This window comes from Pantherophis guttatus, chromosome 14 (genome assembly GCF_059756535.1).
Source record: "Pantherophis guttatus breed Tessera chromosome 14, ASM5975653v1, whole genome shotgun sequence".
Taxonomy (NCBI): Eukaryota; Metazoa; Chordata; class Lepidosauria; order Squamata; family Colubridae; genus Pantherophis; species Pantherophis guttatus.
The window spans coordinates 4,809,658-4,953,836 of NC_142076.1; the positions used below are offsets into that span (position 1 = coordinate 4,809,658).

Sequence of the window (144,179 nt, forward strand, 5' to 3'; positions counted from 1 at the left end):
TCAGTCAAGAACATCTGGGGAAATGGTGTGGGGGAAAAAATAGCATCCCTGATCAAAGCCCTGCATCTTTTTTTATGGGAGTTGTGACCATCATCTTAACTTTTGGGATACTTCCCCAAAAGGTATGACTATCTAAGATGCTGAGCTTGTCGATCGAAAGGTCAGCGGTTCAGCGGTTCGAATCCCGAGTGCCACTTAACGGGGTGAGCTCCCATTACTTGTCCCAGCTTCTGCCAACCTAGCAGTTCGAAAGCATGTAAAAAATGCAAGTAGAAAAATAGGGACCACCTTTGGTGGGAAGGTAACAGTGTTCCGTGCGCCTTTGGCATTGAGTCATGCCATCCACATGACCACGGAGACGTCTTCAGACAGCACTGGCTCTTTGGCTTTGAAACGGAGATGAGCACTGCCTCCTAGAGTCGGAACGACTAGCATATGTGCGAGGGGAACCTTTACCTTTATCATCTGTTCCTCAAACAGCACAAAGCTGCTCAGAGTCACCTTCAACCGTGAGGTGACCAGCAAATAAATGTGATAAATAAATAAATAAATAAATAAATAAAAAGGGAGCCCCCAATTTGTGTACTGGTTCTGTTCGGGAAAATTTAGTCCCATCCAGGACAGAAGACGGGAAATCCCCAAAATTGGGTATTTTGCTAATACCCACAGCCACTCAATTTTGCTAGGGTCGAGCTGCTGTTTCCCATTCAAACTTCCATAGCCCACAGACACTGAGGCAGAACTTCTACTGGGGGAGATACCTCACCCAATGCCGTAGATGACCTCATCCAGCAATTTATGTAGATGTTAAACATGACAGGAGAGTGAATCAAACCTTGTGGAAACCCGCAAAGCAGGGGCCATGGACAGGAACTGGGTGAAACCAGGCTTAATAGCAGTAACTGTGAGAGGGATCTTGGAATCTTAGTGGACAACCAGCTAAATAGGAGTCAGCAGTGTGCAGCTGCAGCCAAAAAAGTCAATGCAATTCTAAATTGCATTAACAGAGGGATACAATCAAGATCAAGGGAGGTACTAATACCACTCTATAAAGCCCTAGTAAGACCACACTTAGAGTACTGCATCCAGTTTTGGTCACCACACTATAAAACAGATGTTGAGACTCTAGAAAAAGTCCAGAGAAGAGCAACCAGGATGATGAGGGGACTGGAGGCTAAAACATACGATGAACGGTTGCAGGAACTGGGCATGGCTAGTCTAGTGAAGAGAAGGATCAGGGAAGACATGATAGCAGTCTTCCAATATTTGAGGATCTGCCACAGAGAGTAGGGGGTCAAGCTATTCTCCAAAGCACCTGAAGGCCAGACAAGGAATAATGGATGGAAACTGAACAAGGAGAGATTTAACTGGAAATAAGGAGAACTTTTCTGACAGTGAGAACAATCAACCAGTGGAACAGAAGTTGCCTTCAGAAGTTGTGGGCGCTTCATCACTTGAGATTTTCAAGAAGAGATTGGCTCCTCCACGTAGGCTCTCAAATACTCCAGGAGTTTTCCTCCCTTGAGAAACAGGCTGTTTCATCTGTTCATCTACTAAATGTCTATGGAGATTCTCAGTCATCCAGGTCATGGTTGTCCCAAAGGTGCCATCAGACCTGCCAGCACTTAAACCTCTAAACAGAAATGATCCTTAGCTCCCTTTATTGAGAAAGGTGCAATTTTATTAGAAGTCAAGTGTAAAGCTAGAACTGGGAATTGTGCACCAAAATCCGTAAATTCAATTTTTCCTCCCTTAACTGCCTCCCATCACTGACCTCCCCATGGCCAATCAGGTTCAAGCAAGATGTTTTCAGAATGGACACGTCAAACATAGGTTGGTATGCAAGCTGCCTTCCTCTTCCAACTGGGTGATCTTGAAGCAGCGTCTTGGGGAGATACAGAAGTACTTTCGCTTTCCCTCAAGCATCTCCCATCCCGTCCACCCTCCCCAGAATTCATGGCAGGCTCCCACTGTATGGTAGCGAAGCACACAAGGAAGCATCAGTTCACAAGTGCTTCTTCAAGAGGCAACTGGACTTTCTTTGTTTTTTTTCTTGAAGACGTTTCATTTCTCATCCAAGAAGCTTCTTCAGTTCGTCTTCAAGCGTCTTCAAGGAAAAAACAAAGGAAGTCCAGTTGCCTCCTGAAAAAGCACCTTTGGGATGTTCATCTACTACTTTCTTGGGGTAGTTGGGAATTTCTTCCATATTTCTCTTGGTAATTTTTCTGATCTGTCTTAGCTGGAGGCCTCCAAGGGTGCAACAACAGATAATAGTTTTGTCCTTCTAAGTAGACACTCCCTGGCTGTTTCCACTTACTGCTCTTCAGTCCTGTGGGACTGAAGGAAAGTGTGGGAAGCAAAGAAACTGCAAACCATTGGAAAGAAAAATTGTCCAGTAAAAGGCAGGATATTCCCACACAGCCCTGGAGCATCTCATTACTAAGGAAATGCAAGGATGTTGCGCTTCCTCAGCAGGAACTTCACCCAAATGTTCTCTTCCTTTGAAAGCCATGTCAGAAGCAAAAGTTTTCATCAGGTTTATGAGAAGGGATAGGGACAGGAGTGGGCTGCTGGGGGAGAACCTCTAGCTAAGATTCTGTGCAGTTCGAAGAACCCCCAAATCCCACTCCTGGCTGGCCCCGCCCACCCTGCCCCTCCCCTCCCAGGAGTCCCCACGTGGCCCATTTTAGATGCAGGTAAGTGCAGGGCATGCATGGAGGCTCAGGCAGGGCAAAAAATAGGCCTACCAGAAGTTCGGGAGGGCCTCTGGAGCCTGGGGAGGCCATTTTTACCATCCTGGAGGCTCGAGAAAAGCCTCCGGAGCCCAGGGCGGGCAAAAATGCCCCCCCCACTGTGGTGCAGGAAGCCGACTACGCCACGTCCACCATGGCAGCCACACCCACCCAACAACCAGGCAGAGAACCCCTTGCTAAAATTTTTGAAGCCCACCCCTGGATAGGGACAGAGAAGGCAAGGGATTTCATTGCATTTTATGCTTTATTTTATTTGCACAGAAGGAAATTGCCTATTGTAGATCGTGAGGATTGTTCATTGCGTACGGCATTCTCCATCCATCCCAATAATCTGGGATGTATCTCCTGTATCCATTGTTTCAAGGAGCAAGGAATAGTTTAGCTTCTTTTCTAACTGGGTTGTTTGGAAAGAGCTGCTGTCGATCAGCAGGAGAATAAGGAAAAACTTCAATTATGAAGAACCCTCTTCCCCAGGGATGTCTCCATCTTTATCTTCTTGGTGTATAAAATGTACTCACTCACTCACTTCCTCCAGGTCCTCCTCACTCACCCAAAAATCTAATACTACTACATATGAGCCAAGCTGCTGCAGTGGTTAGAGTGCAGTACTGCAGTACTACAATACTGCTAGCTGCAGTTCAGCAGATCGAATCTCACCAGCTCAAGGTCAGCCTTCCGTCCTTCCGAGGTGGATAAAATGAGGACCCAGATTGTTGGGGGCAAGAGGCTGACGCTTAGAGAGGGCTGTAAAAGCACTGTGAAGCGGTATATAAGTCTGCTATTGCTTCTTTCCTTCCTTTGCTTTCTCTCCCTCCCTTTTCTCCTTCCCTCCCTCCTTCCTTCCTTCCTTCCTTCCTTCCTTCCTTCCTTCCTTCCTTCCTTCCTTCCTTCCTTCCTTCCTTCCTTCCTTCCTTCCATGGTGCACAGTAGTTAGAATGCAATATTGCAGGCTAACTCTGCTCACTGCCAGGAGTTTGATCCTGACCGGCTCAATGTTGACTCAGCCTTCCATCCTTCCGAGGTGGGTAAAATGAGGACCCAGATTGTTGGGGGCAAATAGCTGACTCTTTAAACTGCTTAGAGAGGGCTGTAAAAGTACTATGAAGCAGTATAAGTCTAAGTGCTATTGCTATGGCTATGGCTACAATCCACAAAGGAGGGTTTTTGTTTTTTTTTCATTTTCTTCCGGTGAGACCAGTCTATCAGGGCAACCTGGTCTACCCAATTATGGGACGGAGCCTACTGCTTCCGCTTTCGCCTTTCAGCTCCAATCCAGGAGCCTTCACAGGCAGCCCCTTTCGCAACAAACTATTTTTGTGTTGAATTTCTGTTTTACCGACAAAAAAATAAATTTGACAAAGAAATAAATTCAACACAATTCCACAAAGGAATTAGTAGCAGAGGTGAATTTAGCAAAAGCCACAAGGAAATGTGTTCGATATTTTCTAGCTGACTTTTCATATATTCTGAACTTTCGTCAGGAAGAAAAAAAACCATATTAGAAATAGAGTATTGAATGTCACTTCCATTCTAACCATTCTAGGAGCTGTGGTGGCACAGTGGTTAGAATAGCAATAGCATTCTATACCGCATCACAATGCTTTTACAGCCGTCTCTAAGCTGTTTACAGAGTCAGCCTTTTGCCCCCAACAATCTGGGTCCTCATTTTACCCACCTTGGAAGGATGAAAGGCCAAGTCAACCTTGAGCCTGGTGAGATTCGATCTGCCAAATTGCAGGCAGCCGGCAGACAGCAGAAATAGCCTGCAGTACTGCACTCTAACCACTCTAACCACCGTGGCTCATACAATGCAATACCTCATGCAGGTAATTGTGCTAACTGCCAGCAGTTTGATCCTGACTGGCTGAAGGTTGATTCAGCCTTCCATCCTTCCCAAGGTCGGTAAAACGAGGACCCAGATTGTTGGGGGCAATACGCTGACTCTGCAAACCGCTTAGACAGGGCTGTAAAGCACTGTAAAGCGGTATATAAGTGCTATTGCTATGGCTCTTCCTTTCCTCCTCCCTCCCTCCCTCCCTCCCTTCCTTCTTTCCATTGTGGCACAGTGGTTTTAAAGTGCAATATTGCAGGCTGACTCTGCCCACAGCCAGGAGTTCAATCCTGACTGTCTCAAGGTTGACTCATCCTTCTATCCTTCCGAGGTCGGTAAAATGAGGACCCAGATTGTTGGGGAGGGGCATAGGCTGACTCTGTAAACCATTTAGAGAGGGCTGTAAAGCACCGTGAAGCAGCATATAAATCTAAATGCTATTGCGAGTGCTATTGCTAACTAGATGCAGTATTCCAAGGATAGTCTTTGCAAAGCAGTACTAGAACTTCACACGATCTCAATTCAAGAGAAAATTAACTGGAGGGTCACCAGGAGACAGAAATCTGAATCTGGGCAGCATGATTCAACTGCAGCATTTGTATTTCATAACATGTCTTTCATTTTGAAAAAAAAAAAGAATTGGAAAAAATCTACTCGGAGTTCTCCTAAATGAGATCCGTGGCAGTGATTTCCGATTAGCACTCCTGGATGCTGCTAGAGATCTTGACGAGTCTTTCGGTTGGAATTTGGCTTATCGGAGGAATCCATAAAATAATCTCCCTTGTGATCTTTCCAAAGCTTTGGGATTCCAGTTAAATTGAGAACCTGCAAGGAAGGTCTCTTCTGCAGAGCCAACTTCAGCAAATCCCAGATGCCTTTCAAGCTTCAGCTTGCCCACTGGAGGGAGCCGGTGGCTTCTCTCTCCTCAGAACTCAAAACCAAAAAGAAGCTCTGGAAATGCCCTAGGATGGATTGGCCAACACATGTTTCTTAATCTTGATGGCTGTTATTATAAATCATATTAATAACTTCTCTTACATTTTTTTTTTTTTGGATCCCGCATTCTTACCTGAAGTAGCTACTGGCATGTAAAGTCATGCAGTAAGAATCAGGAATATCAACCAAGCTGGAGCAAGCCAACTCAAGTCAATGGAGGAGAAAAAAGCAAGGCCCTTCAGTCTTCTAAGTGTCAGCTCTGAAGCTGGCCTGATTGAGGCCATCTTTGAGGCTTCAGGGTTGCCACAATGGAGATGAGGGTTAGGGAGGGGCGAATAGAGATAGCTGGTGGGAGGGTTCATAGCCAAAACAAAATGGTTTCCTCTGGGAACCAAGGACATACTCACAGGTGGCTGAAGAGAGGAGGAGTGAAGTTGCCAAGCAACCAGACAGCATGTTGATTGGACCATGTGACTGATACTTTTACTTTTAATTAGGTTAAACCACTGGAACCGTTAAGAGTCGATTTCCACCAGTTTGTGCCAATATGATGTATCCAATAAAACGGTTCTTTAAGGAATCTACCTGCCTTGGAGTTCAGTTTGCTATGGGTTAGGGGTGAAATGCTCCCGGTTCAGACCGGATCGCCCGATCTGGTAGCGATGGAGGCGGGTGATTCGGAGAACCGGTAGCAAAATTCTCTGCCCCCCCCATTCCCAGTTGAGCCGCACAATCATCAGAGGCTTTTTTTTACTTTTAAAAGCATTTTTTCTACAACCTCTTTGGCTGAAAAAATGCTTTTAAAAGTAAAAAAAAAAGCCTCTGATGATCGTGCGGCTCAGCTGGGATCGTCAAAGGCTTTTAAAAGAAAAAAAGCCTCTGCTGATCAGGCAACTCAGCTTGGATCGTCAGAGGCATTTAAAAGAAAAAAATCCCTTTTTTTCTTTTAAAAGCCTCTGACGATCCAAGCTGAGTTGCCTGATCGTCAGAGGCATTTAAAAGGAAAAAAGCCTCTGCCGATCAGGCAACTCAGCTGGGATTGTCAGAGCCTTTTGAAAGCATTTTTTACAACCTCTTCGCCCAAGTGGTTGTAGAAAAAATGGTTTTAAAAGTAAAAAAAAAAAAATTGGCCACACCCACCCAGTCACATTACCACCACCACCCCCCACCAAGCCACGTCCACAGAACCGGTAGTAACAAATTTTAGATTTCACCACTGCTATGGGTATATTACTTGGAACCCTTGACACTAAGATCCTCAGAACCAGAATTGTTGCCTTTATCAAAATCCTGGCAGCAGGGAAAGGAAGACTTTTCTGGCAAGGGTGGAGAGTCATGGAAGAAGCAAAAGAGCCAGATCTTGCAACATATTCTCTAAACAAGCAAATAATGGTTGGATTTGGCCTTCGTTATCTGGTTAGGCACTCTTTTGCTAACCTAAAGGTGCTTTTTCAAGAGGCAACTGGACTTCCTTTGTTTTTCCTTGAAGACGTTTCGCTTCTCATCTAAGAAGCTTCTTCAGTTCTGACTGAATGGTGGGGAATTCCACCATTCTTCAAGGAAAAGCAAAGTCCAGTTGCCTTTTGAAAAAAAAGCACCTTTGGGACAACCATGACTTGGATGACTGAGAATCTCCATAAACACTTTTGCTAGGTTTGATCATTGAAACTGTAGCCGATGTCAGCTGCCACCTCATGCTTGCTTGTGCTTTGCTACTATTCGGTGACAGACTGCCATGAACTCTGGGGAGGGGCAGGAATGTAAAGGGGAAAACGAAAGTAAGTGCTGTATTTCCTCGAGATGCTGCTTCAAGGTCACCCAGCATATCAGCTGCATACCAAAGTATGCGTGGACTTATGAAAACATCTTGCCTGAAGCTCATTGGCTGACCAGGGATGGGAAATGGGAGATAAATGTCAATGGAGATTTTCAGTCATCCAGGTCATGGTTGTCCCGAAGGACTCTTTTTTCAAGTGGCAACTGGACTTTCTGGTTTTTCTTTGAAGGCGTCTCGCTTCTCATCCAAGAAGTTTCTTCAGCCCCTGACTGGATGGTGGGGAATGGAAGGATTTATATTCCTTGCAGACAGCTGGTCATTTGCATCCATTTTGAGGGTCGTTGAAGCACTGGGATGTTTATGACCTGGATGACTGAGCATCTGTACATGTTTTTAGCTGTACAATTTGGGATGAGCACCCTTCAAATGGTGTGGGAGTAGTCCTTACAGACAGCTGGTCATTTGCATTCTTTTAGAAAGCTGTTGAGGCCACTTGAAATGCAGACTACAGGAAACATTAGCACTACACAGATGACCCTGAAGTCACAGATAAACATCCAAGTGCTTCAAGGACTCTCAAAAAGGATGCAAATGACCAGCTGGTGAGAACATATACTTGAAAAAGTACCACGGGATAGTAATATAGAAGATAAATAATTGGAGAAGATCATAAAGTATCAAGATCTGAAAATCAACCCTGACATATTATGGCATAAACCATCCACGGTGATTCCAGGAGTTATCCACATACTGGGTGCCATGCCAAAAAATCTTGGATGATGCTTAGAAAATCTGTGCAGTGGCAAAAATTTCCATCTGTCAATTACAAAAAGACACATGCTTGGATCCACACATATATTACATTGATACATTAAAACTTCCTGAGTTCTTGGGAAGAACTTGAGGCATGTGAAGGCTAAGAGTAGCTAAAGAACTGGCAGCTATGATTTCACATTGTTGTGTATTTACTAATGATAATCGGAACATCTTGCAATAATACCTTTAAATTTATTAAACAACAGCATCTGTCTATTCCAGGTTCTTTAAAAAGGTAAAGGTTCCCCTCGCACATATGTGCTAGCCATTCCCGACTCTAGGGGGCGGTGCTCATCTCCGTTTCAAAGCCGAAGAGCCAGCGGTGTCCGAAGATGTCTCCATGGTCATGTGGCTGTCATGACTCAATGCCAAAGGTGCACGAACGCTGTTCCGTGGTCCCTATTTTTCTACTTGCATTTTTTACCTGCTTTCGAACTGCTAGGTTGGCAGAAGCTGGGAGAAGTCACAGGAGCTCACCTAGTGCGTTATGCGGCACTAGGGATTCAAACCGCTGAACTGCCAACCTTTCAACTGACAAGCTCAAGATTCTTTAGAAGGACTCTATCATCATCATTTATCATCATCATCATCATCATCACCATCACCAACATTTTAGCCAGTGTCTATCCTCTGCAGGATCCAACCCATGCGGTCCTGAGCTTCCTTTTGTCAATTGGACCCGCAATACTTGCTGATGTTGTTGATCCATCTTGTTTTAGGTCTCTTTTGTGGACACTTTTTATCAAGTGGGATCCATTCTACGACCACCTTGATCCACCTGCCGTCAATTCTTGCCAGGCGACCAGCCCATTTCCATTCTTTTACTCTCTTGACAATATTGTATGCTTTCGTTGGTTCTCTAATCCACATACTGATCTTTTCTATCTTGTCTTGTGATGCCGGGCATGGATCTTTCCATGGCTCTTTGCAAAGGTGAAGACCTCTATATTTGGACAAAAATGCCAAATCCCATCTAAACGTCTGGTTGACTGAGGGATCTACCATAATAATTGTTATAATAATAGTAATACAAAAAGTCTGGATAGTGGATGTGGCAGTGCCTGGAAACAGCAGAATAGAAGAGAGAGAACTGGGGAAGATAACAAAAGACAAAGACCTACAAATAGAAATAGAACGAATGTGGCAAAAGCAAATAAAGGTAATAGTACCATATTTTTCAGAGTATAAAACGCACCTTAGTTTTTGGGGAAGAAAATAAGAAAAAAGCTGATTGGCAGGTGGATTGGCCTCCCAGAATACCCCCAATCAGCTGTTCCCAGAGGTGAATTTTAGCAACAGGTTCCTTGGTTGTGAGTTCTGTGCCTTGCCTTTATTTTCTGCCTATGAAACTTCTGAAATTCTGTTTCAGAAAAAAACTTTTTTTCCTGCCTCTGAAAGCCTCCAAAACAGAGCTTCAGAAAAAAAGCCTCTGAAGCTCTGTTTGGGGGCTTCTTTTCTGAAGCTTCTTTTCTGATGCTTTTTTCAGCCTCTGAAACCTCCGTTTGAGAAGCTGGGTGGGGCTACATTCGGAGTATAAGACGCACCCAGATTTTCACCCTCTTTTTTGGGGGAAAAGGATGCATCTTATACTCCAAAAAATATGGTAATTACCTTGGGTGCAATCCCAAAACAACTGGAGCACCATTTGAACATCATTGGCATTGACCCCCAGGGCCTTCTCTGTGGGGGCTCCCACCCTCTGGAATCAACTGCGCCCAGAGATAAGGAGAATCCAAGACCTTCGTGCCTTCCGCCGTTCCCTTAAAACTTTCCTTTTTCAACAAGCCGGGCTGGCCTAACAAATCCTTTTAAATGATTTTAAATGATTTTAAATTCGTTTGTCTTTTTAAATTTTGGGCCAAATTGAGATATTTCCTTTTAATCTGTTCTTAATCTATGTATTATGTATTTAATGTGTTTTTATGTATTTATGTGTTTTTACTTGGCTGTACACCGCCCTGAGTCCCTAGGGAGAAAGGTGGTATATAAATTTGAAGTAAAATAAAAAATAAAATTTTTTTGACAAATTCAGCCTCAGTCAATTGCTGAAAGCAGCATTACTCGGAACAGCTTACATCTTGCGACGATATTTCTAACAACTCAAAACATCCACATCTGCCTGTCCCAGGTCCTTGGAAAGGACTTGATAGGTGGACAAAAATGCCAAATCCAGTCTGAACATCTGGCTGTGTAAATAAATAAAATAATAATATTTATTAGAGCCAGTGTGATGTTGTGGTAAAGATGCTGGCCTAGAAACTAGGAAACAGTAACTTCTAGTCCAGTGATGACAAACCTATGTCATAGGTGCCAAAGGTGACGTGCCGTAACATTTTGGTTGACACACCAGTGTTCACCGACATCCGACAAGAACTATTCTGGGAAGCAAGCCCTGTTCTCATGTGGCTTTTGAAGGCTGCAGAGCAGTGATGGGTTTCAAAAATTTTCGCTACTAGTTCGGTGGGCATATCCCTTCGCCAGTCACCCCCATTTCCCCTCCTTTAGCTGCCCCCGCCCTAGCCCCACTTCCTCCCCCACTACCATCTCTTTGTTCTGCTTACCTGCCACGGCGGCTGGTCCAGAGTCTGGAAGGCAAGCTGACTGGAGTTTTCAGCAGCCCCCAACCAGCCGCTGCTGCTGGAAAGCGGCTGGCAAAGAAGCCACCCAGGCCACCGAGAAGTACCAGAGGTTGCGAAAAAAGCTGCTGCCATCACTGTCATGTTCTTCGCGCATGCACATCCTATTGGACTTGCAAGGTAAAGGGATCCGTGTGCGCGAAGAACATGGCAATGACGAACGGTGGGCGGGGCAAGTGCACTGCGACCAGGGGACCAGTTCGGGGGCGTGGCCAGCCAGCCATCACTACCAGTTCGGCGACCTTGGCCAAATTTTCGCCAACGGTTCGTGCGAACCGGTGTGAACTGGCTGAATACCACCTCTGTTGCAGAGGCTGTAGAAAAGTTAACTGAAGCTGCTTCAAGAACGAAGGTCTTATGCGAACTGGAGCAACCTCATGGAGGCCACAGGGACCTGTCAATGGAAAAAGAACAGTACTTGAAGGTAGGTGGCATTCCCTCTCTTTCAGTCCAACTCACCTCACTGGTGTTGTGGGGAAAAGAGGATGAGGAAGGAGTATTAGGTGTGCTCATAATAGAACCTAGAATAATAGAGTTGGAAGGGAATTTGGAGGTCTTCTTGCTCGAGCAAAAACCCCCTGCTCGACCAGAAGATCCTCTACCATCCCAGACAAGTGGCTATCCAGTTTCTTCTTAAAGCCTCCAGTGATGGATCACCCACAACTTCTGAAGGCGAGCTGTCCCACTGGTTAATTGTCCTCACCGTTAGGAAGTTTCTCCTTTGTTCTAGGCTGCTTCTCTCCTTGCTTAAGTTTCCATCCATTGCTTCTCATCTGGCCTTTTGCTGCTTTGAAAAACGGTCTGATCACCTCATCTTTGTAGGAGCCCCTCAAATAATAGAATACTGCTATCATGTCCTAGTCCTTCTTTTCACTAGTCTAGATATACCCAATTCATGTAACCATTATTACCTTGAGTCGTACATGGGAAAAAATGGTATAAAATAAATAAATAATATGCTTCCTTATGTTTCCACATAAGGATGATTGATTGATTGATTGATGTCCATCTCATTACAAGTCGATTCTGGGCAGCTCACAAGCTTTTTTTTTCTTTGGCAAACAGGATGGAAGCGACTTTATCAATCTTCTTCCAAGATGTTCCTAGAGTAATCTAGCCAGACATTTAGTCTGGAGTTTTCTAGTGCTCTCCCATCCAAGTACTCACAAGGGCTGGCTCTATAAAACTTTTTAGATAGATGCTACCTCCTGCTAATCTATGTTAAAGCAGTTTTCGCCGTTTTGTGGTTGAGCAATTATCCAAGCCTGTAATATCAAACTGGCTAGCATACCAAGCTGACATACCAGCAATGAAATCCTCCATGGGTTGCCACCAGTTTGAGCAGTGCGTGCTAGACGCATGCTGTGCGCAAACTGTGTGCGTGCATGTGCAGTATGAGCCAAATGTGCACTGTGCACACATGTGCAGTGATAGCCAAACATGCACTGTGCATGCATGTGTAGTGCGCACCAAATGTGCACTGGGTATGCATGTGCAGTGTGAACCGAATGTGCATTGCACACACATGCACAGTGTGCACCAAACATGCACTGTGTTCTGCCCCAGCTCTGGATCCCAAGGAGTGTGACACACACAAAGCTCCAAAAACTCCGTTTAATACAAACAGACCCCTTCCAAAATGCAGGCTTCCAGTGCAAATGTCCTTATCAGCTTGCTGTGAATTATAGAGAATAAACAAAGTCCGACAAGGGTTGGCAACCAGCCCAGAAACCAAGATATAACAAGAAACTCACTCTCAAAATGCTCTGCGTAGTAATTAAATGTTGTTTCCGGCAGAGTGTGCTATCTGTGAGTGAACTTAAATAGGCTAAGGGAGTGGCCAATTAGCCCCAAGCCTTACTCTCAAGGAGACATTCTCCTGAGTAGCCACTCCTGCCTTTTGGCAGCCCTGCATGCTCGAGCAATAAGAGGCTCCTCCACTTCACTCTCTCCACTTGAAGGAGCCTCTGGAGGTTCTGAAGGCCCTGGCTGAGTCTCTGCCTCTGGCACCACATCCTCTTCAGCCTCCTCGCTGTCTGACTCGAGCGCCGGCTGCACAGGCTGCTGGCGCGACACCACACCAGCCTCCTCGTTGTCGGGATCAGCCACAATCCATGCAGGTAGCTGGCAGACCACAACACACTGTGTGCGTGCACAGTGTGCACCAAATGTGCACTGCACATGCATGTGCAGTGCGCACCAAACATGCACTGCGTGCATGCACGCATAGTGCTCACAATACACACTCTTCATGAGGAAAAAGAGAAGCCTTGGTGGCGCAGCGGACTAAAGTGCTGTTAAGTAGCACTTAGCTGCCAGCTACCTGCAATTATTGCGAGTTCAAATCTCACCAGGCTCAAGGTTGACTCAGCCTTCCATCCTTCTGAAGTAGGTAAAATGAGGACCCGGATTGTGGGGGCAATAAGTTGTCTTTGTATAAAAAAGAACACCGCTTAGGGGGGGCCGAAAGCCCTACTAAGCAGGTATATACAAAAGTATGAAGGCTATTGCTTAACGCATTGTAAGCCACCCTGAGCCTCCAGAGAAGGGCGGCATATAAATCGAACCAATAAATAAATAAATAAATAAATAAATAAATAAATAAATAAATAAATAAATAAATAAATAAATAAATAAATAAATAGGATCCATTTGAAGATAAATAGAACAGCGAGGGGGGAACAGCTGTGCCACGCCATTTAGATTCCCTAGAAAGCAGGATTTCCTACTTTCTAGCGAATATAAATCACACGGCACAGCTGATTGTCAGAAATACCAGTTCGGACCAACTTGTAGCTTTTTTTTTACTACCGGTTCGCCGAATCGGTAGATTTTATCACTACCGGTTCGCTCGAACCGGTGCGAACCGGTAGGATTTCACTGTGACATACTATATATTTCTTGGGTATGATATTTTATTGGAGGGGCTTAGAATTTAGCTTGTAGGGGAGGCACCAAGTGACTCCCTGGGTGCTTTCAGTCAACGTGCTATCTCCATTCATTCTTATCCTTATTTTTTTTCTTAGCTTGCCCTATTTTATGGACACTCTTCAAAATGGTTTAATTCAGAAATCATGTTTAAGAGGGGTTTTTTGGAATATATAGCCACTATAGTCCCAAAGATGCTTTCTTTCAAAAGGCAACTTGTTTTGCTTGAAGACGTTTTGCTTCTCATCCAACAAGCTTCTTCAGTGCTGACTGAATGGTGGAGAATGGAAGGATTTACCGTATTTTTCGGAGTATAAGACACAGCTACCTTTTTTGGTGAGGAAAAGAAGAAAAAGAAATTTGCCTCTGCCTCTGAGCAATTTTGCCTCGTTGCAGCAAACAGCAAACAGCCTGCTTTACTTTCATTTTCGTTTTCAGCATAGCTTGATTAGCACAAGGGAGAAAAAAATCTGCTCCAGCAATTTACCTCTTTGCAGAAAGCAGCAGAGCCCTGCACAAAACAGCTGAGAGCAAATCAGCTGAGAGTCGGGAGGCCACTCCAATCAACTTGTGCTAATTAGTCTGTGCTGAAGCTGAAAGGAGCTATTTTTTCTTGCTGTTTGCTTGCAAGGAGGTAACTGCTGTGAGGCAGAGGCCAAAGGGTGGGGGCCAGTGGGTGGGCAGGGCTACATTCGGTGTATAAGACGCACCTAAATTTTCACCCCCTTTTGGGGGGGGAAAGGTGCATCTTATACTCTGAAAAATATGGTATGTTCCTTGCAGTCATATGAGCTAGTTCGTCCTCTCATGAGTGTTTGAGGTTTATAGAGGAATACTTTGCAAAGGGTTTTGTCCTGGTTTGCTAATTATTCTCCAACTAGGTGTAAAATTATTCCTGATAATCAAGATTTCTTGGCTGGGTTCTATGTTACAGCCCCCTGGATTTGCAAACTATGATTCATACTTCAGCACAACGTTTGAATGCAGCCAATTATGGCTTGCTTAACAAACTGCATTTAAAAAACATTATGGATTAACATGTTGTGTGAACCAGGACATCTTTCTAAACTTCATTTCTGTCTGATGAAGTTAAGAGAAAGAAACAACATATATCGATGTTCTTCGTGAACATGGGCACATAACAACTCACTTACATAAAAATCTGTAGTTCTTTAATTAAAATTGACAATTGCAAGTGTTAATTGCTTGGCATGTGGCTATCACCAAACTAATTGCTGTTTATTTATAACATGTTTCCCTTTTTTATTTTAAAAATCCAACAGAAAAGAAGTGAGTTTTCCCTGCAAATCCCTTCTCATGATAGAAATGTTGGCAAACAGTAATTAAGGCTTGCAAAATTACAGGGGAGAGGAAATTCAGTTGCAAAAATATTAATTGAATGTGTGCTGTCAAATATCATCTCCTCTCCTCCCACTCACTTAACCTACCACTTCCGTTCCCAAATACTGTTTGATCTTTCTTTAATTCCAGTCCGGGGTTGGGGACAGGAAAGTCATATATATATATATTGAAAAAAAACCTGGCAGAGACACATTTGCGCATTTGCCTTTGATTTGTATCCTGCCAGTATCTTGAAAGTTCAAGGGAGATTATAAATTACAAACATACAGTATATACCTCATCAAAACACCACATTTGTTTTGTTGCTTTTGCCATGGGAAAAAAAGAAGATCTCCCTTGGCTGATTCAAACTTTTGTATAACTTTTAAGTTTACTCACAGATGGTGTGTTTATTTTTGGCATGGTGACACTTTTATTCTTATAGTGTTACTTCCTCCTCCCCCCCCCTCTTCTTCTTCTTTTCGTCCTCCTCCTCCTTCTCTTCCTCTCATTTTTCCTTTTTTCTTTCTCCTCCTCCTGCCCTCCTCCTCCTCCTCCTCCTCCTCTTCCTTCTTCTTCTTCTTCTTCTTCTTCTTCTTCTTCTTCTTCTTCTTCTTCTTCTTCTTCTTCTTCTTCTTCTTCTTCTTCTTCTTCTTCTTCTTCTTCTCCTCCTCCTCCTCCTCCTCCTTCTGCTTCTTCTTCTCCTCCTTCTTTATCTCCTCCTCCTCCTCTTTCTCTTCCTCTCATTTCTCCTTTTTTTTTCTTTCTCCTTTCTCCTCCACTTTTCCCAGATGTCTCAGAAATGCAGAAATCAAACCCTTTATTCTGTTTTCTTCCAAGACTGTTGAAAGCATTGCTGTAGATTCTGAGATGTTGTAATACTTTTCTTTGTTACTATACCGTATTTCTGTGAAAAGTATTTGGTAAGACTTGGGTGAACCTTGGAGGGGAGGCGAGGTAGATGAAAAAGCTAAAAGCATCTGTTTCCATTTCATTTGTTTTTTTTTTCCTCGTTTTTCCATTCATTAATTGGTGTTGTGGCACCTTCAATTCTATGTCTTTTGATTGTCAGTTTGCTCCATTGACAGTTTTCCCATCAATTTTTCCTAAAGTAATGCATTTGTCTGCATTGTTTTGATAAATATGAATAGAATAGAATAGAATAGAATAGAATAGAATAGAATAGAATAGAATAGAATAGAATAGAATAGAATAGAATAGAATAGAATTCTTTATTGGCCAAGTGTGATTGGACACACAAGAAATTTGTCTTTGGTGCATACGCTCTCAGTGTACATAAAAGAAAAGATATGTTCATCAAGAATCATAAGGTATAACACTTAATGATAGTCATAGGCAGTGTTTCTCAACCTTGGTAGCTGGAAGATGGGTGGACTTCAACTCCCAGAATCCCCCAGCCAGCAGCGCTGGCTGGGGGATTCTGGGAGTTGAAGTCCACCCATCTTCCAGCTGCCAAGGTTGAGAAACACTTGTCATAGGGAACAAATAAGCAATCAGGAAACAATATCAATATAATTATATGCAGTCTTTTGCACAGACGTTGTTCCAATAAACTTGCTTTTTATAAAAAGAAGCAACCAACTCAGAGGACTGGGAAGTTCAGATAGTTGAGCGTTCAACTTTCAACTGTAATTGGCAAGTGAGTTTTGCTTCATATATTGATTAAAAACAGCAAAATTACCTCCGTCGCCATCAAATGAGAACCAGTAGCTGCTGCATCCTTACAGTGGACAAGTGAAGGGACAAGTGAAGGGACAAGTGAAAGTCACAGCAACTGAAAAATATCTTTCTTGTGCCCCTTTGTTGTCCGAGGAGAATCCAGGCACTGATTCTCCACCTCCAATCTGACTTCTTCTTGACAGATTCATAATATAACCTTACCCACAATGAACAACAGTATTTCCATTTATTCAATCCTGGGTTGTATACACATAGAATCAAGATCACATGAAGTATTAGCACCGCTTTATAAAACCCTAGTAAGACCACACCTGGAATACTGCAACCAATTTTGGTCATCACACTATAAAAAAGAAGTTGAGACTTTGGAAAAAGTTCAGAGAAGAGCAACTAAGATGATCAAAGGCCTGGAGGCTAAACCGTACGAAGAAGGGCTGCAGGTTTTGGGTTTGCTCTCACTATCAGAAAATTTCTCCCTATTTCCAGGTTGAACTTCTCCTTGTTCAGTTTCCATCCATGATTCCTTGTCTGGCCTTCGGGTGCTTTGGAAAATAGGTTGACCCCCTCCTCTCTGTGGCAGCCTCTCAAATGTTGGAAGACTGCTATCCTGTCTCCTCTGGTCCTTCTCTTCACTAGAGTAGCCATGCCCAGTTCCTGCAACCGTTCATTGTGTGTTTTAGCCTCCAGTCCCATAATCATCCTGGTTGCTCTTCTCTGCACTCTTTCTAGAGTGTCAACATCTTTTTTATAGTGTGGTGACCAAAACTGGATACAGTACTCTAGATGTGGTCTTACTAAGGCTTTACAGAGTGGTATTAGTACCTCCTTTGATCTTGATTGTATCCCTCTGTTAATGCAGCACAGGATTGCATTGGCTTTTTTGGCTGCTGCTGCACACTGCTGGCTCATATTTCATTGGTTGTCCACTAAGATGCCAAGATCCCTCTCACAGTTACTGCTATTAAGCCTGGTTTCACCCAGTCTATATGTGTACTTGTGGTTTTTCTTGCCTAAGTGTAAGACTTTACTTTTCTCTACATTGAATTTAATTGCTATTCCTTTCCTAGCCTCAGATCTACCAAACCCTGCCTGACTGGGCTCTCCGGGTTTTACCCTCCCCTCTTCCTCCTCCTCCCCCCAGGAAGTGTCCCAGGTTTGAGGGGCTTGCCTTTTAAATGTGGGGCTCACAACAGAGCAAATATTCCAGCTGCAGTTTGACTAGCAGGAAAGAAGCAATGGGACAATTATTTGGCTGAATTTGGCCTTATGCTACTCAAGAATAGAAGCTTTTTAGCAATTGCATCATAACACTCTCATTTCCAAAGTCTATAGGCCAAACTGCAATGACGTCATAATCTTCTCCCATCTTAATATCTGATGCAAGTGTATAAATTGAATGTTAATTCTTAAGAAACGCTTTGCGTGTCCGTGAATATTAACTTGTGTTCACTGACTGCAATGGGATTTTTTTTTCATCCGATAAGTATCTTCAGAATTATACTTTCAACGTGTATAACTATATACACACCCACCTCCTTTGTCTGCTTCTCACCTTCATTAACTTTGAAGCCGGCACAAGAATTGACGTTTTCTAGACAAGTGAAATTAGTTTTTTAAAAACAAATTAATTGTGAAGCAGGAAAGGGAGCAGCCACATAAGTGAGGGAATCACACCACAAAGAATATGAAGAAATCTATCAAAAGTAGCTCAGCACAACAGCAGGCCATAAGATTCTGGGACAGAGTCCTTAATTTGGTTTGGCTCTGCAACCCAACAAGACAGACACGGACTTCAGAGGATCATTAGAACTGCAGAAAAAACAATGGCTACCAACCTGCCTTCCATGGAGGACGTATACTGCATGAGTCAAAAAGAGAGCTGTGAAAATATCTACAGACCCTTCACATCCTGGACATAAACTGTTTCAACTCCTACCCTCAAAATGACGCTATAGAGCACTGCACACCAGAACAACTAGACACAAGAACAGTTTTTTCCCCGAACGCCATCACTCTGCTAAACAAATAATTCCCTCAACACTGTCAAACTATTTACTAAGTCTGCTCTATTATTAATCTTCTCATCGTTCCTATCACCCATCTCCTCCCACTTATGACTGTATGACTGCAACTTTGTTGCTTGTATCCTTATGATTTATATTGATATTGTTTCCTAGTATGATTTGATTGCTTATTTGTACCCTATAACATTAAGTGTTTATGATTCAAGAATCATATGGTCTTAGTGTACATAAAAGAAAAGATACATTTGTCAAGACAAATGTATCTTTTCTTTTATGTACACTGAGACCATATGCACCAAAGACAAATTCCTTGTGTGTCCAATCACGCTTGGCCAATAAAGAATTCTATTATCTATCTATCTATCTATCTATCTATCTATCTATCTATCTATCTATCTATCTATCTATCTATCTATCCATCCATCCATCCATCCATCCATCCATCCATCCATCCATCCATCATCTAGCTCAACCTCTGGGCTCCATTTGGGTCGTGCACATTATGCGAACTCCGCAATCGTGCTAAAAAAATAAATGGGGTCGAAGGTTTGCAAGTTGTGTGAAGAAGACAGTTGGTTTTCCTGGTTTTCTTTAGAAGAAAAGATACCTTTATGGATCAACGTCATTTTAAGGGCAGGTCAATTTTTCAACTCCGATCAGCGCCAAAGACGAGGAGATTTTTCCCCCTCTCGGGAGAGGCTGCGTGAACAAAAGCGGCGGCCGTCGAGGATCGAGCCGGGTGGTGGGAAGGGGCGCAGCGCACGTCCGCCGCCTTGCTGAGGATCGCTCGCGACCGCCCCCCCTTCCAAGGAGAAGCCCCCATCCCCGCATCCCGGGAGGTGGGAAGGGGCGCAGCGCACGTCCGCCGCCTTGGTGAGGATCGCTCGCGACCTCCCCCCCCTTCCAAGGAGAAGCCCCCTTCCCCGCATCCGGGGAGGTGGGAAGGGGCGCAGCGCACGTCCAACGCCTTGCAGGGGATCGCTCGCGACCGCCCCCCTCCCCAGGAGAAGCCCCCATCCCCGCATCCCGGGGTGTGGGAAGGGGCGCAGCGCACTGCCCGCCGCCTTTAGAGGATCGCTCGCGACCACCGCCCCCTTTCCCCAGGAGAAGCCCCCATCCTCGCATCCTGGGAGCGCACGGCCTTGGGCTGGAGACCCTCGAAGGAGAAGGAGGTTGCACCCGGCTGGGGGGCGGGGGGAGACTGAAACGAAGCCGGGCAACCCCGCTGCGCGTCTCCTCGGATGGCAGCCTCCTCTCCGCGCTGCTCCCCAAGGCATGTGCCCCGGGGTGGCGCCGGCGTGGGGAGGGGGGACTCTCTCTGCCTTCCCAGGGGAAGCTCCGTGGGAAAGCGGGGCGCCTGCCAGATGGCCAGCCGGAGCCGGCCCGGGACCCCGGCCGCGGGGGCAGGAAGGTGCGTCTCTCCAGCCCCGCCTCGCCGCGCCCCGCCCCGCCTGGTCTTGAATGCTGGGCTGGCGAGCGAAGAAGCAGAAGAAGCCGGTCGGGGCTCCCGCCTCCGCGCCGGGAGGGCAAGTGGGGGCGGCGCCGGAGGAAGGACCGGTCTTGGGGGGCAGCAGAGGCGCTGAAAGGCGCCCGGGGCACCAAGGACCGGAGCGCGGGGGGGAAGACACCTGGCCGGCTCGGCTGCCTAGGGAGCGGCGAGGGGACCTGCCCGGTCCGCGCCCTCCGGAGGAGCGATGCCCTCGCCTTGCCCGGGGGCGCCCACCGCCCATGGGATGTAGCCGCGGCGGGCCTCTGGGGGGGCTTCCGCGCGCCCCGCTCGCCCTGGCCATGCTGCTGCTCTGCACCTACTTCTTCTACTGCCTGACCGGCCCCTGCCAGCCCCTCCGACGCCCAGGCCCGCCCGGGTGGCACCCCCAAGCCCGCCCGGCCCCCCGGGCGCCTCTCTTCCCCCACAGCCCTCCCGAGCCCCCCGGGGAGGAAGAAGAGGAGGAGGAAGACGAAGCCGCCGCCGGCCCCGAGGAGGACCCCTCGCTCCCCGATGCTCCGGCCGGGGCTCTGCCCGTAGCCAGCGGCTTCGGCCAGAAGAAGTTCCCGCAGGCCATCATCGTCGGCGTGAAGAAGGGCGGGACTCGCGCACTGCTCGAGTTCCTGCGCGTCCACCCGGACGTGCGAGCCGTCGGGGCAGAGCCGCACTTCTTCGACCGCTGCTACGAGAAGGGGCTGCTCTGGTACAGGTAAGAGGGGGTCCGTCTCGGGGTTCAAGGAGGTGGCGCTCCACCTGCGCCGCTGCCCTCCGCCCGCGGCCCCGCTTGGATCCCTGCGCTGCGCTCGCTTGGAGCCCCTTCGCCCCTCCGCCCCGTCTCCATCGCAGCTGCTGGTTGGAAATAGATATCCCCCTCCCCCAAAATGTGCTTTTGTCTCCAAAGGCAACTGGGCTCTTTTTGGGGGGTATGTGTGTGTGTGTTTTGCTTGAAGACGTTTCGCTTCTCATCCAAGGAGCTCCTTCGGTTCTGATGGCAGGAAAATTAGTTTCCCATCCCCGAGCAGACTCGATCCCTCTCGAAGTAACAGTAACAGAGTTGGAAGGGACCTTGGAGGTCATCTAGTCCAACCCCCTTGCTCACGCAGTAGACCTATAGTAGGGATTCGAACCGCCGTACTTTCTGATCGACAAGCTCAGCGTCTTGAGCCACTGAGCCACCTAGGGAGCCCCCATCCCGGCCGGCCTTTCCCAACTTGCTTGGGATGGGATGAAAGTGGGAAATCCTCGAGAGGAGAGGAGAGGAGAGGAGAGGAGAGGAGAGGAGAGGAGAGGAGCGGGATGAAATTTGGGAGAAAGGTTGCGTGGTTAGTAAAAATGGATCCAATTAGCCAAGCCAGGAGGAAGATTCCTTCCTTCCACCCGATCCACCCGGTCCAAAGCCTAATTATTCACCCGGCCACCCCGCAGAGGGCTGGAGAGCCTGAGTGGCGCAGCAGACTAATGCTAGTGTTAAAGGTAGTATTTAGCTTCCAGGTGCCTGCAATTACTGCGAGTTCAATTCTCACCAGGCTCAAGGTTGACTCAGCCTTCCATCCTTTCTAAGGTGGGTAAATTGAGGACCCAGATTATGGGGGCAATAAGCTGACTTTGTATAAAATATACAAAAGTATGAAGGGTATTGCTTAACGCCTTGTAAGCCGCCCTGAGTCTCCAGAGAAGGGCGGCATATAAATAAATAAATAAATAAAAAAGAGCTGCCCAAGGCAGTCCTTTCCTGCTCTGCCTCCATTCCCGAGTCCATCCTGTTCCTCCTCGCATCCGCATCTTTTGCCCTTCGGGGTTTTCATTTATTTCCTTCGTGCCGCTGCCATATGCTCAATAAATAAACTAACTTTGTGCCGCTGCCTGCTCTGCTGAGAATAAACATTGCCCCAAATCATTTGAGCTGGAAACAGCCCCCCACTTCCACCCCCATCCCTTTCTCCATTGGAGTTGTCCCTCTGCTTTCCCCGGTTGCTTCCTTGGTCCTTCCTGGTGCTTCCCCCCCCTTCAGTAAAGTTTTGCTTTGAACAGGCACAAATCACTCGCGTGGGGAACTGCTGGCTTCTCTTTTGAAATTCAGCAGCCTTGCTACAACCTGAGAGGTTTTAATTATAATTATTCGGTGTATTTCTCTTCGCCAGTCCCTTCCCTTCCTTCCCTGTTAAGAGATCCTAAGGTTCTGATTTTTAAATGGCAAAGGCTGACAGCAGCCAGGAGTTTAAAAGTTTCTTTCAGGCTGGCTTCAGCCTTAGTTCAGACAATACTTTTTTTTTGCTAGACTCTGGAAGATGAGCCCAGCTCTGTTCCACAATGGATTGAAAAGCCTGGGCCCCAGTTCACGCTGCTTTTTTCCTGCCTTCCCCCTCTACTTTTTAATAATAGTTTCTATTATGGGAATTGGGTACGAAAGAAATTTTGACTTTCCAAGGGCTGAAAGCTTTTCTGCTTTTGAAGTCCATGGCGGCGTATCTGCTTTTGTGACTTCAAAGGGGGTCTAGATTTCACAAAGGCAAAAAGTGAACAAAAGCTGACCGGCTATAAAAAAAAAAAAACCTTGGAGAAAAAAAAATAAAATAAAAACCCAAATGATGAATTGAGGTTCAGGTATTTCCCCCTCTGTGTCTTGCTTTGTGGCCTCTGGTTCTGTCTGAGCCCCTTCTGTCCTTCTGCAGAAAGTTTCTGTTCTTATAGCCCCTTCCTCTCCCAGATACAACCTCACCGTGTTGAAAGTGAAGTCAGTTGATGCTCTGATCCCATTTTCAGCCTTCTACTCATCCTTATTTCTCCATCCTTTTTTTTCTTCTTCTTCTACATTTCTTCTCTTCTCTCGTGTGAATAATAATTTCCTGCAAATTTGGGTTCACTTCCACCATGTTACAATAGATACAAACTTAAGATAAACAGCTCCAAACTCGATTGCAGAAAATAGGACTTCAGCAACAGAGAAACCAACTCTGTGGTTTCTTCCCAAAACCCCCAAAACTTTAACCTTAGACTGTCTACTGTTGACTTCATCCCATTCCTAAGAGGTCTGTAAGTGCCTACCGTCCCTGCCCTAATATCCCCCTTTTATTCGTATCCATTTCATATATTAATAACCATGTTTATTCCTATATCTGTTACCTAATACGTACTTGACAAAATAAATAAATAAATAAAAATAAAATGTTGAAAGTGAAGTCAGGGGCGGTTGATGCTATGATCCCATTTCAGCCTTCTAGCTGTCCTTATTTTCTCATCCTTCCCCCCCGCCTTCATTTCTTCTCTCGTGTGAATAATAATTTCCTGCAAATTTGGGTTCTCCTGAATGCAATCTCAGAAGACAGCAGTGAGATTTGAAATCAGGGGTTTAAAGTAAACCTCTTGGGGGGTTCCTTCCCCTTTTGAGCAGCCCTCCAAAAAAAAAAAGGATCATTTCAGAGTCAGATCCTTGCAAATGTCTGGACAATAAACAGGCAGAACATTGTACGGTAGCGTTTATTAGCTAAATCAAAAGTGCTGCTTTTACGTGGGGTGGGGCAGGAATAAATACTGTATGGAAGAGAAAGTTTGCCTTCAATCTTTGGCTTCTTCCTGGTTGCCTTTTTGCAAGTTTCTTCCCCAATTAGCTATTTTTACAACTCATTGGATTCATGGTTTGTGAACCGGCTAGTAGTCATTCTTGATGTCATTCTTGATGTTCATATATATATATATATATATTAGCAAGGGGTGTGTGTGTGTGTGTGTGTGTGTGTGTGTGTGTGTGTATTTGCGATTTGCCATGCACGATGGTCTCAAGTCTATTGCAAACTCGATTTGAACAGAATGAAAAAAAACCTTCTTGGTTTTTTTGTTTTTGTTTTTTTTTTTGTATTGGTCTCAAGAGCCTCTCTTGAGGATTTGGGTTTTGTTTTGTCACTCCTGGGATCACGATGGATGGGCCTCCGAGCTCCTTGTGATGAATGCTTCTGAAAAATCAATAAAAGCATTTAGAGTTAAGGACCCAGGGATCCTTCATTTCAATCCATTTGATATGCATTATCCCTGGCGTAACAGCGGGATAAAATAGCTTCTGTTCCCCTGCCCCCACCCCCAAGACATTGTGCTACTTCTTAAGTTTGAGCAAAATATATAAACCAAAACAAAAAAAGGGGGAGGATGGGACGGTTGGAAGAATTGCAGAAGGCCTGCTCCTTTATGCAACCAGACCTTTGTGCATTCTTAATTGACTGGACAAAGAGTTTCTTGGAGAGCAGCACTGAAAAAGACCCAGGTCCTGTCTCATAATGGCACGAGAGCCTTTTTGGGGATGTTGCAATCCTCCTCTAGTTTCAGAATGGAGGGGAGGCATAGCCTTGTTTCACTGTTCGAATCCTGCTGCCAGAGCCCTCCGAAGCAGTTGATCCTATCAGATCCCATCCGATGCCTATCTGAGCAAAACGTTGGAACTGTTTGCAACTTTCTTGTTTCCCTTTTTAATTTTTTTTTTAAAGTTCAATGTAAATGTATGCAAATTGGCCTCTGCGTAAAATCACTTTTTGCAAAAAAAAAAAAAAAAAGAGGCTAATTTCCTGTTATGTGATCACAACTCTGGGGAGGCTCATTTCTGGAGGGGAGACAAGGACCAGGTCCCCACGATGAGGCTAAAATTGAAAAGTTTATGGCTTATTGTGTTACAGGAACACATCAGCTTCTAAGCGCATGCAATGATCGAGGTTGTTTCATAAATGAATATCCCAGTGTATTTGTTTGGTATTATAGGGCATGTGGGCACAATCATTGCATTTATTATTATCATTATTATTCTGGGATGTAAAATGCAGTGGAATGCATCCCCCGTGAAATCAAGATTGCAGTGCAGAAAAAAAATTATGTATATATGATAGGTTGGCATTCCCTGTATAGATTGAGTGCCCAAAATCTGGAGGCAGAATTATAGAAATTATTTGCAACATTGAAACTTTCTTCCTCTTTAAAATATTTGACCACCTAAACTTGCAAAACATGTTTCCTCTCCATTTCTTTGTACTACCAAGTATAAATCCACTCTTCTATTCTTATCAATGTGCAGATTAGGGGAAAGGTTTTGTCGATTGAAGATGATTTGCACCTGGATATAAATATCTATATTTTTTGGCGGGGGGTGTTTTTTAAAAATTATCTTCCAGGAGAATCTTTGAATAGCCATTTTCATAGTACTTCTAGTATTGAATATTATGGCACTGTGAGTACAGAAAATGTAGGATTAAAATTGATCAGAATCCCTATATGACTGTAGTGCAGTGAGAATTCATTCTGGGGGGTGAGATATTCTTTAAATATAAATGCACTCTGGGTGGCCTGAATTTGAAGGAGCCCAACCACAATATATGTGCCTAATAGTAAACGTTGTATCTTGACCAATCTCTACAGGTAGTCCTCGACTTAACAACAGCTGTTGAAACAGTATCGTTCAAGGTCACGACAACACTGAAAAAAGTGACTTATGACCATTTTTCACACTTATGACCGTTGCAGCATCCGCCATGGTCACGTGATTTACAAACTTGACAAACTGACTCATATTTATGACCCTTGCGTGTCCCAGGGTTATGTGATCCCCTTTTGTGACCTTCTCACGAGCAAAGCCAGAGTCACTTAACAACGATGTTGCTAACTTAACACCTGCAGTGATTCCCTTAACAAACGTTGCAAGAAAATGGGGCAAAACTCACTTAACCAAAGTCTCACTTAGCAACATAAATTTTGGGCTCCGTTGTGGTTGAGGACTACCTGTAGAAAGTTGGAAAAGGTAAAAGAGAAGAGGATGACCAGCCGCAAGGGGATGAACTCAATCGCGTGATGAGGTGGACATAGCCAGAATCCCGAAGGACCAGGTTGATAACAAAGCCTTCCGGAGAAGGTCCACAATTTGGTCAGTAAGAGTCAATGCCAACTGGATGATGGTACCTAATCAATCCATCTTGGTCATGTGATTAAATGGAGCTGATTTTTCTTAGCGGTGCCTTTCTTCTTATCTGGTAGAAAAAGTGAGGGTTTTAAAATGGCTTTTTAATTTCTGAGATTCTTGGGAATTTTACAATCACACAGACTTTTCAGGACTACCGTTCGCTTGTCCAGGAAAACTTAATGTCAGGGTTCCAAGTAATATACCGATAGCAAAACTTTGAGGCAGGTGTATTCCTCAAAGAATAGCTTTCTTGGATATACAGTACAGTATCATATTGGCACAGATCTGGTGAAAACCGACTCTGAAGGTTCCCGCAGTTTTCACCTAATTAAAAGTAAAAGTTTGTCATTTTCTCAAAACAGTCATATGGTCCAATCATGGTGCTTTCTGGTTGCCTGGTGACATCACTCCGCCTTCTTCTGACCAGGTGTGAGAATGTCCTTGGTTCCCAAGAGAAAGTATTTTATTTTGGCTACAAAATGCAGCTATCTCAGACCCCCCCTCCCTATCCCTCAGTTCCAGTGTTGCAACACTGAAGCATCCAAGATGGCTTCAGTCACGTGAGCTTCAGGGTTGACACTTATCGTTAATTATTTGTTAGCTTGTAACACTTTGTTTTATTATTTTACTTTATACTCTTTACTGTTTAATGTCATCTCTTGATGGGAAACTTTTATATTTTTTTTTGGAACCAATTTTTTTGTAGCCAATCTGTTTATTTTGAAGAAAATCCACTTTCATTAAGTCGGTTTGGTTGGTGAGTTCTAATCCTGCCTTAGGCATGAAAGCCAGTTGGGTGATTTTGGGCCAGATGCGCTCTCTCGGCCCAACCTATCACATAAGGTTGTTGTTGTGGGAAAAATAGGAGGAAGGAATATTACATATGTTTACCACCTTGAGTTATTTAAAGAAATAATAAAGGTGAGAGTATGTTAAATAATTAAGTAAAGAAGTGTCAAACGCCGGGAAAATCAGGAGATCCAGGCAGTTCAAATGTGTATAAAGATTCATTACAAGCTTCAGTTCTCTACAAGAATCTGACCAACTGGCCATTAAGGGAAATGAGCAGGAGATATGAAAGGCATTGAAGGTGCCTTGTGGGTGTACAGGGACTCGTGACTTATGACACATTTGACTCCTCCCTCGGGGCTTAGCCCGGTCTTCTTCTACAAGTAAATAAGTAGTTCCAATAAGAATAATGGAATATATCAAAATTAGCCATTAAGTACATGCCATTATCTTCAGTGGGATGTGCGGCCAATTGCTCATATTTTAACACAGTCATTCTAAGGGAATTTCATGTAGCTAGTCCATATGCTCTACTGCTATCCCTTTTTAAAAAAGAAATGGATGAGAGCAGTTGATTTTCATGGCACTAATCAAGTGTCTGCGGGAAGAGGTTGACTTAGTTTTGTTGGGTTTCTTAAAACACATCGTTTCTCAGTAAAGTCTGCTGTGTCTAAATTCTGAAAATTGTGATGGGGTGGAAAACTTAGTCCCTGGTAAATATTGTCTTAATGTTGGAGATCAGAAATGGTGTCTCTGATGGGTTCTTTTAAAAAATGTTTTGTTTTTTTTAAATATAAACATTCCATTTTCCATTCAACAGTTTGTCTTCTGGGTACAAGTATCTCTGTGCAATAGCCATCAAAATTTACAACAGTATTCATTACATTGGTATTAATTCTCTGATCTTACAGTAGTTATATTGAGCATAATAAATATGTTCCTTTTTCCCTCTTTACATATCTTCTGATAAGAATATAATAATAATATTAAACGTAATAATCCTAATAGTCATAATAATAACAATCATCATATTGTTTACATCTCTATCTTAACACATTTTCTACATTTCACTAATCTCATTCTTTTGTTTCTAACTTCCATTTTTATTCTCTATATATCGATAAAATAATTCCCATGACATATAATATGCAGTTTGTTCTTTCTCTATAATTGCGAGCGTTAATCTATTCATTTCTGCACATTCTAATATTTTCCTAATCACATTCTCATCAGTCGGGATCTCTTCATTTTTCCAGTTTTGTGCAAATACAATTCTAGCTGCAGTTGATACATGAATAATTAAATATGCATTCCCATTACTATAAGTTTCAGGTAAAATCCCCAACAAAAATATTTCTGGTTTTCAATCAGTGTACTGTTTTATCATCTTTTCCAGCCATGTATGTATTTTTGCCCAGTATTTTTTGCTTCTACACATCAGTGGTGGGTTCCTCCCAGTTCAGTCCGGCTGAGCCGGTAGCGGTGATGATATGACGTCACCGAACCGGTTCTCCCCCCCCCACTTTATTCTTACCTTTTATTTGGTCCCACCCCCAATCTATTGCTGCCTCCTGAGTCCCAGCTGATGACTAGAGGGAAAAAAACTGTTTAAACTCTTGCCACGAGGCTTCAAAGGGCCGTCCTACAGCTGATCAGTGTTAAAAGCAAACAAATGAGTTGGGTCGTAAGTGCGAGGACTGGTCGTAAGTGTGAGGACCTTCCAGAAATGACTCTGACCAGCTAGCCACGCCCACCTAGTCACATGACCTCCAAGCCACACCCACAAAATAAGCCATGCCCACAGAACTGGTAGTAAAAAAATTTAGAACCCCCCCTGCTACACATGTCCACCCCATATGATAATAAGACCCAGGTATCGGGTGGCATTTCCAACATTTAGCTGACTTATCTTTAAACATCTTTACCAACCTCGCTGGTGCAAAGTGCCATCTGTAAAACATCTTATACAAATTTTCTGTCTGTCACTCTGCTAAACAAATAATTTCTTCAACACTGTCAAACTAGTTATTAAGTCTGCATTGCTATTAATCTTCTCGTTGTTCCTATCACCCATCTCCTCCCACTTCTGACTGTATGACTGTAACTTTGTTGCTGGTATCCTTACGATTTATATTGACTGTTTCCCTATGACTATCATTAAGTGTTGTACCTTATGATTCTTGATGAATGTATCTTTTCTTTTATGTACACTGAGAGCGTACGCACCAAGACAAATTCCTTGTGTGTCCAATCACACTTGGCTAATAAAGAATTCTATTCTATTCTATTCTATTCTATTCTATTCTATTCTATTCTATTCTATTCTATTCTATTCTATTCTATTCTATGTGTTGCACCTCTATCCCACCTTCCATGAGCTATTCAGATGGAGTATGTGGTACGTTCTTTCAGTTTAGGCCCATCATAACTCTTAGGGTAAGCTAAGAAAAAGTCACCTTCCAAACTACACATAGATTTTGCCTTGGGTCTCTTCAATCTGGGCCCTTATCAGAATAACAGATTTGGAAAGGACCCTGGAGGTCTTCTAGTCCAATCCCTTGGAGCAGGAGACCCTCTACCATTCCAGATAGGTGGCTGTCCAGTCTCTTCTTGAAAGACTCCAGTGATGGAGCATCCACAACTTCTGAAGGCGAGCTTATCCACTGGTTAGTTGTTTTTACTGTTAGGAAATTTCTCCTCAGTTCTAGTTTACTTCTCTCCATTGTGATTCCAAACAGTACCATTATACTTTGAAACTCTGTGGGAACAAGTAGGGATGTCCATGCAACGGGTTAATAAAGCCAAGATGGCAGCCCATGATCACGTGATCAAAGCTTCTCCCTTTTTCAAGTACATCTCAGATGTGACATAGGTCAAGTAGATAAAAAGAAGCCGAATCATTTAGGTTCAACACATCGCTGGTATCCAGGCATTGCCTTAACAGGAAGTCATAATGCTTTATGAAGTGGGGTAATTCCATGTCATGTCAACATGAGCCATTTGGACCCGTTTCCCACAGAAAAGAAAACACCGGGAGCCTCAAAACCTGGGTGGGCGTGGCCAATTCGATGTCACTCACTTCCACCAGTCACATGACCCCCCCTCCCTAGTCACGCCTACCCAGCCGGTCATTAGGGTAGAGAACCATTTGTTAAAAAACACCAGGAACCACAAAATCCTTTTGACATATCTCTCTCTCCCCTCCCTCCCTCTCTCTCTCTGTATCTCTCTCTGTCTCTCTCTCCCTCTCTCTCTGTATCTCTCTCTGTCTCTCTCTCCCCCTCTCTCTGTATCTCTCTGTCTCTGCCCTGGCCACTTCTCCATCCCCCGCCGTCGCCCTTACCTTCTCAGGCCAGGCAAGGAGTGACTGGGAGGGGAGGGCCAGCCAGCAGTGGGATCACCTGACAGGGAGCCACAGCAGAGGGTCCAAAGAGCCGCATGTGGCTCCAGAGCCGCAGGTTGCTGACCCCTGAGTTAGGGTTACTACTCTATTCCAAGGCCCTGAAATTTCCTGGTTGTTCCTCAGGACCAACCCAGAGTAAATCCTGCTCGGCTTTAGAATTAGACAGATTTAACCAAGTGTTGTCATCTGATGAGAGACCCAGTCAAAGTCCTGGCAAGGTTTACCTCAGTCTAACTATGCTGAAGATTAAATGGTACACCTCCCCGTGGTTTTCAAGAGAAGAGTTAAACACCTGCTTGGTTCTCAGCCTTTAACTGCAGCTCCATCATAATCTCTTGATCTGTGTAAAAAGTAGGAACTAAACCTACCGGCTTTAACGATATCTTTCGTTCCCCTCCCTTTCTTGTTTGTAAGCTTGTTAAACTTATGTCTCTTTTTCTCATTTTTTTTCCTTTTGGCAGAGAAAGTTGGTTCAGGTGTATTTAAGATTGCCTACGGTTGCAGGGGGGAATGGAGATATTTAAATCTGGGTGTGGATCTGCGCTTGGGGGTTGGAGAAAGAATTTTAAAAGTTGAGCTTTCTTGCTCCTGGGGAATCTTTTAAAGTCGTGTCAACATTGCTGAAATAGTTGACTTAAGCCGAGAAATTCCAAATTGTACCAAAAGCTTTTAATTGCCAGCAAGTTCACCCCGCCCCCTGCACCTGTGGAATTGTTCGATTTAAATGGTTTTTTTAAAAAAAAGAAGATGGCAATATTTTGAGCCACCGAGTCCTTCTGCAATACCCAAGTTTCTTTCTATTTTCCCACGCAGTGTTTAATCCTTAATGCAGGTCTATGGATCCAGCTTGTATATTTCATAGATGGCCTCTGATCAGCATTTGGCATTTCTTAAAGAAAGAAGCTCTTTTGCTTTGTAAATATATTATGCAACTCAACAAAAGGCAAAGGGGTAAGGGGTAAGTCTTTTCCTGGCATGTTTTTTGGATGCTTTTCTTGGCCCTACCTCTTTCTGCAACTTGGGCCCTTTGTTAATAACAAAAGAAACCTTCAGTTAAAAAGCCATGAGTAATTCCCCAGATTGCCTAAACCCTTTTAACCCTTGAGTGCAGGACAGCAGAAGACTGTCCGGATTTAATAGAAAGGGCAGGATGCAAATTGAATCAGTCAAAGAATAAAACAAGAAGGAGAACAGCTTTCCTTGCTGGCACAAATACGTTTATGACCGTCCAGGACTTAAGGAAATCATTAATTCAAACCAGCAGCATTTGCAGAGAGGCCTAAAGTAGGGCAAAGATTGCAGCTGCAAAAACGCCTCTGAAGCCTTCCCTTTTCTATATGCATCATCTGGTTCCGGTGTGACTGTCATGTTGTTGTTTTTGTTTGCTACAAACACACACAAGACACTGCCGATGCCCTTAATCTAAACACTTAAAAGGTTTGGTTTATATTCTAAGATCTAAGTCCCAGAGCTCACTGTAACATCATTGCAAAAAAGGCATTAAGAGTTGTCAATCTTATTTTGCGAAGTTTTCTCTCTGGTAACGCTATACTTCAAACGAGGGCATACAAAACCTTTGCCAGACCTATCCTTGAATACTGTTCACCTGCCTGGAACCCTGACTGTATTTCAGACATCCATACATTAGAGAGGGTCCGGAGGTATTTTACTAGAAGAGTACTCAAATCTTCTGCTCGAAATAAAATTCCCTATCCCACCAGGCTTGAAATTTTACATCTGTATAGCCTCAAACTACGCCGTCTACGTTCCAACCTATGCTTAGTTCGTAAGATTATTTACCAAAAACGTCCTACCTGTAAATGAGTCCTTTAATTTCAACCGTAATAACACAAGGGCTACCAATAGATTCAAACTCAATGTAATTCGCTCTAATCTTGATTGTAGGAAATATGACTTCTGCAATAGAGTAGTAAATGTCTGGAACACTCTACCTGATCCTGTTGTTAGTCTCGCTAATCCCCATACCTTTGACCTTAAACTGTCTACCATGGACCTTTCATGATTCTTAAGAGGTCCCTAAGGGGGCGTGCATAAGGCGCACCAGCGTGCCTTCCGTCCCTGTCCTACTGCCCCCATTTATATGTTCTATCTGTTTATGGCTATGTTTCGCTTATTTATTTCCTTTTATTTGTGCCATTTTTTTTTTCGTGTGTCCATGTCTATGTCTATAATGTTACTTGTTTCTTTATACTTGTTGACAAATAAATGAATAAATAAATATTGCCCTAGGCCTAGGCTAAACCTCAAGTTTAGAAAAAGGAGTTTTAGTTACTCCTGCGGCAGTAAACAGCTGTGCAACAGGCTAAATTCAGACAAGCGCAGGGGAGTTTTTGCAAACCCCACCTGTCCGGGCACGGAGAGACTGATAAATTCTAGCTTCGGTGGAAAAGGGGTGAGGTTGTAACAGCTAAGCAAGCAACAACCATCCCTCTTAATGATTTCTTGCAGCAATTAAATTCAGCGAAGAGGCAAAGTGTGGTTTCAAAACATGTTTCGGCTCAGTCAAGGAAGACACTTTTCTTGGCAACGTGGAGACTAAATTCATTTAATGTTTTCTGAGAGCAGCCCCAAATTCCTTTACCTCCTGAATTTATTCCCGTGTTCAGGTCATATAGGCCTTGGTCAACTGCTTGCTTAATCAGATAGCACAGGCCAATCTTCTCTCGGTCATGGGATTAATATGTACAGGTAGTCCTTGATTTACAATTCATTTAGAGACTGTTCAAAAAAAAGTGCCTTACGATTGTTTTTCACAGTTATGGCGTCTGCAGTGTCCCCGTGTATATCAAAATTCAGATGCTCGGCAACTGGTTCATACTTATGACAGTTGCTGTATCCCAGGGTCAGTTGATTCTGACGAGCATGGGGGGAACGAGATTCACTTAACAACCAGGTGACTAATTTATCAACTGCAGTGATTCCCTTAACGACTGTGGCAAGGAAGGTTGTAAAATGGGGCAAAACTCACTTAAATGTCTCGCTTAACAATGGAAATGTTGGACTCGATTGTGGTCGTAAGTCAAGGACTACCTGTATTCATGTTGGGTGGTTATGCTGCCCTTTTAATTTAATATTAATTTTCTGTGTGCCAGGTGGAACCCAGTGGTGGGCCGCTGCTGGTTCAGATCAGTTCAGACGAACCGGTAGTTGCACCCCAGCACTATGCCATCCTATTTAGCTGCGTTTTTAAGCTGCGCATATGCGTACAAGATGCGTGTGAGAGCAAAGTGCATGCACGGAAGGATATGCGCACTCACATTTTCGGTGCTGGATGAACGGTTGTTACCGTATTTTTCGGAGTATAAAACGCATCTTAGTTTTTGGGGAGGAAAATAAGAAAAAAGCTGATTGGCGGGTGGATCGGCCTCCTGGAATACCCCCAATCGCTGTTACCAGAGGTGAATTTTAGCAACAGGTTCCTTGGTTGTGAGCTCTGTGCCTTGCTTTTTTTTTCTTCCTCTGAAACTTCTGAAACTCCATTTCAGAAAAAACTTTTTTTTCCTGCCTCTGAAAGCCTCTGAAACAGAGCTTCAGAAAAAAAGCCTCTGAAGCTCTGTTTGGAGGCTTCTTTTCTGAAGCTCTGTTTGGGGGCTTTTTCTCTGAAGCTCTGTTTGTTTGGTGGCTTCTTTTCTGATGCTTTCAGCCTCTGAAACTTCCGTTTGAGAAGCTGGGTGGGGCTACATTCGAAGTATAAGACGCACACAGATTTCCACCCTCTTTTTTTGGGGGGGGGAAAGGTGAATCTTATACTCTGAAAAATATGGTAATTCATGTGCCACCCACCTCTGATGGAATCCTTGTTCCCATCCTGCTCTTTGAGGGAAAGCACTCCAAAAAGTTATACATGAAGGCAGGATAAGAATCAGTTTTGTTCATTTTCAATTTTTAATTTTGTTTATTTTTTTCTGTATTTCGTTTAGTAAATGATATGCTGTTTTCATACTCATACTGAGCCCTGGTGCGTTTTAATCATAGTTAACAGAGTCAGTCTTATGGGTTGGAGAAATAATCTTGGCTGGCTTGGCCGATTCCTGGTTAGCTGTCCTTCCTTTCTATCTTCTCTTGCATTTTTCTGAGTTGGTTAGACTTTGAGGAGGGAGACCAGCAGATAATTGGGATCTAAGCGTAGCCTTAAAACTCAAATCATGCAGCCATCAGGACATCTGCAACGCTCTCCGGATTCAATCAGCGATTTGTTTGCTCTTCTTCATGCTATATTTCTATGGCTAATAATAGGTGGCTTATGGATGATTCCTCTTTATGCAGAAAAGTGGCTCAGAAAAACATTTTGTGGTTGGTGGTTGATAAATGATTTATGGCCACTTGCCTGGCCTTTGCCAAGACTCAGTCCTTTTTCCTTTTCCTTGTCCCATTCTGTATTTTAATGACCTCCCCACCCCATCGTCACGAAACCTTTCGATAGTGTAACCCGGGTGAGATTAGAAGAAAGTGTTTATTCATTCCGTCTGCAAACAAGCAGTGTGTATTTACAACTCTTTCTGAACAAGCAGGCGTGCCGGATTGCTTCAGGGTTTTCAGAGAACTTTACATGCATATGGGTGTAACCGTGTAGCACAAGGGTCGGTAACATGTCACGCACCAGGAACTGCCAAGCTCTTCCCCCATCAAAACATGACAGATTGCTCCGAGTATCGCAGTCTCTTGAAGAGACCCAGACTCATTGCTGAAACCTCGCGCATTTTCCCACGCGAGCTCATCTGATCTCGCTTCAAAACCTTTTGATCTTGGCAATCTCATGAGTCATGGGGGCGTGGAGGAGGGCAGGGATGGTATTCACTTACCTTTGCTACCGGTTCGCAAATAACTTTCGCGCATGCGCAGAGTGTCAAAAACGGGACGTGATGATGTCCGGGTGGTGGGCGGAGCCTTCTGCCACCACCACTTACCGGTTCACCCGAATGGATAGAACCAGCTGGGGGTTAATTTTGAGAATTGAAACTGCGGATACTTGACATTTTTTCCCAGTTTAGGATGTTCACAAATGGGGTAAGTCAGAAAAATCAAGATGGCAAGTATGATCACACAAATGGAATGCCACTCCTTTTTTTTTTTTTGCTGACTTTGCAATGCATGTCGAGTCGGGAAAGGGCTTTGCTCACGCAATCATAGGTGCCATATTTACCTTCCTACGGATCCCCTCTAATTCATAGGGAGCATGCAACAGATTTGGGTGGGGCCCTACTCATCCCTCTGTTCCTTTGGGACAAAGGTGGGGGAACTTCGGCCCCCTTTATGACTTGTGGCCTTCAACTCCCAGTTGTCAGCCCTGAAGCTGACCTGACCAAAGCCATTTTACTTAATTATTTAACAGAGTCCCATCTTTATTATTTCTATAAATAACTCAAGGTGTTGAACATACTTAATATTCTTTCCTCCTATTTTTATTATAACAACAACCCTATGAGGTAGGTTAGGCCAAGAGAGCATGTCTGGCTCAAAATCACCCAGCTGGCTTTCATGCCTAAGGCAGGATTAGAACTCACTAACCAAACCGACTTAATAAAAGTGGATTTTCTTTTTTTTTTTTTTATTGAAAAAGTTTTCAAATACAAATTCCCCCCCCCTTTTTTCCCCCTCTCCCTCCCCCTCCCTAACCCCCCCTCCCCACCCATCCCCCCCTGTGACTTCTTCATAACAAAAAAAAACCTAATTCATAACAGATTACTTACTCCCTCCTCTAGATATTGACCTTTACTTACTAAAAATATTATTAATATTATAACATCCCCCTTTATTCATACATATCAAAAAAGAGAAAAGAAAGGAAAAAAAAAAAGACATTATACTATGACATTATAGAATAACTTCTCCACTTTAAAACTATACGATAAGTCCTACTTTAACATTTAATCTTCTATATATATTACTATAACATTTCAAAGCGGCCTTCCCCATAAAATCTAGTTTAACATTTATTCCACTCTATCCATTTCCTCCACTCCCCTAAATATAACACTTAAAAATCCCTTTTCTTAGACTAATCAATCTACTAACTAGCTTATTCACCCACTATCATGCAAAATTGCCATACACAACATTTCTTAACATCTTTGATTCACTGCCCACACTACTTAAAAATATATGTCTATATTTTCCATTATATCTAAATAAAAAAAAAGAAAAGACAATGACTTTAAATTTATAATCCATATAGTATCTTCTTTGAGGTCTTTCCACTGGATTGGTAGAACCAACATCCATAATCGGGTAACATAGCTTACTGGTGCAACAGTTTATTCAGGATCTTCAATCATATCTGCCCCCATCAGTAGTAAATATCTTCTTATATGTATAAAAGTAAAAACAACCACCCGAGTGACATTATAATTATATTCCATATAGTAATAATTGTGGGTTTCATCAGGATTATTAATTCCCATCATCGTAGTGGGTAACAACCCGATCTTCTGCATGCCCCAGCATAATTCTCTTGCCTTGTGATTCAAGATAATATAATATGTTTATCAACACAAAAAGAAATTCCAAAATGGATAATTCAAATCCATCAGTTTAAGGCTCATTTCACGTCCCCAGATTACGGCCATGCAGAGATCTGCCACAAACCTCAGGATGATATTAACCAATATGTCGCCTCTTCTGTGTTTACACATAATCATTCATATTTTAAAATCACTGGCTTCACTGTTGCCTGATTTAGAAATTTCTATTTCTATGCCACCTATTTCTTTTTTTCTTTTCTTTTTGTGGGTTCGATTTCCATCCTGGTTCCCTTTCTACAAAATATGTATCATCTGGTCGGTTTTTATTCTGCTTTGTAGATTGGTCTTGTTGGTTTTGCTTTTGTATCTCATATTTCTTTTTTATCCCTTGTATATCCCCTAATTGGTTTCCATGTTTATCCTTGCCTTGATAAGTCATCACATTAAGATTAAATGCCTCTTCTCTCAAATTTGTAGATAGTCCAGCTGGGGTATCCAATAAATCCAAAGGCAATTCATCTGGTACAGTCTCTGTAATTCGATATTTTACCTTTATTTCCGGCTCCTTCTGCTTATCCTGTATTATACCTGGAGATGTTAAGTTCATTTTCAACCTATTTTGATAAAATTCTTCCGCTCTTTCAACAGTATTTAGCTGATATCTTTCTCCTTGGTATCTAAATATAATACCAACTGGGGCGTCCCACCTGTAGGAGATATTTCTCTTTTTTAACTCATTCACCAGAAAACCAAATTTCTTCCTTTCCATCAATATCTTAGGTGGGAGTTCCTTGTAAATCCAAATCTTTCTTCCATACAATTGCAAATTAGAATTGAAGGAATTTTGAATGATATTATTCCTAATTTCCTTATCTGTAAAATAAATCACCACATCTCTAGGCAATTGCCTTTGCTTAGCAATCCAGGAGTTGATTCGATAAGCTCTGTCGATCCTACAAAACACTTCGTCAGGTTGAACCTTTAGAATCCCAGCTAGAAATTCAGAAGATATTTTCCTTAAATCATCTCTATTATTTTCCTGCAAACCTCTTAATCTTATCGCCTATTCTGTGAAATTATATTGTACTATTAAAATCTCTTTTTCAATCTTCTGTTGCAGATTTTCTGCATTACCATACTTTTGATCAGCATCCATTTTAGGTTTTTCTTCTAAGCTATTATCCTGAGTGTTTGTCAAATCATTTTCAATTTTTTGAATTCTATTGTCCAATTTATCTTGAATTTCTTCCATTTTAGACTCTAGTACATTAGTATTTGTGTCCAACTGTATCATAAATCCTGTAAAACCATTAACCACTTTTGAGAATTTTTTCTCCAAAAAATCAAACTTAGATTTCACCAATTCTTTAATTTCCTGCTTAAATTTTTCAAATTGCTGATTCACAATCTCCTCCCTTCTTTCAATCTCCTCTATAAAAAATTCTATTATATTAAAATCAGGTTTCTGAGACTGAAGAATTAAGACTTGTTCCTTCTTGTTTATCTGACTTTATGAGTCTCAGTGCCATGTTTCTGCCCAGGCAGGCTTTGTTAAAAAAAAAGCAAGAAAAAAAAAAAAGGACTTCTTTCCAATCAACAACAATATCAGGTCTCCAAGGGAAAAAAAAGAGAAAAAGACACAGGAGCGAAGTTTTGTCTACAAATGTAGCCAGTGGTATTTATTCCGCTACATTGTAGTAATAGAAAATGGAAGGACTTTCCCTTTCAGCCTCTCCTCCAGCCAACGCCATTTTAAAAGGCTTTTTTTTTTCCTCTTTCTTTTCCTCCTCTCTCTTAAGTAATTTTTTTTTTAAAAAATCAGTAAAATACTTGCGATTCAATATTACAGGTCCAGCTCACATTTTCTTTGAGTAGTCTGTTAAATTTGCAGGCTTGCTTTTGACGCCTGGCTCTGCATCAGCAGAGGTCTCCCAAAGCCCGGAGCGGCGGCTGGGGATACGGGGCATCTCATCCGCTCCGTCCCAAAAGTAAAAAAAAAACTTTTGGGACTCCGCAGAGAGTTCTACCCACCCCTGCCGGCTCTATCTCCGTTTCCTCATGGAAACAGAGTTTTTTCGAGCCGCCATTCCGTTGTGAAGGCGGCTCTAACAGGCGATGGAAGCTGACGATCCCAAAGGAACGTCTGGCAGCGACAAACAGCAACCCGGAAGTCAAGTGGATTTTCTTTAAAATAAACAGATTGGCTACAAAAAAAAATGGTTCAAAAAAAAGAAAAATTAAAAGTTTCCCATCAAGAGCTCACCTGACTGAAGCCATCTTGGATGCTTCAGTGTTGCCACATTGGAGCTGAGGGATAGGGAGTGGGGATTAGAGATAGTTGGGATAGTTGTAGCCAAAACAAAATACTTTCTTGTGGGAACCAAGGACATTCCTGCAGGTGCTCTGAAGGAGGGAACTGGGGTCACCTAGCAACTGGACAGTATCCTGATTGGACCATGTGACTGATTTGTTTTGAGAAAGTGACAAACTTTTTACTTTTAATTAGGTGAAAACCGCGGGAACCTTCAGGGTCGGTTTGCACCAGATCTGTGCCAATATGATATACTCAATAAAGCTATTCTTTGAGGAATCTACCTGCCTCGGAGTTTTGCTTGCTATGGGTGTATTACTTGGAACCCTGACAATACGTTTTCCTGAGCCAGCTGACTTGGGAATTCTGGGAGTTGAAGTCCACGAGTCATAAAGTGGGCCGTAGTTCCCCACTTCAGCTTTAAAGTATCTCTCAAGGCCTTATAAAATTTATTTTGTGTTGAGTTTGACTTTCATGTCCTCCTGGCTGCATATAGTTTCCATCCAGCCACCACTCGTGCCAGAGCAAAATGTTGCACTACTGCCATGATAATAAGAGAAAACCAGTTAAAGAACTAAAGATCATGCTTTGTATTAATACTTTGCTTAGTTATTTACTAATAATTTTTAGAGAACATATATTTTGATGTATACTTTTATAGTATTAGTCTTATTCATGTTGGATGGGTGGACAGGGTATTGTTGTGGTGGCTGTTTGTAGTTTGTGTAATACCAATTGTATTTGATTGGTTCTGTCGTTGCTGGTGTGTAGTTGCACCTGCTACTCTTTCTTGATCCTGGTTGTGCTTCCTGTTTCTTATCACTTATTTTGTTGTTTGAAATTGCTGGTCATTGACCGAATAAATAAACAAACTTCCAATAAAATAAAGTTTCAAAATTTCATATCGTTTCCTTGGCAACCATGTAGAAATGGTTTGCCTTTGTCCTCCAAACGTTGCTTGTTCATCTTTCCAATCTGGGATACAAGACTTGGGTCTCCCATCCAAATGCTAACCAAGTCCAAGCCTGCTTAGTTTTCGGGTTTGAGATGAGACTGTCTAAAATCAAAGAGGTGCTACTTTATCAATCTTGACAATTTTAAGATGTGTGGACTTCAACTCCCAGAATATCCTAGCTAACATAGTCCTTCAAGCCAAATACACTGGGTAGGTTCAGTTGGTATATTAAGCCCTGGATGGTTTTAATTATGGCTTGTTGAATAAGCCTCAGTTGCCTGGGCTCATGCAACATGTTGGGCCACACAACCCCAGTCACAGAGTTAACATAACATAATCTTGTGCTAAGTTAGAGTTGGTTTAACGTGCCAGAAAATTGTGTGTTTTTACAAAATAAACCTTGATTAAGCAAACAATAGGTTACAGTGTGGTGCAAGTGTGTTCTTCTAGAGCAGCGATGGTTAACCTTTTTGCCGTCGCATGCCAAAAGCGGCAGGGTGCGGGGGGGGTCACATGCGTGCATGCCCACACTCATAATTCAATGCCCCCTGTGCCCCGTTTTGGGCCTAGCAGATCTCCCTGAAGCCTCCGGAGGCTGGAAACGGTCCATTTCCCGACTTCCGATGGGCCCGGTAGGCCCATTTTTTGCCCTCCCCAGGCTCCAGAGGCTTTCTTGGAGCCTGGGAACGGCAAAAATTGCCTCCCCAGCCCCCTTGGAGGCCCTCCAGAGGCCAGAAACACCCTCCCAGAGCCTCTACACGATACTCCGGATACTTACCAGGCATCCAAAACGGGCCACGTGGAGACTGCTGGGAGGGGAGGGGCGGTGTGGGCGGGGCCAGCCAAAAATCAGCTGGCTGGTGCGCGCATGCATGCTGGGGCTGAGCTAGGGCTACGGCTCACGTGTCCGCAGATATGGCTCCACATGCCACCTGTGGCAGACGTGCCAAAGGTTCGCTATCACGATTCTAGAGTATCCTGCTGGTAGAGGATATGTGTGACTCCCTGGGAAGTGTGCAAAAGTGCAGAACGTGTCTGGACTGAGCAGCTGAAGTTTTGACTGTCAAAGGAGATTTGGAGGAAGAGCCCACATCTTGCCCAACTTTTGCAAACAAAGATAACATTGCCTGGCATCCTTTGGGACAGCCAAGATAGTATCTATCTGTAACTCTCCCTGGTTTAAATTTTGTTTGAGAATTGAAGTAACCAGTGAGTTATGGGAAGATGATTAAAAAGTCGGTTTTCTGTGTCGTTTTCCCGGTAACAAATGTTCATGATGTGGTATTCCGGCTATGCCAGCGTATGAGATTTCCAGAGCCGATATTCTTGCAATCAAACCGTTATCTGCGTTACAGCGAAATCCAAGCCAGGTTCTTTGTGTGCAAACTCTCCCGAATGCAGCCAAGGTAATTCTAGTCAAAGCAAATTGACTCAACCTGGCAAACAGGTTTGTGTTCCCAGGCAAGGACAGAGATAAGGAGGGAGCAAAAAAACAACAACAAAAAAGTGTTTGAGGGAAAAACACCCCAACTCTGAAATGTCAGGTTCTGATTTTTGGAGAAGCTTTTCAGGGTCAGAGCAAACACTTCAGAATTTCAACGTTTCAACCTCAGAATGTCCGGTTCCCTTCTCAGAGAAATGTATTGATTATTATTATTTTTTAAGAAAGCTTGGTCATCCTTTTCCTGTGCCAGCTTGGGCTTTTAAGAAAGACAGACCCTGGACTCCATTTGCAGTGCAAGACAGGGTTGAAATGCTCCTGGTTCAGACCGGATCGTCTGATCCGGTAGCAATGGCGGCGGGTGATCCGGTAGCAAAAATCCCTGCCCCCACCCATGCCCAGCTGAGCCACGCAATCATCAGAGGCTTTTTTAAAAATTATTTTTAAAAGCATTTTTTCTACAACCTCTTCGGCCGAAAAAATCCTTTTAAAAGTTTTTAAAAAAAGCCTCTGATGATCGCACAGCTCAGCTGGGATCGTCAGAGGCTTTTAAAAGCATTTTTTTACAATTTCTTTGGCCGAAGAGGTTGTAGAAAAAATGGTTTTAAAAGTAAAAAAAAAAAAAGTTGGCCATGCCCACATTACGCCACCACCACCACCAAGCCACGCCCACAGAACCAGTAGTAACAAATTTTACATTTCACCCCTGGTGCAAGATATACTTTTACTAAAGCCAAGTGGTTACAGCCTAAGCAAAACCAGATCTGAGGATTCCTGTGTAAACCGGGTAATTTTCTCCTCTCCCAGGCCCTCCCCCATCCCTTGGTCATCTTGTTAGTGTCCAATAAGGTTCAAACCAGTTGTCCAAATAGAATAGAGCTGGAAGGGACCTTGGAGGTCTTCTAGTCCATCCCCCTGCTCAAGCAAGAGACCCTATGCCAGTGATGGCGAACCTTTTTGGCACTGAGTGCCCAGACTGGAACGCATGCACATGTGTGCGCGCCAGAGCACAGGAAACCCAAAGACCAGCTGGGCAGCTTCCCACTTATGGCTATTCATTGCTTGTATCTTTACAACTTATGTTGTTTTCATTGTTTTCTACTATGATTTGATTGCTTATTATTATCCTATGACTATCATTAAGTGTTGTATCTTATGATTCTTGATGAATATATTTTGTTTTTTCTTTATGTACATTGAGAGTTTATGCACCAAAGACAAATTCCTTGTGTGTCCAATCAGACTTGGCCAATAAAGAATTTGATTCTGTTCTGTTCTGTTCCGTTCCGTTCCGTTCCGTTCCGTTCCGTTCCGTTCCATTCCATATTTTCTATTCTATTCTATTCTATTCATTCTATTCTATTCCGTTCCATATTTTCTATTCTATTCTATTCTATTCTATTCTATTCTATTCTATTCTATTCTATTCTATTCTATTCCATTCCATTCCATTCCATTCCATTCCATTCCATTCCATTCCATATTTTCTATTCTATTCTATTCTATTCTGTTCTATTCTATTCTATTCTATTCCATTCCATTCCATATTTTCTATTCTATTCTATTCTATTCTGTTCTATTCTATTCTATTCTATTCCATTCCATTCCATTCCATTCCATTCCATTCCATATTTTCTATTCTATTCTATTCTATTCTATTCTATTCTATTCCATTCCATTCCATTCCATTCCATTCCATTCCATATTTTCTATTCTATTCTATTCTATTCTATTCTATTCTATTCTATTCTATTCTATTCTATTCTATTCCATTCCATTCCATTCCATTCCATTCCATATTTTCTATTCTATTCTATTCTATTCTATTCTATTCTATTCCATTCCATTCCATTCCATTCCATTCCATTCCATTCCATATTTTCTATTCTGTTCTGTTCTGTTCTGTTCCATTCCATTCCATATTTTCTATTCTATTCTATTCTATTCTATTCTATTCTATTCTATTCTATTCTATTCTATTCCATTCCCTTCCATTCCATTCCATTCCATTCCATTCCATTCCATTCCATATTTTCTATTCCATTCTGTTCTGTTCTATTCTGTTCCGTTCCGTTCCATTCCATATTTTCTATTCTATTCTATTCTATTCTATTCTATTCTATTCTATTCTATTCTATTCTATTCTATTCTATTCTATTCTATTCCATTCCATTCCATTCCATTCCATTCCATATTTTCTATTCCATTCTATTCTGTTCTGTTCCGTTCCGTTCCATTCCATATTTTCTATTCTATTCTATTCTATTCTATTCTATTCTATTCTATTCTATTCTATTCTATTCTATTCTATTCTATTCTATTGTAGAGCTCTCTAGGTGGTGGCAGCACCTTAAATTGCACCCAGAAGGAAATTGGGAGCCGGTGCAGCTCAAGCAACAGTGGTGTCACATGGGCAAGCCAAGGGGTGCCCAACACTGTGTTCACCACCACATTCTGAACCAGTATAATTTCTGGCCATCCCGTTTATAGAGTGCATGGCCATAGTCCAACTGAGAAATGAACAAGGCCTGGGGTGAGGGTGAGCAAGGCCTCTGTGTCCGCCCATCCTCCAGGGATGCTGCTGAAATTTTTAAAAGGTAAAGATTTCCCTATCAGTTGTGTCCTACTCTAGGGTCTCCGTTTCTTGGCCAAGGGATCCAGCATTGTCCAAAGACCATTTCCATGGTCATGTTGCCAGCATGGTTCTACACCAAAGACTCAAGGAACACTATTATCTTCCCACCAAAGTGGTACCTATTAATCTACTCGCATTTGCATGCTTTCGAACTGCTAAGTGGGCAGGAGCTGGAGCAAGTAACAGGAGCTCACCCGGTTGTGCAGAGCTTGGATCTCGAACCCGGACTGTCAGCTCTCCAGCTGACAAGTTCAGTGTCTTTAACCCCTGAGCCATGGCGCCCCATTGTAATTTTGCCAAATGTGAAATGCGGAAGGCATTTCAAAGAGGTTTGAGAAGTTGCAGTCCATTGCCACAGTTTCTAACGTTTCCCAAATTACGCAAGTAAAGAAGATAAAATAATCCATGAGTGAATGAGAGCCTTGATTTTCGCGCTGTAGTTTGCGGTCGCATACTAAAGCATAAAGCCCAGGTTCTAGCTGTAATGACAGGATTCACACAACACACTAAATCAGGGGTGTCAAACTCAATTTCATTGAGGGCCGCATCAGGGTTGTGTTTGACCTTGGAGGGGTGGGGGTGGGGGGTGGCTGGGGGAGCATGGCCAGCTCGATGTCCCACTCATGTCGCACAGTCACTCATGCCCTCGTCACATCCCTGCTGGACTACTGCAACGCTCTCTACATGGGGGTCCCCTTGAAGACCACATTTAAAGCGCTCCATGGCTTAGGGCCGGGGTACTTACGAGACCGCCTTCTGCCACCAATAGCCTCCCACCGGCCAGTACGCTCGCACAGAGTGGGCCTCCTCAGGGTGCCGTCCGCCAGACAATGTTGGCTGGCGACCCCCAGGGGGAGAGCCTTCTCTGTGACGGCACCCACCCTCTGGAACAACCTTCCCCCAGAGCTACGTATAATAACAGACCTCTGGATTTTTCGTCGGGCCCTGAAAACCTATTTATTTCAACTAGCTGGGCTGGCTTGAGCTAAATTTTAAATTGATTTTAAATTGGGTTGTTTTAATTTACGGCCAAAATATTTAATTATTTTAACACTGTTTTTAAATTTTGTATGCTCTGTTTTTACTTAGGCTGTGCACCGCCCTGAGTCCTATTTGGAGAAGGGCGGTATAGAAATTTAATAAATAAATAAATAAATAGCACTCCGAGGCTCCAGCTGGTCCTGAATGCGGCCGCGCGGGTGGTTATGGGTGCGACTCGGCGCACCCATGTAACACCCCTCCTGTGCGAGCTGCACTGGCTCCCGTTGGTCTTCCGAGTGCGATTCAAGGTGTTGGTCACCACCTTTAAAGCGCTCCATGGCTTAGGACCGGGGTACATACGAGACCACCTTCTGCCATCAACAACCTCCCACCGGCAAATACGCTCCCACAGAGAGGGGCTCCTCAGGCTGCCGTCGGCCAAACAATGCCGACTGGTGACACCCAGGGGGAGAGCCTTCTCTGTGGGGGCACCAGCCCTTTGGAATGAGCTGCCCCTAGAGCTTCGTCTTAGCCCCGACCTGCGTACTTTTCACTGTGCCCTAAAGACCTTCCTGTTTCAGCAAGCCGGACTGGCCTAATAAGAATTTTAAGTGGGTGTATGTGTGTTTTAATTTGAGGGCCAAATTGTATATATTTGTTTTAATTTGGTTTTAAATTTTATAAATTCATGTGTTTTAATGTGGCTGAGTCCCCTGGGAGAAGGGCGGTATAGGAATCCAATAAACTCTAAACTCGGGTCCGGAGGAACCTGCAAAAGGTGAAACATTTCTCCTTTTGTTTTGTTTTGCTTTTACTTTGTTTTGCTAGACCTCTGCCAGCGAAAACGGAGCTTGAGGGGGGGGGGAGTCCCCGTTTTTGGCTGCAACGGCTTCTGCAGCCCTTTGCCAGCGAAAACGGAGCTTGGGCAGTCCTGCCCTGAGCTCCATTTTTGCTGGCAGAGCCACTACAGGTCAATCTTTCACTGTTCTCAGGTCTGCCCCATGGCGCCAGATCTAAACACCGCTGCACTAAGTTAAAGGGACCAGTAAGATCCCACAGAGTTGGTCTCCTCCGGGTCCTGTCAGCTAAACAATGCTGGCTGGTGGGCCCGCGGGGGAGGGCCTTCTCTGTGGCTGCCCCAGCTCTCTGGAACCAGTTACCTCCTGAGATTCGGACCATCCCCACCCTATTGGCCTTCCGGAAAGCGGTGAAGACCTGGCTTTTCCGGCAGGCCTGGGGCCCTTGATCTCGCTGTTGCGATCTTGTGAGATCCGGCCATGAATGGTGTGATTGGGTTTTAATGTTTTAATGTTTTAATGTTTTTATAATGGTTTTTTTTTAAATGCATTGTAAGCCACCCTGAGTCTCCGGAGAAAGGCAGCATATAAATTGAATTAATAAATAAATTGAATTAATAAATAAAAAGTCCCAGAAAGCACATTAAGCACCGGCATCCTATCTGAATCTGGTCCTCATGAGCCTCAGTTTGTATTCTGGGTTTTATTGTAGTGAATTAACAACCCGAACTAATTTACAAAGGATCTCGTGAAACTGGTGGGGGTTTATAAAACTACGGATGAAATACCAGCGTGATTTCAGCATTGACAGACATGGGGGAATCCCGTCATCTCCCTGGCAAACGCAGCCCAATGGTTGCAATCCGGGAAGGGTTCTTCTCTCTGTCTTCCCTCCCCCACCCCCACCCCATTCTGCAGCTTTGAGGAGGGGGGCAAGAAAGGAAGGCCGAGAGCAAAGCTAAATGTGGCAGGTTGTGGCTGAGCGAAAGGGAAGCAGCTGTTTTGCCCCAAAGTCTCCTCCAGTGTTTTCTAACCCCAACAGCAACAGTCGCCCTGAGAAGGAAGCTGCTCTGAGGGGGAAGTGGGCGAGCGAGCGAGTGAGGGAGGCATTTCAGGTTGTTTGGAGAGCAGGCTTAAAAGCTTACGGCTGACCCTTTTGTAAAGCGGGGAAGGGGAGCCCGAACGTTTTCACAGTCTTAAGCTGGGTGGGGATTGCAAAGTGAGCTAATGAAAGCCTCACGTTAATACCAGGATTTAAGCTCCTAAGTGGCTTTTCAAAGCACTTTCAGTGTCAGGCAAAAGAGATCCATCAGCCCTAAGTTAGCACTTTCTTTCTTTCTTTCTTTCTTTCTTTCTTTCTTTCTTTCTTTCTTTCTTTCTTTCTTTCTTTCTTTCTTTTCTCTCTCTTTCTCTTTCTTTTTGGCTCTCTCTTTTTCTTTCTTTCTTTCTTTCTTTCCTTCTTTCTTCTCTCGCTTTCTCTTTCTCTCGGTTTTTCTTTCTGTCTGTCTCTCTCTCTTTCTTTCTCTCTTTCTCTTTCTCTCTGTCTCTTTCTCTCTGCCTTTCTCTGTCTCTTTTCTTTCTTTCTCTCTGTCTCTTTGTTTTATTTTTCTTTCTTTCTCTGTCTTTCTCTTTTTCTCTCTCTGTCTCTTTCTCTTTCTTTCATCTCTCTTTCTCTGTCTCTTTCTTTCTCTGTGTGTCTCTCTCCCTTTCTTTCTTCCTTCCTTCCTTTCTGTCTCTTTCTGTCTCTATCATTTCTTTTCTTTCTTTCTCTCTCTTTCTTTCTCTCTCTCTCTCTTTCTCTCTGTGTCCCTCCCCTTCTTTCTATTTCTTTCTTTCTTTCTCTCTTTCTCTTTCTTTCTCTCTCTCTCTCTCTCTCTGTCTCTGTCTCTTTCTTTCTCTGTCTCTTTCTTTGTTTTTTTCTCTCTCTCTCTTTCTGTCTCTGTCATTTTTCTTTCTCTTTCTCTCTCTGTCTTTTTCTCTCTGTGTCCCTCCCTCCCTCCCTCTCTTTCTTTCTCTCTCTCTCTCTCTCTTTCTATGTGTCTCTTTCTTTCTATATGTCTCTTTCTTTCTCTTTGTCATTTCTTTTTCTCTCTCTTTCTTTCTCTTTCTGTCTTTTTCTCTTTGTGTCCCTCTCCTTCCTTTCCTTTTCTTCCTTCCTTCCTTCCTTCCTTCCTTTTTTCCCAATTAAAAAAATAGAGGTCCCTTCCAAAAGCTGGAACTGCTACCCAGAAGACACATCACCTCCTTGTTCTCTCACTTTTAAGAACAAGAGAGAGGGAAGCAAGGATCTGCTTTCAGAGCTAATTGCAAAGTTTGGAAGTGGAAGGATTGGGGGAGCCTCATTGGTTACAAGGGGTGGTGGTAGTTTATCTTGCTTTACAAAGGACAGGCCTTGGTCAAAAAGCTTTTCTCAATATATCTGATGGATTGACAAAGATAGCAGAGAGAAATATCTTATCTTGGCAACCCCAGGAGTCCAGGACCCTTGACTCTGAGGGCCATTATTATTAGTCATTGTCACGTTCACGTTTTTTTTATTCTTGGAATTGGATTTATTGCAAAAAAAATTAGAGGATTGCATGGCTCCCACATCTAGGCTGCTCACTCTGGATGGCCAGCAGGGGTCAGTCAAGAGACACAGCCCTGTCCCTCTTGCTCGCTCCCTAGTGCTAGCTGGGATTACTGCACCCCTCATTATATTTCATCTTTATTTCCAAGAATTCCCTGGTGCCCAAAAGACTTTCTGAGAAGATAAAAACAACAGAGAATTACCATCGCTTGGGAAATGTCCCCCCCCCCCCAGCACAGAATGAAAGCATCATCTGGGCACATTATTGGCAGTTCAAAAAGGCCTTGACTGATGGCCTTGTCGTTATTTGATGTTTTTATTGCCTCTGCTTGATATGGTACCCCTTATGTGAATCGGTAATTTCCATCACTCATGGCAACCATTTGGGGAGTATCGCAACCTCCGAAAATGCCAAAAAGGATCCTCACTCAGCTGTATTTAATCCACATGGAGTTTAAAGAGAAGGAACTCAAAACAGAGAAAACAAAGAGTTACGTTTGGAATTAAGTTAAGTTAAGTTAAGTTAAGTTAAGTTAAGTTAAGTTAAGTTAAGTTAAGTTAAGTTAAGTTAAGTTAAGTTAAGTGGAGGCTAAAACATACAATGAACGGTTGCAGGAACTGGGCATGGCTAGTCTAGTGAAGAGAAGAGAAGGACCAGGGGAGACAGGATAGCAGTCTTCCAATATTTGAGGGGCTGCTCCAGAGAGGAGAAGGTCAAGCTATTTTCCAAAGCACCTGAAGGCCAGACAAGGAATAATGGATGGAAACTGAACAAGGAGAGATTCGACCTGGAAATAAGGAGGAATTTTCTGACAGTGAGAAGAATCAACCCATGGAACAAAAGTTGCCTTCAGAAGTTGTGGAAGCTTCATCACTAGAAGCTTCCAAGAAGAGACTGGACTGCCATCTGTCAGAAATGGTGTAGGGTCTCCGGGGGTTGGACTAGATTTATTATTATTTATTTATTTATTAGTTCGATTTATATGCCGCCCTTCTCCGGAGACTCAGGGCGGCTTACAATGCATTAAGCAATAGCCTTGTAGATGACCTACCAACTCTGTTAATCTGAAAATCTGAAAGTTGCTGGTTCAGACTTAGCATCTGGACCTCGGGCCAGCCAGGTGGAATACCTCATTCCCCACTAGGGGGCACTACATTCTGTTTAATGATTTGAAAGGTAAGGTAATGATTACCCAATTTGCATCAATGCATCTGAATGATCCCTTCCATATTGCATTGCAGCCTTTATTATTATTCTGTTTGGTGATAGGATGGTGCAAAATGATTCAAGTTCAGGAAAAAAAACTAAGAAGAGTCTTGGAGTTTTGTCAAGGGTGATATGCCAATTTCAAGCGGTGCCCTCGTCGTATTCAGTTTCCAGATTTGTCAACTGAATTGGAAAAACCATAAGCATACAAAAAATACTCCCTAGTAGAGGTAACTACTTGCTGTTGGTGCTTTCCCCTAAGTACTATGCCCCTAGTACTAGTACTATCACACACTTTCTTCAGAGATCATCTCTTTTAAAAGCTATCTTAAGTAACAGTAAAGGCCTGTCTCAACTACAGCAGCAAAGTCCACAATGGTTTTGATCAATCAATCAGAATAGAGCTGGAAGGGACCTTGGAGGTCTTCTAGTCCAGCCTCCTGCTCAAGCAGGAGACTCTGTACCCTCTCAGACAAGTGGCTGTCCTGGCTCTTCTTAAAAGCCTCCACTGATGCAGAACTCACAATTTCTTAAAGACAAGCTGTTTTACTGTTAATTGTTTTCACTATCAGGAAGTTTCTCCTTAATTCCAGATTGCTTTCTCCTTGATGAGTTTCCATTCATTGTCTCTTGTCTTGCCCTTTGGTGCTTTGGAAAATAAGCTGACCCCCTCTTCTTTGGGGCAGCCCCTCAATTTTTTTGTGTGGAAAAAGAATCACATGACTGGAAGCATAGCACTCTTGAAGCAAATTTCCACTCTTCGCTTCTGCCCTTAAACCTGTTTGCAAAATTTCTGCTTCATACGAAAAAGCCTCATTCAGATGGAGGAGGAGGAGGAGGAGGAGGAGGAGAGGAATGAGAAGGAGGAGGAGGAGGGGAAGGAGGAGGAGGAGGAGAAGGAGAAGAAGGAGGAGGAGAGGAGGAGGAGGAGGAAGAAAGAGGAAGAAGTTGTTAAAGCATACCAGTGAATTGGTCTTTCCTTGGGTAGATAAAAAGTCAGCTGTTCTCTCTTTTCAGCAGTCATTGCATTCCAGTTCTTCCATTTGATCTCGCTGTAGATTACTTTTCCAAATATTCATAGAATCTATTTATTCCAGTCATTAATACAATTAGGCCTAATTAACCCCAGGCCAATTATAACCTATGCCAACGTTCTGCAAACTTTGGATATAATCCCATTGCTATCTGGGCAGTTGTAGTTGGTGAAGCCAAACATAACTAAATGCAAGCTACCAAATGGTAAAGGTACAGTGGCTTTTTGCTAGTGAAAAGCAAGATTCATTCTGTGAAATGTTATCATTTAAACTTGATCTGCCTACAAGTTATTTAGGTGCCCAAAGTATGAAGTTTCTGTGACCTGATATTCTTCCCTCCTTCCTGATCTTCTTCTTCTTCTTCTTCTTCTTCTTCTTCTTCTTCTTCTTCTTCTTCTTCTTCTTCTTCTTCTTCTTCTTCTTCTTCTTCTCCTCCTCCTCCTCCTCCTCCTCCTCCTCCTCCTCCTCCTCCTCCTCCTCCTCCTCCTCCTCCTCTTCTTCTTCTTCTTCTTCTTCTTCTTCTTCTTCTTCTTCTTCTTCTTCTTCTTCCTCCTCCTCCTCCTCCTCCTCCTCCTCCTCCTCCTCCTCCTCCTCCTCCTCCTTCTTTGGAGCCTGGGGAGAGTGAAAAACAGGCCTTCCCCACCCCCGGAGGCCCTATGGAGGCCAGAAACAGCATTTTCCTGACTTCCGGCCCAAAAATCAGCTGGCCGGCGCACACATGCGTGCCGGAGCTCAGCTCACATGCCCACAATATGGCTCCTCATGCCTACTGTGGCACGCATGCCATAGGTTCGCCATCACGGGTATAGGATCTCCTGCTTGAGCAGAGGGTTGGACTAGAAGACCTCCGAGATCCCTTCCAGCTCTATTCTGATGGATTGATTGATTACAAATGGAAAAGAATGACATTAATGTTTTCAGTTGTCACTCGCAACCTACCAGTAATCTCCTTGTGAAGCCTCCCTGCACGTGAGGGGAAGCTTGACCTGGCTCCTATTGATTTATAACTCCAAGACCATAAATGCCCTCTTGGCACACGGCCTGCATTCCAGCAGAGTGGGAGCAGCCTGGATCAGAAACGAGCTGGGTCCTAACTTGCCCTCATGGGAGACGGATGGGTGACTCAGCAAAGGCCGTTGCGGTTGCCTTCTTGAAAGGCATGGCAGAATTTGGAAAGAAATACCCGCATTGTTTCTGGCTTGCAACTTGTTGCTTAGGAATAGTAGGAAGAGAATATCGGTGCCCAGAAATCTAAAGGGAGGAACACCCATGAGTAGCAATAGCACTAGTCCTTAGACCACGGGTCAGCAACCTGTGGCTCCGGAGCCGCATGCGGCTCTTTCAGCCCTCTGCTGTGGCTCCCTGTCAGGTGATCCCACCACTGGCTGGCCCTGCCCCTCGCCCTCCCCTCCCAGTCACTTCTCGCCTGGCCTGAGAAGGTAAGAGTGACAGTGGGGGATGAAGAAGCGGCCAGGGCAGAGACAGTGAGATACAGAGAGAGGGGGAGAGAGAGAGACATAGAGAGATACAGAGAGAGAGGGAGGGAGGGATGGGGGGGAGAGAGAGATATGTCAAAAGGATTTTGTGGTTCCCAGTGTTTTTTAACAACTGGTTCTCTGCCCTAATGACTGATTGGGTAGGCGTGGCTGGGGCGGTATCATGTGACTGGTGGAAGTGAGTGACATCGAGTTGGCCACACCCACCCAGGTTTTGTGGCTCCCGGTGTTTTCTTTTCTGTGGGAAATGGGTCCAAGTGGCTCTTTGAGTATTTAAGGTTGCAGACCCCTGCCTTAGACTTATATGCTGCTTCACAGGGCTTTACAGCCCTCTCTAAGTGAGTCAGCCTATTTCTAACAGAGTCAGCCTGTTTTCCCCAACAATCTGAGTCTTCTTTTTTTTTTTAATTTTAAAAACAAACTTTATTCAATATAAAAAGATAAAAGATTGTACAAAACGTTCTTAACTCTAAAAAAGAAAGTACAGTTCTAAATTGTCCGTTGACAGTTGCAAAACAAAATGGCAGCTCAGAGCTGAAACTCCGAGGCTAGGAGGGAGATGTTTCGACATTTTCAAGAGTGTGGGGGTCAATTAACCATCCACAGACCCCCCTCCCAGCAAGCTGAGGTATTTTCGGCTCAATAGAGCTGTGGATGGAGCCCAAGGATAAAACCCGAGCGGAGCCCGAAGATCAGCTGTTTGTCGGTAAAAAGACTGAGGGCGGTGGGGAGAATGTCAACATCAAAGCCTGGCTGTCACGACCGGGTCAACCCCTGAGTCTAATACATGAAATGGTTGGCTAGACGGTGGCAACAGCGACTCCAGATAGGGTGTTGATAATGATGCCTGGGCTAATAGGCGCTGCATGTAGCAACACGGCGGCGATGATGTCTATGGCAAGGGGGGTTACCACAATGGCCAGGGGAATGGCGCTAATGGCAGCGATGGCAACACCAGGAGGCTGCAAGGAAGCCCTCGTTGTTAATAGAGGAGAGGGCAATGCTGCAAAGGCTATAAATGTTAGGATCCCTTCAACCTCTAGGGATCTGTTGCACTCCTCTTTCTTGAAACTCTGAGGACTTATTAAACTAATTGAACTAAGTAGCCTGAGCAAGGTGATGGATAGGGACTGAGGATTACAAACTGGAGATGATGACTTACTCTCCCCCTCAACTGTCCCTCTCTCCTTTATCAGATCTAGGTCTATTACGACCACTCAGCGTTAACTTGCAATCTTAGATCGATCTGCAGCTTTATTTACCACCTATTCCCCAAGATTACCCTGATTATTTAACCCTAAATACTTTGTCCAGTGGCTCTGCCTTACTTTTTTGATCTAATCCTCGGCCATCGCTGGTATCAGGACTGGAGGAGATACAGACATCGAGAGTCTTGGATTATGGGGAGATAGACCACCTTCTCTTTGTTTGTTTCAAATGGTTTGGTCGCTGTGAGAGGACGACCCTTTGAGACCTCTACCCCCACCTCCTTGGATGGACTTACTACAACCACAAGACTTCCCATCATCGTGAGAGGGCGATGATGTTCCGATGTATTGACATTTGTAACATATTGGTCTTCCTTTAACATCTATTTCCTCCCTTATTTTAAATTATCTGTCTTAACCATCTCTAACACTCTTAGAAGAAAATGATCCTTCATCTCCTTCAACTCGCTCCTATCTTTGATGTATTCAACTGCGGAGCTCCTTGCACTGCGAGATTCCCCCCTCTCGCATGTCTGGCCCTCTCAGTTATCAAGGGCCGCCCTTGAGGATGGGTTTTGGAACCCTGAGAGGTGGTTTGCAAAAAACCGACGGCTTTGGGGGTTTTTAGATAAATCTTTAAGTTCTATTTTAAGGAGTTCTGGGAGGGATTGTGGGAATGGATCTGGGGGGATCCATAAATCCACTGAAAGGGGTAATGGGTCTGATAATCATGGTGGGGAGGATGGGGACAGAAATCTAACAAGGATGCAGGTGGATGAAGCGATGGCCATTAGTATAGTAAGTGGGAGGGGCAGATATGACGGCTGCAGGGGGCCATATTATGTTTCGGGAGTGCGCACTCGATGTTTACGAGCGATTGCCCACTCCGACCCCCAAAGCACTGCTCGTTTCCCGGGTTGTTCAGAGTCTCAGACCCTGGGTCTACGGCTGATGTTATGTAATGCCAGGTCAGTGGTAAATAAAGCCCCCCTCATTCATGATCTTATTTCAGAGGGGGTGCTGACCTGGCAGGGATTACGGAGACCTGGTTAGGCCAGGAGGGAGGAGTTCCCCTTGTGGAAATGTGCCCGCCAGGTTTCCGTGCATTCCATCAGCCAAGGACTCAGGGAAGGGGTGGGGGAGTGGCAGCAATCATTAGAGAAAGTCTTTGCCCGAGGGAGGCCACTGTTCCTCAGATAGCCGGATGTGAGTCCCTCCTTGTGAAGTGGGGTCAGGGGATTCAGATGGGCCTACTGATTGCGTACCTGGCTCCCTGCCACGTAACAGCGGTCCTGCCTGAGCTGCTCGACATTATAGCCGGGGTGGCGGTGGAAACCCCCAGACTTATTGTTATGGGGGATTTTAACCTGCCATCTGCTGGTGAGATGTCGGAGATGGCTCGGGAGTTCATGGCTTCCATGACGGCCATGGACCTGACCCAGGTAGTTCAAGGCCCCACCCACTTGGGGAATCACACTCTGGACTTGATTTTTGTCTCTGATCAGTGGCTGAATGATCTAAGAATAGGGGATATAGACATCAAGCCCTTGTCATGGTCTGATCATTCTCTTCTTCACATGGACTTTCAAGTCACTTCCACCCACCGCAGGGAGACGGAACCAACCAAATGGTTCCGTCCCAGGCGCCTGATGGACCCCGAAAGGTTCCTGATGGAGCTTGGGCCATTTCCTGAGACTCTGGCTCACGACTCGACTGAGGACCTGGTGGTTGCCTGGGACAGGGCGGCTACTGGGGCCTTGGACCGCGTCGTGCCTTTGCGGCCTCTGACCCGATGCCAATCTCGTCTAGCTCCTTGGTTTTCCGAGGAGCTGAGAGAGATGAAGCATCGGAAAAGATGCCTGGAGAGTGATTGGAGGACAAGCCGATCTGAATCTGACTGAACACAGGTGAGATCTTATATTAAGACCTACCTAGTGGCGATAAGAGCGGCGAAGTCTAGCTACTTCTCCGCTCTTATTGCATCTGCAGAGAACCGCCCAGCTGCGCTGTTTAGGGTGACCCGCTCACTACTTCAGGTGGGGGTACGGGAAGATCCCTTAAAGGGTCGAGCTGAGGATTTTGTACAATTCCTGCATGATAAAGTCGCTCAGATTCGGGAAGGCCTGGACTCCGATTGGGTAGATCCAGGGGAGGAGACGGGGGCAGGTCTTGAGAGCGTTATCTGGGAAGAGTTTGACTCTGTGGCTTCTGAGGACATGGACAGGATTCTGGGCAAGCTTAACGCTGCCACATGTTTATTGGACCCGTGTCCCTCCTGGTTGGTACTGGCCTCCCGGGAGGTTACACGAGGCTGGCTCCAGGGGATTATAAATGCTTCTCTGAGTGAGGGTGTCTTTCCTGCCGCCTTGAAAGAGGCGGTTGTGAAGCCCCTCCTCAAGAAGCCTTCCCTGGACCCGGCTATATTATCAAATTATCGTCCAGTCTCCAATCTTCGCTTTGTTGCGAAGGTTGTTGAGAGTGTGGTGGCGCGACAACTACCCCGATACCTGGATGAAGTTGTCTATCTGGATCCGTTCCAGTCGGGCTTCAGGTCACGATACAGCACAGAAACGGCATTGGTCGCATTGGTGGATGATCTCTGGAGGGCTCGGGACAGGGGTTGCTCCTCTATCCTGGTCCTATTAGATCTCTCAGCGGCTTTTGATACCATCGACCATGGTATCTTACTGCACTGGCTGGAGGGGTTAGGAATAGGGGGCACCGTGCTTCGGTGGTTCTCCTCCTTCCTCTCTGACCGTTCGCAGTTTGTGTTGGCAGGGGGGCAGAGGTCGACCTTGAGGCACCTTATTTGTGGGGTGCCGCAAGGGTCAGTCCTCTCACCCCTTCTGTTCAACATTTATGTAAAACCGCTAGGTGAGATCATCCGTGGTTTTGGGGTGAGTGTTCATCAGTATGCTGATGACACACAGCTATACATCTCCACCCCAGACCACCCCAATGATGCCCTTGCTGTGATGTCCCGTTGCCTGGAGGCCGTGCAGATCTGGATGGGGAGAAACAAGCTCAGACTCAACCCCTCCAAGACTGAGTGGCTGTGGCTTCCGGCGTCCCGGTATAGTCAGCTGGTACCATCACTGACAATAGGGGATGAGATCTTGCTCCCCACAGAGAGGGCCCGCAACTTGGGTGTCCTCCTGGATTCACGGTTATCTTTAGAAGATCATTTGACGGCCGTGGCCAGGGGTGCCTTTTATCAGGTTCGCCTGATCCGCCAGTTGCGACCCTTTCTGGATCGGGACGCCTTGCGCACGGTCACTCATGCCCTAGTTACCTCCCGTATGGACTACTGTAATGCTCTCTACATGGGGCTCCCCTTGAAAAGCACCCGGAGGCTCCAACTGGTCCAGAACGTAGCCACGCGGGTGATTATGGGCGCAGCTCGTTACGCCCATGTAACACCTCTCCTACGCGAGCTGCACTGGCTCCCGGTGGTCTTCCGGGTGCGATTCAAGGTGTTAGTTATCACCTTTAAAGCGCTCCATGGCTTAGGACCTGGGTACCTACGAGACCGTCTTTTGCCACCAATAGCCTCCCACCGACCAGTTCGTTCTCACAGGGAGGGACTACTCAGGGTACCGTCAGTCAAATTATGTCGACTGGCGACTCCCAGGGGGAGGGCCTTCTCTGTGGGGGCTCCAACCCTTTGGAATGAACTGCCCCCGGAGATACGGAATATCCCTGATCTCCGTGCTTTCCGCCGTGCCCTCAAGACCCTGATGTTCCAACAGGCAGGGCTAAACATACAAACATGCGAATGATTTTTTAAATGTTATCTAATTCTGGGTTTTATTTAATTGACCAAACTAAGTAACAATTTTAATTAGCAATTTTATGATGTTTGTGTGTCTATATTTTTCTTGACTGTACACCGCCTTGAGTCCTACGGGAGAAAGGCGGTATAGAAATATAATAAATAAATAAATAAATAAATAAATAAATAAATAAATAAATAAATAAATAAATAAATAAATTACATATATACTAAAACTAACAAACAGGATTATCTATCTATATTTAAACATGTAAATATATATATACATTAACCTTGATTTCTTAATGACGGTGTAAATTTGTTACCCTTAATTTCTTACTGTATTTGACTTTAGTTTCTTTTCCATCGATTGATCCATTCATACCATCTGTCCCATATTTTGTAATACTGTGAGTCTTCCTTGTTTAATTTTAAAGTTAATCTATCCATTTCTGCACAGATAAATATTTTTTGGATTATTTGTTGTTCTGTTGGCAACTGTTCTAATTTCCAAGATTGGGCTAGGGTTAATCTCGCCGCCGTAATTATATGTAATGTGGTGTATTTTATTTCTTTTCTACTACTTTTTTTAAGTATGCCTAATAAAAAAATTTCAGGTTTTAGGTCAATCTCTTCTTCTGTTATTTCTGTTATCCATATTCTAATTTTCATCCAAATTTTTTTTAATTTTTGGGCAAAGCCACCAAAGATGATAAAAGGTTCCCGGTGATTGTCTGTATTTCCAACATATCGGATTACAATCTGAGTCTTCATTTTACCAATCTTGGAAAGGATGGAAGGCTAAGTCAACCCTGAGCTAGTCAGGATTGAACTCTTGACAGTGAACTGGATTGGACTACAATACTGCATTCTGACCACTGCACAGGCAGGCAGAAAAGGAAGGAAGGAAGGAAGGAAGGAAGGAAGGAAGGAAGGAAGGAAGGAAGGAAGGAAGGAAGGAAGGAAGGAAGGGCGGGCAATAGCAATAGCAATAGCAATGGCATTTAGACTTATATACTGCTTCCTAGTGCTACAGAGTCAGCCTATTGCCCCCAACAATCTGGGTCCTCATTTTACCCACCTCAGAAAGAATGGAAGGAGTATGAGGTTAAATGAAGGACTTTACTTTTCTCACCATTGAGTTGCACTTTGTTGGATAGGGCCAGTGGTGAAATGTAAAATTTGTTACTACCGGTTCTGTTTCGGTGGGTGTGGCTTGGTAGGGGGGGAGGTAATGTGATTGAGTGGGTGTGGCCAACTTTTTTTGTTTTAACTTTTAAAATTATTTTTTCTACAACCTGTTCGGCCGAATAGGTTGTAAAAAAATGCTTTTAAAAGCCTCTGACGATCAGGCAACTCAGCTGGGATCGTCAGAGCCTTTTAAAAGCATTTTTTTCGACATTAAAAATGCTTTTAAAAGCTTCTGATGATCCCAGCTGAGCTGCGCGATCATCAGAGGCTTTTTTTTTAACTTTTAAAAGCATTTTTTCAGCCAAAGAGGTTGTAGAAAATATGCTTTTTTTAAAAAAAGCCTCTGATGATCGCGCGGCTCAGCTGGGCATGGGGGATGGGCAGGGATTTTTGCTACTGGTTCTCTGAACCACCCGCCACCATCGCTACCGGATCGGGCGATCAGGTCCGAACCGGGAGCATTTTAGCCCTGGATAGGGCCCAGTGTTCAAGTCTGTCAAGATCCTTCTGGATCTTGAACCTGTCTTCTGGGGTGCTGGCTATTCAAGCCAGTTTGGTGCCGTCTGCAAATTAGATGAATTCCCCTTCTATCTCCTCGCCAAAATCGTTTATGAAGATGTTGAAGAGTAGTGGGCGCAAGACAGAACCTTGAGCTACTCCAGTACATGCTTCCCTCTATGTAGAAGTAGCTCCACTGAGGACTACACGTTGAGCGTGGTTGATCAGCCAGTTTTGAATCCATCTGGTGGTGATGCGTTGTTCTATCTGAGCCTACTAAGAAGTAGGCTGTGGTCTACTTTGTCAGAGTAGTCTAAGTAAGACTTTGTCTGAAGTCTAAGTAAACAATGTCCATGGCATTTCCCTTATCCACTAATTTAGTCACTTTGTCAAAGAAGGCATTAAGGTTTGTCTGGCATGTTCTGTTTTTGCCAAACTTCTAATAATTGTCTTATTCATATTCAACAGATGTGCTGCTTGGGTATCTTTTCCCAGGTATAGATTTCAGGCTGATTGGTCAGTAGTTTCCTGGATCCACATTCCCCCCCCCCTTTGTGTAAATTGGAACCACATCAGCTCTTTTTCAGTCCTTTAACAATTCCCCCACGCTCCAGCAGTTCTGAAAGATCTCTTCAAGTGGTTTTTCAAGATCGTGTCTGCCAGCTTCTTCAGAATTCTGGGATGCATCCATCTAGTCCTGGTGATCTGTGTCACTGCGTTTTTGTACTTACCAGATGAGCTCTTATTTTTGAACTTTCAGACTTACCGTAGCTTGCCAAGTTCTTATCTTTAAGCTAAGTGCGCATGTCCACATTCTTTCACTTTCTTCTATCTTTTCTTTGTTCTCCGGCCAAGAGAGGTCCGGCAGGAACGCTGCCAAGATGTAATTAATTAGCTAATAAGATGTTTTTACTTCTTTATAATAAAATGTGTTTATTAGAATATATCTCGGTTTTATTTTCTTAAAGTATACTTCAAGGGAAGGTCACGATCCAGTCTCTAATCAAGGTGCAATTACCCAAAAGCAGAATGGGATTAATTGCCACCCTGACAATCTGAACTCATGTAGAGTGATCAGCGTTCAAAACAGATCAACTCAGAGGTTGAGACTTTGGGAAAAGTTCAGAGAAGAGCAACTCAGATGATCAAAGGCCTGGAGACTAAAACATAGGAAGAACGGCTGCAGGATTTGGGTTTGGCCAGTCTAGAGAAAAGAAGAATCAGGGGCGACATGATAGCAGAATTCCAGTACTTGAGGGGCTGCCATAAAGAAGAGGGGGGGTCAAATTATTCTCCAAATCGCCAGAGGGCAAAACAAGAAACAATGGATGGAAACTAATTAAAAAGAAAAGCAACCTGAAATTAATGAGAAACTTCCTAACAGTGAGGACCAGTGGAACAGCTTGCCTCCAGAAATCATGGGTGCTCCATCACTGAAGAGACTACACAGTCATGTATCTGAAATGGTATAGATTCTCCTGCTTGATCAGGGACTGGACTAGAAGACCTCCAAGGTCCCTTCCAGATTCTATTCTATTCTATTCTATTCTATTCTATTCTATTCTATTCTATTCTATTCTATTCTATTCTATTCTATTCTATTCTATTCTATTCTATTCTATGTAACGTAATATTACTGATTCCCCCAAACTACCGTGTTTCCCTGAAAATAAGACCGGGGTTTATATTATTTTTTTCTCTCCAAAAGTTGCATTAGGGCTTATTTTCTGGTTAGGTCTTATTTTGGGGAAAAATTACTAATTGTGTCCATCTGGCTGATGATTTTAACTGGGGCTTATTTTTGGGGTAGGGCTTATATTACCAGCATCCTGAAAAATCATGCTAGGCAGTGGTGAAATTCAATTTTTTTTTACTACCGGTTCTGTGGGTGTGGCTTGGTGGGCATGGCAGGGGAAGGATACTGCAAAATCCCCATTCCCTCCCCACTCCTGGTGGAAGGATATTGCAAAATCTCCATTCCCACCCCATTCTGGGGCCAGCCAGAGGTGGTATTTGCCGGTTCTCCGAACTGCTCAAAATTTCCACTGCTGGTTCTCCAGAACCTGTCGGAACCTGCTGGATTTCACCCCTGATGCTAGGGCTTATTTTTCCAGTTGGGTCTTATTTTCAGGGAAACAGGGTAAGAAGAATGAGAGTTGGTTAGTGCTTGGATGAAGCCTCCCTGTAAAAAGCAGTGACTAAATTCCTTATGAGAACAGATGGATATCACAGTGAGGCTACTGCAAGCGGAAAAAAGGCTTGTTTGCATTTCAGTCCCACTAAAATGATTGCAGTTTGTCTTTTCTTCCCCTTGGTCCTGGCTTCCCCACTTGGCTCCAGGCTGCCTGCCAGTCTCGGGGACAGATGCTCAGTTCCAACTTCAGGTTGACCAATTTGCTGACAGAACTCCTGTCCCTGCAGCCAACTCGCTTTCTTGCTTCGGAATGCAGGAAACTCGGCTCTGGAGCCAAAACCCTTCCCTTTTCCACCACGAACCTCTCCAGCTTGTCTCATGGGCATCTTCCTAAAATGAAAATGTTATGTGGAATGAAAAGGCCCGTGTGTGTCTGTGTGCGTGTGTGTGTGTGTAGGGGCTGACTTTCTGAGTTCAAAGCAGAGGTGGGCTTCAGCAGGTTCTGACGAGTTCTGGAGAACTGGTAGCGGAAATTTTGAGTAGTTCGGAGAACCGGCAGTAAAAATTCTGACTGGCCCCGCCCCCATCTATTCTCTGCCTCCCGAGTCCTAGCTGATGAACCACAGCTCTGCAGCTGCATTGCAAAGGGCACAACCTTTTAGCCAACTATGGTCCGTACTTGGTAATTGAAGTCACACTCTTGACCATCAAGCCAGGACAAAATCTGATTTGATTCAGTTTAACTCACTTAAAGTGTAATTAATAGAGTGTGATTACCTCCCTTTATACAATCATTTTCCTTCTGTGTTGCATAAAAGTTATAATTTATGTATTGCATAAAAGTTATAAACTGAGGGGGCTTTCAGGTTGCACCAGGGATGGAATCCAGCAGGTTCTGACAGGTTCTGAAGAACCGGTACCAGAAATTTTGAGTAGTTCGGACAATCGGCAAATGCCACCTCTGGCTGGTCCCAGAGTGGGGTGTGAATGGGGATTTTGCAGTATCCTTCCCCTGGAGTGGAGTGGGAATGAGGATTTTGCAGCATCCTTCCCCCTGGAATAGTGGGGTGGGAATGGAGATTTTACAATATCCTTCCTCCAGGAGTGGGGAGGGAATGGGGATTTTGCAGTATCCTTCCCCTGGATAGGGTGGGAATGAGGATTTTGCAGTATCCTTCCCCCTGGAATAGGGTGGGAATGGGGATTTTGCAATATCCTTCCCCCAGGAGTGGGGAGGGAATGAGGATTTTGCAGTATCCTTCCCCTGGAGTGGAGTGGGAATGAGGATTTTTCAGCATCCTTCCCCCTGGAGTGGGGTGGGAATGGAGATTTTGCAATATCCTTCCTCCAGGAGTGGGGAGGGAATGGGGATTTTGCAGTATCCTTCCCCTGGAGTAGGGTGGGAATGTGGATTTTGCAGTATCCTTCCCCCTGGAGTGGGGATGGAATAGAGATTTTGCAGTATCCTTCTCCTGCCACGCCCACCAAGCCATGCTCACAGAACCAGTAGGGAAAAATTTTGAATTTCACCCCTGGATTGCACTCAGGACAATTGGGAAGGGGGAGGCCCTGCGTGGTGTTTCTGAATTCTAACATTGTGCATTTCTATATTTGGGGAGAGGACAGCTTAATCAACAAAAGTAGATTCAAGAGATGACATGTGTCCTGTCTTGGAGATTCTCCGTCATCCAGGTCACCGTTGTCCCAAAGGTGCTTTTCCAAAAGGCAGTTGGACTTCTTGTTTTGGCTTGAAGATGTTTGAACTGAAGAAGCTTCTTGGATGACTCCTTGAGGTCGGCTCAAGGGAGGATGAGCTCATTCCTGGCACATAAGAAACTGAGTTAATTAATGCCTGCCGAAAGAAATCTAAGGGGGCTTCAACTGGGGACAGCTCTCAGGAGAGGACGATCAGTGAAGAGCAGGAGGAGAGGGAGCTGCCTTCCATGATGGATCCGAAAGCATGCAGGGCAGAGAAAAGACAAGAGCAATGGAGATCTGCCAGATTACATAGGAAAAGGCCCAAACCATCTTGATGGGCTGCATCGGAAAGCTATTTATCATAGCAGGCAGAGGGAGGCATTGCTAGGAACAACGTGTTTGGTTTCTGAGGGTGTGTTTGTTCCTCATGCTTCCTGCCGGACTTTGAAGACTCTGAACCTCTCTTGCCAAGTCAGCTCTTTCAGTTTGGCCTGGTGGATTAAGTTTGTTTGGTGGATTTATTTGTTGGAGCAACTTCCCATTGTTTTATGGACTATTGACCATTGCCTTGTGGACTAGCCTTGGCCTGCTTGCGGCTGGATTTATTTGGGACAGTTCTGAGGCTCGTATCCTCCAGAGAGATTAGGCAGGATTACAAATCCCGTTGTTGGCATTTCTGTCTGGGAATTGTGTGGTTTGTAATCCCACATTTCCAGAGAGTGCAAAAAAAAAGCAGGAAACGATCGTTCATGCCCTCAGTTTTTCCCAGCCTCATTAGAAATGATGGGGATTGAATTCGAGATTTCCTCAGGATTGGCATCTCTGACTGGCAAAGCAGGTCTTCCTTCCAGAAAGCACTTGCTTACTTCAGGGAGAGCAGTTGGGATTTTGACATGTCAAGATTGTCAGATCTTTTGCAAGAGCAGCTTCTTCGGCTGCTTCCGGACACAGCAATTCTGGGAGGATGCTCCTTGAGGCCACCCAGAGCAATCAAACAATCAGCATAGAGCTGAAAGGGATCTTGGAGGCCGTCTAGTCCAACCCCCTGCTTAAGCAGTAGATCCTTCTTGAGTATGACCTGCGCATTTGCAGTTCCCTTCCCACAGAGCTGGAGCCAACCCCATGTGGCATCTTTTTCAGGCAGATGCCTATCTGGTACATGAGCAGAGCTGCTCCTTCTGCCAGCTGAACCAGCAGCCCATTGAGCTTGTCTTGTGAGCTGCGTGTGACCAGCAGCCTTGCGTTGCTGCCGTTGCTCTAATAGGCTAGACTGTTGCCTGATTGTTCTGGGAAAGAAGGAAGGAGTCCTTTGACCTGAGCTACCCTCCTCCTTCTCCCCACTCCCTGCTGTCCCAGGACACAAGCAGGCATGCTCTCGGTTAACATTTAACAGAATAGCAGAGTTAGAAGGGACCTTGGAGATCTAGTCCAACCCCTTGCTCAAGCAGGAGACCCTATCCCATTCTAGACAATACTGCAGGCTACTTCTGCTGCCTACAATTTGGCAGTTCGATTCTCCCCAGACTCAAGGTTGACACAGCCTTCCATCCTTCCAAGGTGGGTAAAATCAGGACTCAGATTGTTGGGGGCAAGAGGCTGACTCTGTCAACCGCTTATATACCTGTGAAGTGGTATATAAGTGCTAAGTGCTAACACAGTTAGAAGGGACCTTGGAGATCTAGTCCAACCCCTTGCTCAAGCAGGAGACCCTATCCCATTCTAGACAAGTGGGTGTCCGGTCCCTTCTTGAAAGCTTCCAGTGATGGAGCACCCACAACTTCTGAAGGCAAAAGCCATTCCACTGGTTGATTGTTTTCACTGTTAGGAAATTTCTCCTTAGTTTTAGGTTGCTTCTCTCCTTGGTTAGTTTCCATCCGTTGCTTCTTGTCTTACCCTCAGTGCTTTGGAGAATAGCTTGACTCCCTCTTCTTTGTGGCAGCTCCTCAAATATTAGAACACTGCTATCCTGTCACCCCTAGTCCTTCCTTTCACTAGACTAGGCATAGCCAGTTCCTACAAACCTTTTTTATATGTTTTAGCCTCCAGCCCTCTACTCACCTTTGCTGCTCTTTTCTACGCTCTTCCGCACTCAATAATTGAGAAGGTGGTCCCCTTCACAAAGATGAGGGGGTCCACCTATTTTCCAAAGCACCAGAAGCCAGGAGAAGAAGCAATGGATGGAAACCCATCAAGGGGAGAAGCAACCTAGAACGAAGGAGAAACTTCCTAATGGTGAGAAGAGTTAAGCAGTGGAACAACTTGCCTTCAAAAGGTGCTCCATCACTGGAGACTTTCAAAAAGAGACTGGACAGCCCCTTGTCTGGAGTGGTATAGGTTCTTCTGCTTGAGAAGAGGGTTGATCTAGAACAGGGGTCTCCAACCTTGGCAACTTTAAGACTTGTGGACTTCAACTCCCAGCAAAGCTGGCTGAGGAATTCTGAGAGTTGAAGTCCACAAGTCTTAAAGTTGCCAAGGTTGGAGACCTCTGGCCTAGAAGACCTCCAAGGTCCCTTCCAACTCTATTATTCTGTATTCTATATTTTACATACTTTTTTTGATTATTTATAAATGAATAAACCCAGAGAAGGAATTTCTCCATTTTCCCGCCAACGGTTGCCCAATTTAGGAGGCAAGATTTGAGGGAGTTCCAGGGGTTGATCGAAAGCATGAGCAATGCTGTAACAAGAAGACACGAGAGTCTGGCAAAAGGCATAAGGCTACCCTTATCTTTTCCCCCTCCTGCAACGCAAGGCTGAAAACAGATGTAGTCCATGCAAACAAATAGGCTTGTGTGATACAAATCCAGATGACAGGAAATACAGTCCTAAGGATTAAAGCTTTTCTTTGTTAAAAGGCAGCAATCTAGCCCATCAGATTGCAAAATATGCTTGGAAGTAAAGACAGGCTGTCCAGGGGCCAATGACGTCAGATATATCATAGCATCACGTGAATGATGCAAATTATGTCATCCCAGGCAAGAAGAAAAAAAATGTATTAAAACATTGCATGGCCCGGCATTCTTCTTTTATACATTGCATTGCATTGCATTTTTATTTTTATTTTTTTAAAAAAAATATTGATATGTTTCATTTGTTTCAGTGACTGATTTAAAGCAGATTTTTCCCCAGTGTTGATTTAAACCCAGATCTTTGGTGGTCGCCTCCTCATTCCTCTATTAATAAAATGGAATGATATGAATTTTCCCAGAGAGCGGGCGTCACATGTGGTTGCTTCATGCTTCTTGCGATGGCTTTGCTTGTTCGTCATGGATGCCTGTACCTCAAACCAGAGGTGGGTTTCAGCAGGTTCTGACCAGTTCTGGAGAACCGGTAGCGGAAATTTTGGGTAGTTTGGAGAACCGGTAGTAAAAATTCTGACTGGCCCCGCCCCCATCTATTCTCTGCCTCCCAAGTCCCAGCTGATTGGGAGGAAATGGGGATTTTGCAATAATCTTCCCCTGGATTGGGAACGGAATGGAGATTTTGCAGTATCCTTCCCCTGGAGTGGGGTGGGAATGGAGATTTTACAGTATCCTTCCCCTGCTACGCCCACCAAGCCACGCCCACCAAGCCATGCCATGCCCACCAAGCCACACCCACAGAACCGGTAGTAAAAAAATTTGAAACCCACCACTGCCTCAAACATGGTGTGTGTGCAGGGGTGGGTTCTACTTACCTTTACTACTGGTTTGCAACGGGATCGTGCGCGCAACCTTACTCCGCTCGCACGTGCCAGACTTCTGCGCATGCGCAGATCGCCTATGATGACATCCGGGGTGGTGGGTGGAGCTTCCCGCCGGTTTTACTACCAGTTCTTGTGAACCGGTCAGAACCAGGGGCAACCCACACTGGTGTGTGTGCACTTGTGCGCTTCTGCGCATGCGCAGATTGTCCATTATGACATCCGGGTGGGTGGGCGGAGCCTCCCACTGCTTTTACTACCGGTTCGCAAGAACCGGACAGAACTGGGAGCAACCCACCACTGGTGTGTGTGTGTGTGTGTGTGTGTGTGTCTGTGTCTGTGTTTGTGTGTGTTTTTTTTTAGAAGTTTCTTCTAATTCTGGATTTTTTGGCTACTGCCATTTTGTCTGCTGTGGGAGGTAGAGCTTCATTCCTCTTTCTCTTGGCTCAATGCTCTGTCTGGGAAGATGCTTTTCCTGGCCAATTCGGCTGAGCCCATCCCAGCATCAGTAACCCAAAAGAGGGCCCGAAGCCACAAGCATCTCCTCAAATCACCGACTGTAATTTATTCACAGAGCATTTTTTTTCCCCCTGCCAAACTCGCAAATGGAGCAACAGGGCCCAAAACACATGGAAGCATTTTCTCCTGCTGATGAATTTAGGATGGGAAACACCAAAGGAGGTAAAAAGGACCTATTTTCTGCCTCTGGAGTGTAGGAAATAACGATTTGTAAAAAGCTGAACTTCCGGGAATTGTCCCAATTACCCTTTTTTTAAAATATAAATTTAACAAGGGCGTTTTTATTATTTGTTGGTAAGAAAGTACAGGCTTTCTAGCAAAGCGTAAGGTGGGGGGAATCGCCCCTGGCCACACACACACATGCAAAGAGCTTTGTTGCTTGAAATGACCAGATGGGCTGAGAATTTTAATACACGGCAGTAAAACAAATCCTTTAAAATTAAAACCTCAACAGTTATTGCCATTCACTCCTGGTCATGTACCATTGGCATAACAGCCGATGAAATCAAGATAAATCCAGCAGTGAATGAGTGATCTAATGGGGATTTTGCATCACCCGGCAAGCATTTCTGGGAAGTTGACCAATGGAGAGACCCCACTAACTTGGTGCATGCTAGCAATCTGGAGATGAGAAGATGCACATCGTAAGTAATAACAGAATAACCCAGGAAGGGACCTTGGAGGTCTTCTAGTCCAACCCCCTGCTCAAGAAGGAGGCTTTATACCATTTCAGACAAATAGTTATCAAATCTCTTCTCAAAAATTTCCAGTGTTGGAGCACCCACAACTTCTGGAGTCAACTGGTTCCACTGATTAATTGTTCTGTCAGGAAATTCCTCCTTAGTTCTAGATTGCTTCTCTCCTAGGTTTCCCATTGCTTCTTGTTCTACCCTCAGGTGCTTTGGAGAATAGCTTGACTCCCTCTTCTTTGGGGCAGCCCCTCAAATATAAGAACACTGTTATTCTGTCATCCCTAGTTCCTTCTTTTCACTAGACTAAAGAAACCCACTTCCTGCAACCGTTCTTCATATGTTTTAGTCTCCAACCCCCCCCCCCGAATCATCCTTGTTGCTCTTTTCTGCAATCTTTCCAGAGTCTCAATATTTTATTTTTTTTAAAAAAAATTGGTATTTTGGTGACCAGAACTGGAGGCAATATTCCAACTGAGGTCTTACCAAGGCTTTGTAAAGCACTACTAGTATTAGTGTGACAAGACAGAGACATGGATGCATCACAAGCAGCATAATGGACTCCCCATCACTAAAAGCAGCTATCTCCACTTGGAGATGGACGGACAGGGGTGGCTTTAGTCTCTGCATTTTGCTGCCTGTTTTGGTAGTGGGCACGTGACCCAGGAAGTATAGAAGACTCTACTTGTTCTTCTTACGTGCCCTCCCAGGAGGGGAGCAAATGGAGCAACATGAGCCAAATTCCCACTTTCCTTGCACAATTCCTTTCATGCTTATGCAAGGAAAAGCAAGTGGGCCGTGGAGATCCATTTCCGCTTAGTGGCTCTGCCTGATGTCCAGTGGAAATCTCCTGTCTTCTCATCTAACCAAGAGCCAGGCTACTTCTGCTGCCTACAATTTGGCAGTTCGATTCTCCCCAGACTCAAGATTGACTCAGCCTTCCATCCTTCCAAGGTGGGTAAAATCAGGACCCAGATTGTTGGGGGCAAGAGGCTGACTCTGTCAACCACTTATATACCTGTGAAGCGGTATATAAGTCTAAGTGCTATTGCTAAGGGCATTGTTTCTTGTCCTGGAGTGCATCTGAACAGGCTGCCCCATGCCCTCCCATGACAGATCTTCATATTGGCCATTGGCTCTTCTTTTCTCCGGCTCAGTCCAGCTGCACCACATGATGTGGTTGACTCCATTTTCTTTGGGCTTTGCTAATTAAAGAAGGTGCTGTGAAAGTCATTGACCACCCTGGGCCCTTCTCCCAGGGAGATGGAAGGGAAGGAGAGAGGAGAGGAGAGGAGAGGAGAGGAGAGGAGAGGAGAGGAGAGGAGAGGAGAGGAGAGGGAGAGAGAAAGGAAGATACAGAGAGAGAAAAAGAAAGAAAGAAAGAAGAAAAAAGAGACACAGAGAAAGAAAGAGACAGAGAGGCATAGAAAGAGAAAAACAGAAACAAAGAGAGGAAGGAAGGAAAAAAGAAAGAAAGAAAGAAGAAAGAGAAAGAATGAAAGAAAGAAAGAGAAAAAAGAGACAGAGAAAGAAAGAGACAGGCATAGAGAGAAAAAGAAAGAAAATGAGAGAAAGAAAGAGAGGAAGGAAGGAAGAAAGAAAGGAGAAAGAAAGAAGAAAATAGAGAGAAAAAGAATGAATGAAAGAAAGAAAGAGAAAAAAGACAGACAGAAAGAAAGAGACAGAGAGGAAGAGAGACATAGACAGAGAGAAAAAAAGAAAAAGAGAGGAAGGAAGAGAGGAAGGAAAGGAAGGAAGGAAGGAAAGAAAGAGAAAGAAAGAAAGAAAGAAAGAAAGAAAGAAAGAAAGAAAGAAAGAAAGAAAGAAAGAAAGAAAGAAAGAAAGAAAGAAAGAAAAAGAAAGAAAGAAAGAAAGAAGTTAAATCTTCCAGAGCTCTGTCACAGCCTTCCTTCAAGTTCTCCTCTTCATGGGGACTGCTTGCATGTCTCTCTCTCTTTCTCTAGAAGAGGTCAGTTTTAAAAACACCCGGAGCTCTTCGGACCCACATGCCAAGCTGTTCTCTCAGCTCCAGCAGTTTTATGATAGGTCTCCAGCCTTCTTCACGATCCGGGCTTCCTTTCTGGGTTTCCATCAGCTGCTGCTGAAGGAGTTCAAAGGCCTGCCCTTTTCACCGAAGGATCCCTGCGCAAGCCAGCTTTGAATTAGCAACGGCAGCTAAGGAAACTCTCCCAGGTGGATTGTGGCCTCTACCGGCTAATCTGCCCCCTGTTTAAAATTCCTTAAACAAGTTTTTGACCCAACAAAAGCTTTGATTTCCCCATTGTGGCTGAAAGGGAACAGATGTTGTTGCTGGGGACCCCGAGTGTGTCGGTTGCAGTTAAAGCACCCCCCCGCCCCCCTGCGATGGTTGGGTGGATGGACGGGGGGGGGGGCTGCCCTCTGCATTCTAATGGATGCTGTTTGCATGACTCCCCCAGGAGTTCTAGGAGAAACACCTGCGGAGGAAAAGTGACAGGTGTCCTGCCCTTCCCCAGCCATCCTTTAAAAAATAACAGAAAGGAATCTATTTGAAAACATTGTGTGTGTGTCTCTTTGTGTGTTTGTGTGTGTGTGGTTCCCCCCCCCCCCCCACTCTCTTTGTTATGATGACAAATTTGTTGTTCCTGTCCAAAGGCTCAAAAAAGGGAATTTTTAAAGCATAGTTAAAATGTAAAATTAAAAATTTGGCTGTTGGTCATGCAGTCCACTGGACTGGACTTTTTCAAAGATGGGTTAATGCAATCTGCATCTTTTCCGAAAGTAGATTGGTAGCAAAATTTCTGGGAGAAACCCATGGGAAATGTCTGCATTCCAGTCTTTGGGTCATCAGGTTTTTTTCATCTGCATTTTTTCCCTTTTCAGCACAAAGCATCTGGTAGCATTCATTGGCTGAGTTCACACTTCATCTTTAACGGGGTTGGCTGCATTTGTACAAGCTAGAAGTCTGGGTTGTGTTAACCTTGGGTTAGTTTCTAAGAAGATGTGGCCTAAACCTTGTCTATTTGCTTAGTTTGTAATTCAGATGTTGTATGAACTCAGAAATTTACACATTAGCACATATGAGCATGTACAGTCTTTAAGGTCTGTTGCAGAGAAGAAACTGGCCATTCTCCCTGATCCTAGAGCTATTGAAATATGAAATTTATTAGAATTATATTTTGTGTTTTGTACAGGTAGTTCTCAACTTACAATCACAACTGATTTATGTTGATAAGTGAGAAAATTGTTAAGTGGGTTTTGTCTTGTTTTACGACTTTTCTTGCATGGAATGGAATGGAATGGAATGGAATGGAATGGAATGGAATGGAATAGAATAGAATAGAATAGAATAGAATAGAATAGAATAGAAATGTTGGAAGGGACCTTGGAGGTCTTCTAGTCCAACCCCCTGCTTAGACAGGAAATCCTATACTATTTCAGACAAATGGTTGTCCAATCTCTTCTTAAAAACTTCCAGTGTTGGAGCATTTTCAACTTCTGGAGGCAAGCTGTTCCACTGGTTAATTGTTCTAACTGTCAGGAAATTTCTCCTTAGTTCTAGGTTGCTTCTCTCCTTGATTGGTTTCCATCCATTGCTTCTTGTCCTGCCCTCAGGCGCTTTGGAGAATAGCTTGACTCCCTCTGTACCCTACTTGTGATTCAAGAAATACTTACTAGCTGATAATCTCTCTCTTAAATGGTGGTCTCCAAAAATAGGCCACCCCAAATATTGAAAAAGAAGCATTTACAAATGACCCTCCAAGTACCACTTTTTCCTCTCTGAAGCATTTTTGGAAAAGTATATCTTCAGCATTCACTACAGCCAGTGCTAAATATCGAAAGAGGCTGAATGTTATAACGTAAGTCATTCTGGAACCAATCTCACTCTAGGTGTTGAAACATGCGAGTTCATCTCCTGTTAAGATTTGTGATCAATTCTTAATTAGAAGGAAAAATAAAGAATAGAAATAAAGCATAAAGCATAGAAATTTATCTTATTTCAAAGTTCATCGTAAAGCGTTAATACCACTTTACAATTGTAAAGTGGCTTGGTAAAGCCACACTTGGAATACTGCATCCAGCTTTGGTCACCACAATGGAAAAAAGATGTTGAGATTCTGGAAATAATGCAGAGAAGAGCAACATAGATGATTAGGGAACTGGAGGCGAAGAACAGTTGCTGGAACTGGGTATGTCTAGTTTAATCAAAAGAAGGACTAGGAGAGAGATGATACCAGCGTCCCAATATATAAAGAAGTGAGAGGCGTAACTTATTTTCCAAAGCATCATAAGGCAAGACAAGAAGCAATGGATGGAAACTAATCAAGGAGAGAAGCAACCTGGAAGTAAGGGGAAATTTCCTGACAGTCAGAACAATTAATCAGTGGAACGACTTGCCTCCAGAAGTTGTGGGTGCCTCTATCACTGAATAGGCTGGACAACCATTTGAAATAGGGCCACCTGCTTGAGCAGGGGGTTGGACTAAAGCAGCGGTCACCAACCGGTGGTCTGTGGACCACTGGTGGTCCGTGAGAAAATGTTGGTGGTCCGCAGAAAAATTATTTGCATTATTTTATATTGCATTAAATCAGGGGTCCTTAAACGACAGCCCCTGGGCCGGATACGCGCAATGAACTTTTGTGTTGCTGCAGAGAGCCTCCCCCTCTGGGGTCTTTTTGTGTGGGTTGGAGGGGGGCAGAAATTCCAATTCAGGTTCTGCTTCTCCTGGTGTGGGGCTTTGGGCGAAGGCTGGAGGGAAGCGCCGCTGGTAGCGAAGAGCCGGAGGGCCTCCTTCCAGTGGGACTGCATCATGGCCTGGAACTGGCTGACCATCTCAGCCCACTGAGCCTCCAGGCAACCGGTACCTGGCCTTGGACTCCCGCAGGTCTTCCCTCTGCTTGGAAAGCCTATGCTTGTAGTCCTCAGTGAGGTGCTTCGGCTGAGCTTCCTTCTCGGTCAGATCCAATTTGAACTGAGCTGTTTTGCCAACTCTTTCTCATGGTGGCTGCTTAGCTCCAACAACTGCTTCCTGTTGGGGCCCTAAGGAGGCGAGGAGGGGCTGGGAGGGGAGGGGAGGGGCGAGTAGAGTTCGACAAGGCACCCCTCAACATGAGTAACATCGAGTTGACCACACCTACCCTGTCACATGACCACCTAGCCACGCCCACCCAGCCGGTCGTTAGGCAGATCATATTAGTGGTCCACAGGATTTACAATTATGAATTTAGTGGTCCCTGAGGTCCGAAAATCCTGGACTAAAGGACCCCCAAAGTCCTTTCTAGCTCTGTTATTCCTTCCGAAAAAGAAAGAAAAGGAACAATCATTAAATAGAAAAAAAACTTCACCCATTGTGGTAAGTCTTGCAAAGTTTAAGCAGAGCGTTTTGACTGCAACAAACCCTTATTGGACCTGGTGCGTTTTCCACCTCCTGTGACTGCAAGCAGTTGCAATGGAAATGCCTTCAGGTCCACAATTTTGTTAGGGTTTCTTGCCCCCACCCCTCCCCCCTCCCCAGACTGCAGGCTTTACAAGCTGCTGCAATCCCCAGTGCTGATCTTGAATTTTATTTTATTTTTTTTCCTTTGGGGGCTGATGAAAGGCAGAGCACAGCTTCACTGGTCTGGCTTGCATTAGAGGCTCCCCTTCAGCGGTAGGTCTCTTTTCTGAAGTGGGCTTTTGAGAAAGAATGTTTAATGGAGAACAGAAGTGCTAAGTGGCTTAAATGGCACATACAGCAAATGTACACTTAAGCTATCAACAGTTCCGTCATTCGTTCCAGATTGGAAGCTCCAGAGGCTGAGCTTTTAACCTCTTCCATCGTGGAGCTCCATCTGGGAGAAGCTTGATGTGTTCAAAGGGCTGGAACTTTTTTTCTTTAAAAAAAGTAGGGATTTTGAATGGCCATGACGATGTGCAGAATTTTTTTTTTTTTTTTTAGTGGAACACAATCACAGCACGACCAGCACATGAAAATAATTCGGAATACTGCATCCAGCTTTGGACGCCACAATGTAAAAAAGTTGATATCTTGGGAAAAAGTGCAAAGAAAAGCAACTACCTGTGTTTCCCTGAAAATAAGACCAGGTCTTTCTTTCTTATTTATTTGTTTGTTTGTTTGTTTGTTTGTTTGTTTGTTTGTTTGTTTGTTTATTAGTTCGATTTATATATGCCGCCCTTCTCCGGAGACTCAGGCCGGCTTACAATGCATTAAGCTATAGCCTTCATACTTTTGTATATACCTGTTTAGTAGGGCTTTCGGCCCCCCCAAGCGGTGTTCTTTTTTATACAAAGTCAGCTTATTGCCCCCACAAATTGGGTCCTCATTCTACCTACCTCGAAAGGATGGAAGGCTGAGTCAACCTTGAGCCTGGTGAGATTTGAACTTGCAGTAATTGCAGGCAGCTGGTGCTACTTAATAGCACTTTAGTCTGCTGTGCCACCAAGGCTCTTAACATTAATTTTTGCTCCAAAAGACACATTAGGACTTATTTTCTGGGTAGGTCTTATTTGGGGGGGGAATACGGTACTAAATGCATCCATCTGGCTGACAATCTTAACTGGAGCTTATTTTGGGGGGTAGGGCTTATATTACGAGCATCCTGAAAAATCATGCCAGGACTTATTTTCCAGTTGGGTCTTATTTTCGGGGAAACAGGGTAAGATGATCCAAGGCCTGGAAGCAAAAGCATATGAAGAACGGTTGCAGGATTTGGGTATGGCTAATCTAGAGAAAAGAAGGAGTAGGGAGACATGAGAGCAGTATTCTATTATTTGAAGGGCTGCCACAAAGAGGAGGGGGTCAACCTATTCTCCAAAGCACCAGAGGGCAGGACAAGAAGCAATGGGTGGAAACTAATCAAGGAGAGAAGCAACTTAGAACTAAGGAGAAATTTCCTGACAATGAGAACAATTAAGCAGTGGAACAACTTGCCTCCAGAAGTTGTGAATGCTCCAACACTGGAAGTTTTCAAGAAGAGCTTGGACAACTATTTATCTGAAACCGCATTGTAATCTACTTTGCGCATGGCATTGAAAAACCAGCGATTATATAGGATGGGATAGCAATAGGGTGGGTGGGTGGGCCCAGCAGCTGGTTGGAACTACCGGTTTTCCCGAAACTGGTCTGAACCAGCAGCACCCCACCACTGCCCCTATAGAGATACACCTGGTGGGTCCCAGAAGAATAAATAAATAAATAAATAAATAAATAAATAAATAAATAAATAAATAAATAATTTTATTTCTATACCGCCCTTCTCCCGAAGGACTCAGGGCAGTGTACAGCCTATGGAACTACCGGTTTTACCGGTAGTCGCCGGAGTGGGGAGGGTGGGGGGGTGATTTTAGTATATTAATTTATTACATGACTCTTCTTTTAGTAGTTTTATTGTTTTTATGTGGAGTTTTATATTCTGTAATCCGCCTTGAGTCGCCATGTGCAAAAAGACGGCAATATAAATTCCGGAAGGAAGGAAGGAAGGAAGGAAGGAAGGAAGGAAGGAAGGAAGGAAGGAAGGAAGGAAGGAAGGAAGGAAGATACTGTAGATTGCGATCTCTGGACATTGAAAAGACTGTTACTGTGGAGGGGTCCATGTGTTCTTTGCTGAACCTGTTCAATCAGGAGGTTGAAACTTCAAGAAAGAAGTTTCTGGCTGAATATTAAGAGGTAATAGAACCACAACACTGAGGGAAGTAGAAGGGACCACGCACTGCAGCATGCAAGAAGTTCAGTGAAACCAGGGTCCCCCAAAATGGCTCTATTGAACTAGACACTATTAGCATCGAGATTGTTATCGTCACGATATACTTTTGCTGTCACATTATAAAATCTTCACACCTCCAACTGTCAACTTCCAAATATGATCGCTCCCGGCGTGCCACCATCCAGATTGCTTTGAGAAAAAATGACTTCAAAAATTCCCAGTGAGAAGAAGGCTGTTCTAACACCTTCGCCTCCAAAATTTCTGTCAGGGTGCCTTTTCACATATATTATATTTTTAATAACTCCCAGTGCCAAGAGTGATTTCGGAAGCCTTGGGAATGCCTATCCGAGAGATCAGAGGAATATTTAAAATCAGGTGGAGTCTGAATGAATGAAACCAGAGGTTTCCCTCCAAGGTAAAGCAGGTTATATCAGATTGTAGCCTTTTTTAATTTCCTTTTTAATCATTTCTCTTGCTGTCAGAAGTGACTATCTTTGCATGTCATATAGCCTTGGAGCCTGAGGGTGGGGACTCTTGTTTCTACTGGTAATTGTAGGTTGTTTTGGCTGCTGTTTTTGTATGAAGATCAGGATTCTTTTTTTTTTAAAGGGGGGAATATTTAAATACACAAATCATGAAGGAAGCCCACCCAATCAAGCCACCCAAATTCAGCAGGCAAACAAGGAATCTGTCACATTTAGCCTTCGGTGATTGGTATTTGCTTGCAGGTGGACCAGGCTAGCCCTTTCTTAACAGATTTAACAGAGTTGGAAGGGATCTTGTAGGTCATCTAGTCCAACCCCCAAGCAATAGAGCCTACTACACCATATCTAACAGATGGCAGTCCAGTCTCTTCTTGAAAGTCTCAAGTGATGAAGCTCCCACAACTTCTGAAGGGAACTTCTGTTCCATGGGTTGATTGTTCTCACTGTCAGAAAATTTCTCCTTGTTTCTAGGTTGAATCTCTCCTTGATCAGTTTCCATCCATGATTCCTTGTCTGGCCTTTGGGTGCTTTGGAAAATAGCTTGACCCCCTTCCTCTCTGTGGCAGCCCCTCAAATATTGGAAGACTGCTATCCTGTCTCTCCTGGTCCTTCTCTTCACTAGACTAGCCATGCCCAGTTCCTGCAACTGTTCATCATATGTTTTAGTCTCCAGTCCCCTCATCATCCTGGTTGCTCTTCTCTGCACTTTTTCCAGAGTCTCAACATCTTTTTTATTGTGTGGTGACCAAAACTGGATGCAGTATTCTAAGTGTGGTCTTACTAAGGCTTTATAGAGTGGTATTAGTACCTCCCTTGATCAGCTTCCATCCTTTTCTGGCCTTCAGTTGTTTTGGAAAATAGTTTGACCCCTTCCTCTCTGTGCCAGCCCCTGATCATCAGAAATACCGGTTTGCCCGAACTGGTAGCATCTTTTACTACCAGTTCAGGCAAACCGGTCTGAACCGGTAGCATTTCACCCCTGCCCCTGATCCTTCTTTTCATTAAACTAGCCAGTCCCAATTCCTGCAACCGTTCTTCCTATGCTTTTGTCTCCATCATCTTAGTTGCTCTTCTCCGCACTTTTTCCAAGGTCTCAACATCTTTTTTTGTAATGTGGTGACCAAAACTGGATGCAGCATTCCAGGTGTGGTTCTTACTAAGGTTTTATAAAGGGCTTACTAATACTTCATGTGATTTTGATTCTATACCTCTGTTTGTACAACCCGGGATTGCGTTCGCATTTTTGACTGCTGCCGCACATGGCTACTAAAAAAAGGCTAACACAATTTATTCCAGCCCTTTGCTGAAATCATATCTCTTAATTTCTCAGGAGTTTTCTTCCTCCGCAAAAGAGCCTTCTGCTGTTCGACTTTCTTTTTCGGATACTTGAGAAGATGCCTTTTAGCGTATGGGTCGGTGTAATGTTTCTGGGGATGGACGTCAATGCTGGGAAAGGCAGAGGGGCTGCTTCTGCTGTTGGTAGCACATTTTCTTTTTCACCTTTTCATCTTCTGAAACCGCCCCATGCCCTCCATTGGAAAAAGACCTTTGGGATTCAATTAAAGTTTCCAGAAGGATGTCGACCTGCATCTGTTTATCATCACTCGGTGTTTCAAAAGGATTTTCTTCCTCCAAGCCCTGTTTTTAAGGCTTACGTGGAAAAGCCGAACGACTTCTTTTGAGGGAGAAATGAGGAGGTGAAATAAAACTAAGAAAGTAAGGAGAAGGTAGACTAACAGCGTCTGCACAGATAGTCCTCGACTTTACAACAGTTCATTTAGTGACCATTTGACGTTACAACGGCGTTGAGGAAAGTGACACGACCGTTTTCCACACTCATGGCCGTTGCAGCAACTCCGTGGTCATGTGATCAAAATTGGGATGTGTTGGAAGAAATATCCATCTGGTTCAGTTCCAAGCTGGAAACATGGAGGCTGATTGGAAAGATGGTTTAATGATGAAGCAGAATCACATGGGTTCTGGGCAGCTGACCACATGGAGTTTTTTATACCTTCTCCTGGGCTTTGCACTTGAGCTTCCTGTTCCTGTGCAAGAGCATGTATTCTATTGGCTTTTGTAGGGTCATAGCTGGCTCTGAAGGTTGTCTGAGCTAAGTTTGGGTAAAGTTTGGATAGTGATGCAATGCCCTTAGGAGATTGTGCAATATGGTGAGCACTGTGCCTTTTGCTAAATGGTAGTTGGGTTAATCCTATTATGTTCTGAAGGGTCATGTCTTAATCCCATCATCCTGGAGCTGGAGGTCTTTTGTTTTGTAGCTAGGATGGCCCAGTCTTTCTTTATGGGCACAAAATATCTGCTGGGAGCAGGGAGCTGGGGCTCAGAATTTCTGTCTCCCTTAAGATTTTTATTTCCCTTTTGTTTGTTTGTTTGTTTGTTTATTAGATTTGTATACCGCCCTACTCCCGAAGGACTCAGGGCGGTGAACAGCCATGAAATAAAACATATCAATACAAAATTTAAAATAGAAATAAAACAAGTTAGATAAATTTGGCTGAACCATATTTAAAACCCCAATAATTTAAAACCAAATTTAAAATTCCCATTTAAAAGAGGAGAAGTTTAGGTCAGGCCGGCTTGCTGGAATAGGAACGTCTTCAGCGTGCGACGGAAGGTACGCAGATCCGGAATCCTCCGTATCTCGGGGGGGAGCTCGTTCCAGATAGTAGGTGCCCCCACAGAGAAGGCTCTCCCCCTGGGGGCCGCCAGTCGACATTGTTTGGCCGACGGCACCCGGAGGAGCCCCTCTCTATGGGAGCGTACTGGTCAGTGGGAGGCTATTGGTGGTAGCAGGCGGTCCCGTAGATAACCAGGTCCTGAGCCATGGAGCGCTCTAAAGGTGATAACCAAAACCTTGAAGCGCACTCGGAAGACCACCGGGAGCCAGTGCAGCTCGCGCAGGAGAGGCGTTACATGGGAGCGCCACGTCACTCCCATCACCACCCGCGCGGCCGCACTCTGCGCCAGTTGGAGCCTCCGAGTGCTCCTCAAGGGGAGCCCCATGTAGAGAGCGTTACAATAGTCCAGACGGGAGGTGACGAGGGCATGAGTGACCGTGCGTAACGAGTCCCGATCCAGAAAGGGACGCAACTGGCGAATCAGGCGAACCTGATGAAAAATCCTCCCGGTCACGGCCGTCAAGTGCTCTTCTAAAGACAGCCGTGAATCCAGGAGGACACCCAAGTTGCGAGCCCTCTCCGTGGGGGCCAATACTTCGCCCCCAATAGTCAGCGATGGCACCAGCTGACTATATCGGGATGTCGGAAACCACAGCCACTCGGTCTTGGATGGGTTGAGTCTGAGCCTGTTTCTCCCCATCCAGATCCGTACGGCCTCCAGGCACCGGGACATCACTTCAAGGGCATCGTTGGGGTGGTCCGGGGTGGAGATGTACAGCTGGGTGTCGTCAGCGTACTGATGGTACTCCACCCCGAAACCACGGATGATCTCGCCCAACGGCTTCACATAAATGTTGAACAAAAGGGGCGAGAGGACCGATCCTTGTGGCACCCCACATATAAGGGGCCTCGGGGTCGACCTCTGCCCCCCTGTCAACACAGACTGCGACCGGTCGGAGAGAAAGGAGGAGAACCACCGTAGTACGGTGCCTCCCACCCCCAACCCCCCCAACCGGTGCAGCATGATACCATGGTCGATGGTATCAAAAGCCGCTGAGAGATCTAATAGGACCAGGATAGAGGAACAACCTCTGTCCCGAGCCCTCCAGAGATCATCCACCAACGCGACCAATGCCGTTTCCGTGCTGTACCCAGGCCTGAAGCCCGACTGGAACGGATCTAGATACGTCGTTTCATCCAGGTACCGGGGAAACTGTCGTGCCACCACACTCTCAACAACCTTCGCAACAAAGCGAAGGTTGGAGACTGGACGATAATTAGCCAATATTGCCGGGTCCAGGGAAGGCTTCTTGAGGAGAGGTCTCACCACCGCCTCTTTCAAGGCGGCGGGAAAGACACCCTCACTCAATGAAGCATTTATAATCCCCTGGAGCCAGCCTCGCGTCACCTCCCGGGGAAATATTTTTCCTGCCTTTTTAAATATTTCTCTAGTTAGCCTATAGGAAAATCCGGCCCTGGCTGCGATGATCCCTCAAGGACGGTTCCATCCAAAGCTCTGAACAGCTGGAGGCTGAAGGAGCGGCCAGCTGAGGAGGGAGCCTGGGAGTAAAAGGTTCACTTCTCCCTTTCAAAGACTTTACTACGGCCTCTGTCAGCCTCTGCTGCACACAATTAAAACCGGGGAAGTGGGGGTGGGGGCTTGTTATCACAACAGTCAGCTTGCTTGCTTTCCTGGCAAAGGAAAAAAGCAACTAACAAGCTTATGCAGGTGCTTGTCCCGAATCCCTGCTGTCTCAGGGGAGGGGGAGGGAGCAAACAATGATGGGAGGGGAAGGGGGGGGCGTCTTCTGTAGCATGCAAAGCCAGGTGGGATTTTGAAACAGTAGCATCACAAGCCCCCTGGGCTGGAAAAGGGCAAGACAACAGTCATACACCCCCCTCTGAAATAAAATATGCACCCTGTAGTCTAGTATCATACAGAGGGCAACTTCTTCCCCTCCTCCCATGAGTTAGCAATTATTAATTATAACATTTCATAAATGTGAGCCTGGTAAGCCACAATGACACATTTTGTTCCCTTCCCCTCCTCCCCACCATCTGAAGTGGTTCGGTTTGGGGCAAGGGTGAAATGCTCCCGGTAGCGATGATGGCAGGTGGTTCAGAGAACCGGTAGCAAAAATCCCTGCCCACCCCCCATGCCCAGCTGAGCCGTGCTGAGCCGTGCGATCATCAGAGGCTTTTTTTTTTTTTAGTTTTAAAAGTATTTTTTCTTCAGCCGAAAAAATGCTTTTAAAAATAATAATAAAAAAGCCTCTGATAATCGTGCAGCTCAGCTGGGATTGTCAGAGCCTTTTAAAAGCATTTTTTCTACAACCTCTTCTTTTAAAAGCCTCTGACGATCCCAGCTGAGTTGCCTGATTGTCAGAGGCTTTTAAAAGCAATTTTTTTTTTACAATCTCTTCGGTTGAAGAGGTTGTAGAAAAAATGCTTTTAAAAGTAAAAAAAAAAAAAGTTGGCTGGGGGTAATGTGACTGGCCCACCTTGTTGTTGTCTGAAAATTTGATGAGTTCCTCTTCTATTCCCTCATCTAAATCATTCATGAAGTTGTTGAAGAGTCCTGAGCCTAAGATAGAGCCTTACGGTATCCTACTACTGTCAGGCCTGGAAGCCATCTTTTGTATTGGGCCTTCAGGCCTGCTGCATTTACTACTGTGGGAAACTGGGAGGGGGGATTGTATGGAGCCAGGATGATATGTAGTCAAAATAACATTCTTTTCTCAGACAGTCAAGGCCATCTTACCCTGCCCCTGGGAGGCTGGAACTGGGACGCATCTCCAGTTGGGACGGTGCTTGGATTGGACCATGTGATGGACATGTGGGTGCTGGGCAGGGTCTTGAACTTTCCTTTGGGTGGGGAAAACCTGGAAGCTTTCAGATTGAGGTTTTCCCAGATGTGCCAATATGACATCTCTAATAAAACGGAACTTTGAGGAAACTCAAGCCTCGGAGTTTTCTTTCGTTGGGGGTGTTACTTGGGACCCTGACAACTACATGCTTCCCTCCGTGTAGCTGTAGTCCCATTAAGGATTGCCCATTGAGGGCAGCTGATCAGCCAGTTGTGAATCCATTAGGTAGTAGTACTGTCTATCCCACATTGTTCTGTCTTATCGAGAAGTAGGCAGTTTACATTTGATAATGCTCTTCTGGCCATAAACAGCATCTTGTCGATTAAAAGATACGAACAAAGTCCCTACCTTCTCGAAGGAAAAGGTTTCTGCTTCTTGGCTTACATAGATGATTAGTAATGCAAAGGCCATCCCAAAGCTTTCTCTATCCTGTCCACACATTTAATGATTTCCAGTCATTCAACACTCAACAACACTCAAACCTGTCCCAGCCTTTTAGAAGTTTTTTCACATTGCCCACCATTTAAAAAAAAGGTACAATTATGTCTATTATTTTGCTCCTATTTTGGTTTAAGTCAACTGCTTTAACCCTGTTCTCCCACGGTACAATAAGTAGCAGCCTGTCTGGCTTTGGCTCCATCATTGTGGGATGTTTAAAGTAAATCAAGTTTAAGTAAAATTGGAGAGAGGTTGATTTGGCAGGGCATGTTGAAGTTTCAGATCTGCATCTTAAGAATTGAGTTTTATGGACAATTCCTTCTAGTTTCTTGGCAATGAGGTAGAAGTGTTTTGTTGTTGCCATCTCTTGGGATATATTTTGCGGCTTGGTCTCCCCTCCAAGTGTTAACCAAACCTGTCTGATACAGATTAACAAAATTGGAAGGGACCTTATAGGTCGTCTAGTCCAACCCCCCGCCCAAGTAGGAAACTTTACACCATTTTTGACAGATGGCAGTCCAATTTCTTCTTGAAAGCTTCCAGTGATGAAACTCCCACAACTTCTGAAGGCAGTTGAACTTCTGTTCCATGGGTTGATAGTTCTCACTGTCAGAAAGTTTCTCCTTATTGAATCCTTCCTTGATCAGTTTCCATCCATTATTCCTTGTCTGATCTTCAGGTGCCTTGGAAAATAGCTTGACCCCTTTCTCTCTGTGACAGCCCCTCAAATATTGGAAGACTGCTCTCATGTCTCCCCTGGTCCTTCTCTTCACTAGACTAGCCATGCCCAGTTCCTGCAACCATTCATCGTATGTTTTAGCCTCCAGTCCCCTCATCATCCTGGTTGCTCTTCTCTGCACTCTTTCTAGAGACTCAACCTCTTTTTTATAGTGTGGTGACCAAAACTGGATGCAGTACTCTAGATATAGTCTTACTAAGGCTTTATAGAATGGTAATAGTACCTCCCTTGATCTTGATTAAGGGGACGCAGTGGCTCAGTGGCTGAGACATTGAGCTTGTCAATTGAAAGGTCGGCAGTTCAGCTGTTTGAATCCCTATTGCCGCGTAACAGGGTGAGCTCCCGTTCCTTGTCCCAGTTTCTGCCAACCTAGCAGTTCGAAAGCAGGTAAAAAATGCAAGTAGAAAAATAGGGACCACCTTTGGTGGGAAGGTAACAGCATTCCGTGCGCCTTTTGCATTTAGTCATGCCAGCTACATGACCACGGAGACATCTTCAGACAGCGCTGGCTCTTCGGCTTTGAAACGGAAATGAGCACCGCCCCCTAGAGTCAGGAACAACTAGGACATATGTGTGAGGGGAACCTTTACCTTTACCTTGATCTTGATTGTATCTCTCTGTTAATGCAGTTTAGGATTGCATTGCCTTTTTTAGCTGCCGATGCACACTGCTGGCTCATATTTAGCTCGTTGTCCACTAAGACTCCAAGTTCCCTCTCACAGTTACTGCTATTAAGCCTGGTTTCACCCAGTCCATATGTGTCCTTTTGGTTTTTCTTGCCTAAATGCAGTGGTGGGATTCAGCCAATTCGAACCACTTCAGGAGAACCGGTTATTAACTTTCTGAGCAGTTTGGCAAACTGGTTGTTGAAAGAAATCATTAGGGCAGAGAACCGGTTGTTAAATTACTTGAATCCCACCACTGCCTAAGTGTAAGACTTTGCTTTTCTCTACATTGAATTTCATTGTGTTAGATAGGGCCCAGTGTTCAAGTCTGTCAAGATCCATCTGGATCTTGGCTTCCGGTTTGCTCTTCGTAGCCACCAGACGGTCTCTTGGGACCGCCAGCCCCTTCGCCTGTAAAGAGCCACCTGTACAGCGCAAAGGCGGCTCGAAAAACCCCATTTCCAGGAGGAAATGTGGGATAGAGCAGGTGAGTGTAGGTAGAGCTCTCCGTAGCCCCCAGGGTTTTTTTTTTTACTCTTGGGGGCGGGCGGAGGAAGCTCCCTATAGCACTCGCCGCCCGCTCCGGGCGTTGGGAGACTTCTGCCTTTTTGCAGAACAAGGCTACGAAGACAAGCTTTTTAAGATATTTAACAGATTAACTAAAGATGATGAGATTTGGATCTGGACCTGTGACCCTAAATTGCAAGTATTAATACTTATTTCACAAAGGATATTCAACAAAGTAAAAAAGACCTTTTAAAATGGCGATTGCCGAAACTGGAGCAGGGAAGCTGAAAAGAGAAAGTCCTTCCATTTCTTTTTTTTTTTTTTTAATAGACTTTATTGAGATTTTTTACAGAACAAAAAGGGAAAAAAAATGAGAAAAACAAACAAACAAACAAACAAACAAAACAATCATTCAAACAATAACATAGAACACATAAATGTTTCTTATTAAGTTACAAAGTAGCAGAATAAATGCTCCTGGCTACATTTGAAGGGATATGAGCTGGACCTGTGACCCTGAATTGCAAGTATCTCATTTATTTTATAACAATTATTGAAGAAGGAAAAGGAAAAGGATAAAAGAATCTTTAAAAAGGGCGATTGCGCTGAAAGGGAGAGTCCTTCCGTTTCCTATTGAGATACAAAGTAGCTGAATAAATATTTTTGGCTACACTTGAAAATAAAGCTCTACTTTTGTGTTTTTTCTCTTCCTGGAGATTTGATATTGATCTTGGTTGGAAAGAAGTTTTTTTTTCTCTGCTGCCTCTCTTTTCTTTTTTTTTTTTTTTTAAAATAGTTTGTCTGTGTTGAAATATGGCATTAAAGCCGGACAAACAAGCAATGGGGGGGGGGATTCCCCCATTAACAAATTACGTGACCAAGTTTTAAAGCTCCAGTCTCAGAAAACTGATTTTAATATAATTGAATTTCTTTTGGAGGAGATTGTAAGAAGGGATGAGATTGTGAATCAGAACTTTGAAAAATTTAAGCAGGAAATTAAAGAATTAGTGCAATTAAAGTTTGATATTCTGGATCGAAAGATTATAAAAATGGCTAATGGCTTTGCAGAATTTATGATTAAGTTGGATGAAAATACTAACTTATTAGAGTCTAAAGTGGAAGAAATTGAGGACAATTTGGATAATAAAATACAAAAAATTGAAAATGATTTGACAAACATTCAAGACAATAGCTCAGAAGAAAAACCTAAAATGGAGGTTGAACAAAAGTCTTGTAATGCAGAAAATTTACAACAACGGATTGAAAGAGAGGTCCTAATGGTGCATTACAATTTTACAGAATATGCGATCAGACTCAGAGGTTTGCAGGAAAATAACAGAGATGATTTAAGGAAAATATCTTCTGAAATTCTGGCTGGGATTTTAAAGGTTCAACCTGAGGAAGTGTTTTGTAGGATTGACAGAGTGTTCAGAATAAACTCCTGGATTGCAAAGCAAAGGCAATTGCCTAGAGATGTGGTGATTTATTTTACAGATAAAGAAATTAGGAATAATGTTGTGCAAAATTCCTTCAATTCTACTTTGCAATTGTATGGAAGAAAGATATGGATCTACAAAGAGCTCCCCCCCAAGATGTTAACGGAAAGGAAGAAATTTGGTTTTCTGGTGACTGAGTTAAAATACAGAAATATTCCATTTAGGTGGGATGCCCCAGTTGGCATAATATTGAGATATCAAGGAGAAAGATACCAATTAGATACTGTTGAAAAAGCGGAAGAATTTTATCAAAAAATTTTGAAAATGAACTTAACATCTATAGGCACAATACAGGATAAGCAGAAGGAGTTGGAAATAAAGGGAAAACATCGAATTACAGAGGTTGCGGTAGACAAATTGCGTTTGGATTCTCTCGATACCCCAGCTGGATTATCTACAAATATGAGAGAAGCGGCATCTGATTTCAACGTGATGATTCACCAAGTTAAAGACAAGTATGGAAATCAATTAGCTGATATACAATTGGCAAAAAAGAAATATGAGATACAAAAACAAAACCAACAAGATCAACTTATAAAGCAGAATGAAAACCGATCAGTTGATATACAACTTGTAGAAAGGAAAACAGGATGGAAATTAAACCCACAAAAAGAAAAGAAAAAAAGAAATAGGTCTCATAAAAACAGAAATTTCTAAATTAAGCAACGGTGAAGCCAGTGATTTTAAAAAAATGAATGAATATGTGAAAAGATAGTGGAGGCGAAGTATTGGTTAATATCATCCTGAGGACAGTGACAGACCTCTGCAATGCCGTAATTTTGGGATGTGAAAAGAGCTTTAAACTGTTGGATTTGAATTATCTATTTTGGATTTCTTTCTTGTATTGATAAATATATTATAACTATTCTGAGCTACAGGGCAAGAGAGCTACGTTGGGGCATGCAGAAGATCTGGTTGTTACCCATTACGATGATGGGAATTAATAATCCTGATGAAAGCCACAATTACAACTATATGAAATATAATCATAATGTCACTCGGGTGGTTGTTTTTACTTTTATATATATATGAGGATATTCATTACTGATGGGGGCAGATGATGACTGAAGACTTTGAACAAACTGTTGCACCAGGATGCTACGTTACCCAATTATGGATGAGGGACTCAACAATCCAGTGGAAAGACATCAAAGAAGATATTATATGGATTATAAATTTAAAGTTATTGTCTTTTCTTTTTTTAAATAACGGAATATATACATACATATATATATATATATATATATATATATATATATATATATATATTAGCAGAGTGGGCAGTGGATTAAAGATATTAAGAATTGTTGTGCATGGTAATTTTGTAGGAAAGTGGGTGGAAATATGTTAGTCTACTGATGGATTAGCTTAAGAAAAGGGATGTTTAAGTGATATATTTAGGGCAGTGGAGGAAATGGATAGAGTTGAATAAATGTTAAATTAGGATTTATGGGGAAGGCTGCTTTGAAATGTTATATTAATATACACAAAGAATAAATGTTAAAGTAGGATCTATTATACAGTCTTAAAGTGGAAGGTTGCTTTGAAATGTTGTAATAATATATAGATATAAGTTTTGGGGAAGACAAAAAGGGCAGATTATTGCTAAATTGGGAGTTATAATAATATTATGCTAAACTAGAAGTTATCATACAATGTTATAGCAGACTGCTTTTTTTTTTTGAAATGTATGGTAAAAGGGGAAAGTAACAATATTAATAATATTTTTAGTAAGTAAGGGTCAGTATATAGAGGAGGGAGTAAGGCGATGTTAAAATATTATGTAATCTGTTATGAATTAGGTTTTTGGTGTGAAGAAGTCACGGGGGGATGGGTGGCGAGGGGGGGTTAGGGAGGAGGGGGGGAAGGAAAAAAGGGGGAAAAATTTGTATTTGAAAACTTTTTCAATAAAAAAAAAAAAGATCCATCTGGATCTTGAGCCTATCTTCTAGGCAGTTAGCTATTCCTGTCAGCTTAGTATCATCTGCAAATTTGGTAAGTTCCCCTTCTATTCCCTCATCTAAGTCATTTATGAAGATATTGAAGAGTACTGGGCCTAGGATAGAACCTTGTATAACCTCTCTTCATAGCTTCCTGAGATCATAGAGGTCTCAGGAAGAGGGATAGAATCAAGATCTAATAGAGGGATAGAATCCAGATCATGTGAAGTTATACTACCCTTTACAAAGACTGCACTTGGAATGTTGCATCCAGTTGTGGTCCCCACAATTTTTATTAAAAAAACATTGAGACTCTGGAAAGAGTGCAGAGAAGAGCAAGAAAAATGATTCGGGAGCTGGAGACTAAAATGAACAAAAAATGGTTACAAGAATTGGGTATGTCTAGTTTAATGAAAGGAAGGACTGGCGGGGGGACATAATAGCACTATTCCAATATTTGAGGGGCTCTTACAAAGATGAGGGTGGTCAAACTATTTTCCAAAGCACCAAGAGGCAAGGCAAGAAACAATGATTGGGAACTAAGGAGAGAAGCAACCTAGAACTAAGGAGAAATTCCCTAATGGTGAGAGCAATTAAATAATGGAACAGTTTGCCTCCAGAAGTTGTGGCTGCTCCATCAAAAAAGAGACTAGACAGCCATTTATCTGGAATGATATAACATCTCCTGATCGAGCAGAGGTTGGATTAGGAGACTTCCAAGCTCTCGTCCAATGCTATTATTCTATGTTCTATGATCAGCCAAGCTGGACTACTAGAATATAATCTGCTTGCAAGAAAGACAATCTGTCCAGGACCAATACAAGTGTTTCCCTGAGGTGATAATCAGCCAACAAAAACATCATTTGGGCATGTGTAACAAACAGACAATTGCCTAAAGATCATTCCAGTTGTCAAGACTGAAGGAAATAAAAGGAAAAAAAGACAAGAAGTCAGGTTGATGGGAGAGATCACATAAATTGTTAGAATGTTTTTGAAATAGGATTTTGAATTTAATGCCTTGGTAAGGCCACACTTGGTATACGGCATCCAGTTTTGGTCGTCATGATGTAAAAAAGATGTGGAGACTCTAGAAAGAGTGCAGAGAAGAGCAACAAAGATGATTAGGGGACTGGAGGCTAAAACATATGAAGAACGGTTGCAGGAACTGGGCATGGCTAGTTCAATGAAAAGAAGGACTAGAGGAGATATGATAGCAGTCTTCCAATATCTCAGGGGCTGCCGCAGTCAAACTATCCTTCAAAGCACCTGAGGGTAGAACAAGAAGTAATGGGTGAAAACTAACCAAGGAGATAAGCAACCTAGAACTAAGGAGAAATTTCTTGACAGTGAAAACAATTAATCAGTGGAACAACTTGCCTCCAGAAATTGTGAATGCTCCAACAGTGGAGGTTTTTAATAAGAGATTGGACAACCATTTGTCTGAAGTGGTGTAGGGTTTCCTGCCTAAGCAGGGGGTTGGACTAGAAGACCTCCAAGGTCCCTTCCAACTCTGTTATTCTATATTCTATATGTATTGCTAGTGACAAGTTCCAAGGTTGACTCAGCCTTCCATCCTTCCGAGGTAGGTAAAATGAGGACCCGGATTGTCGGGGCAATAAGCTGACTTGTATAAAAAAGAACATCGCTTGGGGGGGCCAAAAGCCCTACTAAGCAGGTATATACAAAAGTATGAAGGCTATTGCTTAATGCATTGTAAACCACCCTGAGTCTCCGGAGAAGGGCGGCATATAAATCGAACCAATAAATAAATAAATGGCAAGGTCAGCACCAACTCAATGGCACCTACCAGGAATGTCGTGGGGAGGGGGGCCTTAGTCTTAGTCTTAGTCTTTATTTGATTTATATACCATCCTACTCCCAAAGGACTCAGGGCGGTGAACAGCCAAACAAAAAAATACATAAATACAAAATTTTAAAAACAGAATAAAACCGAATTAAACAAATTTGGCCCAGACAGATTTAAAACACCCCAGTCATTTAAAAACAGATTAAAATTTACGTATTAAAAGAGAAAAAGGGGAAAAAGATTAGGCCAGGCCTGCCTGGTGGAATAAAAAGGTCTTGAGAGTGTGGCGGAAGGTGCGCAGATCCGGGATCCACCGTATCTCCGGAGGAGCTCGTTCCAGATAGTAGGTGTTATGTAAATAGGTTTGTTATGTAAATAGGTTTGTTTGGCGGGAAGTTCGAATTAACTGACCTTCAGCTGATTGGCTGACCACTACAGCTGCAAGGTATATAAAGGGAGCTGGCTCCCTGGGTTAGTTGCTGGAGTCTCACTATACAATAAAGAGCTGTTGTCACGAACTTCTCTGGCTTGCTGCGTCCTCATTCACCCATCTTAACATTGGCGACGAAGGTGGGATTTTGAGGCCAGAAGCAGAGGAGAGCTGAAGCCACACTCGAGAGAAAAGAGCTGAAGTAACGTTCAGAGAAGGGACCGGAGGCCACATCCTGAATCCAGCCAGGCGAGCGAGCGGAGCACAGGAGAATCCCGAAACGATGTCTGCCTACACCCCGCCAGCGCCTTTCGACCCCAAAGAAGAGAAGTGGGGATCCTACATGTCCCGGTTTGAGTGCTTTATGGTGGCAAACGACATGCAAGGGCTACCGGATGTTCAGAAGAAAGCCCTGTTCCTGAGTCACTGCGGGCCAAGGGTTTTCGACACAGCAGAAGCATTGTCGGAGCCGAATTCGGTCCACAACATTTCCTGGTCGACGCTGCAGACCCTGCTGAAAGACCACTATGCACCAACGCCATCGAAGTACGTCCAGCGCTACGACTTCCAGCAACGGCTCCAGCAGGAGGGCGAATTGATCAGCGAGTACGTCGCTGCCCTGCGTAAGGCCGCAACCCAGTGTGAGTACCGAGACCTGGATGAGATGCTCCTAGAGCAACTAATTTGCGGAGTGAGAGATAGCCGGCTTCAGAGAAGGCTGCTCGCGAGGTCAAACCTGACCCTACACATCGCCCTAGACGAGGCAAGAGCGCAGGAATCGTCAGTAAAGGCTGCAGAGAAGCTAAAGAGCTCCCACCTAACCAGAACAACGCAGAAGACGGCGCCAGTGCACCGAGAGGCCGTAAGCACCGCGAGCGAGGGGGAGTCTGAAGAAGAGGTCTACCGCACCGAGCAGTCCCGCACAGCCCGGAGGGAGCCCAGAGACGGATGCACTAGCTGCGGAGGGTCCCACTCATGACAAAACTGTAAGTTCAGGGACGCCGTTTGCCGCTCCTGTGAGAAGAGGGGCCACATCGCTCGGGTCTGCAGAGCCAAGACACACCAGAGCTACAGACCACGTGGCCAAACCTTCCAATCCGAGCCAGCGCCACACCGAAGGCCCAACAAAGATGGCGGCAGCTGGAAGGGCGTGAAATTTGAAGACGCTGGGACCTACACAATATGCATCGCACAGACCTGCACCTCGCCCGGAGAGAAGACCTATACCACGGTCGAAATCGAGGGACGGGAGTGCCAGATGGAGATCGACACGGGATCGCCGATATCCATCATGTCTTGGGAGAACCTAAAGAGAGTCATCCCCGGTGCACACAAGCAACAGCTCCAGCCGCAGCAACGCAGACTGAAGGATTACCAGGGGAACCGCATACCTGTCGAAGGCAGAGGCAAGTTCCAAGTACAGTATGGGGAGTTTACCGAGAAACTGCCCCTCACCATCGTCAGCGACAACCTCCCTAGCCTCCTGGGCATGGACTGGTTTAGAGCCCTAGGCATGGGATTCACCGGAGTCAGGAACGTTCGAAGCACCCTGAAGGAAGACCTGATGCAAGAGTTCCAGGACGTGTTTGACGAAAGGCTTGGCAAGTATGTGGGGACCCCGATTTCATTTAATCTCAACCCCAATATTGCACCCATCCGTTTAAAGCCTAGGCGGGTACCGTTCGCCCTGAAGCCCAAAATTGACATTGAACTGGACAAATTAATCAAACAAGGGGTGCTTGTTCCAGTCGACCACGCCAAATGGGAGACCCCAATTGTGACACCGGTCAAGCCGGACGGATCAGTGCGCATATGCGCTGATTATAAATGCACAATTAATAAGGCCCTGCAGCAGAGCGCCTATCCAGTGCCCATCGTTCACCATTTGTTGCATTCCCTGGGCCCCGGCAAGATCTTCGCAAAACTCGATCTTGCGCAGGCGTACCAGCAACTGCCGGTAGATGGCGCTACCGCAGAGGCACAGACTATCGTAACCCACAGAGGGGCCTTCAAGTGCACCCGCTTGCAATTCGGAGTAAGCGTAGCCCCCGGACTTTTCCAAAGTACCATGGAGCGGCTGCTACAGGGAATCCCCGGGGTGGTGCCCTATTTTGATGACGTGCTCATTACCACCGACAATGAGCAGCAGCTAAGAGAAAGGCTGAGGGAGGTCCTAAGGAAATTCAGGGACGCAGGACTCAGAGTAAAATGAAACAAATGCATGATCGCAGTCCCCTCAGTCGAATTCCTAGGATACAGGGTAGATGGCACCGGCATACACCTCACAGAGAGCAAGATCAGGGCAATCAAAGAAGCACCCACCCCCAAAGACAAGGCAGAGTTACAGGCCTTCCTGGGGCTATTAAACTTTTACGCCATTTTCCTTAAAGACAAGGCAACAGTGGCAGAACCCCTACATAGACTGTTAACCAAGAAAGCCATTTGGCAATGGGGGAAGGCTGAAGACAGGGCATTCGCCGGCATTAAAAAACTGCTATCAGCTGAAAGTTTTTTAATACAGTACAATGCAACGCTTCCCCTTGTTCTAGCATGTGATGCGTCCCCGTTCGGGGTGGGAGCCATCCTGAGCCATAGACTCCTGAATGGCCTAGAAGCGCCCATCGCATACTACTCCCGAACTCTATCAAGCGCCGAGCGAAATTATAGCCAGCTCGACAAGGAGGCCCTCGCCGCCGTTTCGGGAGTAAAGAAATTCCACGAGTACTTGTTCGGGAGGGACTTTGAACTAATCACCGACCATCGACCGCTCCTGGGTCTCCTCGCGGGAGATCGACCAACCCCGGCAGCCCTATCGCCCAGGATGACACGCTGGGCCATCTTCCTCGCAGCATACTCCTATCGCCTGGTACATCGACCAGGGGCGGACATGGGCAACGCGGATGCACTCAGCCGATGCCCACTACCCGACAGCCTAGAAGACCCCACACCTGGCATCCCCATCCTGCTGATAGACGTTTTGGACTCTGGGCCCATAACATCAGCCGAGGTTGCGAGAGCCTCAACCAAAGACCACGTGATCCGGACAGTCGCAAGTTGGGTTATGAGGGGGTGGCCAGAAAAGATTGGGAGCGGGGAGTTTAAACCGTTCGCGGGAAAACGGGACGAATTGACAATGCAAGGGGGTTGTTTGCTATGGGGCGATCGGGTTGTTATTCCTTCACGTTTACGGAAAAAAGTCTTAACATTGTTGCATGAGGGGCACCCCTGGGATTGTAAGAATGAAGGGGCTAGCCAGGAGCTACGTCTGGTGGCCCAGCATGGATACAGACATTACCGAGTGGGTGGGGAGATGCCAGCCCTGCCAAGAGTCCAGATCAGATCCACCAACGGCACCCGTGAGGGAGTGGGAAAGGCCCCAGGGACCTGGTCCAGGATACACATTGACTTTGCAGGCCCTTTTCACGGACAGACCTTCATGGTCGTTGTAGATGCATTCTCCAAATGGTTGGAGATCAAGTTAATGAAGGCCACTACCACCGACGCAACCATCAGGGAGCTAAGACAGTTATTCGCCACCCATGGGTTACCGGACATCCTAGTGTCAGATAACGGGCCACAATTCACCGCAACACAGTTCGAGGGTTACTTAGCGGGACTTGGGATCAGACATGTCCTTTCGGCCCCATTTCATCCGGCTAGTAACGGACAGGCTGAGAGATTTGTGAGGTCAGCAAAGGAGGCCCTTTCACGTTTAAGCCCTGGAGACTGACAGGAAAGGATAGACAAGTTCCTAATAGCTCAGCACTCCACACCCTGTACAGCCACGGGCCGAAGTCCGGCAGAACTATTAATGGGGCGGAAACTCCGAGGAATACTAGATAGGCTCAACCCCAATTACTCCCCAGAGGTCTTCGGGCGGGGGAGAGGAAGCTTAGAGAGTTCACCATAGGAACGCCGGTCCACGGCAGAAACTATGGACAGGGCCCACTCTGTGAGGCAGGGACCATTGCAGAAATCACGGGGCCCAAATCATACAGGGTAGGCATGGGGGATGGGAGAGTTTGGCGCAGACACATCGACCAACTGAGAAAACGAGTAACCGCAGACACCGCAGACAGATTCGACGAACCATGACTACCAACCAGAAACACAAACTACAAGCCCGGGTAGAGCGGAGGACTTAGCTGAGGATTCTGGTATCCAGCGCCGCCCCATCGAGGTAGTCCAGGCCGCCGGAGAAGTTGCCGCCCACAAGGAAGTTCCGGAGGCCTCATTGGCGGAGCAGGGAGAAACAGAGGGTCCCTCCGACCTGCTCGACGCCGCCCCTCTGACTGAACTGCGCAGGTCAACTAGGACTCGCACACGCCCTAGTCACCTGAGAGACTTTGTATGTAAATAACACCCCAAGTGACTTCTGGGAGGGGAGGAGTGTTATATAAATAGGTTTGTTATGTAAATAGGTTTGTTTGGCGGGAAGTTCGAATTAACTGACCTTCAGCTGATTGGCTGACCACTACAGCTGCAAGGTATATAAAGGGAGCTGGCTCCCTGGGTTAGTTGCTGGAGTCTCACTATACAATAAAGAGCTGTTGTCACGAACTTCTCTGGCTTGCTGCGTCCTCATTCACCCAACTTAACAGTAGGTGCCCCCCCAGAGAAGGCCCTCCCCCTGGGGGCCACCAGTCGACATTGTTTGGCCGACGGCACCCGGAGGAGCCCCTCTCTATGAGAGCGTACCGACCGGTGGGAGGCTATTGGTGGTAGTAGGCGGTCCTGTAAGTAACCAGGTCCTAAGCCATGGAGCACTCTAAAGGTGGTAACCAAAACCTTGAAGCGCACCCGGAAGACCACCGGGAGCCAGTGCAGCTTGCGCAGGAGAGGTGTTACATGGGAACGCCATGTCGCTCCCGTTACCACCCACGCGGCCACACTCTGCGCCAGTTGGAGCCTCCGAGTGCTCCTCAAGGGGAGCCCCATGTAGAGAGCGTTACAATAGTCCAGGTGGGAAGTGACAAGGGCATGAGTGACCGTGCATAAGGAGTCCTGATCCAGAAAGGGACACAACTGGTGAATCAGGCGAACCTGATGAAAAATCCTCCCAGTCACGGCCATCAAGTGCTCTTCTGAAGTCAGCCGTGAATCCAGGAGGACGCCCAAGTTGCGAACTCTCTCCGTGGGGGCCAATGATTTGCCCTCAATAGTCAGTGATGGCATCAACTGACTATATCGGGATGTCGGAACCCACAGCCACTCGGTCTTGGATGGGTTGAGCCTGATCTGATCCAGATCAGGTCACACTGAGAGGGTGGCTCCCATCAGGCTTCAAAACCACATTCTTGATCATGTTGAAACACCCATGGACACATCCTCAGACAGTCCTATACCCATTGATTGGTTGCTACCTGAACATCTATCTACCAGGACAGATTCTGCCCGTAGAATCAAGCATTATTTTGAGGGTCAAGAAAGAAAACCCCCGTGAATCTCACTCAATGTCACTCAGTGCTTGCTTGCCACTATCTCCAGGGGCTCTTTCAACATCTCATCCTTTGAGAACGAGGGCACGTTTTGGTATTTGGAGAAAGTGCAATTAAAACAGGACAGGGCCTGTGGTGCTGGGAGACGAAAAAAGAAATCAATGCATTGGCCTAAAAGTCTAGCTCAATATCAAAACTGTTCTTTGGGGAATTTCAAAGCTTTCAGTGAAAATTCAGGAGCTGTGTTGTTGTTGTTTTTTTTGCAGAATTCAGGAATTATTCCTTAACAGACGCATACATACTGCCCCACCAACCCGAGCAAGTTGTGACTTCTGTGCGACTGTGATTGTGAGACATCCTTGTTCATTTGAAGCACTTTTAACCACTGGTCTTGATTAAAAAAAACCAAGATGAAATTGAGATCACAAAACGTCTTGATTTGACTCGTGTAGTACATATCATGGCTGATTAGCGAGGTTTCTTTTTGTCTTCTGACTTAATTTTATCTGTCAGTTCCGAGTAAGAGGAGAACTGTAGGCCCGTGTTTAAATTAAACTAGTTTCTATAGTTGATGCCAGAGATATTCGTGGTATCTTTCTCCCCTGCAGAGCTGGTGCAAAAAAATCCCCAAAACCTACACCAGTATGTTGTTTGACCGCATCAGAATAACACGGAAAATTCACTTTAACACAAGCACAGCTAAGGGCGATTTAAATCAGAGATAGGGACATGGTAGGTTTTTAAGACAAAGGTTGATTTAGACACAGGAAAGAATAGCAGGCCACAATTCTTCTGCACTGACAACTTGCAAAACAAAATACAGAATAACAGACTTGAAAGGGACTTTGGAGGTCTTCTAGTCCAGCCTCTCGCCCAAGCAGGAGACCGTATATTATTTCAGACAAATGGCTCTTCTTAAAAACATCCAGTGATGGAACTTTGGAAGACAAAACTATTCCATTGATTAATTGTTCTCACTTTACAGGAAATTTCTTTGTACTTCTAGGTTGGGTCTCTCTTTAACAATCTTCCACCCATTACTTCTGGATCTGCCCCCGGGTACTTTGGAGAATAAGTTGACCCCCTCTTCTCTGTGGAAGCCTCTCAGATATTGGAAGACTGCTATCATGTCACCGGTTCTCCTAACTGCTCAAAATTTCCGCTACCGGTTCTCCAGAACCTGTCAGAACCTGCTGGATTTCAGCTCTGATCTAGTCCAACCCCCCACTCAAGCAGGAGACCCTACACCGTTTCTGACAGATGGCAGTCCAGTCTCTTCTTGAAAGCTTCCAGGGATGAAGCTCCCACAACTTCCGAAGGCAACTTCTGTTTCATGGGTTGATTGTTCTCATTGTCAGAAAATTCCTCCTTATTTCCAGGTTGAATCTCTCCTTGATCAGTTTCCATCCGTTATTTCTTGTCTGGCCTTCGGGTGCTTTGAAAAATAGCTTGACTTCCTCCTCTCTGTGGCAGCCCCTCAAATATTGGAAGGCTGCTCTCCTGTCTCCCCTGGTCCTTCTCTTCACTAGACTAGCCATGCCCAGTTCCTGCAACCGTTCTTCATATGCTTTAGCCTCCAGTCTCTTAATCATCCTGGGTGCTCTTCTCTGCACTCTTTCTAGAGTTTCAATATCCTTTTTTTTATAGTTTGGTGACCAAAGCTGAATGCAGTATTCTAGGTGTGGACTTACTAAGGCTTTATAGAGTGGTATTAGTACCTCACTTGATCTTGATTGTATCCTTCTGTATCACACTGCTGGCTGAAGACAAAGTTATACTTAATGATGAGTCTAAAGTAGATTCCTTTTTCATTTCTTGTTTGTTTTCTGTTTTTGTTTTTTGTTTTCTCTCCCAATTTTTCAAAGTTGTTTTAAAAAAGATTTGTTTTGTTAACCGTTTATGTAAAATGTTTAGAGCCAGTTTGGTGCAGTGGTCAAAGTACTGGGCTAGAAACGGGGAAACTGTGAGTTCTAATCCTGCCATGAGCACAAAGGCTGCTGAGTGACTTCGGGCCAGCCACTCCCTCGCACCCCTAGGAACAGGCACTGGCAAACCACTTCTGAAAACCTGTCAAGAAATCTATGGAGACTTGTCCAGGCAGTGGCCAGGAGCCAACAATGACTTGAAAGAGCTAAATAAATAAAACTTTGGAACTCTTTTTTCCATAATGCCTCCACTTTCAAAATCAAGTTTTAAACAGATCCTTCCAGATCTTTAAAACAAATAACTTGAAGAAGAAAAGCACACACCCTTCTCCCTCCCCCTCCCCTCTTTTCCCAGCCCACAGTCTTGGCTGCTGCCAGCCAGATCTTCCAGGTTATGACCTCCCTGGCGATCACTGGCTCGTGTTTTCTGCACTTCAAAGTGCTTTAAATTGATTCAGTTCAATTAACAGACAAAGGCAGTGTGAATTCCAGTTGGAGGCATCTCTTTGGGAAGAGCCCATCTCTCTCTCGTACGCCTGTGACACACATGGTGCGGTTCTCCACGGGGCATCAAATGTGCTCAAATGACATGAGGAGGATCCCTTCTGAAAATGCTGCTGCTTGGTCTGTTTTCAGAAGAGATGCCCCCTATTTATTCATTTATTTATTAGTTTGTCAGACATGTACAAGATAGCAGGTATAGGTATAAACATAAACAGAGGAAGTAAGCAGAGGTAGGTTTCAGCAGGTTCTGACCAGTTCTGGAGAACTGGTAGCAGAAATTTTGAGTAGTTCGAAAAACCGGTAATAAAAATTCTGACCGCCCCCCCCCCATCTATTCTCTGCCTCCCAAGTCCCAGCTGATCAGGAGGAAATGGGGATTTTGCAGTAATCTTCCCCTGGAGTGGGGAGGGAATGGAGATTTTACAGTATCCTTCCCCTGCCACGCCCACCAAGCCACACCATGCCCACCAAGCCATGCCCACAGAACCGGTAGTAAAAAAAATTACCTGTATATATATCTCTCTCTGCCCCTGGTGAATTAAGCAATGCTATGGAGGTGAATTAAGCTGGAGGCTTTAAGATGGAGAACAAGTCAACAATTGAGTGATTGGGTTTTGAGCTCCTCTGAAACTGGGACATTACCATTTTGGTATGGGATGGGGTGACACTGCTCCAGATAGACCCAGGCCACAATTTGCGAGTTCTCCCGGACTCACAACTTCTACTCAAGAAGCAGGTGGGAGCATGAGGTCAGGACAACCTTTGCACAACAATGTGTTGCGCACCAGTTTTGTCTGTTCCTGGATTGTGAGGCCTTGCTTAAAATGATTAAAGGCCTGGAGATTAAAACATACGAAGAACAGTTGCAGGAATTGGGTATAGCCACTCTAGAGAAAAGAAGGACTAGGGGGGACATGATAGCAATATTTCAGTATTTGAGGGGCTGCCACAAAGAAGAGAGGGGGTGAACTTATTCTCCAAAGCACCAGAAGGCAAGGCAAGAAACAATGGATGGAAACTAATCAAGGAGAGAAGCAAGCTGGAATTAAGGAGAAACTTCCTAACAGTGAGGACAATTAACCAGTGGAACAGCTGGCCTCCAGAAATCACGGGACCGTCATCACTGGAGGCTTTTAAGAAGAGACTGGACAGCCAGCTATCTGAAATGGTATAGGACAGTGATGGCTAACGTTTCTGGCACCGAGTGCCAAAAGTGTGCACGCGAAACCCCAAAATGCAATGCGGCTCCCTACGCATGCGTGGCAAAGACCTGAAGACCAACTGGCTAGCGGGAGGCGTGCATGTATGCGCGATAGAGCTGGGCTGGGGCGACAGATGGCGTTTGTTTTGTTTTCGTTTTTTTGTTTTTATTGAATTTATATACCGCCCTATTCCCGAAGGACTCAGGGCGGTGAACAGCCATAGAATAAAACATATAGATACAAAATTTAAAATAAAATAAAACGAATTAAATAATTTGGCTGAACAAATTTAAAACCCCAATAATTTAAAACCAAATTTAAAATTTCCATTTAAAAAGGGGAAAGACAGGTCAGGCCAGCGTGCGACGGAAGGTGCGCAGATCCGGGATCCTCCGTATCTCCGGGGGGGAGCTCATTCCAGATAGTAGGTGCCCCCACAGAGAAGGCTGTCCCCCTGGGAAAAAGATTAGGCCACGCCCGCCTGGTGGAATAAAAAGGTCTTGAGAGTGTGGCGGAAGGTACGCAGATCTGGGATCCTCTGTATCTCCTGGGGGAGCTCGAGATAGTAGGTGCTCCCACAGAGAAGGCTCTCCCCCTGGGGGCCGCCAGTCGACATTGTTTGGCCGACGGCACCCAGAGGAGCCCCTCTCTATGGGAGCATACTGGTCGGTGGGAGGCTATTGGTGGTAGCAGGCGGTCCCGTAGATAACCAGGTCCTAAGCCATGGAGCGCTCTAAAGGTGATAACCAAAACCTTGAAGCGCACTCGGAAGACCACCGGGAGCCAGTGCAGCTCGCGCAGGAGAGGTGTTACATGGGAGCGCCACGTCGCTCCCATCACCATCCGCGCGGCCGCACTCTGCGCCAGTTGGAGCCTCCAAGTGCTCCTCAAGGGGAGCCCCATGTAGAGAGCGTTACAATAGTCCAGACGGGAGGTGACAAGGGCATGAGTGACCGTGCGTAAGGAGTCCCAATCTAGAAAGGGATGCAACTGGCGGATCAGGTGAACCTGATGAAAAATCCTCCCGGTCACGGCCATCAAGTGCTCTTCTAAAGACAGCCGTGAATCCAGGAGGACACCCAAGTTGCGAGCCCCTTCCGTGGGGGCCAATGATTCGCCCCCAATAGTCAGCGATGGCACCAGCTGACTATATCAGGACGTCGGAAACCACAGCCACTCGGTCTTGGATGGGTTGAGCCTGAGCCTGTTTCTCCCCATCCAGATCCGTACGGCCTCCAGGCACCGGGACATCACTTCAAGGGCATCGTTGGGGTGTTCTGGTGCCCCGCATGCCATTAGGTTCGCCACCATGGGTACAGGATCTCCTGCTTGAGCAAAGGGTTGGACTAGAATATCTCCAAGGTCCCTTCCAGCTCTATTCTGGATTGATTGATTGCTAACATTACTCACCCTCTGGTTGCCTCCCCAAATGAACTATCTTTTGCATGAAATCTGGCACCAATGAGTTCACTGGGTGCCAACTGGCCCTTGGCTCTGCTTGCCCCTTCGGAATGCCGGCTTTGTCTCTGCCTTCCAAAACAGTCTCCGTTCCCAAAGGATGATTGTTTAGGCCTGGTGTTTTTTTACACACAGGAAGAAAAGGCATGGCTGATCTTCTCTTCTCTTTCCTTGTATCACAGTCTAATTAGGGAGCGAGGAGGCAGATTACCGGATCGGCAGAAGGGAGGGGAAGGGAAGGACCATTCATACATTCTTTCTTCCCCTTGTCGTGAGTGGGGACCTCCTCGAGGCAGGAAAAGGGAGGGCAGCTTTTCTGCCAAACGGGAGGTATAATATCATCACCTCATTTCAGTCTCCATTAACACATCCGGGTTCAGCAGCCTCTTCAAGCCAATTAGCTTGTGGGCTGAGCTGACTTGGAAACTCTCTGGCCTCGTTTGCAAAAGGGGAGACTTGGAAGAATGAACCCAGCCAGGGATTATATCAGTGGTGAGGTGCCTACAGGCCTTTTCCTCCCGGGATGCTTTTCTGAAAAGGCTCAAGGGCAACGCTGGGAGAGCCCAGGGCTGGTGGGTGGGAGAGAAAGGAAGCAATTAGGAGAGAGAACAGGGTTTCCTGTTGGGGAAGGATGGGTTACGCCTGCTTGAACAGCAGCCATGCGGATTGTGACACCATTAATACACCACAAAACAGGGTCCTTGTAGATGTAGCGTTCTAGTTATTCCCAGAATATCAAGGAAGTCTCCTCCTTTTTTATTACTAATTGCCATTCATTGAATAGAATGAATGAGCTGGAAGGATGCTGGGAAGGCTTCTAGTCCAGCCTTCCGCTCAAGCAGGAGAACCTATACCAGTGATGGCTAATCTTTTCCGGACTGAGTGCCCAAGTGCATGCGGATGTGCTGCACGCGCCCGAACCAACAAAATGCAATGTGTGCATGGCCCCCACCCCATGCATGCACCTGTGAGGCCCCCGTCCCTTGTGCATGCGTGTACTGTCCCTGCATGCACCCAACTCCCCGCACATGTGCCTGCAGGGCCGCCGCACGCCCCACGTCCCCCACGCATGTGCGCGTGCCCCACACACACGCCCCTCCCCCCACGCATGCGTGGCGGAGACCCAAAGACCAGCTGGCTGCTGGGAGGCACATGCGCATGCATTGTGGAACTGAACTGGGGCGACGGCTCATGTGCCCACAGAGAAGGAGCTGCGTGCCACCTCTGGCACTCGTGCCATAGGTTTGCCATCACAGACCTATACCGTTTTAGACAAGTGACTGTCTAGTCTCTTCTTAAAAACCCTCCAGTGATGGAGCGCCCACAATTTCTGGAGGCAAGCTGTCCCACTGGTTAATTATCCTCACTGTTAGGAAGTTTCTCCTTAATTCCAGGTTGCTTCTCTCCTTGATTAGTTTCCATCCATTCTTCCTTGTCCTGGCCTTTGGTGACTTGGAGAATAATTTGACCCCCTCTCAGTGGTGGGTTGCTACTGGTTTGCCCCAGTTCTGGCAAACTGGTAGCGGCATCGGCGGGAGGCTCTGCCTACCTACACAGACGTCATCAAATACGCTCTGTGCATGCGCAGAAGTGGTGCATGGATGCAAACCAGTAGCAAAGGTAAGTGAAACCCACCACTGCTTCCTCTTCTTTGTGGCAGCCCCTCAAATACTGGAATACTGCTATCATGCCACCACTAGTCTTGCTTTTCTCTAGATTAGCCAAACCCAAATCCTGCAGCTGTTCTTCATATGGTTTAGTCTCCAGGCCTTTGATCATCTTAGTTGCTCTTCTCTGAACTTCTCCCAAAGTCTCAACATCTTTTTTGTAGTAGGTTAATAAAGCATATTCCATTTGATAAAGTAGAAAATAGGCAGTCCTCGACTTATAACTACCCAAAATTTATGTTGCTAAGTGAGACTGTTGTTAAGTGAGCTTTCCCTCATTTGACAATCTTTCTTGCCACCGTTATTAAATGAATCGTGGCGGTTGATAAGTTAGTAACCTGGTTGTTAAGTAAGTCTGGCTTCCCCCATGACTTTGTTTTTTAGAAGGTCGCAAAAGGGGATCTCATGACCTTGTTGGGACACAGCAACGGTCATAAGTATGAACCAGTTTGCCAAGCGTCTGAATTTGGATCACGTGAACAGGAGGAGGATGCAACGGTCATAACAGTGAAAAAAACAGGTCATAAGTCACATTGTTCAGTGCCGTTGTAACGGTGACTAAGAGGACTGTTGTAAGTTGAGGACTAACTGTAACCATCCTGGCAGGAAGTTGGACATCAGGAGCAATGGTGGGTTATGTTGTGGCCCAGGCCCATGTAGTTAATATTAAATGCAAAACAGTTTCAAAAAACAAACAGATTTTATTAAAACAGCTGAGAATTAACTCATTCTCGGCTTATTCCAAATCCAGGAGCCTGGATGGCTCAGCAGACTAATGCATTGTAATTTAACACCAGCTGTCTGCAATTAAAGTAAGTTCGAATCTCCCCAGGCTCAAGGTTGACTCAGCCTTCCATCCTTTCTAAGGTAGGTAAATTGAGGACCCAGATTGTGGGGTCAATAAGCTGACTTTGTAAAAAATATACAAAAGTATGAAGGCTATTGCTTAACGCATTGTAAGCCGCCCTGAGTCTCTGGAGAAGGGCGGCATATAAATCAAATTTAAAAAAAAAATGAAAGCAAAGTTCTCAAAACACCTTCAGTTTATCACCTGATCTTGGGATAATTAGGCAAACTGCCAAAGGCTTCTCTTGGCAAAAGTTCAGAAGCAGAAGAGGCCGACAAGAAATGAATACAGTGAAACAAGAAGCAAATCTCTCAACGTTGTTTTCTGGCAAAGAGGCCAAGAGCCGTTGCTGGTCTTTATGGGAGGGGCCAATCATCTCTTGGCCTTACTCCCGAGTTGTCCTCTTTGCTTTAGCGGCTCTTGCCTTCTAGCAGCTCTTCTCATACGTGCACTAGGAACAGGCTCCTTCTGTTCCTCTGCCTCTCTACTGTCAGCCTCTGGAGGCTCCAGAGTCCGCACATCACTCCCCGATGGCCCTGGCCCCATCTCTGCCTCTGACGCAGAGCCCTCATCTGGGCGTTCTCCAGCCTCCAGGACTGGCCCATGTTCTTCCTCAGCCTCATCGCTGTCCGACTCCACTGCCAGCTCTGCAGGCTGCTGGCGGACTACAACAGGTTGCTACCGGTTCGCCCTGGATTTGGCGAACTGGTAGTGGCAGCCGCAGCAGCGGGAGGCTCCACCCACCCACCTGGACGCTTCTATGCATGCACAGAAGCGTCGCGCTCGCACAAGCGCGCACGAGTGAACCGGTCGCAAACTAAATTGAAACCCACTACTGATCAGGAGTCTTTCCACAGCTGCTAAGGGACAGCTCCACCATTCTGGGCCACGTAGTACAATCTGGAGAAGGCCCATTTTAGCTCCGTTGGGGCATTCCAGAAAGTGATTTTCCTGGGTCTACAAAGGCCGTCTTGTTTCCACAGACCCCCCTTCCCCGTCTGCATCTTGCAATTGATATGCTGATGTGGGAAGCTCTCCGTTTCCAGAGGGAGGGAGGAGCACGATAAAACGGCCCACGTCTCTCCAGCCCTTTGCCCACCCTCTTTTCAAATGGATTCCCCCTTCCCCAGCCTAGTTTACATTTTTGGTACAAAAAAAAAAAAGATTCTGTCCCCATTAATCTTGAGTTCTGCCTTTGAAAAACTGGCTGCTTCTAGTCTTCACAGAGGAACATAACCCTCTGTGTGGGCAAAATTGTGTGAAAATGGTGGAAGGAGGGGTACCACTGAGTCCACAAAACTGAGGCAAAAGTTTTATTTCTGTAGGGTTTCATTGAAGGCTTCTGTTTTCTCAGTTTGAGAAGAATAGAATAGAGTGGGGTGGAATGGGATGGGATGGGATGGGATGGGATGGGATAGGATTGTGAATAGAATAGAATAGGAATGAATAGGGAAAAAAGAATAAGAATGAAGAGAAGAGAAGAGAAGAGAAGAGAGAGAAGAGAATGAATGGAATGAATAGGATAGGATAGGATAGGATAGGATAGGATAGGATAGGATAGGGAACGGAACGGAACGGAACGGAACGGAACAGAGAATAGAATAGAATAGAATAGAATAGAATAGAATAGAATAGAATAGAATAGAATAGAATAGAATAGAATAGAATAGAATAGGAAGGGACCTTGGAGGTCTTCTAGTCCAGCCCCCTGCTTAGGCAGGAAACCTTATACCAATGATGGCTAACTTTTTGTCATTGTGTGTTGAAAGTGTGGGTGCAACAGCGCACACACGCGACTGCACCCATAATGCAACGCGTGCATGACACACACACCCGCGCCCTGCCCCCCTGCGCATGCACATGCAACCCCCCGACCCCCGCAACCCATATGCATATGCGTCTCCTGCATGCGCCCCGCCCCCTGCGCATGCGCGGCAGAGACCCAAAAATCAGCTGACAACCATTTTTTTCGCAACATTGATGGCCATGGCAGTATCCCAGGGGTGAAATGCTCCCGGTTCAGACTAGATCGCCTGATCCGGTAGCGATGGAGGTGGGTGGTTCGGAGAACCGGTAGCAAAAATCCCTGCCCTTCCCCCCCATGCCCAGCTGAGCCACACAATCATCAGAAGCTTTTTTTTTTTACTTTTAAAAGCATTTTTTCTACAACCTCTTCGGCCGAAAAAATGCTTTTAAAAGTAAAAAATAAAGCCTCTGATGATCGCGCGGCTCAGCTGGGATCATCAAAGGCTTTTAAAAGAAAAAAACCTTTTTTTCTTTTAAATGCCTCTGATGATCCCAACTGAGTTGCCTGATTTCTTTTTTAAAAGAAAAAAAGTCTCTGCTGATCAGGCAACTCAGCCGGGATCTTCAGAGCCTTTTGAAAGCATTTTTTTACAACCTCTTCACCGAAGAGGTTGTAGAAAAAATGGTTTTAAAAGTAAAAAAAAAGAATTGGCCACACCCACCCAATCACATTAACCCCCCCACACACACACACACACCAAGCCATGCCCACAGAACCGGTAGTAACAAATTTTAGATTTCACCATTGCAGCATCCCCATAGTCACGAGATCAGAATTCAGATGCTTGGCAACTGATTCATATTTATGACGGTTGTAGTGTCCTGGGGTTCTGTGACCCACTTTTGCGATCTTCTGACAAGCAAAGTCAACGAGGAATCCATATTTGCTTAACAACCGTGTGACTAATTTAGCAAATCCCACGATTCACTTAACCAATGTGGCAAGGAAAATCGTAAAACGGGGCACAGCTCACTTAACCAAGGTCTCACTTAACAACAGAAATGCCGGGCTCAATTGGTGGTTGTAAGCCGAGGACTCCATGCACATATGTCTTCTAGTGATTCAGTGCAGGTGGACAGAGCCAAACGATAACAAGGATGGGTGAGTCTCCCTTCGTCTGTCTGTTTACAATGCTGATCGTTCTGACCATCCGTTCTCGGTTAACTTCGAGCTTTAAAAAAAAAGAGAGAGAGAACAATAGAAATTGTACAGACCCTGCTGTGAAAATCGTGCTTCCTTCCTGCTAATTGGTTCTTCCTGTGGAATTGGAAATAAATGCAGATGCTCCAGCCACATGAAACTTTGGGAAGAAGGATTGAGCAAGGGTCTTTTAAACAAAACAAAACAAAACAAAAACCTGTAAAAATCAGTAAAATGCTGTGGGGGTTATATGGTAGTCCTCAATTTACGGCCTCATTTGATCTTCTCTAGTATGCCAGTAATATGTTAATTTCATCATAATACCTACATATCTGATTTTAAAGTAGTAATCTAATACAAGTAACTCAGGGGTGGGTTCTACTTACCTGTTCTGCTCCAGCTACGGACCCCAAAGAACGCAGCACACACAAACTCTATACAAAGCTTATTTTACTCAAATAACTTAGTCTTTATCATTCAAAGGCTGTTAATGAACTGTCTTAACAGCCTATCAGAATTCTAAGATAAGGTAATCACAGTCTTACTAGAGATGGCAGAAAGCCCAGAAGCAATTTTGCAGACACGAAGGAGATTGAACTAAAGTTGTTCTCTACATCTTGTTGCAAGTGGCGTTCCTCCTTAAATAGGCTAAGGGAGTGGCCAATTAGCCCCAAGCCTTACTCTCGAGGAGACCTCCTTCTGAGGAGCCACTCCTGCCTTTTGGCAGCTCTGCGCGCCCGTGCATTGAGAAGAGGCTCCTCCTCTTCGTCCTCTTCACTTAAAGGAGCTTCTGGAGGTTCTGAAGGCCCTGGCTGAATCCCTGCCTCTGTCACCACATCTTCTCCAGCCTCCTCACTGTCCGACTTGAGCGCCAGCTGCACAGGCTGCTGACGCAGCACCACACACGACAGATTCTCGCTGTCGGAATCAGCTACAATCTGCACAAGCCGCTGATGGGCCACAACATTACCTTTACTACCAGTTTGCAATGGGAGTGCACATGCATGCGCAGAAGCTTCTGCGCATGCGCAGAGTGCAAAATATGACATCAGGGCAGGTGGGCGGAGCCTTCCGCCACTTTTATTACCGGTTCACGAGAACCGGGAGCAACCCACCACTGAAGTGGTGACAATTAAGCCCAACATTTCTGTTGCTAAGCAAGACATTTGTTAAGTCAATTTTGCTCCGTTTTACGACCTTCCTTGCCACAGTGGTCATTGCAGTTGTTCGGTTAGTAACATGGACGTTAAGTGAATCTGGCTTCCCCGTTGACTGTGCTTGTCAGAAGGTCGCAAAAGGGGGATCCCACATGACCCTGGGATGCTGCAATATGAACCAGTGGTCAAGGGTCTGGATTTTGATCGCCTGAGTGACCATGGGGATGCTGCAATGGTCGTAAGTGTGAAAAACGGCCACAAGTCACTTGTTTCAGTGCTGTTGTAACTTCAAACGGTCACTAAATGAGCTGTTGTAATTCGAGGACCACCTGTAAGAGCGAACTTTAATCTGACGTATTTTGGGGACCATCATTTTTCCCCAGGGGTGTGAGTAGCTTTCTTTTTTCAGGGGGGGCTGGACTTGATGTGACAGGAAACATTCCCAGAGGTGTTTCTGGCACTCCTTCCTTCCTTCGTTTTCTTTCATTTGGTTAATTAATTAACACTTTGTTCTTTATTGACCTCGGGTTCATTTAACCAGGCTTGCAACATTTAAAATATTCATCGGATTAATCCATTTAGACGGTGCAGAAGAACCGAAGACAACAGTTCCATCACAATTAATTCAGATCCGGCTCTGCAAACCAGAGGCCCTTCTTTGGGCACTAAAAAAAAAATAGAAGGTTATTTCTCATTTTTTTTGGCAGTCTAATTCTTTGTGCTTTCAGCTGCCGAATCCTTTACCCGTGACGATTGACTGTGGCTCCTCCAGCCATCTCTCTCTTAGATCCTGACATGTTTTTGGCCTGCTGTGTCTAGCTCGGGATGTTCATTGATCCGTTGATTATTGGCTGATTCAATTCCAACAGATACTCACTGGGTGGTTAATATGGGGTGGGGGTGGGGGAAGGAAAGCAAGCCTGCAAAACAAAACAACTAAAGCCACGGGTTCCACCTTTGCTTTCCCAAAGACTGTGGAAAGCCACGGTCCAGAGAGTTAAGCAACCCGTTCTCAGATATCATGGAAAATTGAAAGCAGCAAAAGAAAGAGTCCTGGGAAGAAATGAATGGGATGCAAATATAATCAGGGTATGGTTATTTTCATGGTGTCAGTGTCAAATCTTTAATAGGAGCGATGAGCCAGCCCAGTCAAATGCTTGTCCAAATCTATTTTTTGAAAACCTCCAGTGATGAGGCATCCACAATTTCGGAAGGCAAGCCGTTCCACCGATGAATTAATTGTTCTTGCCTTCAGGAAATTTCTCTTTATTTCTAGGTTGCTTTTCTCGTTGATTAGTTTCCACCCGCCGTTTCTTGTTCTGCCTTTAGGTGCTTTGGAGAATAGCTTGACTCCCTCTTCTTTGTGGCAGCCCCTGAGATATTGGAACACTGCTATCATATCACCCTTAGCAGGGGTGGGCTTCAAAAATTTTAGCACGCGGTTCTCTGCCCAGTTGCTGGGTGGGCATGGCCATGATGAGCGTGGCCTCGTCGGCCTCCTGCACCACAGCAGGGAGGGTATTTTTGCCCTCCCCGTGCTCCAGAGGCTTTCCTCGAGCCTCCAGGAGGGCGAAAACGGCCTCCCCAGGCTCCGGAGGCCCTCTGGAGGCCGGAAACGGGCCAGTTTCAGGCCTTCCCGAACTTCCAGTAGGCCCATTTTTCTCCCTCCCCAAGCCTCCACAGATGCCCTGCACTTACCTGCATCCAAAACGGGCCGCGTGGGGACTCCTGGGAGGGGAAGGGAGGAGTGGGCGTGGCCAGCCAGGAGTGGGATTTGGGGGGTTCTCCGAACTGCACAGAATCTTAGCTAGAGGTTCTCCCCAACCCTTGCGAACCCCCAGCAGCCCATCCCTGACCCTTAGTCCTTCTTTTCAATAGAGCTAAATATACCCTGCAATGGTTCATCATATGGTTTAGCCTCCAGATCCTTTATCAGAGCCGTGGTGGCACAGTGGTTAGAATGCTGGTACTGCAGGCTACTTCTGCTAATGGCCGGCTGCCAGCAGTTCGAGTCTCACTGGCTCAAGGTGAACTCAGCCTTCCATCCTTCCGAAGTCAGTAAAATCAAGACCCAGATTGTTGGGGGCAATAGGCTGACTCTGTGACCTGCTTAGAGAGGGCTGTAAAGCACAGTGAAGTGGTATATAAGTGTAAGGGCTATTGCTATCAGCTTGGTTGCTCTTCTCTGCATTTTTTTCTAGGGCCTCAGCATCCTTTTTGTATAGTGGGTACCAGAACTGGATGCAGTATTCCAAGTGTAGCTTCACTAATGCCGTATAAAGCAGCATGATCACTTCTCGTGATCTTGATACAATCCCTCTGTTGATCCCTCTGCAGTCCCCAGTGTCACGATACTTATACAAAAGGAGTAGAGCTTTCGTGGTTTAACCTCCCCTCCCACCCACCCCTCCGGCTCCACTACTCCTCACCAGACCCCACTCCTAGCTTTAGGAAAACCTCCATCTCTGTACATACAGTAACTTTATTGCCAGGGAAGCAAGGACTGGCAGCCCCTCGATATCTTAGAATATCAAAGGAAGCTATTTAAAACCCTTTCCAAGTTATTTAATAAATGTTAATTCAATTTCACCAAGTCACATGACAATTGTGTAATTTTAATTTGAATTTTAAATGGGGATTTTAACTGTCGGGCCAAATTGCTTAATATAGTTTTAAATTGTTTTTAAATTTTGTATTCTATGTTTTTTATCGATGGCTGTTCACTGCCCTGAATCCTTCGGGAGAAGGGTGGTATATAAATTTAAATATTAAATTAAATGAAATTAAATTGGAAAATACAAGATAAATAGCAATTGCACCAGTGGTGAAATCCAAATTTTTTTACTACCAGTTCTGTGGGCGTGGCTTGGGGGGGCATGGTGTGGCTTGGGTGTGTGTGGCTTGGGGGCGTGGCAGGGGAAAGATACTGCAAATTCTCCATTTCCACCCCACTCCAGGGGAAGGATACTGCAAAATCCCCATTCCCTCCTCACTCATGGGGGAAGGATATTGCAAAAATCTCCTTTCCCACCCCACTCTGGGGCCAGCCAGAGGTGGTATTTGCCGGTTCTCTGAACTACTCAAAATTTCCGCTACCAGTTCTCCAGAACCTGTTGGATTTCACCCCTGAATTGCACTTAGACTTATATATCACTTCACAGTGCTTTACAGGATTCTCTTAAGTGTTTCTCAGGTTTGCCAGGTATCGCTTGGCACCTCATAGGCATCCTGCCGTCAAAAGCTAGAACTGGGGGAGTAGGATACATGGGCAATAAAGCTGTGTAAGCTGTTTGCGCCCATGAGCAAACCAGTAGCGATGGGATTTGCAACCCACTACTGATGCAAATGTCCAAAAGGTTATTTATGGCCGAGTTTCTGCAGCCCTGATTCCTGCCTGACTTTCTTTTCTCCTTGTTCCCTAACCCTCCTCTCTCGATTTCTCTCCCACACCTCTCTTTAAAGTAGGAATGCAGTTAAAGGATGTCATAAAAAGTATAAATATAAACACTTACGAGAATGTTTGCTGGGAATTCTGGAAAATGTCCTTTCAAAAAAACCAGGAAAGAGAACGTTGCTTTAGAAAAAAAATTGAGTTTTTACACCCTTTTAAAAAATTGCTACAGGACAGCAACACAGAGAAGTTGACAAACAGCTCTGGTTTTAATTCTTCCTTTGATGAGGTTTTTTTTTTTTTAAATCCCTGCTTGGGGGGGAGGAATGTGGATGGAGAATAAGCATGAAGCAATTTAGATCTTTTAAAAAAAAAGATGAGAGAGGACAGCTAACCTCTTTAAAAGCAAGAGGATTTTTCTTACATATTTCAAATGCATATAAAGCTTGACTTATTTAACTCCATAAAATTGTCCTAATTTCTGGCCTCTAACTTCCATTAGGCTAATTGGCACAAAACTTATTGGGATATCTTTTTTTTCTTTTTATAAAACATGCACATGCACAGAGAGAGGGGGGAGGGAGAGGGGAAGAGAGAGAGGAGAGAGAGAGAGAGGAGAGAGAAAGAGAGGGAGAGGGAAAGAGGGGAGAGAATGAGAGAGGGAGGGAGGGAAAGAGGAGAGAGAGGGGAAGAGGAGAGAGAGGGGAAGAGGGAAAGAGAGGAGAGAAAACAAAAGAGGGAAAGAGAGGAGAAAGAGAGGGAGGGAGAGGGAAAGAGGGTGGAGAGAGAAAGAGAGGAGAGAGAAAGACGGAGAGGGAAAGAGAGGAGAGAGAAAGGGAGAGGGAAAGAGAGGAGAGGAGAAAGAGAGGGAGAGGGAGAGAGGGGGGAGAGGGAGAGGGAAAGAGGGAGGGAGAGAGAGGGAGAGGGAAAGAGAGGGAGGGAAAGAGGGAGAGGGAAAGAGAGGGAAAGGGAGAGAAAGGGAGAAAGAGAAATGGAGAGGGGAAGAGAGAGAGGAGAGAGAAAGAGAGAGGAGAGAGAAAGAGAGGGAGAGGGAAAGAGGGGAGAGAGAATGAGAGGGAGGGAGGGGAAGAGGAGAGAGAGGGGAAGAGGGAAAGAGAGGAGAGAAAAAGAAAGGGAAAGAGAGGAGAGAGAGAGGGAGGGAGAGGGAAAGAGGAGAGAGAAAGGGAGAGGGAAAGGGAGAGGAGAGGAGAGAGAAAGAGAGGGAGAGGGAAAGAGAGGGGAGAGGGAGAGGGAAAGAGAGGGAGGGAGAGGGGGGAGAGAAAGAGGGAGGGAAAGAGAGGGAAAGGGAGAGAAAGGGAGAAAGAGGGGGGAGAGAGAGGGAGAGAGAGAAAGAGAGGGGGGAGAGAGAAAGAGAAAGAAAGAGGGAGGGAGAGGGGGAGAGAGAAAGAGGGAGGGGGAGAGAGAAAGAGGGAGGGAGAGAGAGGGAGGGGGAGAGAAAGGGAGAAAGAGAGGGGGGAGAGAGAGGGAGAGAGAGAAAGAGAAAGAAAGAGGGGGAGGGAGAGGGAGTGGGGGAGGGGGAAAGGGAGAAGGAACGAACTGTATTTGTCCATAAAAACTTGTTGAAAATGTTGACAGCTGTCCTGCCCACTTGGAAATGGTCATCCTGTGACCAAAGCCTGGAAATATGTGCACGAATGTTTGATGTGTGGAACCTGTGGCCACAGCATGATGGGAAGAAGGGACAGACAAAAGTGGAGCCTAATTTCTTCAAGAATCTAAGTATGTATGGAGAATAGGATCATCAACAGATATTAGCTGAAGGAGATGCAGCTTAAAAATATCCATTCAAAATAATTCTGAATTTTTAGCCATACCAGAAAATGAGTTGTCTGCTCTCTCTGTTACTTTTGCCTTTCTGAGCAAGTGTTGTGACGTCATGGCTTGTTTGTGGCATTTTTTGGTTCCTTCTGTGGGATGGGGTTGCCAGTAGAAGCAAGACACTGTCTTGAATTTGGCTATTCAGTTCAAGGCACTATCTTGAATTGAACACTTCAATTCAGTTGAATAATTGTAAATGCAATGGAATAATAATGGAATAATCCAATTATTCAATTGAATTCAATTATTCAATTCAAGACACTATCTTGAATTAAATAAGGCAAGACAAGAAACAATGGATGGAAACCAATCACGGAGAGAAGCAACCTAGAACTCAGGAGAAATTTCTTGATGGAACGATTAACCAGTGGAACAACTTGCCTCCAGAAGTTGTGGGTGCTCCATCACTGGAGGCTTTTAAGAAGAGACTGGACAGCCACTTGTCTGGAAGGTATAAGGCCATGATGGCGAACCTACAGCACGCATGCCGGAAGTGGCACGCAGAACCATTCTTCTGGGTACGCAAGCTGTTGCCCAACTCACCTGCAGTTGCGCATGCGCGTGCGCATCCCAGCTGGTGTTCGGGCCTCCGGTGTGATGCACACAATTCAGGGGACCCAGCTGGTCATCGGAGCTCTCTGCATGTGCGCGAGAATACTGGTGCGCAGCTGGTGCAGCGCACGGGGGAGCCACACAAAACCGCACATGCGCAGATGGTGCAATTGCGTGCGCAGCGCACGGTGGGGGCGCACACGAAAGCTGTGTGCATGCGCAGTTGGTGCAGTTGCACACACAATGCATGGGGAGGAGCCATGTGTTAGCGCAGATGGCACGCACGTATGCGAAGCACGTACCTGTTCGGCACTCGGTGAGTAAAAGGTTAGGGTATAAGACAGGGGTGAAATGCTACCGGTTCGCTCAGCTTTGGGCGAACCGGTAGCTATAAAAGCTGCCGATTCCTCCAAACTGGTATTTCCGACGATCAGCTGTGGTACAGGGTTTAGCTTTGCTAGAAAGCAGAATTTCCTGCTTTCTAGCAAAGCTAAATCACGCGCAACAGCTGATCCCCCATCCTCGCTTCTACTTACCTTCCCAAGCCTCCTTTTGGTGCGTACTGCGCATGCATCCGCAATACGCACCAAAAGGAGGCTTGGGAAGGTAAGTAAAACAGCGGAGGTGGGAGGATCATCTGTGCAGCGTGGTTTAGCTTTGCTAGAAAGTAGGATTTCCTGCTTTCTAGCAAAGCTAAACCCCATGCTGCAGCTGATCCCCCCCCTTCGCTTCTACCTAACTTCCCAAGCCGTCTTTTTGCGCGCTGCGCGCACGCGCAGCCAGCGAACCGGTAGCAAACTGGTTCAGATTTCACCACTGGTATAATGTCTCCTATTATTCTGTTATTCTGATTCTGTGGTTCCTAGCTTCTGTGGGCAACTATCTATTATTATTATTATTATTATTATTATTATTATTATTATTATTATTATTATTATTAATCAAATTTCTATACCGCCCTACTCCCGAAGGACTCAGGGAGAACAGCCAAGATAAAATACAGATAATACAAATATTAAAAAATCCCTTAAAATTATTAAATATTTTGGCCGAAACATAGATTAAAACACCCAATTTATAAAATCACGAATTAAATATTTAAAAGAGGAGAGTTAGGCCAGGCCAGCCTGCTAAAATAGAAAAGTTTTGAGAGCACGGCGAAACGTGCGCAGGTCCGGGATCCTCCGTATCTCTGGGGGGAGCTCGTTCCAGATGGTAGGTGCCCCCACAGAGAAGGCTCTCCCCCTGGGCGCCGCCAGTCGACACTGTTTGGCCGACGGCACCCTGAGGAACCCCTCTCTATGGGAGTGTACTGGTCGGTGAGAGGCTATTGGTACCAGAAGGCGGTCTCGTAAATACCCCGGTCCGATGCCATGGAGCGCTCTAAAGGTGGTAACCAAAACCTTGAAGCGCACCCGGAAGACCACCGGGGGCCAGTGCAGCTCACGCAGGAGGGGGGTCACATGGGAGCGCCACGTCGCTCCTATAACCACCCGCGCGGCCGCATTCTGGACCAGCTGGAGCCTCCGGGTGCTCCTCAAGGGGAGCCCCATGTAGAGAGCATTGCAGTAGTCCAAGCGGGAAGTGACGGGAGCATGAGTGACCGTATTTAACGAGTCCCGATCCAGAAAGGGACGCAACTGGCAAATCAGGCAGACCTAATAAAAAGTCCCCCTGGCCACGGCCGTCATGTGCTCTTCTAAAGACAGCCGTGAGTCCAGGAGGACACCCAAGTTGCGAACCCTCTCCGTGGGGGCCAATGACTTGGCCCCAATAGTCAGTGATGGCACCAACTGACTATATTCGGGATGTTGGAAACCACAGCCACTCGGTCTTGGATGGGTTGAGCCTGAGTCTGTTTCTCCCCATCCAGATCCACACGGCCTCCAGGCACCGGGACATCACTTCAAGGGCATCATTGGGGTGATCCGGGGTGGAGATGTACAGCTGAGTATCATCAGCGTACTGATGGTACTTCACCCCGAAACCACGGATGATCTCACCCAGCGGCTTCACATAAATGTTGAACAGAAGGGGCAAGAGGACCGACCCTTGTGGCACCCCACATACAAGGGGCCTCGGGGTCGACCTCTGCCCCCCTGTCAACACGGACTGCGACCAGTCAGAGAGAAAGGAGGAGAACCACCGTAGGACAGTGCCCCCCACCCCTAACTCCTCTAGCCGGTTCAGCATGATACCATGGTCGATGGTATCAAAAGCCGCTGAGAGGTCTAATAGGACCAGGACAGAGGAACAACCCCTGTCCCGAGCCCTCCAGAGATCATCAACCAACGCGACCAATGCCGTTTCCGTGCTGTACCCAGGCCTGAAGCCCGACTGGAACGGATCCAGATACGACGATTCATCCAGGTACTGGGAGAGCTGTCGCGCTACCACACTCTCAACAACCTTCGCAACGAAGCGAAGGTTGGAGACTGGACGATAATTTGCCAACACTGCCGGGTCCAGGGAAGGCTTCTTGAGGAGAGGCCTCACCACCGCCTCTTTCAAGGCGGCAGGGAAGACACCCTCACTCAAAGAAGCATTTATAATCCCCTGGAGCCAGCCTCGTGTAACCTCCCGAGAGGCCAGCACCAACCAGGAGGGACACAAGTCCAGTAAACATATGGCTGCGCTCAATCTGCCCAGTATCCTGTTCCATCCTGGAACAACTCTGCTATGCCTGAGACCAATGATAGATGTTCCCTCCAATAGTGGGATTCATTTTTTTTTTACTACCGGTTCTGTGGGTGTAGCTTGGTGGTGTGGCAGGGGAAGGATACTGCAAAATCTCCATTCCCTTCCCACTCTGGGACCAACCAGAGGTGGTACTTGCCGGTTCTCCAAACTACTCAAAATTTCCACTGCTGGTTCTCCAGAACCTGTCAGAACCTGCTGGATTTCACCCTAATCTCATGAGCTTTTCAATCCGCTAAAATTAATTTCCATCCATTGCTTCTTGTCCTGCCTCTAAGTGCTTTGGAAAATAGGTTGGCCCCCTCATCTTTGTGGCAGCCTCTGAGATATCGGAAGACTGCTGTCATGACACTCTCAGCACAGAAATGTACATATACTTTTAAAGGAAGAAATCTTTTAATAATTACTTGGCTGAAGTGTTTAAAATACAAACCAAATGCGAATAAAGCCATGCTTAATTAAAAGATTCTTCAAGGCTCTTTGCTGCTGGGCTCAATTTTCTGTTTCTACATTTTTAAATACATTTCTACATCCTCTTTCTAAGTTTTTAAATACCATTGATCTAGATAAAGTCCACTGGACTTTAATATCCAGTATTTGGCCATAATAAACCTTAACAACAAAGCTTAAATTTGTTCTTTTTGTTTGTACCATTGTTCTATGTCCTTAGAAAAATAGACAATAAAATCAAACTATTTTTGATTTTTGCTACAACAAACAATGGTTGGTAACAATGGCTAACAACCTGCCTTCCATTGAGGACCTGTATACTGGACAAGTCAAAAAGAGGGCTGTGAAAATACCCCTCGCATCCTGGACATAAACTGTTTCAACTCTTACCCTCAAAACGATGCTATAGAGCACTGCACACCAGAACAATTAGACACAAGAACAGTTTTTTCCCAAATGCCATTACTCTGCTAAACAAATCATTCCCTCAACACTGTCAAACTAGTTACTAAATCTGCATTACTATTAATCTTCTCAGCTTTCCTATTACCTATCTCCTTTTCTACTTATGACTATAACTTTGTAGCTTGTATCTTTACAACTTATATAGTTTTGTTTAGTTTCCTAGTATGATTTATGTTGATTGCTTATTTAGTATCCTGTGACTATCATTAAGTGTTGTATCTTATGATTTGTGATGAATGTATTTTTATGATAACTATGATCATGATTTATCACTTATATCTTTTATGTACACTGAGAGCATATCAGGGGTGGGTTCTACTTACCTTTACTACCGGTTCGCAACAGGGCCGCGTACGCATGCGCAGAAGCTTCCTGATGATGTCGGGGTCGGTGGGCGGAGCCTCCCGCCGGTTTTACTACCGGTTCTATAGAACCGGTCCGAATTGGGGGCAACCCACCACTGGAGCATACGCACCAAAGACACATTCCTTGTGTGTCCAATCACATATAAAGCATTCTATTCTATTCTATTCTATTCTATTCTATTCTATTCTATTCTATTCTATTCTATTCTATTCTATTCTATTCTATCCTATCCTATCCTATCCTATCCTATCCTATCCTATCAGCAATTATTACAAATTTTCTGTTTTTTTGTATTTCCTGTTTTTAAAAAAACTTCCACTAAGTGCATATTTTGTTCAACATTTCTGATGGAAAATTAGAATGGGAGGGACCCTGCCTAGGTAGTATCAATTAGCATCATTTAAAGATTACAGATTAAAAGTTTTGGAAGGGATCTTGTAGGTCATCTAGTCCAACCCCCCGCCCAAGCAGGAGACCCTACTTTAAGCAAGGCTTTGATGTGATTTCTCAAAAAAAAGAAAGAAAGAAAGAAAGAACGAAAGAACGAAAGAAATGCAAGGTTTAAAATTCCAAGTTGCTTTTAAGAAAACTCCAACTAGAAACAATACCAGAGGTCTTTGAAAGTTTGTCCCCAAAAACGTGCTTTAAATGGGAAGGATTTTTTTGGACCTTCCAGTCCCAGAGGTGCACTTAGTTTTCCTATAAAATTCATTTTCATTTTTTATTTATTTATTTCATCAAGCATGTATTTCATGACAGATACAAGTGTAAACATAATTATAAATACATGAAAAGGATACGAATAAAAGAAAACATTAGGACAGGGACGGAAGGCACGCTGGTGCGCTTATGCATGCCCCTTACCAGACCTCTTAGGAATGGGGTGAGGTCTACAGTAGACAGTCTAAGCTTAAAGTTTTGGGGATTTGGGGAAGAAACCACAGAGTCAGGTAGTGCATTTCAGGCGTTCAATTCAATGCTCCTGCAGTTGTTGTGTTCTGAAAAACAAATAGAAGGTGTTTATTTGAAGGAATCTGTATGGCTTTTTATTCCTACAGAAACCTGATGCCAAGGACCTTGGAAGGACAGATCACCATGGAGAAAACGCCAAGTTATTTTGTGACCAAGGAAGCCCCGCGGCGCATTTACAATATGTCCAGAGACACCAAGTTGATTGTGGTGGTTCGTAACCCCGTGACCCGGGCCATTTCGGATTACACACAGACTCTTTCCAAGAACCCCACCATCCCCAGCTTCCAAAACCTGGCCTTCAAGAATCTGAGCACGGGCCTCATTGATACCACGTGGAGCGCGGTGAGGATTGGCCTGTATGTGAAACATCTGGACCATTGGCTGCGTTACTTCCCTCTATCCAAATTTCTCTTCGTGAGCGGAGAGAGATTGGTGAGCGACCCAGCCGGGGAAATGGGCCGCGTACAAGACTTTCTGGGTCTCAAACGCGTGGTGACGGACAAGCACTTCTACTTCAATGAAACCAAGGGTTTCCCTTGCTTGAAGAAACCGGAAGGGAGCAGCAGGCCCCGGTGTTTGGGGAAGTCCAAAGGACGGCCGCACCCCAAAATCGACCTGCAGGTTGTCCGACGCCTGCAGGAATTCTACAGACCTTTCAACTTAAAGTTCTATCAAATGACAGGGCAGGACTTTGGGTGGGACTGAGGTATCTCCTGGCACCACCAAGGAGGCAGATGGAGTGTGTCTTGGGAGCAAACGGGAGGCCTTCTCCAAGATCTCACGAAGTCCATAACTTCTCCCCAAAAGCCTGTTGGGCAAAAAGGTGCATCTGAAATGCAAGCATCCGAGGACCATTTTCTGACCCCTTACTAATTTATATAATTTCCTTCCAATAAGAGAGGATGGTTATGCCTACGGTGTACAGAGAGAGTCTTTTAAGGCCTCCCCCAGCAAAGGATGGAAAACATAGATTGATTGAAATATTCTGCTTAAATAAATCTGGCCAAAATGGATAAAGATTTCTGAATTTGTGTTGGGTGAGAGAAAATAAGTCAAAGAGGGTCTGAAGTGTCCTCGGTGTCATCCGGTCGGTTTTCCTCTTGCACAGGTGATTGATTGTACAGGTAGTCCTCGACGTGCGACCACAATTGAGCCCCAAATTTATGTTGCTAAGGGAGACATTTCAGTGAATTTGCCACGTTTGATGGCCTTTCTTGCCACAGTTGTTCAGTGAGCCACTGCCGTTATTAAACACGGTTGTTAAATGAATCTGGCTTCCCCACTGACATTGCTTGCCAGAAGGCCGCAAAAAAGGGATCATGTGACCCTCAGGACACTGGAACCGTCATAAATGTGAGTCGTTTGGTAAGCGTCTGAATTTTGATCACGTGACTACGGGGATGCCACAACGGTCGTAAGTGTGAAAAACAGTCATAAGTCACTTTTTCGGTGCCGTTGTAACTTTGAACGGTCACTAAGCGGACTGTCGTACGTCGAGGACTAGCTGTATTTCATATGGGTGGTATAAAGACGTCAGGTTACAGTCAGGTTAACCGGGCTTAATGATGGGTGATGATAGGGCTGTGATGGCGAACCTATGGCACGCATACCACAGGTGACACATGTAGCCATATCACTGGGCATGCGAGCTCAGCTCTGGTGCGCATGCACATGCCGGCCAGCTGATTTTCAGGCCTTCTGGGCCCACCAGAAGTAGGGAAACAGGCTGTTTCCTGCCTCTGGAGGACCTCGGGAGGTGGTGGGGAAGGCCCGTTTTTCTCTCCAGAGCCTTTCTAGGTGTCTGGGGAGGGCGAAAATGGCCTTTCCCCCCCCCCTCCCGGAGGCCCTCCGGAGGTCAAAAACAGCCCATTTGCCAACTGGGGACAGCAAAAAACGGGCCTACCGTGCCATCACGTGTCATGGGGGAGCGTGGGGGGTCGTGCACACATGCATGGGGGCAGGATGCATAGGATTATGGGTGTTGGCACACACAGGCGCAACCCCCCTACTCCTGGCACATGATGGCAAAAAGGTTAGCCATCACTGTGATAGGGCATTGTGAATGTGGAATTTACTGAAATGAGTCAACGCGCTTAAAGTCCACGTGCATTTTGGGAGAACTCTCGTTGTGCTAACCATTTTGTGAGAACTTCTTGGTGTGTCCCAAAACTCTCTGGTTTATAAAGAACCAAGATCAGTATGTTAATGCACAACATTTCAATTGCACAACAAACATTGCATGCCTAGCATGTGTTTGTGTGCACTGCGAGAAAGCACAACTACCTAATTTAGAATCTGCACACTGAAGTGGAATAAGATGCTGCCACTTTTCCAAGGTCTAGGTTGCATATAAAGAATTAATAAATCTCCATTTAGCTAAACAAGTAACCACTGGTTGAAGGAAAAACGAGAGTGTATTTTGCACAGAAAAAAAAACACAGGCTCTGGTACAGTATTTCTTTGGCGCTTTCAGCTCCTGAGAATTTCAGCTTTTTTAAAATTCAAATTTCCAGCCATTATGACAGAGATGATGTGCTGAAATGTACAACTGTTAGTGGCACGCTACCTTAAAAATCAAGGGGTCATTTTTTCCCCCCTGAGATTTATGGGAAGATATATTAGAGGTCTGTGGAGATTCTCAGTTTGCTTTTGCAAAAGGCAACTGGACTGTTTTTTATTTAAGGAAGAAAAAGAAAACATTTCTTTTCTATCCAAGAAAAAAAAGAAAAGAAAAAAACAAAACAAAATGTTTTGTTGTCTCAAAAGGCAACTGGACTGTACTTTTGAGACAACTAGAGTACTGGCCAAAATTGTGGAAACCTTTTGGGAGGTTTTTTTGAGGTTTGATGGCTAATAACACCACTTTTTTGGGGAGTTTCAAGATAATCATATTCTGCTGCTGGAATGGCCTAGGAATAGCCCAGACCTTCACCTAATTGAAAATCTATGGAGCCGACTAAAGAAACTTGTTAGTCAGAAGCAACCCAGCAATAAAACCCAGTTAATAGAAGCCATCCTTCAATCTTGGTTTCACATGATAACAGCTGCAGAATTAAAAGACTTGGTTCACTCCATGGGAAGACTTTGTAAGGCCGTCATTCATGCTAAAGGTTACCCAACTAAGGATTAACTGACATGGGGATCATTTTTGTATATGTGTTTTTTCTACGTGTTTCACTTTTCTTCTTTATACTGTAGCTGCTATTCTAATAGCAAATCCTTCCTAAAAGTGATTGCATTGCATTCTTGATTAAATTGTCTTTCCATTGATATATAATTTTATGGTACTACTCCCCCCCAAAAAAAAGTGGTGTTATTAGCTAGTTTTAGGAAATACAGTTTTCCCAAAAGGTTTCCACAGTTTTGGCCACTACTGCATGACTTGGATGACTGAGAATCTCCACAGATGTTGAAATGTTCTGTTTTTCTTCCTCAAGGAAGAAACAGTCCAGTTGCCTTTTGAAAAAGCACCTTTTGAGATATACTATGAGGACTTTCCAAAAAAATCTTATCCATCACTGCTGACCAAACCAGTCTACGTTATATAAAATGTGATAATTGTGCAGCAGGGCCAGAGTTTTCATTTCTTCTTAGAACACCCATGATCTGAAAATACATAAAGCAAGGGGTGGGCTTCAAAAATTTTAGCAAGGGGTTCTCTGCCTGGTTGCTGGGTGGGCGTGGCCATGCACCACATCAGGAGGGACGGATGTTTTTGCCCTCCCCGGGCTCCTGAGTTTTTTCTCGAGCCTCCAGGAGGGTGAAAACACCCCCCCCCCAGACTCCAGAGGCCCTCTGGAGGCTGGAAATAACTTTATTGTCATTGTACCAGTGATAGGTTTCAGCAGGTTCTGACCAGTTCTGGAGAACTGGTAATGGAAATTTTGAGTAGTTCGGAGAACCGGTAAATACCACCTCTGACTGGCCCTGCCCTCATCTATTCTCTGCCTCCCGAATCCCAGCTGATCAGGAGGAAATGGGGATTTTGCAGTAACCTTCCCCTGGAGTGGGGTGGGAATGGAGATTTTACAGTATCCTTCCCCTGCCACGCCCACCAAGCCACGCCCACCAAGCCACACCCACAGAACCGGTAGTAAAAAATTTTGAAACCCACCACTGCATTCTACGTGTATACACAGTATACCCATACGACGAAATTCACTTAACACCCAAAGACCAGGTCCAACACACATAACAATCCCCAAACACCCCCCACCCACCCACCACAATTCCCCACCTCTAAACCACCCAAACATCCACACAACAGACCAAGTAATGCTGTCCAACAGCTCACTGATGGTGTCCCTTTAGTTCATGGTTGAGTGCAATGATAGCTCTGGGATAAAAACTATTCGGAAAACGTGTGGTCCGAGTTTTAATTGTTCTGTATCTTCCGCCAGAAGGCAACAGTCCAAAAAGATTGTAAGCAGGATGGGAAGAGTCTCTGAGAATGTTATGCAACTTCCTCAAACAGCAAGATTCGAAGATGTCGTCCAGGGCTGGTAGCTGGAGTCTTATGATATTCTGGGCAGTTTTAATGGTTCTTTGTAGAGCTTTTCTGTCTGCTACTGAGCTGCTCCCATACCATGCAAGAATAGTAGGCCTGTTTTTCGCCCTCCCTGAGCCTCCGTGCTGGGAGGGGTGGGGTGGGCGAGGCCAGCCAGGAGTGGGATTTGGGGGTTCTCCGAACTGCACAGAATCTTAGCTAGAGTTCTCCCAAATCCCCGCGAACCCCCAGCAGCCCATCCATGCATAAAGCTGCCTTTTACATGTCACTTGGATGTTGCAAGATGTGCTATTTGTTCATGGAACCATCCAGGTCTTGTCCACCCACAGCGTGTGACCCGTTGGGCACAAACAAAGGACCAAGCATGAATGCATCCACCTGACAATAGGCAGCAGCCAACGTGACAAACCTTTTGGAGATGAGGCAGAGATTCTATTGTTATTTTTAAGGATTGTTCTGGGAAAGGCTAACCCAAAGGTTGGGTGGAACAAGGAACTTCAATAAGAGTTTCTGTAGGACAGGAGTGTCAAACTTGATTTCATTGAGGGCCACATCAGGGTTGTGTCTGACCTTGTGGGCCAGAGTAGGTGTGGCCAGCTTGACGTCACTCGTGTCAGGGGTGTCTGTGGTGGCCCAAGCGCTCCACCAGCAAAAATGGGCTCCAGAGCTCCATTTTCAGCTGTGATGGCCTCCTGCTGCCCTCTGCCAGTGAAAACAGAGCTTGGGGGACACGTATGCAGTCCCCCCGAGCTCCATTTTCACTGGCAGAGGGCGGCAGGAGGCCGTCGCACCTGAAAACGGAGCCTGGGAGAGCTGCATGCAGCCCTCCCGAGCTCCATTTTCTCTGGCAGAGGCACCGCGGGCTGGTCCTTTGCTGTTTCTAGGACAGCCCCATCGACCAGATCTAAGCACCACCACCCCCGAGCCGGATTCGGCCCCCGGGCCTTGAGTTTGACTCCCCTGATGTAGCAACTCTTGGCTGTAGCTAATAAAAAAGAAAATAACAAAAGTGGAGTCTGTTCCACTCTCCAAATGTTTTTGACTGGTTTTTCTTGTTCATCCATTCACAGGGGTGTACCGCACAGATTTGCAAAGCAAAAAAAAACCCACTAGCAATATTCTCTTTTATACATGATGATAACACAGAGATGAGCACGATAAAAAAAAAAAAAGGATGGAGTGAAATTTCGAGGTTTGCCAGATTTTGCTTTCTTAACGTCTTCATGGGCTGCAATTTTTGTACAAGTGAAGATTTGGATAGCTTAAAACGTGCCACAAGGGATGGGCACGTACACCTCCTCTTTCAAGAAGGCTCGTTAATCTGTTGGATGACTGACACGAAGAGGACAGATGTGTGATACTAACCTGCATGCGGTCTCGCCACTGTTGCAAACACAATCGCTTTCACACACCCACAGAAAGCGTTGACTTTGATTTCCAAGCTACGCAGTACAAGACATATTTGCCAGCTACTGGCAAAAGGAAGGATTGTAGTGTGCAGCTACTCCTCGACATATGACCACAACGGAGCCCAAAATGTGTGTTGCTGAGTGAAACATTGGTTAAGTGAATTTTACCCCATTTTACGAGCTTTCGTGTTGTAGTTGTTCAATGAATCCCTGCAGTTATTAAATTACCGTGTTTCCCCGAAAATAAGACCCTGTCTTATATTTTTTGAACCCCAAAATAAACGCTTGGCCTTATTTTCGGGGAGGTCCAGGGGTGAAATGCTCCCGGTTCAGACCGGATCACCTGATCCGGTAGCGATGGAGGCGGGTGGTTCGGAGAACCGGTAGCAAAAATCCCTGCCCCCCCCCGACATGCCCAGCTGAGCCGCATGATCATCAGAGGCTTTTTTTTACTTTTAAAAGCATTTTTTCTACAACCTCCGAAAAAATGCTTTTAAAAGTAAAAAAAAAAAAGCCTCTGATAATCGCATGGCTCAGCTGGGATCCTCAAAGGGTTTTAAAAGAAAAAAACCCTTTTTTTCTTTTAAATGCCTCTGACGATCCAAGCTGAGTTTTTTAAAAAGCCTCTGCCGATCAGGCAACTCAGCTGGGATCATCAGAGCCTTTTGAAAGCATTTTTTTACAGCCTCTTTGCCGAAGAGGTTATTGAAAAAATGGTTTTAAAAGTTTTTTTAAAAAAATTGGCCATGCCCACCCAATCACATTACCCACCACCACCAAGCCACGCCCACAGAACCAGTAGTAACAAATTTTAGATTTCACCACTGGGGAGGTCTTATTATTTTGGGGCGCGTGGAGGAAACCAGAGGAAATGGGGACTAGCTGCGCATGCATTTAAATATTTTCGGGGAGGGCTTATTTTCAGGGGGGCTTATTTTAGTGCATGCGCTCAAATGCCCGATTGGGCTTATTATCAGGGGATGTCTTATTTTAGGGAAAACAGGGTAGTATCACGGCCATTAAATCAGGCTTCTCCATTCTTTGCTTATAAGAAGGTCACAAAAGGGGATGACATGACCCCCCCCCCCGGGACACTGCGATCGTCATAAATATGAGTCCGTTGCTGAATTTTGCTCACATGACGATGGGGATGGTACAATTGTCCATGTGAAAACCGGTCATAAGTCAGTTTTTTTCAGTGCTGTTGCAACTTTGAATGGTCCCTCAGTGAACTGTTGTAAGTCGAGGACGACCTGCCCTTCCACTGACCATGCACCTCAACATATGGTGCTTACTTTTACACCCATATCTTAAACTGTGCAATGTGCAGCCGCTGCCAAAAAAGCTAATACAATCTGGGTTGCATAAACAGAGGCAGAGAAGTATTACTACCGCTGTATAAAACCCTAGTAAGGCCACACCTGGAATACTGCAAGCAATTTAGGTCAGCATATTACAAAAAAGATGTTGAGACTTTGGAAAAAGTGCAGAGAAGAGCAACTAAGATGATCAAAGGCCTGGAGACTAAAACATATGAAGAACGGCTGCAGGATTTGGGTTTGGCTAGTCTAGAGAAAAGAACTAAGGATGACGTGATAGCAGTATTTCAGTATTTGAGAGGCTACCACAAAGAAGAGAAGGGGTCAACTTATTCTCCAAAGCACCTTCCAGGCAGGACAAAAAGCAATGGTTGGAAACTAATCTAAGAGAAAAGCACCCTGGAATTAAGGAGAAACTTCCTAACAGTGAGGACAATTAACCAGTGGAACTGCTTGCCTCCAGGAATCATGGATAATTCATCACTGGAAGTTTTTAAAAAGAGACTAGGCAGTCACTTATCTGAAATGGTACAGGTTTTCCTGCTTGACCAGGGGGCTGGACAGTGGTGGGTTTCAAATTTTTTTACTATCGGTTCTGTGGGTGTGGCTTGGTGGGCGTGGCAGGGGAAAGATACAGTAAAATCTCCATTCCCTCCCCAATCCAGGGAAAGGTTACTGCAAAATCCCCATTTCCTCCCAATCAGCTGGGACTTGGGAGGCAGAAAATAGATGGGGGGGGTTGGGACCAGTCAGAGGTGGTATTTACCGGTTTTCTGAACTACTCAAAATTTCCGCTACCGGTTCTCCAGAACTGGTCAGAACCTGCTGAAACCCACTTCTGGGGCTGGACTAGAAGACCTCCAAGGTCCCTTCCAGCTCACTCATTCTATTCTGTGCTTGGGAAACCAAAATTGCAATCTGAACATCTCTTTTAACCTGTGAATCAACCTGGTCCTTGTAACTTCGTTGTTTAGCGTGCTCTCCCTCTCTCTTTCACATACACACACACACACACACACACACACACAGAGTTGCCATTGTGTCGGTGGAAGTGACATCCCAGATGGCCCTCGGGGGGGCGGGCGGTGAAAGCTTGGATATCAGAGGTCTTGGGGAGCGGGGACAGCCTCTATTGTCACTTTTACTGGCAGCCTCCAATGATAGACTGTCCCCGGCTTGTTTAGGTTTTGTTTCCAGCCTGACATTCGACCAAATTATTCTCCACCCAGGTCTTTCAAGATTGCTAAGAGCTGGGGGAAGCTTGCATCTGAATGCCTGCATTGAGGCCGAGAGGGGCCATTGAGATGCAAAGAACTTCATGGAAAGCTGGTTTCTGTCTCGGCCTTATGAAAATGGGGAGGGGGGGAGGCCGAGGGCCTCTCCGTCTCCCTCCCCGCTTTGACAAAAGAAAGCTTGAATCTCCCAAAAAAAAAAGACACACAATGACGGATGGAGAGGGTCTTTCAAGAGGCTCTGACACCACCCCAAAGGTCTGGAAGAGAGCCGTAGTTGGCAGGCTCATTACGGGCATTCTGTGGTCCAGGAGGAGACTGGGAAGGGCAGGAGAGAGGAGGAGGAGGAGGAGGCAAGCTGACCGCCCAGATTAAGACTTTTGAAGGACTACATGAACCCCCTGTTTAAACTAATTGCTGGCCCACAGCTCAAGGGGTCAAGTGTTTTGCATTCATGGCATTGAGCGGCGGCCACTTGTGGGGTGGCATCTACTTCATTTGACGAAGACAATAAAAACTGCCCTTTGTATGGGGAGGAGAGGGGCGAAAGGAGAGAAGGGAGACAGATCAGCTCCCTCCAGAGCAAAACCTTCTTGCATTCAAATAAACAAAAAATTTTGGGTACCGCTGGGGGCTTTGAGGAGTAAGCCATTTTACAGAGGCCAGAAGGAGCCAATTCGCCGTCAGTTTTGTGGGCAATCAGGGGAAACCTTTGGCCATCGCCTGCTAGATCTCCCTTGGAAAGAGTAAGTTATAATGGGGCGTCTGTAGAGATTCTCCGTCATCCAGGTCATGGTTGTCCCAAAGGTGCTTTTTCAGGAGGCAACTCGACTTTCTGATTTTTTCTTTTGGGGACATTTCGCTTCTCATCCGAGAAGCTTCTTCAGCAACATCTTCAAAGGAAAAACAAGAAAGTGCTTGAGTCAACCTTGAGTTGGTCAGGATCAAACTGCTGGCAGTCAGCAGAGTTAGCCTGCAGTACTGCATTTTAACCAATGGGAGGGAAGGAAGGAAGGAAGGAAGGAAGGAAGGAAGGAAGGAAGGAAGGAAGGAAGGAAGGAAGGAAGGAAGGAAGGAAGGAAGGAAGGAAGGGCAATAGCAATAGCAGTTAGACTTATATACCACTTTACAGTGCTTTCCAGCCCTCACTCTAAGCGGCTTGCAGAGTCAGCCTCTTGCCTCCAACAATCTGGGTCCTCATTTTACCCACCTCGGAAGGATGGGAGGCTGAGTCAACCTTGAGCCCAGTGAGATTCGAACTGCCAAATTGCAGGCAGCCGGCAGTCAGCAGACGTAGCTTGCAGTACTTCATTCTAATCATTGCGCCACTGTAGCTCTTAATGTGATTTAATTTGAAATTAATGTGAATTTAGTATGAGATTTAATGTGATTTAATACGAGATTTAATGTGATTTAATATGAAAACTTTCAGCCTGATCGCTGAGAGTGTTGCAAATCCTTTGAGTCAAGAAATTCACGATGCTTCAGGGGTTCATTAGCATCCGTGCCAACATCACTGTCCTTTCTCCCCGATTCTCCTGGAGTTTTCTGCCAGGATTCTCACCATTTCAACATTGGGGAAACCAAAGTGTCAGTTACAGTCACCCTTTCGGGAAGGGTCAGCGAGTGATCATGTGACCTTGTCACTCACCCGCCTCCAATTCCATCTCCTTGCCTTTCTTGTCATGTGACCCTGTCAAGCGTTTAGACAGGGGGCAGGATTTGCTGTCAGCTGAGATTAACTTGCCTGGGAGAGAGTTGGCCACCCTGGTAAGAATGTTTGGCATCTGCGAGAGATGGATTCCACCTCAGTAAATTCACTGCACCCAAGCCATTAAGTACGAAGTGAAAAGATTCTATTTTGTTTGATCCAATGGACCACCCGACACCCCAAAATGAAGAGCTGGTTTTGAATAATATAGAATAACAGAGTTGAAACGGACCTTGGAGCAGGGTGAAATACTCCTGGCGATGGTGGCAGGTGGTTCAGAGAACCGGTAGCAAAAATCCCTGCGTCCCCCCCCATGCCCAGCTGAGCCGCGAGATCATCAGAGGCTGTTTTTTTTTACTTTTAAAACCATTTTTTCTACAACCTCTTCGGCCGAAAAAATGCTTTTAAAAGTAAAAAAAAAGCCTCTGATGATCGTGTGGCTCAGCTGGGATCGTCAGAGGCTTTTAAAAGCATTTTTTTCTGCAGCCTCTTTGGCCGAAGAGGTTGTAGGGGGGAAAAAAATCTTTAAAAGCCTCTGGTGATCCCAGCTGAGTTGCCTGATCGTCAGAGGCTTCTAAAAACATATTTTCCTGCAACCTCTTAAGGTTGTAGAAAAAATGCTTTTAAAAGTTAAAAAAAAAAAAAGTTGGCCACGCCCACCCAGTCACATTACCCACCACCACCAAGCCTACAGAACCGGTAGTAACAAATTTTACATTTCACCCCTGCCTTGGAGGTCATCTAGTCCAGCCCCCTGCTCAAGCAGGAGATCTTATACTGTTCCAGACAAGTGGCTGTCCAGTCTCTTAAAACGTCCAATGTTGGAGCACCCACAACTTCTGAAGGCAAGTTTCTTCCATTGGTTTATTGTCCTCACTATTAGGAAATTTATCCTTAGTTCTAGGTTGCTTCTCTCCTTGATTCGTTTCCATCCATTACTTCCTGTCCTGCCTTTTGGTGCTTTGGAAAATAGGTTGACCCCCTCTTCTTGGTGGCAGCCCCTCAAATATTGAAACAGTGCCTGTCACTGCGTTATTTTATTTACCAGCTGAGCTCATCATTTCTGGACTATCAGACTTTCCGTACCTTGCCAAGAATTGTTATCAAAAGCTACTACGCATGTCCATCCACCCACATTCTTTCACTTTTTTTTTTCCTTTGTTCTCTTGCCATGGAGGTGCCGGTTGCTGAGAAAGCAGCCGGCATGAACTATTTCAAAATGTAACAATTACTTTTCTTAGTTAGTGAGGTGTTTTATTTTCTTTATAACAAATAAATGAGTTTTATTAGAAAATATTTCTTCGGGTTTTATTTCAGAATATTGCAACTTGGAGAAAGCCACGACCCATCCTCTAATTAAATCAGGGTGATTGTCCCAGAGCCAAAGATGGGATTAATCAATGCCCTGACAGTGCCATCATATTTCCCCTAGTCCTTCTTTCCACAGTAAAGGTAAAGGTTCCCCTCGCACATATGTGCTAGTCATTCCTGACTCTAGGGGGCGGTGCTCATCTCCATGTCAAAGCCGAAGAGCCAGCGCTGTCCGAAGACATCTCTGTGGTCATGTGGCCGGCATGTTTCAACGCCAAAGGTGCACGGAACACTGTTCTCTTCCCACCAAAGATGGTTCCTATTTTTCTACTTGCATTTTTTCGAACTGCTAGGTTGGCAGAAGCTGGGACAAGGAACGGGAGCTCACTCCATTACACGGCACTAGGGATTCGAACCGCTGAACTGCCGACCTTTCGATTGACAAGCTCAGCCTCTTAGCCACTGAGCCACCGCGTCCCTTCACTAGATTCCTGCACCCGTTCTTTGTATATTCTTCATATGATTAGGATTAGTCCCCTAATCGTCTTGGTTGATCTTCTATGCACTCTTTCCAGAATCTCAACATCTTTTTTATATTGTGGTGCCCAAAACTGGATGCCGTATTCAAAGTGTGGTCTTACTAAGGCTAATCCCATAAAGAAATTTATATTTTCTCAGAGATAGAAAATGAAAAAAAAAATGGGTCATTTCTGGAACCAGGTCTTCCTCCACTCTGACATCTGAAGAATTCAACCCAGGTTTTGAGATGGGAGAAAGAGCATTAAAAATAAAAAAATAAAAAGCCCATCCAATTCAACAGTAAGTCTGCTGGTTTGAATTGATGTGTAATCCTCTGACACAGAATAAACTCGTGCCATATTGCCCACCCCCAAAAGAAAATGAAATCACAAATGCCCATGCCTTGGGGGGAAAGAAGGTAATGATAACCACATGTCTGCAAATGCTTTTCAAACCTTGTCAAATTGAAATATGTGAAGTTACTCCACTTAACCATTATCACGTGGTACCGTCTTCAACGAGTATATAAGGAAAAGCACTGAAGTGGAAAAGAAAATCCAGCTGCCTCCTTCGGATGCACCGTTAAATCCATTACGAGATTCCTCGTGATCCCCTATCATTCCCTTCGCTGAATAAAGGCATCACGTTGGTTTCAGGGGTGGGCTGTTGGACGTTTGCAGGGTTCGGGAGAACTTCTAGCTAAGATTCTGTGCAGTTCGGAGAACCCCCAAATCCCACTCCTGGCTGGCCCTGCCCACCCTGTCCCGCCACTCCCAGGAGTCCCCATGCGGCCACTTTTGGATGCAGGTAAGTGCAGGGCGCGCACAGAGGCTCGGGGAGGGGGGAAAACGGGCCTATCAGAAGTTCGGGAAGGCCGGAAATGGGCCAGTTTCCGGCCTCCAGAGGGCCTCCGTTTTCGCCCTCCCGGAGGCTCAAGGAGCTGTGGTGCAGGAGGCTGACTAAGCCATGCCCACCATGGTCACGCTACCCACCAACTGGGCAGAGACCCCCTTGCTAAAATTTTTGAAGCCCACCCCTGGTTGGTTTAGAAAGAAGGTCTTTAATTCTGGCTGGGACTTCATCTCATCTTGTACAGGTAGTCTCCAACTTACAACAGTTCATTTAGTGACTGTACAAAGTTACAACAGCACTGAAAAATGTGACCGATGACCGTTTTTCACAGTTACGACCTTTGCAGCCTTTACGGCATTTATGGCCAATCAAAATTCAGAGGTTTGGCAACCGATTCATCTTTATGGCCATTCTTGTGGCCCAAGGTCATGGGATCCCGTCCTGAGAAGCAACGTCAGTGGAGAAGCCAAATTCGCTTAACAACCAGGTTATTAATTTACCGACTGTAGTGATTCACTTAACAGCTGTGGCAAGAAAGATCATCAAATGGGGCAATTTCCCAATCTCTTCTTGAAAGCCTCCAGTGATGAGACACTGACAACTTCTGGAGGCAAAGTCATTCCGCTGGTTAATTGTTCTCACTGTTAGGAAGTTTCTCCTTCGTTCTAGGTTGCTTCTCTCCTTAGTTCGTTTCCATGCAATGTTTCTTATCCTGCCTTCAGGTGCTTTGGAGAATATTTGGACTCCCTCTTCTTTGTGGCAGCCCCTCAAATACTGGAACACTGCTATCATGTCACCCCTAGTCTTTCTTTTCATTAAACTAGGCATACCCAATTTCTGCAACTGTTCTTCATATGGTTTCTAGGCCTTCAATCAGGGGTGAAATGCTGTTGGTTCGGAGAACCGGTAGCAAAAATCCCTGGCCCCTCCCCATGCCCAGCTGAGCCGCGCAATCATCAGAGGCTTTTTTTTTTTATTTTTAAAAGCATTTTTTCTTCTGCCGAAAAACTGCTTTTAAAAGTTAAAAAAAACAAAGCCTCTGACGATCAGGCAACTCAGCTGGGATCGTCAGAGGCTTTTAAAAGCATTTTTTTAACAACCTCTTCGGCCGAAGAGGTTGTAGAAAAAAATGCTTTTAAAAAAAAAAAGTTGGCCACACCCTGGATCACATTACCCACCACCACCAAGCCACGCCCACAGAACCGGTAGTAACAAATTTTACATTTCACCGCTGCCTTCAATCAACTTAGTTCTTCTTTGCACTCTTTCCAGTCTCAACCTGAGGTGGTATTCACTTACCTTCGCTACTGGTTCGCAAATGTGAGTGCGCGCGCAGAGCCTTCCGCACATGCACAGAGTATCAAAAACGGGACCTGATGACGTCCGGGTGGGCGGGCAGAGCCTCCCGCAGTAGCCGCTACCGGTTCGCCTGTATCAGATAGAACCAGCTGGATATCACCACTGGTCTCAACAGCTTTTATTGTATTTGTGACCGTATTCCAGATGTGGGTCTTGCTAAGGTTTTATAAAGCGGTACTAATACTTCATGTGATCTTTATTTTATCCTTCTGTTTATGCATCCAAGGATCCGGCGTTTGTATTTTTTTCAACATTGCCTAAGGTGACCAGATTTTAACATTGGTAAAGAGGGACATTGTGGGCGTGGCTTATTTTGTGGGCGTGGCTAGCTGGTCATGTGACTGGGTGGGCGTGGCTAGCTGGTCATGTGACCGGGTGGCCATGGCTATGTCTATAGGGTAAGTTGAACAGATTTAAGATAAAGAATGAATTGTTAAACTTTAAAGAATAAAAGAGAACAAATATGAATAAATAGCAATAATTAGAAACACACATACAAACATACAATGTATTTTCTTTGAACAGAATATTTGGCTGGTTCACAAATTTAAACAGCGTTTAGTCATTTCAATTAAATTTACAATTTCTATATTTCCTTTTTGCCATATTTATTCCTCATCTATTTTTTTAAAAAACCAATATTACCCTTCATCCTCATCTCTAATCTTAATCAAATTCAATTTTTCCCTTCTATTCTATATTATACTCCTTCCCATTGTCATCTATTTTTATATCCATCCTCACATTGTTTAATTATGTAATTATGTAATACAGTTGTTTAATACAAATTCAACATTTTAATATAAATCAATTAGTTATAAAACTATCTTTTTTGTATATTAATCAATATGAACATGAATATTCCAATTATTTCCATGCAATCCAATTTCTTACAAATCAATTAATTATATTTACCAATAATAATAAACCAAATAATTTCTCCCATATATTCCTCCGAACCACAACTTAACCATTTCTGCTTTCAACACAATATACAATTAATAGTATCTCAATTATTACAATTCCCTAGTTAAATACAGCTTTTTTTCCTTTGTGTTTTAAAATCTTGAACTCTCCTCCTAAATTTCCCATTGTTTGCAGTTTTTCACCTACCTTTTTTGGGGAGGAAAAATAAAAATAAAAATAAATCTCTCTCTGCCTCATTTTGTCACGCTGCACCAAAGACCCTGGTTTCGGTTTCGTTTCTGAAGCTTAGCTAGGGGAAAAAAAAACTGCTTTACACTGATTGCCTGTAGGGCGGCCCTTTGAAGCCCCGGGCAAGAGTTTAAACAGTTTTTTTTTCTTCTAGCCATCAGCTGGGGCTCAAGAAAAATCGGGACTTTTTTGAAACGCCGCGGGACGCGGGACAAATTGCTCAAAAGCGGGACTGTCCCGCCAAAAGCGGGACGTCTGGTCACCTTAACATTGCCATCCATTTCCATGGAAAAAAAGTCAGGAGATTGCAATGAAAAGAAACAGAGGCAGCAGTGGCACCAGCAATGGAACATAACATTGGGTTATGGTTCCATTAGGGCAGGTGTCAGCAACCTGTGGCTCCGGAGCCACATGTGGCTCTTTGGGCCTTCTGCTGTGGCTCCCTGTCAGGTGATCCCACCATTGGCTGGCCCTGCCCCTCTCCCTCCCCTCCCAGTCACTCCTCGCCTGGCCTGAGAAGGTAAGGGTGACGGTGGATGATGGAGAAGTGGCCGGGGCAGAGACAGAGAGATACAGAGAGAGGGGGAGAGAGACATAGAGAGAGGTGGGGAGAGCGGAAGAGAGGGGGGAGGGAGGGAGAGAGAGATGTCAAAATGGTTTTGTGGTTCCCGGTGTTTCTTAACAACCGGTTCTCTGCCCTAAAGACTGGCTGGGTAGGCGTGGATGGGGGGGGTCATGTGACTGGTGAAAGTGAGTGATGTCGAGTTGGCCACGCCCACCGAGGTTTTGTGGCTCCCGGTGTTTTCTTTTCTGTTGGAAATGGGTCCAAATGGCTCTTTGAGTGTTTAAGGTTGCAGACCCCTTCATTAGGATGAATGGAATGCCTTGCTAAAATGCTCAAAGGAGTGTTCTCCCAACCCAAGCCACAAGGGACTTAAAATTGTGAAATGTTGCCGCCCATTTCCTTGGAGAGAAATCAAGAGATTGGAAGTGACTGGTAATACATGAAGGTGAGAGATTACTTATCGGTGCAGACAGCAAATGCCACAGCAATCATCTTTTCTTCTGAATAGGGATTTGATGGTGAAGTGGTTCGGGAATAACGAGAGGCACAACCAAGCAAGTGACAACAGCTCTTTAATTTACAGTGAGACTTCAGCAAAAACTCAGAGGCTGCAGCCCTCTTTATATACAATCCAGGAGGGACTGTCAGCCAAACAGAAACATAGGCAGGTTTGAAACTCCCGCTTAAAAGTATCAATACATAACACCCCTCCCTTCCCAGAAGGCACTAACATTCAAATATTTACATAAGTACACACAAAATCTCGCAGGTGCCCAGGCCGAGTTCTCGTCCTAGTTGACCTGCGCAGTTCAGTGTTTGGTGGGGCGTCGAGCTGGTCGGAGGGACTTTCTGTCTCTCCCGGCTCCGCCAATGGAACCTCCTGGATTTTGTCCGGGGCGTGGTTATCCCCGGTTGGGAGTGGCGACTCGCTGGGGCAGCGCTGGAACCAGGGCTTGTCAGCTAAGTATTCTCGCGAACCCGGGCTTGAGTTAGCTGTTTTGGGAAAGTTGTTATAGTTAGGCTCGGAGATGTCTAAATTGATGTTTGCTTCGCCGACTACCCTTTTTCTCAGTTGGTCTATGTGCGCTTCCAGAGTCTGTCTATCCCTACATCTACCGTATAAGATTTCGGGCCTGTTATGCCCACTATGGTTCCTGCAACCCATAGAGGTCCGCTGGCATAGTTGCGAGCGAACACCGGGGATCCAACATGAAACTGTCTTAGTCCAGAGGTCTCTCCCTTGAAATTTTCGTGCGAGTAGTTAGGGTGAAGCCTATCTAACATGCACCGAAGCTTCCTGCCCATGAGGAGCTCAGCTGGGCTTCTCCCTGTGGCTGTGCATGGTGTGGCATGCTGGACAGCTAAGAATTGGTCTATCCTGGCCTGCCAGTCCCCGTTATCTAGTCTGGATAGGGCCTCTTTGGCCGTTCTTACAAAACGTTCGGCCAATCCGTTAGAAGCCGGGTGGAACGGGGCCGATAGGGCATGGCGGATGCCCAGTCCGGCCAAGTAACCTTCGAACAGGGTTGCTGTGAATTGAGGGCCGTTGTCAGATACTAGCGTATCCGGTAGGCCATGTGTGGCAAATAGCTTGCGAAGGGCTTTAATGACTGCCTCGGCTGTGGTAGAGGGCATTAGAATTATTTCGAGCCATTTCGAAAAGGCATCAACTACAATTAAAAATGTTTGCCCATGGAAGGGGCCAGCGAAATCGATATGGATCCTCCCCCATGGCCCTTTTGGTTTCTCCCACTCTCAGATGGGCGCTACCGGGGATCGGGGCGAGACTCCTGGCAGGGTCTGCACTTTCCCACCCACTCGGAGATAACTTGGTCCATATTGGGCCACCAAACATAACTGCGGGCTAAACTTTTCATTCTGACAATGCCCGGATGCCCTTCGTGCAGCAATTCTAAGACCCTTGTTCGTAGTTTCGTTGGCACTACCACCCTGTCACCCCACAATAAACAACCACCTTGCATAAACAGTTCGTTTTGTTTGTTTACAAAACCTTGGTAGTCCCCCCCGTCCACCTTGACCGGCCACCCTTTAAGAACCCACCCCATCACAGTGCGAATGATCGGGTCCCTGGCTGAGGCTTTTGCCACTTCGGCAGAGGAAATAGGTCCCAAAGTTAATGTGTCCAGTAGGAGGACGGAGGCCTCTGGTGTTGGATTGGTCAGTAAGTCAGGTAGGGGGCAGCGGCTGAGGGCATCCGCATGACCCAGGGTCCGTCCGGGTCGATGTACAAGCTGATATGAATAGGCTTTAAGAAAAATAGCCCATCTAGTCAAACATGGGGAAAGAGCAGCGGGGGTGGGCCTGTTGCCTGCCAAAAGTCCTAGCAAGGGCCAGTGATCAGTCACAAGTTTGAATTGCCGGCCATAGAGGTATTCGTGGAACTTTTTAACCCCCGCAATTGCAGCCAGAGCCTCTCTGTCCAATTGACTATAGTTCCGCTCTGCGCTTGACAGAGTGCGAGAGTAAAATGCAATGGGCGCCTCTAGGCCGTTCGGCAGTCTATGGCCTAGGACGGCACCAACTCCTACGGGGGAGGCGTCACAGACCAATACCAGCGGTAGCGCCGCGTTGTATTGGATTAGGAAACTGTCTTCCGATAGAAGTCTCTTTACAGCCTCAAAAGCGGCTGCTTGTGGTTTCCCCCAGACCCATGGTACATTCTTCCCCAATAGCTTGTGTAGGGGATCTGCGACGGTAGCCTTGTCTTTCAGGAACATTGAATAAAAATTGAGCAGTCCAAGGAAGGCTTGGAGCTCTGCTTTGGTCTTGGGGGCAGGTGCGTTCTTAATCGCTCTCACCTTGCTTTCGGTAGGGTGGATGCCTGTGCCATCCACCCTGTACCCCAAGAATTCAACCGAGGGGACTGCTATCATACACTTGTTTTTTTTTAATTTGAGTCCCGCTTCCCTGAATCTGAACAGGACGTTTCTAACTCTGTCCCCTAGTTGTTGTTCGTCCTGAGCGCTGACTAGGACGTCATCGAAATATGGCACCACCCCGGGAAGCCCTTGTAACAGGCGCTCCATGGTGCTTTGAAATAGGCCGGGTGCGACGCTCACCCCGAACTGGAGCCTGGTGCATTTAAATGCACCCCTATGGGTTACTATTGTCTGTGCCTCAGCCGTGGCATCGTCGACAGGAAGTTGTTGATAGGCCTGGGCCAGGTCTAGTTTGGCGAAAATTTTTCCGGGCCCCAGGGAGTGTAATAGATGGTGCACGATCGGCACCGGATAGGCGCTCGGCTGCAAAGCCTTGTTGATCGTGCACTTGTAGTCGGCGCAAATTCTAATTGAGCCGTCCGACTTAACTGGGGTCACTATGGGGGTTTCCCATTTTGCGTGGTCAACGGGAACCAAGATCCCCTGTTTAATTGATTTGTCCAGTTCCGCATCGATCTTTGGTTTCAATGCAAAGGGCACCCGTCTCGCCTTGAGTCTTATTTGGGCTACGTTGGGGTCTAGATTAAGAGAGATAGGGGTCCCCACATACTTGCCCAACGTGTCCCCGAAAACGTCCTGGAACTCGGTCAGGAGACTGTCTTTTAACGATGACTTGAGCATCTGGTGGACGCCGGTGAAGCCCATGCCGAGGGCTCTGAACCACCCCATGCCAAGAAGGCTGGGAAGCTGTTTCGTGACGATGGTCAGTGGCAGGTCTCTTTCGTAGTCTCCGTAGGTGACTTGGAACGTGCCCACACCCTCGAGGGGGACTCGGTTCCCCTGGTAGTCTAGGATGCGCAGTCTCTGTTTGGAGAGCTGGTCCTTCCGGAACGACGGCAGGAGGGTCTTTAAGGTCGCCCATGACATTATGGAGAGAGCTGATCCGGTGTTGATCTCCATTGAGCATGGCTTGCCGTTGATTTCGACCACCGTGCTGACTTTGTCCTCAATTTCCGCGCTGGCCTGGTCTATGTGGATGCTGCGGCCATCTCGAGGTTCAAATTCGCGCCGTTTTTTCACGCCGCCTTCTCTCGTTGGTTGTTTCTGGCGCGTTGATTCTGGTTGGCTGCGGCACTCACGTGGTTGGTGTTTTCTGGGCAGAATGGCTCTACAGACTCGCGCCAAGTGCCCTTTTTTCTCGCAACGCCTGCAGATAGCCTCCCTGTATTTGCAGGACAGTCTATCATGGTGCCCTCCACAGCTGGGACAGCTTCGCCGCGGGCTGCCTGTGTCTTTTCTCTGGTGCTCCGTTCGGAAAACGTCCTCATCCGACTCGGACTCCGAGCTGGATCCGGCGTCTTCTCTGTGCACCGGGGCAGACTTGGGGTTGTCTTTGCTGGTCAGCGGACGCTGCAGCGTTTCTGCGGCTTTTGTGGAGGCTTCATGAGCCCTGGCCTCGTCCAGGGCTCCAGCAAGCGTCAAATCAGGCTTAGCGAGCAGGCGCCGTTGCAGCCTAATGTCCCGAACACCACAGATAAGTTGCTCAAGCAACTTATAGTCGCAATGGGTTGCGGCTTTTCTCAGGCTGGCCATGTATGCGCTGACCGGTTCTCCCTCTCGCTGAACGCGCTGTCTGAGTTGGTATCGTTGCACGAACTTGGAGGGCACGGGAGCGTAGTGAGCCCGGAGCGTGGCCATCAGGGTGTCCCAGGAGACGGTTTGGACCGGTGTTGGCTCACACAGTGACTCTGCCATCTCAAACATGTCCGGTCCGCAGTGGCTTAGGAAGAGGGCCCTCTTCCGATTAGCGGAGAGCCCTTGCATGTCGCTGGCTTCGAGCGAGCATTCGAACCTCGTTAGGTGCGAGACCCATTTTTTGCGGGTCGGATCAAAAGGCTTGGGCGGAACGTAGGCAGACATGTTCGGTATGCCTCCTGTAGTTCGCCTCGTCGCCTAGCTGAAGCTCGTGATCTCACTGGTTCACTTCTTGTGACCTCTATCCCACCTTCGTCGCCAATGAAGTGGTTCGGGAATAACGAGAGGCACAACCAAGCAAGTGACAACAGCTCTTTAATTTATAGTGAGACTTCAGCAAAAACTCAGAGGCTGCAGCCCTCCTTATATACAATCCAGGAGGGACTGTCAGCCAATCAGAAACATAGGCAGGTTTGAAACTCCCGCTTAAAAGTATCAATACATAACAGATGGCCTATCAACAATCGCAAGCATCTAGGGCAGTGTTTTGCAAACTTCACAGTTTTAAGATGAGTGTTCAGGCCTGTCTCATTTTGGGCCCTCAGGAAAGAAAGACCCTCGACTCCATTCGTAGCGAAAGGTATACTTTTACTGAAGTGGTTACAGCGTAGCAAAGCCAGATCTGAGGATTTCCTGCGTAATTCTGGTAATTTTCCCTTCTCCCAGGCCCTCCCCCCTTGATCATCTTGGTGCTGCCCAATAAGGCTCAAATTAGGTGTTTTGGTAACAGTTCCACATTTTGGTGCCTCTTTGGTGGGCATTTGCATTCTATTCCCAGGCTTGGGTCCTTGGATCGTTCAAGTGTTGTCTCTGGATGGCACCTCTGGTCCTGTCATTCCCCCCTCCCATCCTCCCATTCCCCCCTCTCCGCACTTTATGGCAGGCTGCCATCAATGCGACACAAAGTGGTTTGATGGCAGATCTACCATTAAGGTGTATTTCCGTTCAAAAATTCCCCAGCCAGCATGCACGTTTTCTTACAGCAAAACTTCTCCCTTTAAAAATCCTGGGGCTTATCCTATAAAATCAGTCAACCTGCTTTAAACTGGTTTACACTATTCCCTTTGGCTCCATTTGTTTTTATTTTTAATTCCCCCCTACCCCCGGTAGGGATGTTTTCCTGAATATTTTAATTTTATGCTTACCTGATCAATCGAGCATTTATCTTGCCCCTATTGCAAAAAGAAAACTTTTTTTTTCAACTAATTACTGTCAAAGGCAACCTGATAATGCTTCATTAACAACCTTAGCTAATTGCTTCCCATCTGCTCTGTAGAGCTGCCTATTCCCTTAGCTTCAGAGCTCCTTCTTGAACAAGAGTGAGATTCGTCAGTGAGTCCAGCTCTCCGGCGAAGTTCTAGGGCATGCAACCACAGCAAAAATTTACATGTGGTTTCCACTGCGTTGTCTTAGATAAATAAGTTGCCTAAAGTGGTGGAAGTAAAGAAACTTCTAGCAAAGTTGCTGCAGATGGAATGACTACTGTTTAATTCTGCTTGTGTCCATTAATTGCTCATTCCCAATTAAAACAGGTACCAGATCTCACCTGGACTCATATCTGAATCAACCCACATAGGAATGCATGGTACAAATAGACATTCTTCCATAAATACTACAAACGAGAGACAGGGAAAATATAGTTATTGATATGTTGTTGTTTCTTTCACTCCAAGGAGGCTAAAATTGTACTTGTTTTGCAACTAAAGCTGTACCGATCTTGTGAACTTATGTTCAAATAAGAATACAGAAAGAAAAATGTGCAACTGATGCCTTAATAAGAGGAGCAATTGTGAGACACCAATATCTTGATTGAAGGGACGCGGTGGCTCAGCGGCTAAGTCGTTGAGCTTGTCGATCGAAAGATCGGCAGTTCGGCGGTTCGAATCCTTAGTGCCATGTAACAGGTGAGCTCCAATTACTTGTCCCAGCTTCTGCCAACCTAGCAGTTTGAAAGCACATAAAAAATGCAAGTAGAAAAATAGGGACTACCTTTGGTGGGAGGGTAACAGCGTTCCGTGCGCCTTTGGCCACATGACCACGGAGACATCTTTGGACAGCGCTGGCTCCTCGGTCTTGAAATGGAGATGAGCACCGCCCCCTAGAGTCGGGAATGACTAGCACATATGTGCGAGGGGAACCTTTACTGTTAATATCTTGATTATTAAAAAGAAAAATTAGGGTTGTTGGGGTTTTTTTGTTTTTGTTTTTTGGCCAGGGGTAGGAAGTGCTGGATGATCTCTCTCTACCTTGGCCGCATGAAAATGCTATGTGATCCTTAAAAACCCTCTATGGAACTCGGCTGGAAAAGATTCTGTAAGTCTAGGGTTAATTTAAAATATATGCAAAAAGAAATAATTATCTAGCTGTCTTCTTTGGCTTCTTGTACAAACACTGCCTTTTTTGGGCTTCAAATGGAGCCCATGCCTGGAGGAATGGAAAGCTTAGGACCACTGAATGTCATGTTCTTTCGTATCCCAAAAAAATATCTCCTATTTTATCAAAAATCTGGTTCTACCTTATTAAAATAATATAACCCTCACCTGTTCATTAGGAGAGATATATTTACTTGCATCATGGCATCCTCTTGACTGCGCCATCAAATGATTTTCGACTCCTAGCAACCAGATAGATTTTCCTCATGACAGAAGTCTAGATCTTTTATTTTATGTACACTGAGAGCGTATGCACCAAGACAAATTCCTTGTGTGTCCAATCACACTTGGCCAATAAAATTCTATTCTATTCTATTCTATTCTATTCTATTCTATTCTATTCTATTCTATTCTATTCTATTCTATTCTATTCTATTCTAGATGGTGGACATCGCAATACCTGAGGACAGCCAAATGGAAGAGAAAGAAGTAGAGAAAAGCACAAAATAAAGACAACCAAACAGTCCTCAGTTTATTCCTGGTTGCTCAGTGAACTTCAAAGTTCCAATATTTGAGGGGTTGACATCAGTGGTGGGATTCAAATTTTTTTACTACCGGTTCTATGGGTGTGGCTTGGTGGGTGTAGCACGGCTTGGTGGGCGTGGCTTGGTGGGTGTGGCAGGGAAAGGATACTGTAAAATCTCCATTCCTTCCCCACTCCAGGGGAAGGTTACTGCAAAATCCCCATTTCCTCCTGATCAGCTGGGAGTCGGGAGGCAGTGAATAGATTGGGGGCGGAGCCAGTCAGAGGTAGCATTTACTGGTTCTCTGAACTACTCAAAATTTCCGCTACCGGTTCTCCAGAATTGGTCAGAACCTGCTGAAACCCACCTCTGGTTGACACAAAGAAGAAGAAGTCAACCTATTCTCCAAAGTACCAGAAGGCAAGACAAGAAACAATGGATGGAAACTAATCAAGGACAGAAGCAACCTAGAACTAAGGAGAAATTACCTAACAGTGAGGACAATCAATCAGTGGAACAGCTTGCCTTTAGAAGTTGTGGGTCTCCATCGCTCGTGTTTTTTTAAAGAAGACACTGGACAGCCACTTATCTGGAATGGTATAGTATCTCCTGCTTGAGCAGGAGTTGGACTAGAAGACCTCTGGGGTCCCTCCCAAGTCTATTATTCTGCATTCTGTGTTCTGTAAGTTACAACAGACTTCCCTTGGTGGGTGGGGGTATATTTACAATCCAATTCCAAAGTTCTAACAGGTGCCCCCATCCCACAAACATGTGATTGCATGATGGGCACTTGACAACGGACCTGCATTTATGGCCATTTGAAACATGTCACATGACTGAATTTTAAGATTTTTTTTCCCCCGAAAAGCAACAAAACTGGCCCATCGCAAGCCATTGATTAATTGCTGCAGCATTCCCTTAACAACTATCACAAGAAAGGTCAAAAAATCAGGTCAGTCACATGGGTGACCCAATTTATGACCGTTACAACTCACAATCCTAAATTGAGGACCACCTGTAGAATGAAGTTGGCCTCCTGAATCATGGCGGGGGAGGGCGTTTTTGCTCTCCCCGGGTTCTGGAGGCTTTCCTTGAGCCTCCAGGAGGGCGAAAAGGGCCTCCCCAGGCTCCGGAGGCCCTTTGGAAGCCAGAAACTTCCAGTAGGCCCATTTTTTACCCTCCTCGAGCTTCCATGTGTGCCCTGCACTTACCTGCATCCAAAACGGGCTGCATGTGGACTCTTGGGATGGGTGGGGTGGGGTGAGCGGGCCAGCCAGGAGTGGGATTTGGGGGTTCTCTGAACTGCACAGAATCTTAGCTAGAGGTTCTCCTGAACCCTTGCGAACCCCCAGCAGCCCCCCCCTGCTTCTAGGCCAACCTCCTGCTTATGTAGGAAACCCTATACCGCTTCAGACAAATGGTTGTCCAATCTCTTCTTAAAAACTTCCACTGTTGGAGCATTCACAACTTCTGGAGGCAAGCTGTTCCACTGATTAATTGTTCTAACTGTCCGGAAATTTCTCCTTAGTTCTAAGTTGCTTCTCTCCTTGATTAGACAAGAACCCATTGCTTCTTGTCTTACCGTCAGGTACTTTGGAGAATAGCTTGACTTCCTCTTCTTTGTGGCAGCCCCTGAGATATTGGAACACTGATAAAGAATGAGCATGCGCAAGATGGCGACGCTAGCTGAGATCGGGGCGTGAGGATGGGCACTGACCTACCTTTTGGGACCCTCTGAGGGTCGCCCTGAAGACCTGGCGACCCGGGTCCAGTTGGGGGAACTTCCTCCCATTCCGGGGATGGCTTTCTGCTCCCTCTTGAACATCGTGGTGGGAGCAGAGAGCAGAGAGCACAGCACAGCGTCGGCGAGGCTCGGAAGCCTCGGAACAGCTGAGAGGCGGCGGGGCGGCGTTTTTCCCCCCCAGCTGGAGCTCGCTGGGAGTGGAAACGGCGACGGTGGTATTGTGCTGGGGGCGCCTACCACGTGGACACTGCCCCAGGCTCTGGCTTTGTTGAGGTGCTGTCGGGGCTGTTGGGGCTGCCAATTCCCTAAAAAATCTCAGGGACGCTGCTGGGATTTCATTACGGCAGTGGGGGATGGCGACGAGGGCAACAACCGCGAAGACTTCCAGCTGGCTCTGGCGGGGAGAGGAGCGCCCCATGGCCTTGATGAGGGGTGCTAATGTGGCCGAGGACCATCTTTTCGAGCCAGGATAGACGAGGATTGGGTGTGTTATCGAGGGGGGGTCTCCGCTGGGGTGTTTTAGAGTGCCCTCGGGGACTGGGGGGGTTAAAGTGTAACCCCCCCCTCTTTCCATCTCTCCCCCCTTGGAACACGCCCCTCTCGGACTTGCGCCCTCTTTTGGCTTCACCTCGCTGACATAAATAGCTCGCTTATTCCACCTGAGCCCTTCCCCTATTTGTTTGGAGGACTAATATCATCTGAACAGGAGCTGGTATATGACTCCATCCCACCAGCTGAGAGGACCAGCCAAGAGCCTAACCACTGTGAGAGAGTGACTTGGGCTCTGAGCCCCACGGGCTGAGCTGGGATGGCATTAGCTATTTTGCACTTTGCACTTTGTACCTGCTGGCAGGGGAATGACCATCGGACAAACCGCTGTGAGAGGGCGGATTGGGGACTTATATCCTGGGTGCTGTACTGTCTCTGTTGTACCATCATTCGGCACCTGCACTTTACACTTACACTTTGCTGGCAGAGGGACGGATCATCGAATCCGCCGTGAGAGGGCGGATTTTGGACCTATATTATGGGTGCCAAGTGCGCAAGTTGAACCATTACTTCCATCTCACCAGTAAAGGGGGTAGACCATCGAGCCAAGCCGCTGTGAGAGGGCGGTATAATTTATTCTTCCTCCCCCCTTGGACTGTGTCGACCTGGAGACGGACTTGGCCTCTGTTGTGAGAGAACAGTGGACTGGGTCTTGAATCCTTTTGTGGCTCCTGTCTTTTTTATGTTCTCCCTCGGACTTTTCTGTATGGACCCTTTAGGGGACGGTCACCCCATCCCTGTGGCAAGACGTACACAGCAGCGGAGCTTCTTGGTCTGCGAGATTCCCCCCTCTCGCAGGCTTGGCCCCCCACGTTATCGAGGGCCTACCTCGATGACGGATTTTGGAATCCCGAGAGGTGGCATGCCGCAAAGAGGGGGCTGAGGGGTTTTTTAAAATTGTCTTTGTGTAAATTTTTAAGGGGGGTGGGGAGGGGGGTGGGGAGGGAGGCCAGTCTGGCTATTAATGGTGCCATAGGGGGTACGGACTCTGGGGGAAAGGGGACTGTTAGAATGCCCTCTATTGAGGGCTTTTCCATCAATACGCTGAGTGGGAGGGGCAGGTATGGCGGGAGCAGGGGGCCGCATCATGTGGTGGGGGCACGCGCTCGCTATCTCCGAGCGATTGCGTGCCCCGGTCCCCTTAGCTCTTCCCGTTCCTCAGGCTGCTTAGAGTCT

The 144,179-nt window shown here is 45.4% G+C and overlaps 1 protein-coding gene across 1 annotated transcript; it reads left to right on the forward strand.

Moving 5' to 3' along the window:
* Positions 1–19,336: 19,336 nt before the first annotated feature.
* HS3ST6 (heparan sulfate-glucosamine 3-sulfotransferase 6) lies at positions 19,337–118,237 on the forward strand. The gene is made up of 2 exons (XM_060693066.2): positions 19,337–20,938; positions 117,307–118,237. Exons 1-2 carry the CDS (start codon positions 20,205–20,207, stop codon positions 117,923–117,925), a joined length of 1,353 nt encoding a protein of 450 aa, XP_060549049.2. The 5' UTR covers positions 19,337–20,204; the 3' UTR covers positions 117,926–118,237.
* The last annotated feature ends 25,942 nt before the right edge of the window (positions 118,238–144,179 follow it).

What these genes read in the sequence shown, in the direction of transcription:
- HS3ST6 (XM_060693066.2), top strand. Translation starts at nt 20,205, where the DNA reads ATGCTGGGCTGGCGAGCGAAGAAGCAGAAGAAGCCGGTCGGGGCTCCC. An exon ending in AAGGGGCTGCTCTGGTACAG is followed by an intron (nt 20,939 to 117,306) that starts GTAAGAGGGGGT and finishes TTATTCCTACAG; the next exon opens with AAACCTGATGCCAAGGACCT.